Raw genomic sequence first — 134902 nt, forward strand, 5'->3', positions numbered from 1 at the left:
TTGTGGCAGCCTATCGTTTGCTGCCGCGTCAGTCACCGCGTCGCTTTCCATGATCTTAACATGGAATGCGTAACTCCGAATCAAGACAACAATTTCGTCTAATGGTTCTCAGTTCCTCAGTGTACGTGTAAAGTGTCGAGCAGAATTGTCAAATATGTTGCCAAAAATAGGAAGAAGAAAAAAGCAAAATTCCCGGACTGCATGTTGGATTCTCCATTTTGATTTTGACTTTGGTTTTACAATAATGATAATAATAATAACAACAACAATAATAAATAATGATAATAAAATCATCTTCTGATTTCTTCCAAGGTAGAACGATTTTGGAGATCCAGGAAAGACATGAAAATGCTGAGTTGCATATAATACAAATTAAATACAAATGCGAAGATCCTAATATATATATATAGTGAACTTCTTTTTCAATCTGTCGCATGTCATATCGTCAGATTAATAATGTAAATATTATATTAAGAAAAATATATTACATTTCTCATTAAACTTGATATTAATAAATTTTTATATTTGATATATTTTACTATTTTAAAAGCTTATATAAAACTATTATTTACGGTATATTTTTTAACTACCTAAATGTTAGTGAGAAATTCCTCTAACCTAATTAAGAGCTATCATCTCACCTATAAAAGGAAGAGAAAAAGAAATAAAAATTATTATAATATTTCCACCATACTTGTTTCATTTTACAATTTTGTTCATTGGTCCTTCGAATATATAGTGGATGGGAACGTTATCCAGCCCAAGGAAAACCGGTTAGCATATTAATTAGGCGTACCAAATGACATGTATCATTCATATAATAACTGACACAAAAATAAAGAGGAAATAGTAATAATAAAAGGGAGAATTTTGTGCTACGCGTGTAATTTAAGAGAATCAAGAATGTAAGAGAATCAAGAACAAAATAATTAATTGAGTTCAATAATTGCCCCGAGATTTTTTCATAATCAATGAAAACCCAATAAATTCTTGCCACCTAATTTACGCACCCGAAATTATTACCCTGATGTTGAGGTTTAATTTCCAAAATAATAATTGCCGTCGGCTTCAAGTGGGGACATCCATCTGATCTTATCTTCTTGATTTTTAATCACAGCATGTACACATATGCATGCATGTTAATAATATGACATAAACGTTTGAATTATACACATGCCTTCTCGATAGTTTTCCGTGCTGGCATGCGATGGGGTTCTATCGCGTAGGATCTTGTGATTATTTGGAATATGTATAGAGATGCGCATCGAACCGTTTTGCTTTGTTTGATTACTGAGAGGGCTAACTTACGTCGATATCGTTGGTGCCGACCTTAGCAAGTTGCATTATATTGTAATGTAACACGAGACCCGATGTGTTCCTTGTCATGACAAAACAAAGCGCATATAGCCAAGTAATTAAATTATATTCCTATGACTTGCCAATGGTACGAGACACCTAACCTTCGTTGTCTTATTTATTAACTTGAAGTGCAATACACACAGTGTCCCTCGTCTCATCACATCTGGTCCTAGCTACACTTCAAAGTGGGATCGAAACTGGAAGATAGTGACGACATCACGTTAACCATTGTTCCATATATATAGTCGAGTCACGATGCACAAGCAGGCAGTATCAATGAAAGCTCATGGCCGTAGATATTCTTAATTTGAGTCAATTTTGAGCAAAAATAATCTATAAAGAACCACTCATTCGGTCACTCGGTCATTCACAATGTTTATCCTTTAATTTTGGTTTCTATGATGTCCTCTTCATCTAGAGGAACGATCAAATACTAGTCCTCCTATATATTCTCTCATTTTTCTGGTATGCATTCCGATATTGAGAAATTCAATAAGTCGTCTCGACTAATGTAGTTCGAGTTAGATCACCTATTAAGGGGTTAAACTCTCTTAATCATAGATATTCTTCATTCATAAGACTTAAACTTGAGATCTTGTTTGTTTAAGAAAAACAAACGTCGACATGTTTGAACCGACCAACATTCAACATACATTCTCTCTGTTTCTTTTTTTTTTAGTGAATTGGAGACCGAAACCCAATTGCTACGTCCTCTCATTTATTTGTAATAATATGCACCGGTAAATTTCTTATTCAAGAAAGAATAGTGCATACCATCTAGAAAATAGCCCACCGCTCAATAATTAATTGTTATCCTTTACTTTTGTCCAATTGTAAAGTAGATTTATAATCTAATATAGTGAGGAAAAAATTACTACAAAATGAAACAACACGTGAGATTTTGGACAACCAAATCTCAATTTGGAATGAAGGCTGTCTTCATCCAATATGACCATCATGTGGGAATACTATAATAGAAACGCACGCCCCCGCCAACAAAGGATCTCCCGATTACTGCAATATGATATCGCAACATTATGCAAATTAGCCTCAAATACGATGTGGACATACCCGTGATACTTACATACTTGCTAGCTATCAGTATGTGCGTTCATGCATGGAGTGTATCAACATGAATCGACGATATTATTAGTTGCTTAAGATGAATGCACGAGCAGGCAGTATTGAAGAATTAGCTCATTGCACGTATTTATTCTTGATCTAGCCAAATTTTTTGGCAAAATTAATCGATCAAGAACCACTCATTCGACCACTCAAAACATTTATAATGTTCGTCCTTTAAATTTGTAAAATTTACACTATATGGTACACTTCTTTGTCTTTCTTCACGTGGTAGCATAGTTTGCTTTAATTTCACTGGATGATATAAAAATTTTGAATATTTACACCATATAACACAATGTCAACTTTCCATACAAAATACAACGGAAAGCTAATGTAGCACTATTTTTTTGACATTTTCACGTGTAAGGAAAAATTTGTGCTAGATTTGACTCAGAAAAGAAAGGTTGCAACCTCCTCCAGGTGGGGGGCAGGGATGGGTCTGCTGTGAAGGCCAACTCAGCTTTCAGTTCATGTTTTTCTTTTTTATTACAAAGTAGGTCATTGGCCTGTTACAATGAAATAAAAATATTAATTCTAATAGTTAATAAATGGGTATATAGTCTCACTATGAGAATCGAACATGCAAGCTCTTAATTGATGGGCAATGATGTACACCATTGCACTACATCATCTTTCTCATATTTCCGTTCATTTTTTTAGCATATGTTTAACGGCGTGCTAGATTTGTCAGAGAATTGATGATTTGTACTATGATATGCTAAAGGTTAAAATAGCAATAAAATTGTGTGATCTAGTGCTTTTTTTTTTAAAAAAAAAAAAATCATATTGGATAGTGTAACTTTCTTTCTAAATTTTTTGGTTATAAGGGAGGCTTATGGAATAATATAAGAATAGAAATAACAAAGCTAAATAAAAGAGTATAGAAATTCTACTGACGAAAATCGAGCCCTTGACCTCATAGTTTCAGACAGAGACTTATATCATTACACCAAATCTTCTTCCTCAACTTCCCTTTTAAATTTTAGTTTCTGCGATAATCTCTTGATCCAAAGGAATACTAGTCCTCCTATATATTCTCTCATTTTTTGCAATAATATGCACCAATAAATTTCTTATTCAAGAAAGAATAATACAATCTACAAATAGCCCACCACTTTTAATAATTAATTGTTATCCTTTTCTTTTTCCAATTGTACGGTGCTACAGAATCTAATAGTGGGTAAGAGATTAATATAAAATACAGGAACACCCAAAATTTTAGACAACCAAATCTCATTTGGAATAAAAGTTGTCCTTGTCCAATATGACCATCACGTACGTGTGAATACATTTATAGATGATACACGCAACTACCAGCAAAGGATCTCCCGATGACCGTGACATAGTATTACAACAGCATGCAGATTAGCATGAAACATGATCTAAACCTTTCGATGACAGAAGCATACGTGCTGTCGGTATGGATTCATGCATGGACCGTATCAACATGAATCGACGGTGTTATTAGTTTCTTTAAGATATAGATGATCGAACTGCACATATCAATAGGAGGGAATACGAATGTGATGGGCATTAAGAGGCATCGAGATTTGGAAATTCTCCGGAAAGGAAAAAAGAGCACTCAATCTGATTCGAGCATCGGAATTAGGCAACTGTGAGGGCAAGAGAAGACTGGGGAAAGGGAGTAAAGCTTAGAATAAAGCTTAGCATAATAATTATTCACCAAAACTCTATTGGCCCCACAAGGTTGGGTTGGTGAGATAAGGCCCATTAGTTCTTGTAATTAACTAAATATGGAATTATTCCTCCTCGATAATATTCTTCTGTAAAAAATTGGCAAGCACATGCACACCTGGTTGCTCCTGTGTTAATTAGCATCAAACCAGATTATAAATAGATCTCATCCACTTGGCAAAAAATAAAAAAGGCAAATAAATCAATTGTCCACGCGTCAGAAGCCCAAGATAGACGTCCTTGACGGGGGGCCCAACCTGCCGAAGCGGACAAAAATTCTAGTTATTTGCACGCCAATAGAGGGACATCTGGCACGTGTCGAAGAGTTTGTGGCTGGATACGTGGGCGATGACTCGGCATTTACGCGGATCAACGGGTGTTCTCTGTATTGTAATCACCCTGATAATGACGATTTGGATTTGAGTTAATTTAATAAAGATAATCAACGATTCTAAGCAATTCCCTCTTGACCTTGCCGAGCCGTCGAGATTATAATCAAAATGAGGGGGGAAAAATAGTAGTATGAGACACAAGATAGATGTGCTTAGACAAAGCTAATCACGACCGAATATCATTTTTTTTCCATGAAACTTTTTTAATGTGTTTTTACTGTAATGTAAGTAAAGTTCGCTTATAACGCAATTTACCAAATTGTATCTCATTCCGTGGTTGTCTATCTTTTTATTTTTTTGGCTGAACTATTTATGTTATATTTTAGTAGACAAATTGTCACTACAGAAAAATTAGTTTTTGCTAACTTTTTTGTCCCAATGACATCACAAATATCGGGAAAAACTAGTCGAAATTGTTCTATCTTGACGATTTTCAAAACGTCGGGATTGACCACCGTTAACCCGATATTTTGGAAAACGTCGGCTTTTGTTAACCATATGCTGAAATTTTAAAGTTTAATAGAAGCAAAAAAAAAAAAAGAAAAGAGAAAAGAAACGTTGCCTTTTGCTTAGCCTATTTCAACACTTGTAGAACTTTTCCCAACGTTTCAAACGTTGGCCTTTGTTATGGATGTTGTTAAACGTCAACAAATTGTCATTTTGCCACTTGATATTGTCAAAAGTGTTGTCAAAGTGCAATAGTGTAAGAAGAAACACGTTGTCACCTTATTGTATAATATGTTGTCGCTGGTATTTGTGGTCAGTAATTGAAAGAGTAACGTGTTATTTCCTTATGAAAACACTAAGTTGTTGAAACCGCGCGTTGCACTAATTTTGTTCAAAAAATTTCATAAATTAGAGAATTTCAATATGATAAATTTTATATTGCAATGATAAATATTACAATGAAAACTTAGTACATGTCTTTTCTAATCGAGATGATTCAAGACATAACTCAACACCTTGATGCTCTTTCATGTTTAATTGCATGAGAAAGATAATTAATTCACATGAATTTGAAAAGTATGAAGTTAATTGAAACTCAATTGTGAATAATGAAATTGAGTTGTAAGAGACTTGTTTTTTCCAAACTTGACTAGATCATACTCAAAGTTAAAACACACTAAGGTGATTGGTTGCATTCCGATCATACAACACTTTTGAATTTCTCATGGCATAAATTTCCAAAAAATCGAAATGAAAAACATCTCCGAGAAGCCTGATCACACATTACAGAGCTCAGATAGTTTTCATTGTAGTCTCCATAGCCTTCGATGAGGGCTAGTTAAAATTTGGATTGAGAGCAATGCTTGGTTGTTTGTTGAAGTAATCTCAAACCCCCAAAATTAAAGTCTCTTGGGGAAGTTAGATATCTTGTTTTGGATATTTCTCATTTTCTTTCTCACTTTTCGAATTGGAATTGTTTTCGGATTTCAAGAAAGATAATCTTCATGCCCACGACTCTTGTTTCTTTAGTTTCATGTCAAATTTTGATGCCCTCTGCATGTATCGAAGTTATCCTTATACTTCGAACTCTTAGTTGCTTATTAATGCATGAACTTTTGTTTACTTATAAAAAAATTAGAAGCACATAACTATAGGTTTATAAAACCGACTGAAACCTATCGAACTCATTACTTCTAAGTAGCACAAATCCAAACAAATATTAGTTAATGTTAAGTTAATAAACTTAAACTTCAACGAGAACCTCAAGAAAAATAAGTTGATGTTAAATTTAGGGGTATTTACCTAAAATGACCCATGGTTTGCCCGTTTTGTCAAATCTATCATATATTTTTTTTGTCAAATCTATCCCATGGTTTACTTTTTGCATCAAATCTATCCCAGCGTTATCTTTTCCGTCGACATCTAACGACCGTGCTGACGTAGCGCCTACGTGGCAAGTGTGGCCCACATTTCTCCACGTGCTACGTCAGCACGGACGTTAGATGTCAACGGAAAAGATAACGCCGTGATAGATTTGATGCAAAAAGTAAACCATGGAATAGATTTGACCAAAAAAAACATAGGATATATTTGATAAAATGGACAAACCATGGGCCATTTTAAGTGAAAACCCCTTAAATTTATGAGGTGTAGTATTGTGCTATAATAGTCTTGGGAAATACGTTGTCACCTTATGCAATCTGTTGCTATTGTTATTTGTGCATCACAGTAGTTGAGGCAACATGTTGTCTCCTCAGAAGACAACCCATTGTCACTTGAGATCGACAAGGGCCAGCGGTTAAAGCATCGACCTAAGGCTATTTGGGCCGACCTTTTTTGAAACATCGACTAAAACTGTTAAAGCCGACATTTTATAAACGTTAGCCATTGTATTTAAAAAAAAAATCAAAGCGGGAAAGTTCCCGTCCAACTCTTGAAATTTGATTACCTTATTCCCTCCCTTTCTCTCAATCCCTATGTAAAGCTTCTCTCCATCCCATCTCACCTCCTTCCCTTTCTCTCTATCCTTTTTTCAAAAGCTGCATCTTTTTATCCTTTTTTCTCATCCTCTTCTGCATGCCACCATCACCTCTAGGAAGATATAGACATCATCCTCGAGCCTGTGCCCCTTTCCATCAATCTTCTCCTCAACATTATAGCCCGACTAGACCTTTAGCTACCCAAACTCTAGAAGCTGTTGCTTGTGGTGGTGGCTCTTCCTCAACCTCCCGAAATTGCTGTTGCTGGTGGTGGTGCTTCTTCGACTTCTTTGACCTCCCGAAATTATTGTTGCTACTGGTGCCTCTCCTTTACCTCCTAGAGTTTTTACTGGTGGACGTCCCTCCTCGATCTCTTGAAGCTACTGTAGTCTTTCCTCCCTTCTCGAAGTTGGTGGTGGTGGCGGCGGCGGTAACTCTTCCTCAATCTCCCGAAGATGCTGTTGCTACTAGTGGCTCTTCCTCAACCTACCGAAGTTGTTGCTACTAGTGGACGCCCCTTCTCGATCTCCCAAATTAAGTTGTCTGCTACTTGCCATTCCTTGATCTCCCAAAATTAATTAGTTATTTCTTGCTTAAATTGTACCTCTATATACATGTTATATATGATCGAGAAATTGTTTTTAGAATAATCATGAATTTTCTTGTCTTGATGTTATATTATTGGAGTTTGATCGAGATTTCTAGTATTTGATAACAGATTGTCGATAAATTTACAATATGTTATCAATAGCTTCCCAGTAACAACGGGTTGTAAATTTGTAAATAATCTGTTGTCTATTTTTTAAATTAAATTGTCCTGAATCGACGCTTTAAGTGTCTTTTCAGGTTCTTTCTTTAAAAAAAAAAAGAAGCTTAGGCCGATGGTTTTGCTTTGGCCTAGGCATGTTTTGTGCCGACGTAACAAAGGTTGGCTTAGGCATAACTTTAGTCAGCGCAAAAAACGTTGGCATAGGCATGGATTGGGCCGATGGGGTAAATGTCGACCTAGGCTTGGTTTTTGCCAACGTTTGAAACATCGACCTAAACTTGGGTTTTAGCGGACGTTTCAGAAAAGTTAGCCCAGGGCGGTGTTTTCCTGACATTTTTTGAAAAATGTCAGGAAGCCTATACCAATTATTTCAATCCTGACGTTTTTGGAAACGTCGGAAGGGTTTAGGCAGACATTTTTTGCGTCGGCAAAAGTCAAAGAAAACGTCGGCCTAGTCCCCATTTTCTATAGTGCGTGCAAGATTCCAATAATAATAAAATTATAAATTACAAAGACGAATATGATACCTTATATATTATCGAACAAAAGCTGACCTATGTTCAGAACCGTGCACGCACTTCTTCTTCAATTTCTTCCTCAGGTTGATGCAGAATCGTGCATGCATCATGTATGATGATATATATATTTCTTAATGCAAAAGTCTATGGTAGTAATTCAAACATATCACATTAAAGTCTATTGTTTTCGAGCTTTCCATTCCTTTTGTTTTTACTCGAACACGATCTTATGCCAACTCAGCAGTTCTTGTCAAAATTTATCACTACTTCTATCTTGAAGCGACGGACACTAACTACTAACTACGATCGAGTGTATATTTTGGGTCACAAAAATCCAGATTTATATCTCTTGGCCAGATAATTAATTTGAAAACATGCCTATATATGTAGAAGAGTCAACAGCTAATAAACCTAACCATTCGATCTATGTGGAACGGGTACGGCGTTCCAACATATGCAAAGCCAATAGTCGCAGCCAAGCCACACGGAACCAAACCGCCCCAGGGACATGTCCTTTTCCCTTCATCAATAGTTATCGAAAAGGACAAGCACATACAATAATTAGTCATTTCAGTCATTGTGGATCTCAATTAATTGGAATACACATCAATGAGGATATATTATGGCGTTTTATTATTAGTTATTTGAATCATAAGGGTCGTCGCACTATTTTAATCTTATTCGACCTTACGGCAGATACACCGGCTCCGCACTCATTTCATTTAAAGTTCGAATGATTTTTCTCATGTCATTATCATCGCACATAAATAAATACTTTAGTATATGACTTTAACCATGTGAGCGTGGCCGAAGAACTAATAACTAGTTAACAAGAGCACTAGCGCTAAAATCTCTTATGATGTTCTCCTGAAAACTCTTCTGACCAAAACTCGGCATTAGTCCGGCCCTTGCATTGCCGGATCTGGGTACACGGCTCGGTTGATCATACACCTAGTTTTGTGGCTAAAATTGTGGCCATCTTACATCTTATGGCCATACGGCAAGGAATTCAATCTAATCCTCACTTTTAGTAAAAGACAGTTTTTCAATCGTTTGATTTGATAGAGACGACCCAAAAAGCTAGCCCGATCGACCGTGATGTGCTTGGGAATTGCCACCCCATGTTATCTTTCCTCTACTATGGTTAAAGTCTATATACGTCCAATCCCAGAAATGTCCTTGGCTAATAGTTTATGTTCTTATATGGAAAGAGTGGCTATTCGCTTGTAATTTAGATGTTGCCAAGAGTTGCTTTAGGTATTGGGCTGGGACCAAAAGGAAGGGTCCACATAATATAATGTATGCGTTGAAAATTGCAAAAAGAAGAAATCAATTTCAGCCAAAATATTTAATTTGGTTTTAAATTTTAAGTATGTTATAAAAACAAATAGCAAATAATCTAACTTACCCTTTAAAAAAGCAAATAATCTATCTATCTATTATATATATATATATTAATCCGGCCTATAGAATTTTTCCATCCGTACAATGAGAGCCTCTTCCACAAAAAGGATGCAAAGAAACCATGGAGCAAAGAATTTGTTTCAACATTTTCCATGATTGAATAAATTATCCATGCATTACTATTGTTTTCTGATGGCAGGAAGTGTAGAGTGATTGAAGAATTTGTGTTTAGTGATGGCAAATAATTTAAAGAGAATATTTATAACTATACGTCAACTAAGCACAAATAATACAGACCCCCTCGACGAGCGAGTTAAGATGCTAGTTACCAAATAAAATAGCTTCTAGTTAGAAAACATTTTTCATTTTTCATTTTTGATTATAAGGGATGCATGAGTTTAGTATAAAAATATAGAAAATTAAATAAAGGGCATGGAATAATTTTACAGTGAGAATAGAAATTGAACTCTTTCCATTACCACTTAAAATGTAGAATTTTCTAATAGTAAATATGTCCGTATATATTATATATTTCACCGTATGTAAAATATATATACTGGTTGTAAACAAAAATATCTGCATAGTTCTTCAGTTCTAATTTAACATTGCCCCAGAAATCAAAGACCATGTGTGAAGAAGATAACGAGGCTAAAGACGGGAGAAGAGACGAGGTAATTCATTTTTATCCATTTACAAAACACGACGTCAATATTCTCTATTTTTCAGGTCGAGACAGAAAAACAGTCGAGCTTCGTTTTAATAATATCGGGCCCCGAACAAGCTAAGTATTTCATATTGTATCAGACTCAGCCGCCTGATATAATTATATAGAAAGTTTTTAATTACCGACTTCTATTTTTGAATGATTCCTTTGGATATAATTATATATCCGTAATTATACTGTTGATGTTACATTGCTGCACGCACAGTGCAGCTTTGTGTATTGTCTTGGAACGTGAGACGAAGATGACGAGAATTAGGTCTCACGGGGCGAGACTATCACGTGGCAAGTGGGTAGACCAGACCCGTTTCTTGTCAGATCTGACGTTTCCGTGGCCCCACATGTTCTGATCTAACTTTTTTTTTTGGATAAGTAAGATTAATTATATTACTAACAAAATAACGAGATTAGAATAGCCTTTAACTACACAAAAAAGAGAAAATTAGACTTATTGCTGTATTTACTTATGTCATGTTCTGATTATCAATTATCAGAACATTAGGCTATTACTGGAAAATAAAAATAATAAAAAAGAGTTTTGTATGCTCTTAATAAAGAAAACTTGTTTGTGATTAAAAAAAGGAATTGCCAATCCTAATTAAAAGAGGGTGTAATACAGTACTCAGACATTCACCCGATAACTATGAAATTTTAGATTTCGCGCGTCGACGCCCTAATTCATAAAAAAAAGAGATTTTATATTCAATATTTATTATTAAGATTTTTAATTTATTATTCTGAATGCATGAGTCTCATAAAGTTGAAAAAGAAATTCGATAGATATTCTGGTATTCAGAGTCCAATTCAACTAATTCATTTCGAATTGTATTGATCCATTAAAAAATAAAACTTTTATAATTAAAGAATTTTTTTGTTTAGAAGACACGAAACTAAAATTTTACTTAAAACAACCGTGGAGCCTCTTAAATTAATTCAAAAGAAAAAAAGAAAAGAAAAACCCTAGGAATTGTGGGAAAACCAAGGAACGTTCCGCCGGAGTCGAGTCCCTGTCTAGATACTCTTTCCCACGTGCCGGGGCGGCCATAGGGTAGCTGGGCCTACCTGACGTGGATCTGCTACAAGTCTGTGCTTTGACGGTCCCACTGGGTCCCGCCACCGTCCCAAGCTGACAAAGCGCTTATGTTAATTTTCATCGAATTAGTCGACTCATAATTGATCACGATTCAGATAAAAGATCACATATGACAAGCAATACTCAATGGATATAGACGACGTTTTTCTGGTATATATATCATAGACGATGATGGTATGCTCCTCCCTTTGTGAAAAAGAGAGAATTAAGAGGCCATATATGAGCTTCGTGGGTGATGGTTAAAGTGCCAAGCGCTGAACATTTTTTCGGTTCGACTTTCTTCATCATAGTGTTCTGATCCTTCATTGAACTAATTATGTACAGGTTTGGAATATTATTTTGATAATATATTTGACTGCCAGCGTCAATTTATCCTTAACGAGGAGGGTATGTATAATATATGTGCCGCTATTGAGATCATTTTCAACCATATATACATATACATATACATACACACACACATATATATATATAAAAGAGCTAGATGGTTATTTTATTGAAAAATTAAGTATTAATAACGAATGGTTGGCTTTGATTAATGACGATGCCTATATCGAGAAAGATCTAGACCGATAAATCCCGAAGAAAGATATGCAGAGAAATATCAATATCAAACATATTATTGCACATTATTGGCCATGAAATAACATCAAACATATTATTGCACATTATTTTCGCATGTAGTCGACGTATTTGCCAGAACCTCATAGGCTAGCAAACACCAAGTCATCGGGGAGTACAATGAGCTGTCATGTCGAAGAACAGTCTTCTGCCGATGAGCTACTTAATTAGAAAGGAAATAATGCCCATCTGCGTAACACTTGGATGAGTCTGGCAACACTTCAAATTCAATTGGCATTTGCTTCCATAATTGGTTGCATTCGTAATCAATGAAAAAAATATCTTGAGACTGTGTCTTCACACCCATTATAGCTAATTGATTCTGCCTTTTCTAATTGGACCGACAGAACTCTGTTTTATATACTTGCATGAACTGAATCCTCTAATTTCATATATATAGTACTGTAACAGCACGTGCAAGTATTACTTATTGCACGCTAATGAAAAGTATTAAATAAGTTATCACAATTTTACGACGTGATTTAAAAATATTCAATGTGAACCAGTTCATGGTTAAGTAATGATGATCGTGATAGATTATATTCAAATCATATTCTTCAACGTAATTCAATGGTTGACTCACTTTATTGTTACGTACATTTCAATCCAAATTAAACAAATAGAATCTTATCGACATTATTCTTTTCAATTATAGTATTTAATAACACCTTGAGCATCTTCGACTATCATGCACTACAATCCATTTCGACGTTCAGTGGCAATTGACATCTATAAACCAATAAATTATGGTTTGAAAAACATGAATTCTTTTGCTCATTCTTTTTCATTTGGTTCCTTTTTTTTTTTATATTATAAGTCTTGGTATTCTATTCATTGAATCAATTTGACACAGTATACCACTCATTCATGCCCGTGATTAAGAAAACAACTACAAAAACTGCTAGGTAAAGTTGCCCTTACCCCCAAAAAGGCCAATTACAAATCTCCCAAACCCGATCTACCTGCAAAAACCTAAATTAGCACGCTTAAATTGGAATATAAATTTTAATAATTACTAAAATAGTACAATTAGTCCTGCAAAAAATATCGTATCTGAAATATTTTCGTTATTAGATAAATGTGTACGTTACTATGCCCCATCCTTTTTTTATCAGAATTATCGATCCCTTTTTTTCAGTGGAAGGGATTACCTACTTTTAGATGTATATTGCATCTACAATATTCACAAGAAATTGCCATGTATGTTACCCTTTGGTGTGTGTCAACATCTTCCGAGTTTGCTCGATCGATGACTTCTAGCATGTGTGATGTTTTGTAAGCCGTTTTTGATACAAACATATATGAAAATGGAAAGGAAAAAAAGTTTGTACAACAACGACTCTCTCGTCCAGAACAAGTGCCGAAAGATTTACCCGTTTGTTTGATTTTCTCTGTAGAATCCACCAGCCAATTTCTAATGAACGAAGTGGACATGAATATGCGCATCATATGGTATCGTAATCGTGCAACCTTCACACATCTACTGAAGGACAACTCAAGCCAATAAGAAACTGATGACATGATATATGTTTAGTAAGCATTTGATATATCGAACTCACGCATGCCGCCATTTTACCGTGAAAGAGAGACAGAGACGTGCACTATAGGAACATAGTCTTACTGTAGTGGATTCCATAAACGAAACAACGACACACATCCGATGTACGTGCATGTAATAATCGGCATCTATTCTTATTAATCCCTAAGTCACCGTCAAATGTAGTATTTAATATGCTTCCCCGATAAATTCATCTAGTCAGCACCAACGATGATTATGATAAAGTATGGATCTTGCTTGCCGTTATGCCTTTATGTTTATGTCCTGATGCACAAAATATAATAATAAACTTTGTTAAATTTGCAGCAGCTGGTAATAGTGGTTTGTGGTTTCGGTTTGGGATGGTTTTTGACTAAAACCATAACCTAACCATAAATACGGTTTTGTAAAAATTACAAACCATATTTTTAAAAATAAAATCATACCATAAAATTCGGTTTTTTCGATTTGGTTAACTGCTTAACCACATCTTCTACATATATTTGGATATTATGATATTTGGATTGGATACGGTGTGATTTTCTGGTTTTTCGGATGTTTTTTAGTATCCCTAGCTGGTAACGGGACAAATATCTATTTTCGGGAAATCTGTCGCATAGTTATTGACACACCCCCCAGCAACAAAACCCACCCAAGATCAACAAATTAATAAACAAGAACCTTTCCCTTTTTTCTTTTTTTTTTAGGTAAGGAATGAACACGAACCTTAAAAGCGAAGATTTGCTTGTGACGGGTACATTGCGTCTGTTAATATGAGCCACACTTTATTTAGAGTTAATTGGCAATTTAGTCCATCGAATTGTGTGTTACATTAATTGAGTCCCTCACTTTTGTTACATTAATTTAGTCCCTTAAATTTAAAATTTACATTAGTTGGATACTTGATACATCAATTAGGTCATTCAGTTTGCATAGACATATCAATTTAGTGCTTGAGTTTATAAATTTGTATCAATTTGATCCTCTGTAACATTAGATAGATTTTTTTTTTACTGAAAATACATAAAGAGATTCTTTTTGATATATCAATTAGGTTATTCCTTTATGATGGTGTTTAGTAAGGACCATGTTACATCATATAGGTCCTTCATTTTCATTTTCCTATTTTCTTTTTTAATAGAAATTTTAGAAAAAGTAGGGGAGCTCCGATCTAGGGCTCTCCCGTCAAGCTCCCCTTAACGAGGACGCTGGAGAAAAGAGAGGGAGATAGAGAGGGGTGAGCTATGATTGGGGGCTCCCCTAGAGACCTCCGCCCTAAGCAAGGTCGACAGGTGGATCCAAGGCCCTCCGAGTACCTTCTAATATTATCAAAAAGTTGAAATTCGCCTGCTCTTTTTATCTTTTACCACGAGATTTGACTTTAACGACGCACCGGTTGCTAGAACAGCAGTGTCCCTCTAACCAAAATTGTTATCGGTCGGGCGGACAAATCAAACCGCCTTGTCTTAAGATTCTAAAAGTTATCTAAAAAAAAGAAATTTAAATTTGATTTTGTTTATATGAATAAGCTTGTGGTAATAATAATAATTGAGAAGACAATGAACAGCGCCGCTGGATCTGTTCCATTCAGCGACCGGGGGGGCGGCGCCGCCCAGTTGGAAAGAAAGTCGGCTGCCCTCCACCACCGTTAAGTGAGCTGACGGCATTGGTTGGTCTCTACGTGGAGGAAGAAAAACTGGAGGCAACTCGTATTTACCAGGGGGAAGACCACCGTGCGTCCTCGTCACCCGACCGTTTACTAATTATGTTTACTATATTTTATTAGACACCTCGGAAATATCCTAATCTGTGGATAATACACATGCATATCCATTTTAATCGTTTAGGTACTCCCGATCACCATATCCTATGTGTACATACACAAGGACTGACACGATATCATGTCGATGTAAGGGTCCCATTAATCCCGACCAATTGGCAAGTAGTGCATCGATGAGATCAAGGCAATTTAGTGAATCGAAATGCTTCTATATAGAGTTCTTCTTTGAGTTCCAAGACAGTCGTTCATGTAATGCAAGTGTTTTAAGTTCCGATCTAATCCAAATGAATTAATTCATAGATACGTAACGGCTTTTATGTGATCTCACGCACCGAACATATATAATGTCGAAACTCATACCCTCTGCCACAACAGAAATTAAAGAAGAGGTCGTACAATTTTAACTAATGAATTGTAATAATAATGGTACAAAAGCGAGGCATGATGGACCCCGATAACATCCCAAGTTGGAGTAGAATAAAACAGTACGTACTGCAATGATTTCAGCGGGGAAGGAGGAGGAATGGTAATGGGAAATCTGGACCGAACATGCCACGTGTCAAGATCTGGGGCCGTCTTCCTTCGCCTAACTTGCTCGACGTTTAACGGCTGATGGAGTATAAAAGGCCAGTTGGCCCTGCACTTACTCTGCAGAGTTGCGTGAGCAAAAGAGATAACTGCCTATCACTGAGCGTTGCTACGTCCCTCTCCCTCCCCTCTCGAGAAGGAGCATTCCTCCCTGGAATGCGCTTCTGCTGAGTCGGTTCTCTCTCTGTCTAGCGTTCTCCTCACAGCCATTCTCATCGGAGCTTGAAGTCGCCGGCTGACTATCGTCTGGTGAGTTCCAGTGGAGACTCTGTGGTGAAAATTTTAGGTAGCTATTGTTTGTGTCGATCTTTCGTCGCGTCGCGTCGGTCGCTCGAAACCGAATCCATACTATGCTGCCGGTGATCTATCTGAAGATGCCTGTGTTTGAGGTGTTTGCTTGATTTTGTGATGCGCGCTTTTACGCATCCGGAGAAATCACGAGGTCGGTCCGGTTGTGTTGATTGCCTGACTGTATTGAGGTGTCTGATCTGAGTCTCTGTCACGCTCCGGAAGCTTAATCAGTTGCTCATGGAGTTGGTTGGTTGGTTGGTTGGTTGGTTGGTTGGTTGAGTCAGCCACCTTGCATGCTTAATGGTGAAGGTCGATCGATTCGATTCCGTTGTTCCGATGAAGTCCTGCACATTCTGGTAGCTTAATTGAACTGTTCACGTGGTTCTACGGGACGAATATTCACTCGAATCAGCTCGAAAATCGGCTTGAATTCTCGGTTCATATCAGAAATGAGACGAATTCACCTGATCATGGATTCGAGATCGAGATCTCACCTTTCTCGTGAACCTTTTTTTTTCCATGGAAGTTCCTTTCTCGTGCACTCTTGACCTTTTCACTGCAATAATTTAAGGACAAAAATCAATTTTACTGATCAGTGGATTGCCTTATATTCTCTCTATCATATGCCTAAATTATTAGGGGGGGGGGGGGGGGGGGGGGGAGGGAAAGAAATTGAACAAAAATAAAAAAGGGAAAAGCATATATGCCTCAAATTCTAAAGTGCAAAGCAAAAATCAACGAAGTATGAACCTTCGGATAGATAAAAAATTCATTAAAAAAAGAAGCTTTTTTTAATGATATATATATATATATATATATATATATCAAGATCAAGAAAGAGTAATTTCTCGAACCCAGAAAAGCGCGTGGAGACTGGGTTCTTACTGGTTCAGGCAAAACCTTCTGTTCAGGCGAAGCTCTTCTGTCCGTCAAACTGTCCCATCTACCGGATTACGATAGTTTGGTCCGTCATGGAGCTTAGCCAAACCGGACAAATCTTCGTAGCTTTCACAAGTTTTTCCGTGCTTCAATTTAATTTTCCTCTTCTCGTCCCGTGTTTCAGTGAGATTGGGGACAGACAGCCGAGTTGACCACAGCGACAAAATGGTTGTACTATTGGATATAAGGAAAATGTCCGATCTTGCTTCTTCGTTTCCCTCTTTATGGGTTCCTGGTCCTAACAGACACTCTCGTGTCACGTATGGAGAGATTAGAAGAGTAGGAGGAGTTATTTCTGTCCCCTACTTCGGGTAGGTGAAGATGCTAAGGATTGCATCGGTGCATCAACCGAGATGGCTGGCTCGTTCACTATTGTCTGGAGGCATTCGCACTCGTACAAGATTAAGTTTCCCCAGAATTCACGAACCCCTAGGTCCTTTTTAAGATTCTTTGCTATTGCTTGATGTCATGTGTTTGGCGTCCATATCTCTGCAATGTTGATTTTAGTTGCTTAGATGTTTCATAGGTGTGATTGAATTCAGCGGACTTCCCTTGCAGGAAGCCTCGACGTGCTTACTCGTTTTCTGAGCCTGACATTTATTTATGTGCGGTGCTTTCTGATACAGTAATCAGGTGGTCAACAATGACGGTCACTCCTAAGATCTCCATCAATGATGGCAACCTGGTGGTCCATGGGAAGACCATCCTGACCGGTGTGCCGGACAACATTGTGTTGACCCCTGGATCGGGAGTTGGGCTTGTTACTGGTGCATTCATCGGTGCTACGGCTTCGCACAGCAAAAGCCTCCATGTCTTCCCTGTTGGAATATTAGAGTATGCATTTCGCCTTTTCAATTTGTTGGTTGGAGGTTATGCCTTTGCTCTATATGATTACATGATGCCCTTGCAGATGATAGTTCCAGCAAATTTGTGTGGTGTTCATATTTGTTAATGAATCGTTTCACGATGGCTGAAACTTGAAAGTAATAGTCAAGTGCATGAGTATGTGTGAATCTATGACAGAATGATGTAAAACAATCTGGAATTGTAGTTGCGTGTAGATTTTTGGTGGGGACTTGTTACTTTGACAAAGCTTGTGATCTGAATTAGCATTTAGAAACAATAAAGACTTCTCAAAAGATGGAAGCGTTGAATGTTTCCTTCCGTATATCATCATGAAGCTTATTTCTCTTGTTCGTGTATTTGGAGCATGTAACTGTTTATATTAGAAAAGATGTATTATCTATTCACGTGCTAAACAGAGGCATCTGATTTATTGACTTTAAATGGGATGTATCTTGAGATGCTAAAGCCTCAATTTTACCGTGTGTAGGGATCTCCAGTTCATGTGCTGCTTCAGGTTCAAACTCTGGTGGATGACCCAAAGGATGGGGACATGTGGGAAAGACATTCCCCTTGAAACACAATTCATGCTTGTAGAGAGCAAGAATGGCGATGAAGGTGGAGAGGTAGATGATTCTCCAACCATCTACACTGTCTTCCTTCCTCTTCTTGAGGGCCCATTCCGTGCTGTTCTGCAAGGCAATGAGAAGAACGAGCTCGAGATTTGTCTTGAGAGTGGTGAGTTGATCACGGCCATCAAAATGCAGTATGGTATTACATTACATGCATGCCCGAATCCGGTTTTCTGAGAAGTCGAATCAACACATTTTTTTTTCTGCTGTGATTTGGTTTTGCAGGAGATACTGCAGTTGAAACCAACCAAGGTCTTCACCTTGTTTATATGCATGCTGGGACCAATCCATTTGAAGTCATCAACCAGGCTGTGAAGTAAGTCTTTCATTGATAGTTTTAGCTCTTACATGCAATCCGTAAGTCTTAAAAGGAGCATAATTCGTGGATGAAATCATCTGCTTATCTTCCTCTTCTTCCTCTTAATCAGGGCTGTGGAAAAGCACATGCAAACTTTTACTCATCGCGAGAAGAAAAAGGTATTATATTCTAAGAAATTATGGCCTACAGCATTTACAAATTGTGAGGCAATTGAATCTCATTTTAATCTCCCATTTCTCATGTGTCCAGTTGCCTTCTTTCCTCGATTGGTTTGGTTGGTGCACTTGGGATGCATTTTACACTGATGTCACTGCTGAGGGTGTTGATGAAGGACTTAATAGGTAGGCAAGAGAAATCAGATTAAGCTCTGGCTTCATGATTTGCAATTGGTTTAGATAGGAGAAAAGATCATGCAGAGTTCTATGGATACTAAATACAAACTTCAAATTTGCAGCCTATCTGAGGGTGGCACCCCTCCTAAATTCTTAATTATTGATGATGGCTGGCAACAAATTGAGAACAAAGCGAAGGAAGAGGCCAACTGCGTTGTGCAAGAAGGAGCTCAGTAAGTGCCTTTCTTGACGTGTAAATTGCCACAAGTGCAGTCAGAAATACAATTATCAAGAGATGTTTATCTTTCAACTCGATTTAGGGTGACAGTCTTTTACTTTTTAAATCACCAAGAAAATGATTGCTTCTCTGTTTTTTTATGGGTAAAAGAAGAAATTTACCATGTTAACTGACTAAATTGTATCAGAGAGTGTCCTATGCTATGTTTTGTCGGAATATGTTTATGTTATCTGTTTCTGACCATGACTTTATCTTCTGATTGCCGTGACACAAGTGCCAAGCTGTTTAAGATCCAACTAAAAATTGTTTTCTTTATCGTGGTGTCAATTCGTGATCTAATTCTGAATCTGCTTCTTCAGGTTCGCAAGTAGACTTACCGGAATTAAAGAAAACTCAAAGTTCCAGAAAAAAGCCCAGGATAATGAACAGGTTCCTGGATTGAAGCTTGTTGTAGATGAAGCCAAGCAACGACACGATGTGAAGTAAGTTCATAGAATCACACTTCCCCTTTCTTGTGCATTTCATTCATGCATCTCTTACTGCCACTCCAAAGTGTCAAAGCTAATATCCTCCTTGAAGAACAGTTCAAGGAACTGCTGATGATCTGACAGCATTTATTCAGGAAACATCACTAGTTTATGTTGGTGTTATTATTGCCCAGTTTACTGCCTTTCCTTGGTTCACTGCATACTCCAAGAACAAAAGTTGATGATACATGAAAAGTGTCAAGTATGTTTTGTCACTACAGTCCGGTAATGTCCCATGACAATATCTGAAAAGTAAAAGGTGGAAGTGTTCTATTGCATTAATCTGGATGTTCTCATTGATCTTGCTATGACAAGGACTGCAAATAATTAGATAAAAATTTTCAAATGCCATATTGAATTGGAAGAGAAATTTCCTCATGCCGAATTTCTTACTGATGAGATCTGATACTTTTCGGATAGGTTTGTTTATGTGTGGCATGCCCTCGCTGGTTACTGGGGTGGTGTGAAGCCAGCTGCTGATGGAATGGAACACTACGACACGGCTCTGGCTTATCCGGTTCAGTCGCCAGGTGTTCTTGGAAACCAACCCGATATAGTGATGGACAGTTTGGCCGTTCACGGCCTTGGGCTGGTCCATCCAAAGAAAGTTTTCAACTTCTACAATGAGCTTCACGCCTACCTGGCTTCCTGCGGTGTTGATGGAGTGAAAGTTGATGTTCAGAACATTATTGAGACTCTGGGTGCTGGTCATGGTGGAAGAGTCTCTCTCACTCGCAGCTATCACCAGGCCCTTGAGGCTTCCATTGCCCGGAACTTCACTGACAATGGGTGCATTGCTTGCATGTGCCACAACACTGATGGGATTTATAGTGCTAAGCAGACTGCTGTTGTGAGAGCCTCGGACGACTATTACCCGAGAGACCCTGCTTCCCACACCATTCACATCTCTTCTGTGGCCTACAACACACTTTTCCTCGGGGAATTCATGCAGCCAGACTGGGATATGTTCCATGTGAGTGAGATAGGCTTTTGAAGCCATGAGATGCTTTTTACTTTGTTGTTAATGTTAATGAGTTGTGCTTTTGTGGTTGGCAATAAATACTGACCGGGTGAAAAAATCTTTCCTTCTCAGAGTCTTCATCCAACAGCAGAGTATCATGGTGCTGCTCGTGCCGTCGGGGGTTGTGCAATCTATGTCAGGTACTGGTCGAGATCCTCATCATGCGCTGTAGTGCTTACTCATGGATAGTCATATGAGTTTCTAATACGCGATCTTTCATTTTCACCAGTGATAAGCCTGGGAACCACAACTTTGATCTATTGAAGAAGCTTGTCCTGCCTGATGGATCTGTCCTCCGGGCCCAGCTGCCGGGCAGGCCTACACGGGATTGCCTCTTTGTGGATCCAGCTCGAGATGGAACCAACTTGCTCAAGATATGGAACTTGAACAAGTGCAGTGGTGTGGTCGGTGTGTTCAACTGCCAAGGGGCAGGCTGGTGCAGGATTGCAAAGAAGACTCGCATCCATGATGCTGCACCCGGTACTCTGACTGGTTCGATCCGTGCTTCTGATGTTGACCTCATCTCTCAGGTCGTGGGCCCAGATTGGAAGGGGGAGACTATAGTCTATGCATACCGATCAGGTATATATTGTCGAACACCGCGAATTTGTTTCTAATATAAACATGGTGCATCAGAAATATCAGGAACTAAATTTCTATTTTATCATCAACAGGGGAGATTGTCCGGCTACCTCAAGGTGCGTCCATCCCAGTCACTCTCAAGGTTCTGGAGTATGAGCTCTTCCATATCTGCCCAGTGAAGGTAATATCTATATCCTATATATTTCAAAATCAAGGCTACTGATTGTTCTCTTTTGATATTTCCAGAATGCACTAAAAATTGCTCGTTATCGTGTTAATTTGCAGGAGATCACCTCCAACATCTCCTTCGCCCCGATTGGCCTCTTGAACATGTTCAACAGTGGCGGGGCTGTCGAGCAGTGCGACATTCGCAAGGACAACAAAGCAGAGTCCTTCGATGGTGAAGTTGCCTCGGAGTTGACCACTGCCCTCAGTGAGAACCGCTCCCCGACAGCGACCGTCTCCCTCAAAGTGCGAGGGTGCGGGCGTTTCGGGGCTTACTGCTCTCAGCGCCCGCTGAAGTGCACTGTGGGGAGCGTGGACCATGCATTCGAGTACGACTCGGCCACGGGGCTGGTGACCGTGGAAATCCCGGTCCCACAGGAGGAGATGTACAGATGGCCGATTGAGATCCAAGTCTGAAGTACATTAATCTATACTTAAGCTTTTGCAAATTTACTGTACCATTAGCAGTAATAACGGTACGGTGATAATATTGGGTGGTGACTTAGGAGATGTCACTGATCGGGGGGGCGGATTAGGGGAAGTGGCCGCGAGGCTGTTGATGGTAATTGGTCGGTATTTGGCGTGGTAGTTTTTAACTTCGGTGTAATGGGGAAATCAAAATGGTGTTTTTATCTATGTTTTGCAAAGAGAGGGAGCCTAAAGACTTCTTGGAAGATGTCCTCGATATGATGCTTGTCAGTAATAATAAAAGGGCTCTTTTATCCTCTAGTTTCGTCGAACTTCTCTTTTTTTTTTTCTTTTTCTTTTTTTATGTGTATCCTATTATTAAGCTCAATGGGATCTGAATAATTCAATCCGATTGAATATTGATATTATTCTTTATAATATCGAAACATCAATCATTATTAGTTTGTAACTCCAAAATAAATATTTCTTCTAATAATTCCAAAAGACAAATCATAACTGAGCGACGATTGCTAAACAATCTGAAAGATTAATATAACTGAGCTGCGATTGCTTAGCATTGCTGTGAATCGGGATTGCGGTGCGCGTACCATCGGGTATTTGTACAAAGCATGAAGGTGTTTTTCTTCTTTTCCACGTTCAGTGTGTAATAGAGCCTCGAAATGGGCCTCCGACGGCGACAACATACATGGAACTAGACAGAGGAAAAGCCGAAGGAAATAGACCAAGTTTGGGCCCTCGCAAGATCCTTAAATGAACTTCCAAGGAAGCTGGTTTATGGATGATGGTATCACGCTGCCTTCCATCGATTCCGTTATCTTTATTGTTGAATCGCGATCGACTTTTATAAGTGCAATTATTCGGTGAAATGAAGTGGAAGGAAAGATATTTATTTCTTATCATTTTATTTCATTCCGTCCTATCAAACATGACAGTATGGACCTATTGACATGAAAACGTAATTGATATATAGAATCAAGTAATATTTGACCAACCTCGTGAGCTTGTGCAGATAGTCATACAAAAGAAATCCGGACTGGAGTCGAACATGAGAGACGTCGTTATTTCAGCAAGAGGATTAAGTACATTTTCTTCTAGACGTATGTCACTCGACATATATTTATGTAAAGAAATATACGAGATGGATCCAGCCAGATAACCCCAAAAAGTTCCGTTTCTGAACAGAATTTTCTCATTTTTAAAAATTTTAAATTATCAATAAAATCTTCCAAAAAAAATATTTCGAATTAAAAAAAACTGAAATTAAACAAAATCTTTTTTTTATTTTGAAATTATATAAATAGATATATAGATAGCGATAGAGAATATATGTGTGTATACCGATATTGCTGCGGGCATAGATCATTGTTGCGGTATATATCCACACACACACACACACATATATATACACACTACCCTTAGATAGATCAAAACCCTGAAAAATTTTGGAAATTAGAATCCTACAAAATTTTTAGAAAATGAAATTACATCTTTTTCGAATCCTTTCTTGTACATGGTACAAATCGTTTTCAAAATCGCTAGATTGTCTTGAGCCACTACCTACAAATCTATAAGAAAATCACAGATACGTCTCTTATGCACGAGGATCATGGTTCAAATTTGATGGAATTCTTTTGAAATTATTTTCATTCCATGTCTCCTTTTCGTCAGAGTACATGGCATTGTTCAGGTTGGTGCGCACTCGTCGTGCTTTAGATATCTCATTATAAAATCCAATTTCTTGATTTTTTTTAAATTTTTATAATTATATATATAACATAACGTATTTGAAATAATGAGAAGATTTTATTATTCGTATAGATATTATTTGATAATTTTGAATTTTTAAAATAAGAATTAATATTTCATCACATCAATACTAACATTAAAATAAGTATATATTAGCATATATTTTATGAAAGGAGTTTTCTAAGTTTTTACTCATTTATTTTTATTTTCAGAATTATTTAAAAAATATATTTTTTAAAGATATCTCATCATAAATTTCTTGATTTGTTTAATTTTTATAATTTATATAACATATTGTATTTGAAATAATGAGAAGATTTTATTATATGTATAGATATTATTTAATAATATTGAATTTTTTAAGATAAAAATTAGTATTTCATCACATCAATATTAACATGAAAATAAGTATATATTATTATATATAGTTATACATAATATTAATAAATTAATATATGGTAACGTGGACAACCTTTAGTATATATAGAGAGAAAAAGTATATATAAATTATGTGTTTTTTTATATATCAATTTTTTCAAAAATAGATTAGATAATATTTTATAAATATAGATAGATATATATATGAATTATATTTTCTTTTGAAAAAATGAATCACATTTGTTCACCAAAAACGAAAAACAAATCTGATTAATTTTATGTAGATTCCGTATGATAGTTATAAGCATGAATTACCATACACATATACATAGGTCTATTCAGCTCTCAAATCATACAATTACAACTAAAAGTGAGCTCTTAAAATGTTTGCAAGTAAGTTGATTAAATTTATGCTTTGATCATTCTCTCATTTGTATCGTAATTTTTCAATTTTTTATTTACTCTCTAATTTTTTTCCCATATTATTTCTCAAGATGGGTGATGTGAGTTTCATCTCTCGCAATACTACCCCTATACGTAAGCTCTTAGAAAGTAAGTTTGTCTACCACTAAATACGATGGTTGTTTGTTTATTTTATTATTTTTGTTTTACTTTTGATTTTTGAAAGAATTTTTCTTTTTAATTTTTAGTTATAATTTCTTTCTGATTGATGTATTATCCCATGCAATGTACGGATTTCATGACTACTTTAGTATATATATAGTCGCCGCCCACTCGCAGGGCGTGCTTGTAAGTTAAGAGGATAAGAAGTGTGTAAAACTCAAATTACCTTAACTTAGTCGAACTTCCAATTAGCAAAGAAGTTCTTCGCGGTTAGATTAATAATTATGACCGAACCTACTTTGCTGCTGCCCCATACCTTACCCTTCCTGGCAAAATGATGCTCAGACCAAAAGATGAGGATCGATCTCTATGGATTTATATCACTTGAATTCCCAAATCAATAAATATATATACTACATCCAATTTGATTAATTCAACTTGAGTGCCTGCATCAATAACTTGGCCTTCTCAGACGATATATTCATGTTTCTAATTATCCAATTCCACAATTAATTTAGCCATACTCCGACAAACTCAAAATTTCTCCAGATGAAGCCATATCATGCCTTTGAAAAGAACCGAGATACAAGCTAATTAATCGCACGCCACATTCTGTCATGACCCTACTCGAAATCAATTGTGTAAAAAGCTGCATCTTTAAGAAGTACTACTCGAGGGTAACGATTAATTGACCGAGTTAATTATCTTACAATCATTCATAATACCACGTACAACTTCTGCTACTGTTCCTTCCAAGTATATACTATGAAAAAATACATACATATTTTATATTGAGGAATAGATGATTGACCCGGAGTCTACTTATCGACTTGTTTAGTGTCTCGAACATCTTCTGCGATCCCCTAATACATGCTGTGGACGCGGGACGTGCTAATTTCTCCTAAGCAAGTAATTGAAAAAAGTAAATGTCAGCAATCGAGAGAAAGTGTGTGAACTGTAAAGGAGTATTTAATGGTTAATCAATGGTATATTGAGATAGAGAAGAAGTGTTTGTGTTTGCATTTGTATTTTCATATCGTATGGGCAATGGCATAGGTGACGAGAGCTTTTGAATTTTGGACAATATGTACATCAAAAGGCATTGATTCATCTTATCCTATAAGTTAAATCCCCAAGGAACCGAATTATTAACTAACTAAAATACGTAAAGTTTACATCAAGCTTCATAAAAATATATAATAACAGAAAACGAGTTTCTCATGTACTTTAAACTGTATCTTATGAAACGTGTCGATCATACCCTATCCCGTGCCGTGCCTTTTATCATCAATAATGCTTTGATCAATCAAATATAATTGATTCCTATATGGTGTTGCCATACGCGAGCTAGGCATGAAGATACATATGTACACATTATATATGATGCATGCATCCCGTGTGTCCACGCCCTCCGCATATATTCATAGACATGCATAAAGCATGCAATGCATCCATGCTATCCATGTTATTTGCTCCGATTCTTTACATGGATCAAAAAGATCTCGAGGAAGAAGACTACATCCAAGCCACAGCCTTCCACCATCTCCGTTTATCCATGATTTCTTCTCCGCGTTATATACTCTCGTCATTGTTCGATACACCTTGAGGCCCATTGCCGATATTATCATGTTTGGGTGAAATATAAAGAGCTGAATACATCTCCAAGATGATGCGATGCATTCCGGAGTTGCAAGGTTGACTGTACGAGGTAGAATTAATCCGAGATTTAACGCTTTTCCACAATGAAGATCTTCGGTATAGGAGAGGAGTCCTGATGGAAAGAAGATTGGCACAGAAAGTTACTCGATGTGTTTACACAGATATGTGTTGGTACATGTACACTACCATATTTCTATACATATACGGGTAGATATATATGCATCTAAGCATCAAATTACATGTACACTACCATATTTCTATACATATACGGGTAGATATATATGCATCTAAGCATCAAATTACACTTCATGCATGGGAGATGCGTGTATGAATCAAAAATCGAGGGGACAAATTAACTGAGGGAGGTCATTAATTTCTTTCTCAAAATTTGTTCATCCTAAATGTTCCAACAGCCCATACCAATAAAGGATCATCAACAAGACAACCTCCTCTTGTGTCCCAAGTCCCCAACTTCTATAAATATGCGCCTAGTCCCATTATTACATTTCCTAAGTTTCTCATATGCGTTGATCACTACTATCATCATCCTCTAATTGAATTTATCAGTTATTCTTTAAACGTTTAGCTTAAATTTCCTCTCCCCCGCTCCAAAACAAAGAGAGCAACACGTACATATACAGTACAATACAAATGGCTCCTAAGAGACAAGTAGTTCTCACGATGATGCTATTGCATTGTCTATCCCATGTTTTGTCATGTTCCAATTGTTTCCAACCAGATCACGAGGGCCCCACACCTCAACATAACTACCTCGATGTTGATCATCATCATCATCTAGCATACCCCTCATCCAAGTCCATAAACGACCAATATAGAGATGGTCTTTATGATCCTGCAAGTTCGAGTTCTAGTCCGACAAGAACGCTTCGAGGGAGCTCTCCGTCTTCACCCAAGGCTGAGAGAACGGTCAGTGTCGATGACTTTGGAGCCAAAGGCGATGGAAGAACAGATGACACTCAGGTATATCATGCAATTTATGACACTCCACAAGCTATTGGTCGGATATAAATATTTCAGAGTTCACAATACATAACTTTGAGAGTTCGTTACCCCTTCCAATGTACCGACAAATGGGCGCGTCTAATTGATTAGCTTTGTTCATTTTGTTGTTTATTTTTGTTGGGTATCCCTTCCCAACAATTTCTCACTTGTAGGCATTTAAGAAGGCTTGGAAAAAAGTTTGTTCTTCCAAAGGAGCGGTCCTCGTAGTGCCCCAGAAGCACTATCTTCTCAGGCCCATCTGGTTCTCTGGTCCTTGTAAAGATGACCTCAGAGTCGAGGTACGTAATTCGACTTTAAGCAATTAACACAGCTCCTTTGGCATTGATCTACGTCACGATGTTTTGTGATACATTAGTCTCCCTGGATCATGTACTTAATTATTAGTGCTCACTGATGGGATTTATTCTGTCAAATCATCAGATTCACGGGACGGTAGAGGCATCAGACGATCGATTGGACTACAGTAAGGATAACAGGCACTGGCTCATATTCGATAGCATTCGGAATTTGGTGGTGGAAGGAGGTGGTACCATTGATGGCAATGGGAAGATATGGTGGCAGAACTCGTGCAAAATCAACAAAACTCTTGTAAAGCCTCACGAACAATTGCTTTTTTCTTTAAGGAAAAAAAATTGTTTTACATTTAATTATATGTTTTTGTTCATAGATACTACTTTCAAGTCAATCAAATATATATTAGAGGCTGATGATTCTGTATTCTCTGTTTGTCCCATTTCATTTGCAGCCATGCAAGAAAGCTCCAACAGTAAGTGTTTCTTTTTTTAAAAAAGGAAAAATAATATTGCAAATTTTTTGCAATATGATTTATTATATTATATACTGACACACACACACACATATATAAATTTTTTTTTTCTGGCATAGGCTGTCACCTTCTATAAGTGCAGGAACCTAGTAATGAGGAACTTGAAGGTCCAGAATGCCCAGCAAATGCACATCAGTTTCGACGGGTGCTACAATGTCAAAGCTTCCAATCTCGCCGTGACAGCTCCCGGAAACAGTCCTAACACAGACGGGATTCACGTCACCAGCACCCAGAATATAAAAATCTCTCACTCCACCATAGGGACAGGTACTTTCTCAATCGTACATTCGAACAAAAAAATCTCTTTCATCTTATTTCCGGGACGAAGTGTTGAAGTATTGGTGTGCATTACAGGGGATGATTGCATCTCGATCGTGAGTGGATCGCGGAGGGTGCAGGCCACAGACATAACTTGCGGACCTGGGCATGGAATCAGGTGCATATATAAAGATCCACAAGATTATACGAAGCAAACATACTACAACCTCCGTTTTCTGGTCGTCGAAGTTAATATGATCCGTTAATATAACTTCCTATATGCGGTGATTAATACAGCATTGGAAGCTTAGGAAAAGGAAATTCAGAAGATTATGTCTCAGGAGTGACAGTGAACAGGGCCAAGCTCTCTGGCACCACTAATGGCGTTAGAATAAAGACTTGGCAGGTAAGAAATGACCGATCTAAATACTCAGATTATCACATAGATTCAATCAATCGAAATGCAAAAGTCGCAGTAAAGTTATATTTTCATAGTGCTCAAACTCGACAAGCTCTGGCTTTTTTGATCGAGCCGGTAAACTGTACAGAGTCTGAGCAGTAATCTTTAACGTATTTTTAGCATCCGTGATCTATCTATCTATCTTTATATTAACGATTCGAGTTTTGATAAAATTAATTGATTGTGTCAAAATCTTTCTAGGGAGGGTCAGGAAAGGCAAGAAACATAAGGTTTCAGAACATTGTGATGCAGAATGTGACCAACCCCATCATAATAGACCAGAACTACTGTGACCAGGATAAGCCCTGCAAACAACAGGTATAACAAAGGGGACAACCTTAACCGATTTCACATGTAAATCCCCGACTCTTTATCTGCCAATACAATCTAAAGGGTGTGGTTCATGAAAAATCGATCAATGCAGCGCTCAGCTGTTCAAGTGAAGAACGTGGTGTACCGGAACATCAAGGGCACGAGCACGTCCGACGTGGCTGTTAAGTTCGACTGCTCCAAGACCGTTCCTTGTCGGGGAATACTACTGCAAAATATTGGTCTCGACCAAGTCAGTGGTGAGGCTGCAAAAGCATCGTGTAGCAATGTGAAGTCCGCCAACATAGGAGTCGTATCACCACGCTGCAACTGATGTGACCAAGATGTCTGTTTCGATGGTCATTTACATATTCTAGGATATGGATACTGTGATCATACTTGGTAAGGCCAGTAGTTTTAGTTTTAGGTCAATCTTCACATGGACGACTAGGATTACTCAGATAATCGGCTCCACCATGTACATACGAATAATGTGTTGTCACGACCAAAAGATTGGATTGTAATATCGACTCATTTGTAACATTTGTTCTCAAAATAAAGAACATTAATCATGTTTCAGTTATTTATACCGAAAATTCAATTCATCGGTTGATATTTAGCAGTCATCTTTAAAGAGAATAGGAGTGCTTTTAGATTGAGAGTTGAATTGAGTTGAGTTTTGGTTTTAATTGGTTTGTAATGATTGTATTGTTGAATTATAAAAAAAAGTGTAAAAAAGTAATAAATAATTGAGAGAAAATAATGATTAAGTAATGATTATGTTGTTGAATTGTGAAAAAGTAATGAATAGTTGAGAGAATTTAATATTAAAAATTGAATTGAATGGTTAAAAATATTTAAAAAATAAAAAAAGTAATGATTGTGATGTTGAATTGAAAATAAGTGGAGTTGAGTTGAACATTATTCCCAAAACAAACACACCCTAGAAATGTATGAACTCCATGTTCAAATGGAGACCACAGCATGAGATCGGCCCAAATGGCTGAAGGAGGCCCATTGGGCCCGTTAAAGCCCAAACTATCTCTCAAGTTTTTTCTATCTATTTTTTTTTCTTTTTTAAATAAGGGAGGCTATGGCTTAATAAATAGATAGAGGAAATAAAATAGAATGACACGTTAGGATCATTAATGAGAATTTGATCTAAAACTTCTTTGTTTCATGTAAGAGCGTTTAGATGAGAACTGGACCAAAACTTCCCCGTTCCATGCAAGAGGGTCTACCGCTGCACTCCGACTACCCATTTCTCTGAATTTATGGAATCTTGAGTACATTATGTGTGAAATTGCCGCATGAAATCATGTGAAATGTGACAAAAGTTTGGATTAAGGAAAGTATTTTTTGCTGTTTTATTTTATCATTATGTCTTTCCATCTCTCTCTCGTGTTTTTAGATCCCTTCAGGAGAAAGGAAGAAAGCCCTATTCCCTATAAATTTCAACTCTCATCTTCATTATAGGGAAAATCTTGATGGTGGGTTCAGCAAAGTTAAACCCCCATAACATTGCAAATGAAGCAAAATTATTATGACTTTCTTAAGAGACCCAAAGCCTTGGTTTATAAGCAAAATGGGGTTGAGGACTGCTCAATTGTCATTGGTCAATGGAAAAAGCCCAATAATTGGATTTAGAGGGCACTTGGCTCCCTCTATTTTCACCCCTCTGGTTTTCTTTTATTTTCCTCATAATAATAAACATTTTAATTTTCCCACTTTGGGCTAATCTTCTTAGTGATGCTAATGAATCATAATCAATTCTTTGAATCATCACACCCACCACATCAACTCCCAATTCCCACGAGCACAAACTTGTTGCTAAAGTTCAATATATCGACCTCTAGGATCAATAAATAAAACGGGTATTTCTCGAAACCAATGTCCTGACATAAAATATGGTACACGTTTTCGTACATACGAACGACCACGACGGAGATGTGGGACTCGAGCCAAGTGTAAAGGAGCACACAGTTCTTTATGAGTGGAGGCTGATTCTAAATATGATCTGGGAGAAAATGACACATTTCTGAAGCACAGGATTCTTCCTTTAGGCTGCAGAAAAGCATAAATATACTTGTCAAGTAACGTATGCAGAATTTCGACACTTATCCCAAGCACAATCCTTGGACGTCAACACTAGCCTTATCATAAATAATGGTTTCTTCGTGTACTAATCTTGTTTGTACCTCTAGAAAGTGATCTCTTTTGCTGAGATCACAAGTGGAAGATTCTGACTGGTGAGACGAGACCCTTATGCCGAAATAATGATGTGAAGATGGATTCTAGTTCAAGAAACCAACAAGAACCCGGAGGTGACATATATATATTTATACGCGACTTTCTTGAAGGCACTGCACCTCAATCCTATGCCAAGGTTGTCTGTTTTCGGTTAACAGGCGTTAACATGTCATGTGAGTAGCACTTCTCGGCTCGCACGTTGGAATATTGGATTGTCTTCTCCTTTAGCATTAGTGCAGGAAAAGGAGTTGATGTTGCTTCTGTTTTGCAGTTAAGCACAGGATGGTTGATCCGTTACCGGGCTCTGGCGACTTTGGACGGAGAGAGGAGGTCTATAACCGGAGAGTGACGTGGGCAGAGAGCACAGCCGGTACAAGCGTTACTCACGAGCCCTCTGGAGTGAGGGAATGTAGCGATGAATCTGATGATGGAATAGAGGTGGAAACGGATGATTCTCTGCTGTAAGTGCCCTTTGGAGTTTGGAAGAACTATGACTATCCATCACTTATATTCCCGGGCTTTTAATTCAGGATTGAATGATCGACTCATGGTCTAAATTATTTATTCCGGAAATGCAGAAATGACGAGACACGACAGCCACTCTCAAGGAAGGTTTCAATCCCATCTTCGAAGATCAATCCCTACCGGCTGGTCATCTCTCTTCGGCTTGTAGTTCTTGGATTTTTCTTCCATTACCGCATTAAGAATCCGGTCCGAGATGCATATTCTCTGTGGCTAGTGGCCGTAACATGTGAGATTTGGTTTGCTATGTCGTGGATTTTGGATCAGTTCCCAAAATGGAAGCCCGTCAATCGCAAGACATATTGCGACCGACTCACTCTGAGGTAAAATATCTTTATGAATCTGTTATTTGGATTTTTCAGGTTCATGTTGAAAAAACATGGCATCATGATTGCACCGGTGTCTTGCAGATATAACAGGAAAGATGAGCCATCTGAGTTAGCTGCTGTGGATATCGTTGTAACGACAGTTGATCCTATGAAAGAACCTCCACTTGTTACAGCGAACACGATACTATCTATTCTTGCAGTTGATTACCCCGTTGAGAAAATCTCTTGCTATCTTTCTGACGATGGAGCCTCAATGCTCACATTCGAATCACTTCGTGAAACATCGGAATTTGCAAGGAATTGGGTCCCATTCTGCAAGAAGTACGATATCGAACCTAGAGCACCCGAGTGGTACTTTTCGCAAAAAATCGACTACTTACAGAATAAGACTCACACGTCTTTCGTCAAAGACCGCAGAGCAATGAAAGTAGGCGAATCCTCATCCTTCCTTTCATAATTTTCTTTCTGAATTGTGTTTTCAGTAATAACTTAACATTGTTACTTTAGCTGAAGTTCTATGTTTCTGGTGGGTCTGATTTTCGAATTTTGCAGAGAGAGTATGAGGAGTTCAAGGTCCGTATAAACGCCCTCGTGGCTAAAGCAAGAAAGGTCCCTGATGACGGATGGTTCATGCAAGACGGAACCCCTTGGCCTGGAAATAACACGTATGATCACCCGGGAATGATTCAGGTTGGTTCAAGTTTTAGGCTTCATTTCCTGTGTGCTTGTGCTAGGAGTATTTCTTTCTCTTGAAGTTGCAAAGATGGAAATTCATAATGTTCTGCATCTTATACTATGAGTACCTCGAAAGGTTTTCTTAGGTCAAACTGGAGGTCTCGACAACGAGGGCAACGAGCTCCCCCGACTAGTCTACGTGTCCAGGGAGAAACGCCCAGGTTTCCCACACCACAACAAGGCCGGGGCTATGAATGCAGTTGTAAGCTTCAATTCCTCGAGTGCCAAAACTGAACCTTATAATTAGGAATGAACATGCTCTATTCTCCTGCTTATGGGTTCGTTACAGGTCCGTGTATCGGGAATTCTCACAAATGGACCGTTCTTGTTGAATCTGAACTGCAACCATTACATAAACAACAGCAAGGCGTTGCAGGAGGCAATGTGCTTCCTCATGGATCAAAATTATGCAGAATCAGCGTGTTTCGTTCAGTTTCCCCTGAGTTTTAATGGAATCGATGAGGATGACCAATATGCTAATCGAAATACCATTTTCTTTGATGTAAGTAACACTTTTTTCAATCTATGCCTCAATTCATTGGCTCATTGATTATTGATCTCTTCATTTTTCCTTTTTCTCTTTTGCCGACGCATTTTTCGGGTTCTCAGATAAACTTGAGAGGTTTGGATGGTGTCCAAGGCCCAATATACATTGGTACTGGGTGTATTTTCGACAGAAGGGCTATATATGGATACGATGCCCCGCTCAAGCCTAAGCATAAAAAACCGGGAATTTTCTCGATGTGCTTTGGAAGCTCACGGAAAGAAAAGTATCGGTCGAATAATCAGTCCAAGACAAAAAATCCCGACATAGATATGGAACAACCCAATGCAGAAGATATTCAACAAGGCAGCAAATGTAAGCCCCTATTTGGTTTCTCCTACATTTAATCAAGAGAAGCGCGAATTCTTTGAACTGGTCGTATTTACCCTTGATTTGAATAGCCTTGCAATCAGGGGATGGTTATGTCAACGGGAAGTTAGAGCTGGTGTCACAAATGAGGCTAGAGGAGTGGTTCGGACAATCGTATGTTTTCATCGACTCAACCTTCCCACAGGAAGAGGGTATCTCGCCATTAATCAGCACCGAATCTCTCCTCAAAGAGGCTATTCAAGTTATCAGCTGTGGATACGAAGACAACACGAGATGGGGACATGAAGTACGTCGCACTTTTTAGTTCTAGTAGTAAGTCAGTCAGGCTGCATATACAATTTGGTCATGTCTGGAGTGTCTTATGCAGATTGGGTGGATTTATGGTTCGGGTTCAGAGAATTTTCTGACCGGACTAAAGATGCATTCGCGAGGATGGAGATCGATCTACTGCATGCCCAAGCGTGCAGCATTTAAAGGGTCCGCTCCGACGAACCTCTCAGACCGTCTCAATCAAGTGCTCCATTGGGCACAAGGTTCCATCCAAATTCTCCTCAGCCAGCACTGCCCCATATGGTACGGTCTCGGCGGGCGGCTTAAATGGCTTCAGAGGCTTGCGTATATCAACTCTACAGTTTACCCATTGACCGCGATTCCACTCACAACGTACTGTGCACTCCCAGCAGTCTGTCTGTTCACCGGAAAATTCATTTTCCCATCGGTACGACGGATAAATGAACTTTATAACACTTTCAATGTCACTTGACGATGGTGTGATGATTGTTTGTCGTTCCGTGAAATGCAGATAAGCCTTGTAGCGAGCATCACATTCGTTGGCCTTTGCCTTTCCATCCTCGCAACGAACATACTCGAAATGAGGTGGAGCAGGGTCGGCATTGACGAGTGGTGGAGGAACGAGCAGTTCTGGGTGATCGGTGGTGTCTCTGCCCACCTCTTTGCCATCTTCCAGGGCCTGATCAAGGCCCTCACAAACATCGACCCGAGCTTCCACTCCACTTCCTCCAAAGACCGGGGAGGATTTTCCGAACTCTATATGTTCAGATGGACGAGTCTCCTCATACCCCCCACGACTCTCCTCATGATAAACCTGATAGGCCTAATTGCCGGGATTTCCTCTTTCATGGAAAGCGGCCATCACGCCTGGAGCATCCTGTTCTGCAAGCTCTTCTTCGCTTCCTGGGTGATTATCCATCTCTATCCCTTCCTGAGAGGTCTAATGAGCCACCAGAACCGAATGCCAACCATCGTTGTCATCTGGTCGATTCTTCTCGCCTTGATCTTCTCCTTACTTTGGGTTAACATCAATCCTTTCACAATTAGGGTGACCGGCCCGACCGTCGAACAGTGCGGAATCAACTGCTAATATCAGTCACTCGCATAGGATAGATTTCTCTAAGCTTTTCTATTGATTGGCGTACAGTTTTGTGATTCGTTAAATTATCAAGCCGACACGATTCTTCGGCAGATCTCTGTTACCCGGAAAGTAGTAAATTTATATACACAACCTTTTTCTTTATACGCTTTCGGTCACAAATTATTACTAGGGAATGATTTGCTTGGACCCTTTAATACTGTAGACTTTCTGCATTGTCTGGAAAAAGAATAAGCAACGGTCACAAAAACTTTCCATTACATTAGCTGTTGGAAAGGGAAGAAGGCAAGATTTTGGAACCGTTCATATCCGTAAAGGTGCTTCGGGCGATGAAGTAGTTACCGGTAAACCGTCAATGTCGGAAATAAGCGGTTAATGAGAACTTCTCACCCGATGGAAGCATAAGCAATCATCACCGCCTCAGATCCGTAAGCGAAGAAAATAGTCGCCTTGTACTTTTGAAAAGAATGATCGAGCAACACCGATGGTTAAAAGAGAGGTTCAAGTCAACAAACATTCATTCATAAATTGCTGCTACATGCTCAGGAAAATTAAGAACTAACTGCTCATCTCTGTCTACATTTATACATGCTGTTGCTGGTAACTGTAACTCTTAACAAATAATAAGGTTACCTTTCCTTTCACTTCTTCTCCGGTTCCGCAGCTGGCTTGGGCGGTTCCTGCAGTGGCGGTTGAGGTGGAGGCGGAAGCCCGCCTTCAATGCAGTTCCGGCACTTGCTCTCCACCCAGCCTTCGATGTCATGGTCACCGCTGCCACCGAAATGTCTCCCACCGCACAGCCGAGCGACGATCCCCGCAATAACTCCCACTATCGTTATAACCGCCAGGACCACCACAAGGGTTTCGATGGAATGGTGAGTGTACTTGCTGGGGTCCACCTCGGTGGGCGGCAGCGGCGGTGGCGGCGCCTCGAATACCGGGGGACGGCTGACTGTTGCCGTTCATCCGAAAGCAGCTGCTGAGAGGGCCAAGCACAAGAGTGGTGGATGAGCTAAAGAAATGAGTGCAGAGTTAGGAACTGGGCAGTCTCAAATCGGAAAAAGTGAGCAGAGAGAGAGAGAGAGAGAGAGAGAGAGAGAGAGAAGCTCTGCCCTGAAAATGTATTTAAGCTAAAGATTTCAGACTGCAAAAGAAGAACGGTAACACTAGGTTTCATCTGCTTGTCCAGGAGAGAGGAGGAGGGACCGCCAGCACGGTGGTCTAGTGACTCCACTTGAACATCACGAATTCGAATCTCATTGATGACGTAGAGCTCGCAATTATGTGGGTATATTATGAGATGGCGGTGACCGATCCATAATATTTGATCCAGTGGGGCTTGGACTTAATTTACTAGCGTGTTGGTGGGGTTGCGGTGATCAAGTTAGGCTAAAGTCTCAGCGAGCTATGGCTAAAGGAACATTCTGTGGCGGTTAAGTTTCCTTAGTTGGGGCAGCCGGGCTAATAACTCGATCTAGCCTTTTATTCATCCAAAAAGGAGAGAGAAGGAAGGGCATTACTGAAAAGTTGGAGAAAGAATTGGGACTTGGTTCAACATTTTATAAAAGTTCACAATCACCAAAACTGCAACTGTTTTTTAGTAAATTACATTAGTGGTCTAAAAAGTTTTATAAATATTTCAATATGGTATAAAAATTTTTTTTTGCTACTTGATGATACAAAATATTTCAAAGTTATTTCAGTAAAGTACAAACCGTCATCTCGATGTTGTCAAGCCGACGCTAATGGTACAAAATCGATTTTTGTGATACGTTATATGATGGTGTAAAATATTTTGAAATTGTAACTTAATAGTATAAAATGTTTTGAAGTAAGTTACATGATAATATAAAATTTATAGATCTTGTAAAGGATAGCTTGACGGCGTCAATGGCGAGATGACGGTTTATACTATACTGAAACAATTTTGAAATATTTTGTACAATCAAGTAGCAAAATTTTTTTTATACCATATTGAAACATTTGTAAAACTTTTTAGACCACCGGTGTAATTTATCTTTTTTTTTTAACAAATGAGGTTCGTGAACCTATATAGAAAAAAACGCGTGTCATTATATTACATCCCTTTCTCAATCGCCATTGTTCTTTAACGAACTAGACATTGTACTGGCACATTTCATATTATGCTCCTCCTTCCAGTATTGAAATGTGAATGTATACTTATCTTTCTAATGAAAAAAAAAGAAGAAAAGAAAATAACCTATACGACCATTGGTTATCCTAAGCTCCATGCCTGTCATGACCAAACTTATATGAAGACTCGAATTGAAAATCTTTTTACCAATGCCACCATTTTGTTTGGTATAATATTTGATGTAACGTCTTTTTTTTTCTTTTTTTTCCAACTAGATAGAACGCGATCACTCGACAATAAACACTAACAGAAAGCAATCCAAGAATCAATACTTATCCACCATAATCTTGAAATGACGATGTCCTGACCACGTGACTCAAAACTCCCAAACACTCATTTTTATTTTTGATCAAATTTGTTTTGAGACAGGAGATAAATTTCCATAAGGAGATTCCTTAAATGGAGCAAATTACAAAAGCCAAACGGAGAGAGTCACGTCACTATATGTCATATATTTGTTGGTAACTTTTCTTGTTAAAGAATAAGAAAATTTATTGTTTAATAAGAAATTTATTTTTTTGAATACTTATTAAATCTTAAAAATTTATTTTTTTGATACGGTGAATAACAAGTTTTTTTTTTAATGAAATAGTAAGAATATTGCTATTTTCTGAAATTTTTCTAAAAGTGATTTTTTAAAAAGCCTCCTTACAATAAACACACGTTCTCGAGACAGTCTTAGTTTTGTCCCTTGCAACCTGCCCTTCATTGTACTCTCTGGAGGATATTATCAATTCACTTGGGAGTTCGTGCGTTGTTTGGCTCGTGATTTTTTTTGGTCTCTATTAATGTATTTAAAATAAATTAAAAAAAAGCGCAGTAAAAGAGTTGGTGAAATGTTGAAAAACGCCCAAGGAAGCCTTGGAAATGCTAAATAAACAAATGTAACCGCTTTGGACAAAGGAGAATTCTACGGTACTTGAACATTATAATATGAAGCCAGAGTGAATAATTACCTGACACAGGATTCGGCTTCTCTATGGTTGAATTTTAACACAGTCGGTGCAGTTACGAGTACGTTGTGAGCAATAATCATGTATTGTTAACAATATATTCATAACTGGTCGAACTAATTTTAAGGGATTCGACCTAATGATTAATGTACACTCAAATTTACATCGAGATCCGGGTTCGAATCCCTTAGGACCATCGAAGCGCTTTTGGCGTAATTACCCGTTCCGTGCATCATCGGGGATTCATGAAGTCCCGGAGATTAGTCGGACGAAGTCCGAACTCTCCCGATTAGGAAAAAAAAAACACTGTACGCACCATTAAAAAATTGAGCAATTACTTTTGAATGGAAGTATTGAACCCGCCTTTCGATGTGCTGTGCTCTGACTGAGCAGTCAACGAAGGACTGGGTCAGGTGACTGAACTGTGAAGGGCTTTTCTCCTAAAGTGGACTCATTGCATTACATTACATTTTTTCTGTGGAGAGTCGAATCCTACACGGAAAAAGTCACAACTTTATATGATATTAGAGTCGCTTATACTTTAGCGCGTGCATATGAGCTCATGTCACGTCAATTCTAAATGTCTCTTTGTCGAGAGCAGCCAAAGTGCATCCGAATCGACCCGATTTTGAAACTCATAGTCTCTTTAAATCCGTGTGCGGAAAAAAAAACCCGCCTTATAGTCTCTTAATTGTCCCCCCATCACTCGAGCACGGAAGTTTAATTTCAGCTCGTAGTCAGTTCTTAAGAGCAAATGTTCAAGTTCACGTGCATGTGTAGGTGAAGCGTCAAAATCACATGTTATCACGTGATGACGAGTGTTGAGAGTTGGATCTTACACGAAAAAATGAAATAGAAAGCCACAAGTTCATAAGAGATTGGGTATTGTAACTCATCAACTCATTTGGGAAAAACTTCACAGCATCGACACCAAGAACACCCAATTTGTCGATGAGGAATCCGAATTCTTCCAGAGAAATTCATATGTCACGTAAGACATTGGCAGGCTCATCTCTGAAATTGACAATGGTCGTCACTCATCAAACTTTGTTCAATATTGTTCGTCTGAAATCTTGGACCCCGATACTCAATATCATACAAACCTATTGTGCCACAAGCGTTAGTGCACTAAAGTCGACGGGTGTTTCGCTACGAATTCCTTGGACTATAACCTGTCACGTCTGACAATTCATCTCACACACATCTGTCACGTGGAGGCCGAAGAGAGAATCAACATTAAGATCGCAAAATATGGATGGAAACTCGACAAAATGCGAATGTGGCCGTTTTGTATGATAAATTTCCATTCCCCGTGAATAGATGTCATCCCACCTCATGGGCTAAGCCCAGATTTAATTCTACCAGACCATGGGCCGAGAGCCTTTATTGGGCCGAATAGTCGGTGGGTTGATCCATCTATTAATTTGAAGCCCATGGGTCCAAACACCCCTTCACCGGTCCAAGCTTATCTCCATAACCACACACCCCCAGCAATCCCGCCACCGCTGAGCAAGCAAACCCTAGCTGCCGTCTGTCCACATATAAACCCTACCAATCCTCATTTTTCTCTCTCTACACTCTCTGGCGCCTCCATTATCGCTGTTCGAGTCGGTTCAGTAGGGTTTCAATCAGTTCCAAGCTCAACAACCATGGCGGACAGAGCAGGAGGGGACCGCGGAGGCTTTGGCCGTGGATTCGGCGGGCGTGGCAGGGGCGACCGCGGCGGCAGGGGTGGACGCCGACGCGCCCAGCGCCAAGAGGAGGAGAAATGGGTCCCAGTCACCAAGCTCGGCCGCCTCGTGAGGGAAGGCAAGATCCGGTCCGTCGAGGAGATCTACCTCCACTCCCTCCCCATCAAGGAGTACCAGATCGTGGACACCCTCGTGGGGCCCTCCCTTAAGGACGAGGTGATGAAGATCATGCCCGTGCAGAAGCAGACCCGGGCCGGGCAGAGGACCCGGTTCAAGGCCTTTGTCGTCGTCGGAGACGGGAACGGTCACGTCGGGCTCGGTGTCAAGTGCAGCAAGGAAGTTGCAACTGCCATTCGTGGCTCCATCATACTGGCCAAGCTCTCGGTCATCCCGGTCAGGAGAGGGTACTGGGGTAACAAGATCGGGAAGCCCCACACTGTTCCGTGCAAGGTCACCGGCAAGTGTGGGTCCGTCACCGTCAGAATGGTGCCGGCTCCCCGGGGCGCTGGGATAGTGGCAGCTCGGGTGCCCAAGAAGGTGCTGCAGTTCGCAGGTATTGAGGATGTGTTCACTTCCTCTAGGGGGTCCACGAAGACTCTCGGCAACTTCGTCAAGGTTTGATCTTTTCGCCTGAATTTTGGTCATGTGTTAGCTTCCGTCTCTTAATTTGCATCGAGATGGAGTTTCTTCTGCAACTGAAGAGGTTATTATAGAGAAAATGTCGTCACCGAAGAGGGCATTTCTGATACAGCTGTTTGGTTTCTTAGTGTTCAAGCTTTAAAATCACACTGAATAAGCTAATCGATGTGCCGCTTATGTTGTATATATGGGCTCTGGCTCATCAATCTAGTACGTGCATTGAGCTCTCTTTTTGTTGAATGCATTTAGCTCGTCCATGATCCACTTTTTTTTTTGTGGTTATTAGTGTTTTAGAATTTTCCATTAATATGTTCGACGATTCCTTGACCATGTAAGTTGGATAGATCATTCTGGAGAGGTCCATCAGGAGATGTGTTGGTATGATTGACAAGATTAGGAATTTTCAATTTTTTTAGCTTTCTTATAGCTTCACATGATTTGCCAGAGTAGTTGATTATGTATTAGTGCGATATTACATATCTTGACGTAACTTTGCCATTATATGGGATGCCCAAGACACGATGTTTTGGTTACTTGCAGATCAGATGAAGCACAGGCATGATGAAGTTTCCTATTGAGTGTTGATGCTGAAGCTCTGGGAGCTATTTAAGCTTTGCCCTACCAGCTTAAGCATTTTGTAGAATTGTGCTGTTGTTACAATTACGATGAGCAATTTCTGCTGAAAGGCTTGGAAATGAAAATGTGAGAGCTGCTATGTTACTTTTTCTGCAGAACCTAATCGAATTTCATTTCACTTTCTCAGGCTACGTTCGACTGCTTGCTGAAGACATACGGCTTCCTCACTCCCGACTTCTGGAGGGAAACCCGTTTCTCAAAATCTCCATACCAGGAATACACCGATATATTGGCAAAGCCCACTGGGAAGCCCCTCATCTTGGAAGATGCTGAGAGGATCGATGCCTGAGCTCTGCTTCGAGTTGCCAAGAGGATCTAGTATTTTGTTAGGCTCTCAATAGTATAACTTGTTAAGATTATGACGGGCCTTTTCTTTTGATGATCATGTGCTGCTACTTTTTCGATAAAATCTGTTTTGTCATCTAAATTCAATGGCTTTGTGGTTGGGATTAATGTTTTCAGTCGTGTGTTAGGCCCTTGTTCAACATTGTTTGAGACAAACCATTTGGCAGTGCAGACTTTTGGGCAGGGCTCCGGCTCTGATAAACCATCAAATGGCCCGACTAATATCATTTGAAGCCTTGCAATTGTATGTTTGCACTACCCAATTGATGTCACCGTACAGTTTCCATCTGGTCTGAAAATTTAATGGGGCTTCATTGCTCTGATTCGGAAATCATGTATGAATAAATTATCTGCATATGCCCCAAGTCCGCGATGGACTTTGGTATGTTTTCCACCTCTCATTTTGCATTACTGAAGTTATGATCATGGCATTGAATCTGTGAAAGATTCGAGCGGTGTTTCCATCGTGAGCTCTCGAAACTGGCACAGTACCATCAGCCTTAGTCAAGTTAGGTGGGTCCGAATGTCTCGTTATACCGAGTCGTTAACAAAAACAGGGTCCTAATTGCAAAGTGGGACGAGATCTAAACTTGGAGAGGACAATTGACGACAAGAAGTAAACTTTAAGGGGGATAATAGAACAAAGGTGAAACGTTTGGGTCGCAAAATCAATTTTCTGAAAAGGAAAAAACCATAGCGGTATGTACGAGGAGTGCTTGTGACGACATGATTTTTCGGTCGGGACTTAATCCCAGACGACTTCCTCCGCCTCCGGCCGACACCGCGGGTTTTCTTCCCGCTTTCACGCGGCAAAATGGGAATCCGAATCTAATCTAATTTAATCCCTACAAATTCTTTACGACAGATCGATCCCCAAATTCCCGCAACAAGACCTGCGATCCGGAGACGGGAAGTCAACCCCCACCTTCGATCTACGACTGACCCTTCAACCATTTCAGCTCGGATCCCTTCCAGCATTCCAGTTTTATCCCTGTTTCTGTCGATTTTCTCTGCCGGTAAGCTGAGCATTCATGGGGACGCCGGAGTTTCCCGATCTGGGGAAGCACTGCATGGTGGAAGATTGCCAGCAGATCGACTTTCTTCCCTTCACTTGTGACCGCTGCAATCGGGTAAAAATTCCCCACCTTTATCTTCTCGATTCAATGCCTGATGAGCTTCTCTGGGGATGAGAATCAATGGAATTTGTCTTAGGATGGTAGCTATTGGGGAATCGATGGGACTTGTGTGAACTTGCGAAAAGAAGAAACTTTGGCTCTGATTTTCGTATAACATTTGGCGTTGGACATCGACAAACCAATTGCCGCATCGAAATCGATGAATGAAATCTTTAAGAATTAGGTTCCGATGTGCACCTTCGAAGAACTCGGATACTTGCGGCGATATCCAATGGGGCCAGTGGTGGGGAAAAGAAAAAACTCATTGGAGTTCTGGTTTTGGTAAAGACTGCCTCTATGACAAGGGGTTCTTGATGATGTTGTCTGTTAACTAAGAATTTTCACAGGTGTGCCCGCCGCTTGAATGAGATCTGAGTCTAGAGTTTGAGATGATTGGCAATTCAAATGGTGGATATTGTTTTTATCAGGGAGAGATAGTGAACTGTTTTGTATGAAAATTTGGAAACTCGCATATTATAGCGATACAAGAAATTCGATGTCGGACTGATGGTTATAATGAAAAGAGGGCTGCTTCTTGATTTTTTTTCTTCTCGTTGTAAAACCATATAATTTTATACATAGTTACGTGGAAGATTGCCGTTGACAGTTTTATCAGAATTGAAATCCTAGAATTTTACATGTATAGGGGTGAGAAATATGGAGGTTTGGTCCCTCTAGTTGCTGACCTTTGTTGCTTTTCACTGGATCGATCGACTGATGCTGATGTTCTCGATTCGCTTTTTAGGTGTTCTGTCTGGAGCATCGGAGCTTCATCAAACATCAATGCCCAAAGGCTGATAAGAAAGATGTGACGGTCGTAATCTGCCCGCTATGTGCTAAAGGAGTCCGTCTCATTCCCGATGAAGACCCAAATATCACCTGGGAATCTCATGTTAACACCGAGTGCGATCCCTCAAACTATGAGAAAGTTACGAAGAAGAGAAAATGCCCCGTCCCTGGTTGTAGGGAGGTCCTCACATTCTCGAACATAATCAAGTGTAAGGACTGCACTTTAGATCATTGCTTGAAGCACCGGTTCGGTCCAGACCACAAATGTCCTGGACCTAAGAAACCTGAAACTGCTTTCTCCTTCATAAGTGCTCTAAGTAGGAGCAGGAAAGATACACCATCAAAAAAACCTACTCAAGTTTCAGCAGGATCGTCGAAGTGGTCAGCTAGCCTTCTCAGTGCAGCTTCAAGCTTCCGTGCCTCAACTGAAGCAGGAGTGGCGAGACTAGGCAATGAGTTTAACCGAGCTTTACAGATAGCAAAAGAAGGGATGGGCCCGAGCAGTAGTGATGGAAATGGGGCAGGAGAAGCAGAGGTGTGCCCTCAGTGTGGTGCAAAGTTTGCTGCAGTTACAGCTTTGATAGAGCACGTCCAAAAAGTTCACGAGAACGGTGGCAATCGTAGAGGTGTTCGGAAGGTAACAATTGATGTATGCCCCAAGTGCAGTAGAGGTTTCCGTGATCCTGTGTCCCTCGTGGAGCATGTTGAGAGGGACCATGGCGGCACTTCCAGAGCTTAGTAAGTCTACAAAGGCCTGTCATTTGGCTGCGTAATTCTCCTGTTGATTGTGGTGATCGAATTGTTGATATTTGTTCAATTATGGGTGGAAAGAGTTGTATATGCTTCTATCATGACTTATATAAATGCCGGGAATTGGAATGGTTGGGAAGTGCTGGCTTTTGAACATCTATGCTGATACTATGGGCAAGCAAGCAAAACATATCAGTTCTCTTCTTGTTTACAGCCTATGGGATTTGATTATGCCTATCTTCTTGATAGTCATACTCATCCTCCCAAGACCGTGGAATTCCCGCTTGTCTCTTGTTACTTCTCTGGCTTTACTGGATATGGATACTCAGTGGCTATGTCCGACTCTGCCGACATACAAAATAAGCCTATCCTCCGTTATACAAAACAAACCTACGGCATATCGAATTGGACTCTTTCCACCTGGACCGTGTTGGTACCAACATTATTGCCTCATTCAAAAAGGAAACAACTCCTGGAGACACTCGATTGCTTTGAGTAGTGAAGGTGGCTTTTAATAGCTGGATGGCTTTTATTCTGTCTCATGTTTGAAAATTAATGTGATTTTTTATATGTAATCAATGTGTTTCTTTTAATTAACGTGATTTTTGCATGACCAGTTTGATAACTGTAATTTTTGCCGTTAAAAGGAAAGGTTATTCGCGTGTTATGCTTACGTTGTCAAGAGAAAGGGATTTTAGTATAGTGCATAATGTGCTGATTCAGAATTAAGAGATCTTGATTGAATCTTTATCGGCTACCGGTATGAGTTAAGTGTTCATTTATTTCATTTTTATTTCTTATTTTTGTACTAGATTATGTGCCTCTTTTATGGCCTAAAAAAATTTACGTCGTCAAGCAATAAATCGAAAATGTCTCGCATCTTAAAAGCACATTTATTTTTTAATATACTTATATGGTTGGAAATATCTTTTCGGTGCGAAAAAGGGTTGGCTCACTAAGGCTAAAACTCCATTTTTTTTTTGTCTTGGCTGGAAATATTTTTAGGGAGAAAAACAAATAAATGCCATTAAAACATGGAAACAGGACAACATAATTCCTTTGCCCAAAACTGTCGGGACAGCATGTTATTGAGCGAAACCAACGTTAAATCCGAATGTGCCAAATAAAAAGTTTTTTTTGTTTTGGTTTTCTTCCTCTCTTGACAATTGACATCTGTCATTTTCTTGGACATAATCCAATCCCACAAATCAAATCGCCCAAATTGGGAAACAAATCGAAAGCACATTCAAAGATATCATCAGATCAAATGTTGATGTAGTACACCGAAAAAAAAAAATCAAATCAAATGTTGATGTGGACCCGTACTAGCACGTTCGATGGGCCCACATGGGCTAACCGTTGAATTCGGTAGAAAAGTTCAATTATTTCCTTTTGGCTAGCGCCGGACGGATAGATGTTTTCTTGGGAGAGGAAGCGGAAAGGGGGAAGAAAGGAGAGAGGAAGGAGAGGGAAGAGAGAGAGAGAGAGAGAGAGAGAGAGAGAGAGAGGAGAGTTTTGCGGTAGAAATTTATGGGAATTAAGTGCATTTCCTTGCATGGCCAAGGGAGGTTTCCAGCCTCTTGGGGCGGCTCCTTCAGGCATTGATTCTTGCTTTTAAGGTAAAAACATCCTCTTTCGTGATAGGTTCGTTCTTCTGCATTCTCCAGTTTTGGTGGCAGCAGCTGGATCAAGATAGCATTTGTCACGACCCCTTTGTGTAGTTCTTGATGCGGATGATCACAAAATCTGTTCTCGATCACCTTATCTGGATACCCAGCTGAGCTTAGATAGCAATAGATGATCATTTTAATCGATTTAGGATTCCGGCAATGATTGGTCGTTGATTTTGATTTGATTCGGGCAGCTGCAATGTTTCGGTTTCTGTTCCGATTTGATTAGGAGGCGAATGACGCCGAGATTGTTTATTACAGGCTGGTCTCTGTTGAAATTAAGGGCTATCCCCTCGTGTTTGAGGCTTTGCTTTCCCTTCTTTGTGCCCAGAAGGCGAGCCCTCCATCGGCTTTAGAAGGGAAAGAAAGCTTATTCAGGGGGAAGCCTGAATCTCGCGGCTATCAGGCAGACCAGACTTCTGCAAAATGAGTGTTATATCAGGTGTAATCTCGAGGCAAGTCTTGCCTGCATGCGGCAGCCTCTGCTTCTTCTGCCCGGCAATGAGGGCAAGGTCAAGGCAGCCTGTCAAGAGATACAAGAAGCTGATTTCCGATATATTTCCTCGATCCCCGGTTAGCGACTTCAGACTTTTTATTGATTTGCTTATAGGGAGCTGTAGTAGTCAATAGCATCTGCTGCCAGGTCTCATCCTATATTGCCACAAAGAGTACATGCATTAATTCTGGGGGGGAGAGAAGGAACTGAGTAGAGTTTGTCAATTATGAGTTGTTGTTTAGTACTGTTGCATTCAGCCTTATGATATTTTTTGTCACTTTAACAGCAGTACTATATTTGTTTGGGCATATGTAACTTATTTCAGCTTCATTCTTTGTTCTATTTGCTTACTTTTCATGTCAAAGAGTACGTGTAAGATAGTGCAAGGAAGTTATCTTGGCATGGGTTTTCTCCTTCTAATGTTGGTGATCATGTCGAATTCTGTCTGTTCTTGACTGTCTTATCCTCTGACAGACGGATAGTTGCTATGTGATAGTCAAACTTTACCACATCCTCAAACTGGAAGGAATTCCATCATGATTTTTGTATGATAAGTATAATTTCACGATTGTGTTTCCTCATGTTTTGATAGGATGAAGAGCCAAATGACCGGAAGATAGGAAAGCTGTGCGAATATGCTGCTAAGAATCCTCTGCGCATTCCAAAGGTAATTTATAATTATCCCAAACGTTGTGTATTTTGCCTTTATTCTGTTTTTTTATTAATGCTTTACTGGGATGTTAAAAGGCACTGCTTTAGTGCTATTTCTTATTTCACACTTATTGACTTGCTGAAAATTTCGTCAGATCACCAACACACTGGAGCAGAGATGTTACAAGGAATTGAGGATTGAAAATTTCAGATTCGCCAAAATCGTCATGCTCATCTACCGGAAATTGCTGATTACTTGTAAAGATCAAATGTAAATTTACTTTTTCCACAAGCATTGTGTTAGATAACTTAAAAAAATACCTTCTGTTGAACTTTTGATATGAGCATTCTGGCCATTCCAAGTTCTAGCCATAGCTTGCTTTAATTAAAACTCGAAGGTAATCCTACTTCTGATATTCAATACAATGTTACAGGCCTCTGTTTGCAAGTAGCTTGTTGACCATCATTCTCACTCTGATGGATCAAACCAGGCAAGATGAAATGCGGATCATAGGATGTGAGACTCTCTTCGACTTTGTCAATAATCTGGTGGGCACCTGTGCTGGTTACTCATACAATTTCAAAATTTCAACATTTCAGCTTTATATGTTCTTACTTGTCTAGATTGGATCTGCAGAGGGATGGCACTTATATGTTCAATTTAGAAAGCTTTATTCCGAAACTTTGTCAATTTGCTCAAGAAGTAGGGGAAGATGAAAGGGCACAGCAAATACGCTCATCAGGGCTACAAGCCCTTTCAGCGATGGTATCTTTTAAACCTTCACATAAACAAGAAACTTGGCCTTTACATATTTGTTAAGATATTCATGAAGAGATTTGTCATTGAGAAGTTGTCCTGTCACTATGCAGATTTGGTTCATGGGCGAGTACTCACATGTTTCGGCTGAGTTTGACAACGTACGTATACTAACTGGCATTACTTTTGGCTTAAAAGACAAAAGAAGATCTAACAGGCAGATTTGATTGAGTTAGCCACTATCTACATTCACACAACCTCATCATGTTTATCTTGTTCAACTCTGCAGGTTGTTCAAGTGGTCCTGGAAAATTATGCAAGTGGAAAGAAAAGTGCTGAAAATGACAAGCAAGGCCCCCAGAGTCGATGGGTGCAAGAAGTTCTAAAGAACGAGGGTCACGTCCCTCCCTCAATAGAATATGCCGTGAATGTCCCTTCATGGGACAAAATCGTAAATGAAAAAGGAGAAATGATTTTGACAGGGTAATTCTTGGTGGAACTTACAGTGCAGGATTCTGTAATCCCTATATATTTATTGAATTTAAGCTTTTACTTTTTACATTTTCGTCAGGGAAGATGCAAAGAAACCTTGCCTCTGGTCCCGAGTTTGTGTGCACAACATGGCCAAGCTAGCCAAGGAGGCTACAACTACTCGCCGTGTCTTAGAGTCCTTGTTTAGATATTTTGACAATGGAAATCTATGGTCTGCAGAGCACGGCCTCGCTTTCCCAGTTCTAAAGGATATTCAAGTCTTAATGGAGAGTTCTGGCAATGAGGGTACCTATTGTTCCTCCCTTGCTACTATCAAGTCAAACTTGTTATAGAAGGAATGAAAAGAGAATAAGTTAATAAAATTAATCATTTTTTATATCAATCCTGCAGATTGAACCTTTCTTTGTTGGGGGGTTTTGCAGGGCAAAACACGCACTTTTTGCTGTCTATACTAATCAAGCATCTTGACCATCGTAACGTCCTGAAACAGCCCAGCATGCAGCTCGACATAGTAGAACTCACCACCTTCCTCGCTCAGCAGGCGAAGGTTGAGGCTTCTGTGCCCATTATCGGTGCAGTAAGCGACATCATGAGGCATCTGCGGAAGAGCATACACTGCTCTCTTGATGATGCTAACCTCGGAGATGATGTGATTAAGTGGAACAGAAGATTCGGGGAGATGGTGGACGAGTGCCTTGTAGAGCTTTCCCTTAAGGTGCTTACTCACTTGTTTCCTAATTATACCCTCATTACAGCTTAAAAGATGCAGTAGAAAGGATCTGACATTTTTGGAGCAGGTTGGAGATGCAGGTCCCATCCTAGATATCATGGCTGCGATGTTGGAGAATATCTCGACCATTACTGTTATTTCTAGAACAACCATATCCACTGTTTATCGTACAGCTCAGATTGTGGCCTCTCTCCCGAATTTGACGTATCAAAACAAGGCAACAACCTCAGCTCTTCATGTGTCTCATTACTATGTGCACCTGCTATTTCAACTCGAGCTTATCTTCTTTTCTTTTTTCCTTGGTCCGCTTTAGGCGTTTCCTGAGGCTCTGTTTCATCAGTTACTCCCAGCTATGGTCCATCCCGATCACGAGACACGGATCGCTGCTCACCGAATCTTCTCAGTTGTTCTTGTACCGTCTTCAATTTGTCCCCAACTGTCCTCCTCATCTGCTCATCCCCATGAGACAACAAAGAAGGGGCCGGACCTTCCGAGAACACTTTCAAGAACCGTCTCCGTATTCTCTTCCTCAGCTGCCCTATTTGAGAAGCTGAGAAACGAGAAGAATTTCTTGAGAAATAGCAATGCCTCCCAAGATGACAAAGATAAAAGTGCGGGTGATGCGAACAATATGGGAATGTTGAGCAGACTGAAGTCATCTTACAGCCGAGCGTACAGTATGCGAAATCCCGCTGTACCACCAGTAATTGCTGCAACTCCTGTCGCCAAGTTAAATAAGGAACTCGTGAGTTGCGATCGAACACTGTCTATATTGTCTTATGGTATTTGACATAGCAGTAGTTCATTTCATAAAAACATTGCAATTTTTTGGCAATGCAGGAGGCTTCTTCCCTCAGATTGAGTAGCCGTCAGATCACCCTCTTGCTCTCATCCATTTGGGCGCAGTCAATCTCCCCAGAAAACATGCCCGAGAATTACGAAGCTATCGCCCATACGTACAGCCTCGTATTGCTCTTCTCCAGAGCCAAGGTACACTTGTACCTCTTATCCTACTTCTCTCATTCATTCCACATGATCATCTATATTAGGGCAAAAACTTCTCTGAATTGATTGACTTTTGCAGAATTCCAGCAATGAGGTTCTGGTACGGAGTTTTCAGCTTGCATTTTCTCTGCGACATATTTCCCTCAACGAAGGAGGTGACCTATTGCTATTCTCACCTCTACCTATGGAACTTATAGCTTGAATTCTTTGCACCGCCTGATAAAAATTATGTTCCAATTTTGAAAGGACCACTGCCACCTTCTCGTCGAAGATCGCTTTTTACTTTGTCGACTTCGATGATCGTCTTTTCATCGATAGCCTACAGTGTTCTCCCCCTTATTTACTGTGCCAAGGCAGCACTTTCAGACAAGACGGTAAACATCCTATTAAGAGCCAAATATTACCTTTTAAGAATTTCATTTTGCTAGGTCTTAGTTTTCTTATCGAGATATATGCAAACTTTTTCGTGCTGGAATCAGGTTGATCCCTTCCTGGAGTTGGTCGAAGACCGGAAGCTACAGGCGGTAAACAACGAGTCCAAACACCATATGGATGCTTACGGATCTAAGGAGGATGATGCTTCTGCCTTGAAATCTCTCGCGCAAATTCAGCTTTCTGAGGATCAGACAAGAGAATCCTTTGCCTCTGAAATTGTCAAGACCTTAGGAACCTTGCCTGAGGTAAATCTTCTCATGCTAATTTTCTGCTCATCCAAAAACAAAAACAAAAAAATAAAATAATAATAAGACGTCGTTTGATTTCACCTGTAACCGTGTAATATTGATGATTGGCCTTAATTGTGTAGTCAAACTTGTCCACCATCCACGAGCAGTTGGTCAGCGAATTTCTACCCGATGAAGTCTGCCCTCTGGGAGCCCAGTCGATCATGGGTTCTCCAGGCAAACTATATCCTGACGAAATGAAAGACAGTGAACCTCGCGGGCAGGTAATATTTGGCTAAGGCTTTTTACATTCCAACATTAACCTTGCATGTAACCTAACAACCTATTTCTTTGTTCTTTGTTTTTAATTTTTTTTTTACAGCCTCCTTCCATATTATCGGCAGAAGAGGAGGCTTTCACGGATTCATTTGAGAGTCAAACCAAACAGAACTTCGATGCAAATATGGGTGGTTCTAATCTCTTGAGTGTAGATCAGCTACTAGAATCTGTACGTGAACCTTCTGTGTCTAACTCAAGACAGATTACAAGGTTTAGAAGTTGTGTGGATAAGCTTTTCTTTTAATTTTCCATAGGTTCTGGAGACGGCACATCAAGTTGGGAGACTGTCTGTCTCAACAGCACCGGATGTGCCATACAAGGATATGGCCCGGCATTGTGAGGCCCTTCTGATAGGGAAGCAACAGAAGATGTCAACCTTGGTCAGCGTCCCGCAGAGACAGGAAAGTATTATGAATGTTCCTGCACAGAACATCAGCGATGCATCCCATTTTACTGCTGAAAACGGCTTTCACCGGGTAACTTTCCTCATATTTTACGAATTCATATCAACTCAGAAGTACGACATTGCTTATATCCACACAGTCCAGTTAGGATTTCCTGTCAGTTTGCAGCATATAATGATGACTTTAAACAGATCAGATTCCATTGGTCTTGCACTAGAGAAAACCTAGTACATGTATGCATTCATCTAATCTATGTGAAAAATAGAACTTATTGATGCGTTGGTTGAAGGAACCTGCTGATTACAGTTGTTTCGTGTAAAAAATTTATGCAGGTTGGGAATCCGTTTGTTGATTATAATGTGAATTCGCAGAAATCACCAGCCAGTGTGGTCCCGCTGCTGTGTGCGAGTGAATTCCAGCATAATCCGGACATGTTCAGGCTGCCTGCGTCCAGCCCATATGATAACTTCCTGAAAGCTGCTGGTTGCTGATCCTTCTGAGGCTCGGGGATGGACGCGATTCAGTGATAAGTATAAATGAAGAACATACCAACTACAGAACCATTGACCTCCAGATCAAATGCAGCTGAGTGATCTCTGACAGCGAGCATTTGCCGTGGCTGCTCCTCGGTAGATGGATTGATGAAGACACAGCGAAATCTCGTCGAGATCACTACTTCGCTGCTCGTAAATTCTTTCATTCTTTTACATATATTATTTCATTCGTACAGTGGTTCTGGGTTGTGGAATGACTCTCGTAGAAGAGGTTGTGCTGAAGAGTCACACTTCTCTCACAATGTCTGAGACCGCTCCATCATCAGAGTTCCCATCTGCTTCTGTAACCCATTTCAATGTATAAAATATAGTAGGAATTCTTCATTTTCTCAGCATTTTGATTAAGGCGTCTGTAATTTCTCGAACCTGAACGTAAACGCATATATATAATACAATACTTAGTTACTGAGAAGAAGACATGTCTTCTCAGAGTTTGATTCTCTTCTTCATTACGTATCCGTTATTCCGAGCTTCTAGCTTTTCCATTTCTTTCTTCTCGAACCTTTTTACTGATAGTGTGTTCGAGACACAGAAACCTTCGAGAAATTACGCTAGTTATCCGCAAAACATTGAGAAATCATATTTCCTATGTGATCATGTTGTGTCAATAGGATTGCATTGGTAATGTATCAGACATTGTAACACTCATATGCATGCCATCCATATAAGAATGGGGAGAATATTTTGATGAATTGGTTGAAGGAACCTGCAAAAAAATAAGAAAATAAAATAAAAAGAAAATTAATTTAAAAAATAATAAAATTTAAAAGAAAAAGGAAATGCCATGAACAGCTGTCCCTTTAGGTGTCTTCATGAAGACACCAAGGCTTCACTAAATATAAAACCAGACAAAACCCAAAAAGCTTCTCATAGCTGCCCCCTGAGGACTCTGCAAATCTTCATATTTTGTTAGGTCTGTTCCATCTCTGTTCTACCAGCCGGCAAGGCTAAGATCAGGTGAGTGGCTATGTCTGTAAGAAACTTCATAGGAGCTGATGTCAGCAGTCAGCAGATTACTGTTTGTGATATTCAATCGTGGTGGGGTTTTTGCTTCCGCTTCTGCTTATTCACTTGTTGCATGCTTAGACTCGAGCTCCTGGTGATATCCGGCTATCGATCTGATAAGTTCGGGGTTGTTTGGAATTGTTTTTGAAAGCAATCATTTCCGGGTTTTTGCATCGTGCAGTTCGGTTGGAAGATGTCCACCAAGTACGTAGTAGCAGCGGTGCTGGGATCATTTGCAATTGCTTGGGTAAAAGATCACTACGTTGCCGATAGGAAGATTTTTGGAGGTTGTTTACATTTATTTTAGTTTGTTTCTAGATAATTTTTTTCTTTATATTTTATATATAAATAATGTCTAGATAGATATCCACACCACGAATTCCTATACCCCTTATTTTTCGGGAAGCATCAACTATAACCCCAAAAGAATTAGATTTCGTAAACAACATAGAGGAAGAATGAAAGGGCTTATTGGGGCAATCGTATTTCTTTCGGTCGCCTAGATTGCACGTTACACTCTCCAACTGGCGGTGTTGAGTTTGTCGGGCAGGCTAGGGCACTGTCCCAAGAGTGTGTAGAGGAAAACCACCAGCCGTCCTCTCCGTGTTAGAGCGTAGAGCGCTACGACCCATGAGGTCCGCAGGTCTAGTTAGCAGCTGAGTTTTCATAGTGATGGTGATGTCGATCTGAGTGTTAATGATGATGAGCTTCAGACGATGTTGCGACCATGAGGGTAAGGCCGATTTGATCCTCCCAAGCATGAGCGTGATTAAGTGGCCCGATACTTGTAGGAAGGCGGCTTGAAGGCCAGCCTTGAGGATAATGGTCACAGCCGGGGTTGGCCTGTGACAGATACTGGCCTCGACGTGAGTTGGCCTCTAAGAGATGCCGGCCTCAACATGGAAGCCAAAATACTGTATTTCAACTTGGAAGCTTTAACTCTGATGAAGACGCTGGAAGTGGGTCTTGGCTATTTGGCAAGCCGATATAAGTGAGCCTTAGGCCAGAACCCTCGACTCAATGGAATAGACGGCCTGAAAGCCGGTCCTAAGAGTAATGCAACCACGAATCCCTGAGATTCGTAGCATGTGGATCTCGGCCTCGCAAAACTGAGAGGAATTGCACCTAGGTCCGAAAACCTAAGTTCGGGTGGAAGCCCGTTCCTTGCTCAGAAGCTCGAAAATGGGTAGAAGGGATAGATGTCGAATGATCGGTGTTGGACGGGAATTAGAGGTGTATGGTAATGAAGTGCATGAAAGATGAGAATTAGAGGTGTATGGTAATGAAGTGCACGAAAGGTAGATATGTAAGGTGCGATGCATGAAACGTAAAGATACGAGAAAAGTAAAGGATAAATGAATGAAAAGATATATTAAAAATGCATATTGTGTAGTTTTGAAGGGGGTACAAATGAATACCAAACCGTAATTGGTAAACACCTAATAAGAAGAAACTAAATAAAGAATATCTAATAGAGCTCAAGATATAGGCTTGACCTAGGATAGAGCTCAAGATACCGTAATTGGTAAACATCTAATAAGAAGAAACTAAATAAAGACTATCCTAAAAATTACTTGCCTACTCTCCACTTATTCCCTAGATATCTAAGATTAATAAAATGGAGAACCAGTCTAGCAAATTTGGAGAATAAATCTCCATTATTCCTAACTTTAAAGATAAGACAAAGAAATGAAATTTATTATATCTATGCACGTCCAGAGCATTCATGCAATATTTCACTTTCCATTTGCATATTGTATATATCTTGTGCATGTGAGAACTTTCCTTTGCCTTAGGCCTTCCCGTAGTCAACCATATGATCCTCTCTTTCCAATTGAGCACATGAGACAAACCTCAAGGTAATAAACTTCATATTGCCATCATTGTAAAATTACCTCATGCATGGAAAGTCCCCGAAATCGGAAAGACCATTGATACACGTCCGTGGCCAATACATTCATAATCTTCTTTCACTTGGCAACTCTTTCCTAGAAGAAATAATATGAGATATTCCCCGAAATAGAAAATCCTAGCCAATCATAGAGCCATCCACGTTTATTCCCGCCCGTACTTGGAAGCTTCCCACAACTTCCATCCTTGAGCCGTTCAATCTCCACACAGCTGTCCAAAATCGGGTGATGCTGCGGGCTAGGATCGGGTCTCGTCTTGGGCTTCGGTCACTGGCCATTCTCCTTGCATGGGCCTTGCTCTTCCAAACCAATCAATAATGGGCTGCCTTGTGAGTTCAATTAAACCCATAAAATCTATCTTAGCCATCATGTGCCCCACGAGCTCCTCAAATATCGCTAAGTGCGAAAAATTGGTGTAAACAGTGGTATATTAATCGTGGCCTGATGTCCCACCATGAACCTCTGAGCTTACTGCCTAATACTTGATGTATCACGTCGGGCCTATAACAATTGTTCTTGGACTCAGGCACCACGCCGAGGACAGTGGCGAACAAAGAGTGGTGGGAGGAGACCGATCGGAAGTTCCAGGCATGGCCTCGGACAGCAGGTCCCCCTGTGATCATGAACCCATCAGTCGCCAGAATTTCATCGTCAAGCCGCCCTGCGATGTTTGAATAGTTCAATGCCTGCCAAATCATCTGGTTGGAAAATGGAGTTTACGGAGGTAGATTCAAACACGCTTGTAGTAGATGCCAGTGCTGGTAATAAATCATACCACCTTATGGAATAAATAAGGGTAAAAGCTGAGACTTGTCTTGAGAGTCGACGCACATTCGGTCGTACTCGTGGAAGTTTAAATATATAAACGAAGTCCAGCGCATTTTCTTTATTAATCGAAAATAAAGTACTTTCAGCTACATCGATAGATGTCGGATCTTAGACAGGAGTAGCCGCAGATCAATGTACATCTTGTAGATTATTGGATTCTTTCTCAGATTCTGTATGAAAGGGGAAGAGTTCAAAGAACGAGACGCGGGAAAAGAAGAATATGTGTCAAGCAAAGTAAGAATTTGCTCTTGTGCCTCCGGCATTAACTCCATCAAGCAGATTACGAGACGCGGACGACTCTAACATCGTCCAACACGGGCCCACACAAGTGTCCGTAGTCATGAAGCTTTGTATGGTAATATAAGCTGTAGAAGGTCAACCCTGTCTTTGTCGATGTCGCTTTGAACCTCATCCTCGCCATTCGGAACTCGCCCTTACCTGTGGAATTCAGCGGGACCTGGATCGACATTGCTCCTGCGTAAGCCTGCACCATCATCGATCCATGACAGCCGTTCTTAGCATCTCCGACAGTGAAGCTGAGATCATAGGTCTTGTTGGGGACTGTGCTGATGTGTTGGGCAATAGAGCTCTCGCGTCCGGCGACGAGCTCGATAGCAGCAAGGCCTGAGGGGACATGGAAGTGGCGGCTGTCGATGTACTTGACGGGCTTAAGGGACGCGATGATCCATCCTGGGAGCGGGGAGATCTTATCCTGTTGTCGTGGAGGGAGGAGGATGCCGGTGGAGAAGTTCTTGAACACGTGGGGCCCCACCTCGAAGCCTCCGTTCTTTACGAGATTGCCTGCAGGTAAGTTTTACGGATGGATTGATCAGAACAATCAGAACAAATGACTGAGCGTGATCACAACCAACACAGATAGTACAGTTACTCGCCTTTATCGTATTTCAGGGAAGGAATCTCCTTGATGGCAATAGCATCCAACAGGGGACCGCAGGCAGGGTCCTCCTGGATCCCGGGATTATGGAACGTGACCCGGACAATCTTGGAAGCTGCCTTGAAGGCCCAAGCATAAGTGTCCCCTCCATTGCTGCTGTACAGCGTCTGAATCCCGAGGTCTGCCGACTCCTGACCAGGCCGTACAGAGACCCTCAGCACCTCGTCCTGGGCGCAAGTCCTCGTGGCCCCGAACGTGAGTGAGTAAATCAAGCCCGGGTTCACTCTCACATACTGATAGATCGACGCCTCATTGCCCAGCCTCACTGCATGGGCCCCGCGGGGAATCGCTAGGTAGAACCCGCCTGGCTGTGGCCCGCCCGAGACGAACTCGACATGGCTGTTGATTACCCAGTTCGGGAGGGAGTACTTTCCAATAATGACGGTCTTGTTGAGGTTTGATGGTTTGGGTGCCAAGTGAAAGTCTCCGTTGCGGAGCAACCCTACAATGTAAACCATAACGAATCGATTAGCCAACCGTATAATCTGTCGAACTACGTTATTAATTATCCGTTATCAGCCCCTCCCACAGAGCAGCCGGACAAGTACGGAAAGGCTTACCGTCAAGCCGAGGAGCGGAGGCTGAAGAGGCAGAGGAGGCAGTGTAGAAGGAGAGGAAAGAGCAGAGGCATATCAGAGAGAGTTGCAAAAGAGACATTGCTTTTCGCATTGCGAAGACCAATAGTGAAGACGGCCTTACTATATAAAGATAAGGAGACACGGTAGACCTGAAATGAAAGTTATAAAAAAGACCCGGGAACTGCAGTACACCGTCTTTCTCGATCCGTTTTTATTTTATTGCTTGATGATGCATCAACCGGTAATCACGTCTAGATCGGTCATCATGTTCGAGGAAACAGAGCAAGAAAGAGAGGGAGTGAAGGCGGCACCACATTTGCCGTGAAACACGTCGGCTTGTCTTCCAGATGGGTGAGAGAGATTCAGACTCTTCTTTAGCTTTGGCCACGAACTTCTACGTGAGGGGCTTTAATGGAGGTGGTGGGGGAGCCCACATGAGCTTTTAATATGCTTCCGTGATTTGCTCTGTTTTTCATGTAATTCAACGCTTCAGAGCTTTGCTTATTAGTTTATTAATGGAGGAATTGGCGGGAAGATCTTGCAGGACGGAGGACCCATTGCCGAGAAATCTTCCATGGGGGGCTCACATGCCGTATACGTGAGTGCAATTATGTACAAGCTTGGTACGAATCGTTGACTTTAAATATGGGGACATGTGCAGCAACCAGATTATCGGATTAACAGAAAGTCAACTTCCACAAGAAGAATTTATGTTATTACATAGCAACTCTTTTGTTATCTTAGCTATTGATCCATCATCTTCGAAACAGTAGAGTTACGGAGGAATCATAAGTGATCGGTTTATTGGACAAGCTGCTTTTCCGAGAGCCGCCTGATTGTCTGCTGTGTTAACTGATTGGTGCCTCTGGAAAGGCGGACTCTCTCATCTTTCCCGATGAGTATTTCAATGTCAATAGATGGCCTAATGTATTGTCTTTGGTAATTATCGTGCTGAAAAGTCGGTCGAGACGAGTGTGCTTCTTGAGATTGAAATGTCGAAAACTAGGTTTTGCATTGGCATTGATTTCTGACTTTTATGGACTTTGAGGAAGGAGGTACAAAAGTTTGATAGTGATGTTCACACTGAAACATAAGGAGGACGGATATGGAATGGAACAGCTAACATTTCCAGTAAGCAGATGGATGCATTCCTCGGCGCGAATCCCTTTTGAATGGAAACCCCAGGAAGCTCTAAATGTGCCAAAACCAACTAAATACATTGAAATCCTGAAAATTGAAATGGAATAATCTTATTCTCAGTCGATCGAAGAGAAGGAAGTTTGGAAGACAAGGCAATGATATACCTGTTGGCATGTTCATTTGATCTTCTCATCGTCGATGAGGATCTCGGGAACGTGAGCGATCCGCCTCTCCTGCAAGCTTCACTAAGGCCTCCGCAGTCCTCGATCACCAGTAATCTCAAGGAAGTAAGCAAGGGCATTCCCGCTCGTAGGCGTAACACATGAGGGCAGCCTCGGATCTTCAATGTCTGCAGAGACGAACATCTCGCCAGCCACTCGGGCAAGTACGTGAGATGAGGACAGTCCGTGATGATTATCTTCCGCAGACTGGTTGCAGACCATTCAACCCATTCTGGCAGGCTTATTAGATCGGGCAATTGAAAGAGCACCAACGATCCGATGTTTTTAGTTCGGTCACTTTCTAGTTCGCCATCTCCCAAGGACAGCTTTATACATGGACAGTTGCCGATCCATAGGTCCTCCAATTTTGTTAAATGTCTGATTCCTCTGGGCAAGTACTTCAGCCTCGGGCAGCTTCCAATGAACAACTTCCTGAGGGATTTGAGGGACCCAATGTCTTCGCACAGGGCCTCAAGGTTATCGCAATCTCCAATGAACAGAGCTCGTAGAGAAGTCAAGCTTCCTATCTCGTCCTCGGGCAACACAATCTGTTTCGTGGTTATGTCCAATAACCGGAGATTGACAAGCTTTTTCATGTCTCTAGGCAATTCTTCAAGCCCCAAGCTCTGCAGGTTCCAGAGCTCACAGATTGAACTAGGAAGCCTCCTGATCTTCGAGTTATTACACAGGTGGAGAAACTTCAGATGTCTCAGCTTTCCAACTGAGCTTGGAAGTTCATCAGAGCTTGAATCATGGAGGTACAGAACCCTCAAGTGTTTGAACCTTGAGATGCACTCTTTGAGGAAGGTTTCCCCGGCGGGGCCCTCTTTTTGATAAGGGAACATGACCGTGTGTAACCCTTTCAGCTTGTGCAAGTTCTTGGGAAGCTCATCGGAGAGCAGATTGGGATCAGAAACCGAGAGGTGTCGAGTCCTCTCGTACACGTCTCTGGTGCCTACATTCACCACAGAGGATTCGTTCTGCGCCACCGAGAGGCAGAGTTGGTGTATCAAATCATGCATCCTGAAAGTCAGGACGAGATAACCTTCCACAACATCTTCGAAGAAAGATCTCGACCAAAGCTCTTCCCAGTATTGCTGCCCGATCTCTTCTAGCTCTTGATTGTTCCCGTTGGTTGGTTGAACAAGACCATTGGCAATCCACAGCTGGATCAGCTCCAGATTATTGAATTCATAGTTCTTTGGGAAGATCGAACAGTAAGCAAAGCATTGCTTCAGGTAGGAAGGCATGAGATCGTAGCTTATTCTCAGGGATGGCAAGATGTCGGTTTTCATCTTCCATATCTCGCTGTCCTTAACGCTAACCCAGTTCTGCTCATCCTTCTTGTACAACAAGGTTCCCAAGGTCTTAACAGCCAAAGGATTCCCACTGCACTTCTTCACAATCTCTCTCCCAATCTCGACTAAGACAGTATGGCTTTTCTCGTCTCCCTGCTCAAATGCACCTTCAGAAACAAAGACATTGAGTCCTCGTCCGAAAGCTGCTTCAGGTTGTGCTCAGGCACTGAACCCATGATGATGGAAACCGACCTATTCCTTGAAGTGACGATGATTTTACTTCCCTCGGAGACTCCTTCCAACAACTCCCTTAGCTCAATCCATTTCTTTCGATTCACATTCCAAACATCGTCGAAGACAAATAAACACCTTTTGTTCTCCAACATTTTCCGGAGGTGGACCTGCAACCTCTCCATCTTCCAATCAACATATTTGGTGTCGGGAGGACTCAGATGTTCGATGATGTCCCTGATGATCTTTTCTGGATGGAATTCTACGTCCATATGGGCCCACACCTTGAGCTCGAAATGCTGGTCTACCCTTTCATCCATGAATACCATTTTAGCGAGAGTTGTCTTCCCGATTCCTCCAATTCCCACTATTGGGATAACAGAGATTTTGGTATCGTCAGTCGTGCTCATCAAAAGATCTATGATCCTCTTCTTATCCTCTTTCCTCCCGAAGACACCAGAGACAGATACGAAGGAGTGGGTCTCCCTACGTTGAAATATGGGTCGGACCTCAGGTGTTTTCGTGAGAAAGAACAACTTCTTATCTTCCAAGAGATTATTTAATCTCTCTGTCAGGTCCTTCATTCTACGAGCCATCTTGAAACGGAACGTGATTCGGGTTATACACTTGGCATAGTAGCGTATCTGTTATAGATATTAATGTTTATTCTCAGTAAATATGTTCTAATTTCTGACAAATTACTATGTTATTTTTGCCAAAGTCCTTGATGCATCTTTTTCTTTTGTTTACGCAACTTCTTGCATGGAACAAAACCTGTGCTATGGGATTTATATGGCTGCTCATAAGCAAATCTGATTCTTTGTGGATTGCTTGGGCTAAATCTTATTTTGTGAAAGGTAGAAATTTCTGGATCATTTCTGCACCTTCCTATGCCTGGAGGAGATTGCTAAAGCTTAGGGACAGTACATATATCTCCTCATTCATCATAGAATTGGTGATAGCCAACTAACTTGGTTTTGGTATGACAATTGGTGCCCATTGAATCCTCTTAGGTGCTCAAAGCCAGAGGAGCCTCTGGAAACTGGTTTCGTAGCTCATGACTAAGTAGCTGAGATTATCCGAGGATGTGAATGGAGCTGGAAGCCTTAAAGAAGGGATGAAATGCATATTATCAAAGAAGCTGCTGTTGGTATTTTGTCCGATGAGAATAAAAAGGACAACATACCATGGGTTGCATCTGCAAAAGGAGAGTTCACTATTTCAAGTGCTTGGGAAGCTATTCGACCAAGAGGGCAGCAAGTTAGCTGGGCTAATCTGGTCCGGTTTCATCCAAGTTTATTGCATGCTTCGCTATTGGAAATAGGTTCTCCGCTCTTGACAGGGAAGTAAATTGGCAAACTGGGCTTGACCCTTATTGTGTACTGGGTGGGGGTGCAGAGGAGAGTTGTGATCATCTTTTCTTTGACTGCCCCTTCTCCAAGCAGGCTTGGGAGAAAGTTTTGCAGCTTCTTGATATGGCGGGAGAAGGAAGACACTTGCACTATGAGCTTGAATGGGCCATCAGAAGATTGAAAGGAAGATCTATCCAGGTGATACTTCGAAAATTACGTCGACATGGAATGCTGGAAATGATAGGGTCCATTCATCTACCAAGCCCTCCGCTGAAACAGTTATGGCCCGCACAGAGTCTGCTGTCAAAGGGAGAATTTTGGGGGACCAGAAACTTGAAGAAGAAGATGGCAAAGGTGGAGCATAGGCAGCTGATAGTGAACTGGGGTATACCTCATTAAGAGGTGTTTTTTTCACTTGTTAAATGAACATTCTTTTATTGCTTCAGCCCCTTGAGCTCGTTTTGCGAGCTTCAGGTTGCCTAATGTATTTGTACTGAGTTATTAATAAAATGAGGACCATGCATTGATTAAAAGAAAAAAAAAGTGTTGTTTTTACATCCATGGAGAGCACAGCTGGAAAGGAAATCATAGGTTAATGATTGGAGTTTCAGAAGCTTTAAGCTTTTATTTCACACTAACACACATGAAGTACAAAGAATACACACACTTGCATCAATCCTTTATTCTCAATCGCACAAACCATTCTTTTCGCAGCACACTTGCAATAGTTGGAATCAATTGGGACATTTATACAGTCAAATATGAACTGCCGCCCGAGGCCTCGAGCATAGGCAGAGATACGCATTGCTCTTCTTGAAGCTCTTCCAAGTGGAAACCCATGTTGAAAGCTGTAACATATCAGAACGAGGTCGAACCATAAGATGTAATTGCTGGAAGGCAAGGTTAAAGTTTGAATTATCGCTTAGGATTTGAAAATTAAGGAAGAGAGTACGAAAGATTATTACCCCGGTTAAGGAGTTCATTTAGTCCTTTCTCCATCAATGTGGATCTCGGGAACGTGTGTAATTCTCGGCCAATCCTCTCCACCTCTCCTGCATGCACTGCTTAGTTCGCCGGATTCCTCGATCGTCAGTAGTTTCAAGGAAGCGAGCAATGGGAACCCCTCTTGTGGACGAGATACTTGAGGGCAGCCTGCTATCTTCAACTTCTGCAATGATGAACATCTCTGCAGCCACTCGGGAAAGTACCTGAAGTTCGGGCAGTCTTCAATAACTAACCTCCGTAGTGTGGTTGCAGAACCTTCAAGCCATTTGGGCAAACTCACCAATTTGGGTAATCGAAAGAGTACTAATGACCGGAGCTTCAACCTGATGTTCGAAGTCTGGTTTCCTTCTTCGTCGGACAGCTTTAGATTCTCACAGTTGCCGATCCACAGGTTTTCCAACTTCTCTATATCTCTGATTCCCCTGGGTAAGTCCTTCAACCTCGGGCAGCTTCCAACAAAGAACTTCTTGAGGGATGTGAGGGAGCAAATGTCTTCGCATAGGGCCTCGAGGTTATCACAGTCTCCAATGAATAGAGCTCGGAGAGAAGTCAAGCTTCCTATCCCATTCTCAGGCAAGACAACCTGTTTTGTGGTTATGTCCAGGAACCGAAGATTGATCATTCTTTTCATATCCACAGGCAACTCTTCAAGCGCCTCGCACTTTGCAAGTCCTAAACTCTGCAGGTTCTGAAGCTCACATACCGAATTAGGAAGCCTCTTGATTTTCGGGTTTCCGCACAGGTGGAGAAACCTCAAATGCCTCAGCTTTCCAACTGAACTTGGGAGTCCTTCAAAGGTCGAATCATGTAGGTGGAGAACCCTTAAATGCTTGAACGTCGATATGCAATTACTGAGGAAGGTTTCACCTGTCGGGCCTTCCTTCTTGACTGGGAACATGACTGTGTGTAACCCTCTCAACTTGCTCAGGTTCTTGGGAAGCTCATCAGATAGCAGATTAGGATCGGCGAGTGAGAGGTGTCGAATCCTCTCATACACATCTCCGGTGCCTACATTGACCACGGAGGATTCGTTCTCTGCCACCGAGAGGCACAGCTGGTGTATCAAGTCATGCATCCTGAAAGTCAGGAAGAGATAATCTTCCACAACATCTTCGAAGAAAGATCTTGACCACAGCTCTTCCCAATATTGCTGCCCAATCTCTTCGAGTTCTTGATTGCTCCCACTGGATGGTTGAATAAGACCATTTGCAATCCATAGCTGAATCAGCTCCAGATTATTGAACTCATAGTTCTTTGGGAAGATCGAACAGTAGGCAAAGCATTGCTTCAGGTGGAGAGGCATGAGATCATAGCTTATCCTTAGAGATGGCAAGATGTCAGTTTCCATCTTCCATATCTCGCTGTCCCGAACATGAACCCAATTCCGCTCGTCATTCTTGGAGTATAGTAAGCTTCCCAAGGTTTTTACTGCCAAAGGATTGCCGGCACACTTCTTCACTATCTCTTTCCCGATCTCTACGAGGGCAGGATGGCTTTTCTCTTCTCCCTGCTCAAAAGCGCACTTCATGAACAAAGATATCGAATCCTCATCTGAGAGTGGCTTTAAGTCGTACTCAGGCACTGTCCTCATAACAGCGGCAACTGATTTATTGCGTGAAGTGACTATGATTTTACTTCCCTTGGAGACTCCTTCTAACAAGTCCCTTAGCTCGGTCCATTCCTGTCGGCTCACATTCCACACATCATCCAAGATGAATAGACACCTTTTGTTCTCCAACATGCCCCGGAGGTGGCTTTGCAGCTGCTCCATCTTCCAGTGGTCACATCTGGTATCAGGAGGGCTCAAAGATTGGACAATGTCCGTAAGGATTACCCGGAGATCAAACTCTACTTGCATTGAGACCCACACCTTGATCTCGAAGAGCTGGTCCACCCTTTCATCAATGAACACCATTTTAGCGAGAGTTGTCTTCCCGACACCTCCGATCCCTACTATTGGGACAACTGAGATTTTGGTGTTTTCACTTGGGCTCATCAAAAGCTCTATGATTCTCTTCTTATCATCCTTCCTCCCAAAGACGCCTGAGACCGATACAAAGGAATGGGTCTCCCTTCGGTTGACTATACTTCTGTCCTCAGGCGTGCTCGAGAGAGGGAACAGGTTCTTTTCCTCCAACAGATCATCGAGTGTCTTAGTGAGGTCTTTTATCTTATGCCCCATCTTGTAACGGAATTTCAATTTGGCGAGACATGATACGTAGTATCGTACCTATCATAAAATAACAGAACGATCCTATCAACTAAGTTGCTTTGATGTTCAGAAGCATGATTATGATCGTCTATCAGGTTTGTTATGTTACTTGTGTAATTCTATCTAAGCTCGCTCGTTTTATCTCATTTCTTGGCCCGTTAACAGCCGAGCCAGTTGGCAATTGAGCAGCCACACCACATACCAGATCAACTCCTGGATATGGATATCTCTCTCGGCCACTTGCCCTCTCGAGAGCTAGTGGCCATGGTGGTGTCACTGTCCGTTTAATCTGCAGTTAAGAGTAATGTTTAGTACCTTTATTCTGAAGCTTCTATGTTCCAGCGTGGCCTGCCTCTTAAGAGCTTCAGCTTCAAACTCATCCAGCACGTCCTCGGCGTCATGGCAGAACTGCCGGAGCTTCTTGAGCCAGGTACGAATCTCGAGTTCCTTTCTCTGCTTCTGCTCTGCATCCAAGATCTTTGCTCTATTGATCTCCAGCTTTTGCTTGAGCTTCTCGAGATCGTCCTTGACGTCCCAGGTCAGCATAATTTCCTCATATGCCGCAGATGCAAGCATCCCTAGGACGCCTTGGACTGCCCCTGTGACAAGCTCCCCCATGGCAGGATCGAGTTAGGAGATGTCTAGGCTGGTTTTTGGTGATGGCTAGCCATGGAAGTTTGAATAAGAGCTAACTTTCAATTTGGCGAAGATATAGCCAAACTGATCTACCTGAGAAGTAAGGAACTGCAGCATTATTATTCTTCATTGGCCTGTCTTTATTATATTCCTTTCTTGCTTCCATAATAGTCCCAGGAAGCGAGTAAAGTACGGAGGACATAATAAAATCTTTTGCGTAGGAATAACGTGTGCATAGCATGACTAAATTCTTCTATTGTTAAGAAAAATAAAAAGTTGTCTAAAGGGAAAAAGAAAAAGAAAATAATATTGATCAGGAGCTGCAGTTCGGCAGATATTCTTGAATTTTTTGGACAGATCGGTGTTTTTTCTTCGCATAACCTCATACATCAATCTGTTTGTTCAGGTAGGACGGCATGAGATCATAGCTTATTCTTAGAGATGGCCAAAAAGTCGGTCTCTCCATTTTCCATATATCCGCTGTCCCCAACAATAGCCCAATCCCGCTCATAATTCTTCGAGTACAATAAGGTTCGTAAGGTCTTAATTGCCGAAGGATTCTCACTGCACTTCTTCACAATTTCTTTCCCGATCTCAACAGGACAGGGTAGTGTTTCTCATCTTCTGGCTCGAACGCATACATTAGATACCAAGACATTGACTCCTCCTCCGGGAGCTGATCTAGGTTGTCCGCAGGCACGGAACCCCATGATGGAGGCGATCCATCTATACCTCGAAGTGACTATGATCTTTACTTCCCTCAGAGAGACCTTCCCAACAACTCCCTCAGCTCAATCCCATTTCTTTCTGCTCATGTCCCATGCATTGTCGAAGACGAATAAATAATAATTTCTCTAACGGTTCTTTCAGGATGTAAATCTATGCCCATTTTGATCCACACACTATGAATACCATTTTGCCGAGAATTATCTTCCCAATACCTCCAATTCCCAGTATCGGGATAACGGAGATTTTAGTATTTTTGGTGGAGCTCATCAAAAGAGCTACGATCTTCTTCTTGGCCTCTTCCCTCCGTTGGACTATAGGCCTGCTCCTGATTAGGTACATAATCTATATATAAGCAAGATACAATGTGGGTCCGGCCAGATGACCTCAAAATGCTCCGTTTTCTGAATAGAATTTTCTCGATTTTTTGAGTTTTTAAAATTTTAAATTATCTTTCATTGTGAAATTAGCAACAAAATCTTATTAAATCATTTTCGTTATAATATTCCATTTAAAAAAGACCGAAAATATTATAAAATCTTTTGGATACTATGGAGATCTCTAATTGAAGGCAATATGAATATACTAAATCGAATTTTCTAGGTTTTTATAATTTTATTTTCGGAACTAATTTTTGTAAAAAATATTTTTTAAATATATCTCATCATAAAATCCAATTTTTTAGAAAAGACCGAAAATATCATAAATCATTTTGGATACTACGGTGATGTCCAATTGAAGGCAATATGAATCTTCTAAATGGAATATTTAGGTATTTATATTTATATTTTTAAAATTATTTTTTATAAAAAATATTTTTTAAAGATATCTCATCATAAAATCTTATTTCTTGATTTGGTTAATTTTTATAATATATATAATAACATAATATGTTTGAAATAAATGATAGGATTTTATAATATTTTTATAGATATTATTTAATAATCTTAAACTTTAATATAAAATTAACATTTCATCACTTCAATATTAACATCAAAATAAGTTTATATTATCATATATTTTTTAAAATGAAATTTTCTAGATTTTTATTTATTTATTTGTATTTCCGAAATTATTTTTAATAAAAAATATTTTTTAAAGATATCTTATCATAAATTTTGATTTCTTGATTTATTCAATTTTTATCATTTATATAAAATAATGTATTTGAAATAAATGAGAAGATTTTATTATATGTATATATGTTATTTAATAATCTTGAATTTTTAAAATAAAAACTAATATTTCATCACATCAATATTAACACGAAAATAAGTATATATTAGTATATAGATGTATACATAATATAAATATATTACTATATGGTTATGTGGACAACCTTTAGTTTATACAAAAAAAGTATATATAAATTATATATTTTTCTAAATATCTATTTTTAAAAAATAGATTAGATAATATTTTATAGATATATGAGTTATATGTTCTTTTCAAATAACAAAACAAATTTGTTCATCAAAAAACGAAAACAAATCAAATTATATTTTATCTAGATTGTATATAATAATTATAAATAAAGAATTATCATACATACACGTATGTTCCTATTCAGCTGTCAAACAATACGTTTACAACTACACACAAACTCTCGAGACGTATGTCTATCCTATATACAAGTGAGTTAATTAAATTTATGTTCTTATCTTTTCTCTCATTTTCATCGTAATTTTTCATTTTTTTTATTTTTATCTAATTTTTTTCTTTTTTTCTCACATTATTTCTCAAGATTGGTGATGTGTTTCATTTTTGGAATGGATACCCCTATATGCAAGCTCTTAGAAAGTAAGTTCGTCTACCACTAAATGTGAATGTTACTTGTTTGTTTTATTATGTTTGTTTCACTTTTGATTCTAAAATGAATTTTTCTTTTTAATTTTTAATTATAACTTCTTTTCAGCTCGGTGTACTATCTTGTGAGACAAATGGGCTCCACGACTAGTAATTAATAATTATACAATTCATAATTATGTACCTAATTAGGACAATAGCCTCAAGTTTCCATTTGATCTTCTCAAGATTATTTCTTATGCACAAAGCTAGTACAATTTTAGCATAGGCTGTGAAGAGAAGCATCGCTAGAACACTTCGGATTGCTCTTGAGACGAATTCGGCCATGGCTATGGGGATTAGTGAGGAGCTAGCTTTCAGTGTGATGAAGATAAATCCAAACCAATTTACCTAAAAAGTAAGGAACCAAACTCCATTCCAAATATTAATGTATATATTTAAGTGAGATTATAATTATGGTTAGATAAAAGTATGCGTAAGAATTTATTATTAAATATAAGAAAAAGATAAAAAAAAGTAATGATTATGTTGTTGAATTGAGGAATGATGGAGTAGAGTGGGGAAATTTATTATTAAAAATTTGATTTTAATAATGATTAGAAAAATATATATGTGAAATTTTATCATTAAATATAAGAAAAAGACAAAATAGTAATAATTATATTGTTGAATTTGAAAAAAAAAATAGAGCAAAGTGGCGCGAAGTGAAATTTTAATGGAGTTAAACTCCATTACCAAACGAATATCTTAGTCTATGTTCATTACAATATTCTTTCCCTTTTTTGATGAATCTTTTTTTCCCCCCCTCTTGCGATAATACAATGTTCTTTACTTGCTTTCACAGTATTCTCTGGAAACGGGTAAAGTAGGGAGTTTGGCTAAGAGAACCTAAAATAATAATTTTTAAAATAAGTTGCAGCAATAGGTAGAAGAAAATAATATACTTCAGGAGCTGCAGTTTGTTAAGTTGTTGGGGAAAATGAATGATATGACGGTAAAACATGAGAACCTTTCTGCCAGTTCCGTGCATTTTCTTTGAATAAATGATTATTTAGATTTGCTCATTTCGTATTCCAGTCGGGTGTTTTTGGATTAACAAAAGATTACAATGACGTAAACTTTTTCATCAATGTTGTTGTTTTCCGATAGGTCACAGTTTGAACAACAGCAACATTGATCTGTCTTCGGTGCAGTGCTTACCCTTTTAACTGTATAGTAAGTCGATGGCTGACTGAATAGGAAAATAAATGGAGCAGGTTTCAAGAACTAAGACGGATCATTTTATGAAATGACAAAGAAATTTCAAGACGGATCATTTCCGAGGCCTCGAACACGGGAGAAGCAATGTCCAGGGGCAAAACCCCAAGCTCTGCAGGTTCTATAGAGCTCGCAGTCTGAACTAGGAAGCCTCCCGATAATCGATTGGAGTGACTGCACTGGTGAAGAAATTTCAGATGCCTCGGCTTCCAACTCGGCCTTTTGGCTTGTGCAAAACAGACTCTCTTTCCTTTTTTCCTCAACATGCTTCAAAGGTGGATCTGCAGTTCCACCATCTTCCGATGGTCACATTAGGTGTTTGGAGGGCATCAAAGATTCAACAACGTCCGTTAGGATGTTTTTGATTCTGGAAATCTACTTGCGTTTAAACTCACACCTGGAGCTCGAAGTACTGGTCCAAATTTTTCGTCGAGGAATACAACTGTAGTAAGAGTTGTCTTCGATGCCCCCGATCCTCACTACTGAGATAACTTCAGGGTCCGTGTTTTCACTTGGGCTCATCAAAATCTCTACCTCAATCAAATTACCGACATAAAAAATGATATATGAATTGAAAATGAACTGTAACCGAAAATGGACATTGATTTGTTTTTCATTTGGAACGGCATGCCGAATTTCCGTGGTTAGCCTCTATCTTCATTCATATGTCTAAGTACATTCCGAATAAACTTTAGGCAGTACCTTCAGTCTGAAACTTCCGTGGTCCCCCGCCTGCTTCCGGAGAGCTTCGACCTCAAACTCGTCCAGCACGCCCTAGGCATCGTGGCAGAGCTGCTGAAGCGTCACAACCTAGACCCGGATCCAATGAATCTTCACCCCACCTCTGCTCAGCGCGCAAGAGCTCCGTGTTCAATGCTATTTAGCCCGCGCCTGAGCTTCTCGCAAGCATCCCTAGGACTCCTTGGACAGCTGTAGAGTCAGAACTGGGCACGGGAGGGATTCCGGTACCGAATATTCGCGCGAGGTGATCATGGGCCCCGGAAGTTTGGCTGACGAGAATTATCCAATAATGATAAGAGAGGAAATAAGGCATGATTATTTTCTGGCAACAGTCATGCGCCATGCCCGACCCGACGAGCTATCCTTCTTACGTATATGCACAATCCGACAATTTTGGGCCCAAAACACACGGCTTTGATTGCAGCCCCTGACTCTGTGAGAGCAAGCAGAGGTCAGAGTCAACCCACAGATAGACGCCATTGCTGCTTCTGCAGTTTCTCAAAACTCTCCCCCTTCCGATTTTTGTATCAGACAATTCTTGAACCCGACACGACCCCACGCTTGCACACATCGAGAAAGGCGACGACTGAATTCGCCCGACCCACCAAAGATTCTTGTTCTCTCTGAATCTCGGTCTCACGATTCCTGCTGAATCGGAGGAGCAAATGGCGGTGGGCGAGGAAGAGGTGGAGATAGTGACGGCCCGCACGGACAAGAGGCAGTACCGGAGGGTCGTGCTCAAGAACTCCCTCGAGGTCCTCCTCATCAGCGATCCTGACACTGACAAGGTCCCCTCTTGATAGAATTGTTCCCATCAATCTGTTTCCCTTTTCAATTCCCACTTTTTCGATGTAACTCAGCTTTGTGATTCTTGATTTTCTGCTTCCACAGTGTGCTGCGTCAATGGCTGTTAGCGTCGGGTCCTTCTCGGACCCCGAGGGGCTCGAGGGCCTCGCCCATTTCCTCGGTAAGTAAATGTTGAGACCGGTGCTGAATTTGTGAAATTCAGGGCAATGGACAAAATACAAATTAGATATTGGATTCATGATTTCGCCGGGATACTGGCTTTATTGGGGTTGATGCTTTCATTATTGAACTGTAGAGAATGGGAGCCGATTGAGGTCAGATTATGGAATCAGTGGAAACGAAACTATGACAGGCTTTTATAGAGAGAGTTGGCTTTTTTTTGCATCCTTTGGCTTGATTTTTGTGATATCGTATAAAGTTATAGTATGGGGAAGTTTTTGAATTGCTTCTCATGAAATGGAAACTCTGTGTATCTCTGACGAGTAAGTTGTGGCTGTGGAAGTTCTGTTTCTAGTTGGAAAAATAGCTCAACAGCTGTAACATGTTTCCAAAGAGGCAGCCGTGTCCTCATCCCTTAAGAGTTGAATTTCTGTTTTTGTCCTTGCTTTGCAGAACTAAATCTGATATTTTGTATGTTGTTGTAGAGCACATGCTGTTCTATGCCAGTGAGAAATACCCTTTGGAGGATAGTTATTCAAAATTCATCACAGAGGTATTGTCCCAGTGTTTTCCGAAACTTTCATATTTCGCGACTTCCGATGACTTTCTCTGGATAAGTTCTTCAGTTTCTTGTACTGCCATATGGACACAATCCCTTATGTCCTCTCCCATACTTCATTCTATAGACATGAAGTTGCTTTGGTAGGAAATTTAGCCCAGATTTCCTTGTTTGAATATTCTTAACTGCATCCTCTCACCACACTACTTGTTTTACTTCCTTGCGTACTGCTGTTTGTATAATATCATGATGTTTCCTGCTGCAATTTCTTTTATTGTGATGTAGCATGGAGGCAGTACAAATGCTTTTACAGCATCTGAGCACACGAATTATTACTTTGATGTGAATGTTGATAGTTTTGAAGAAGCATTGGACCGGTTAGTTGGTTTAACTTTTGTCTTCTTTTTCTTCTTTTTCTTCTTTTCTTTATTTCACTAGTAGCTTTGCTGGACCTAAGCTGTATTCTTATTTCTGCCCCCTTGTGAATCAGATTTGCTCAGTTCTTCATCAAACCATTGATGTCTGCTGATGCCACAATGAGGGAGATTAAGGCCGTCGATTCTGGTCAGGATACTTGTAATTTGCAGCTCTTATCGTTGTACTTCCACTCTTTGGTTTTGTCTTTCTCCTATAGACAAAGTGAAATGGAGGCTCATCCTCGGATGTTCTTTCATGCAGAGAATCAGAAAAACTTATTATCTGATGCTTGGAGAATGAACCAGGTGAGACCAAAACACCGATCAGTGGATCTGTTGCATTGTCAAGTTTTAAATTTTTTACTTCGAATGTGACAATAACAAGAATTCCTTGTCATATTAATCATCCATTACTTTGAAATATGAGTAATCGTGAGAGAAGCTAATTTTGTTAATAACTAAAAATCGACAAAGTCTACAGTATGAAGTTTGAGGTTTCATAAACTAAGCCTTTTCAGCATTTTAAGTCATCCAACTAATATGAAGATTTAGCAATGCTTCTTCTCACGGTACTTTTCAAACTATGCAGCTGCAGAAGCATTTAAGTGAGAAAAGTCATCCCTATCATAAGTTCGGTACAGGTCAGTAATTATTTTTAAGTTGGGTTCCAAGTAGCACTGAAGTCAACTCTATCTTAAATAATTAGAGTTTACCCCATCAAGATTGTTCTTTAACACACCATATATGTGTCATGAGTATAGGAAACTGGGACACCCTGGGAGTTCGACCCGGAGCACGAGGTCTGGATACGAGAGATGAGCTCATTAAATTTTATAAAGAGCACTATTCGGCCAACCTCATGCATTTGGTTGTATATTCAAAAGGTTTGTTTATCGTGAATAGATATTTATTTCTAACAGAACTGCACATGATAGGCAGCATTGAGTTGTTTTGACTCCGATGTGGGTGAATGTATAAGATCTAAATTCTTTGATTTTCACAGAAAACCTTGATAAAATCGAATCTATGGTAGAGGAAAAATTCTGCGACATTCGAAACACAGACAAGGATTGCTTACATATTACTGGGCAGCCTTGCACATCAGAGCATCTACAGGTTTGCTTGTCCTTATGTTTTTTTCTTTTCCCCATTTTTTTGTCAAGTGCAACATTCATCTGTTTCAGGTCCTAATTTAATAATAAAAGTTCAGACATTCATTTTCACCCTTGTATGATTTCCACCTGTTTAGATTCTCGTAAAAACTGTCCCAATAAAACAAGGTCACAAGCTGCGTGTGACATGGCCTATAACTCCAGAAATCCGTCACTATAAGGAGGGGCCGAGCAGGTATCTTGGTCATCTTATTGGTCATGAAGGAGAAGGATCATTGTTCTACGTCTTGAAAACATTGGGTCGGTCATCCTAATCCTTGGCATGCTTTACAATCTTCCAATCCCTCTCCCCCCTCCAAAAATTATCCAGATTAGGAGGCTTTTAAATTATGTTCAGTATTTCATGATTCAACTGGTGATATTGTATTAGCCAAAATAAAAAAAAAATGGTGATATTGGAAAATAATGCAGGGTGGGCTACGAGTTTGTCTGCTGGTGAAGTTGACTGGAGTTTGGAGTTTGCTTTTTTTAAAGTGGTAATCGATCTTACTGATGCTGGTCATGGTTAGTTTCTGCATATTCTTCATTCTCTTCCCACCTCATTTATGTTACTTTTTTGTAGAATCTCTCTTTTTTTCCTTTTTTTTTTTGTGTGTGTGGGTGGGGGGTTGGGTTCCTGTTGTGGTTGGCCCTCTAATTATGTGTCCCATAATCTTGTGAAAAAATCTAAAAATTGATGCTTGATGAGATAACAATTTTCTTGTACCAATGCTTTACAGATTTCTTCTTATCACGGTGAATACAGCATGGCATATCAGGCGAATCTAGTCTTATGATGCCTATCAGATTAAATCTATTTTAGCATTCTCATTTCCCCTTGTGTGATGCCTTGTTTTGGCTCTTTTTGTCCTTTCCCTACAAAAAATTGGTTTTTATGAGTTAACCAGTTATTACTAAATTTAAATAGGCATATCGAATTGGAGATCTTATATCGCAAAAAAAAAAAATGTAGTGTCTCGTAGAAAGCTGCTGCTTAAAAGCTATGGCACCTGTTGTCTATAAAGATTAGGTACAGGATGATGCAATTCATTGTCTTGGGATTTATAGGTTGCAGGTTTTGTTATTCTCTCTTTATGTCCTCTTGTTTTTTCTTACTATCTTTCATTGTTTACAAATATCTTATCTGCAGAGCATATGAAAGATATCATTGGACTGCTATTCAAGTATATTTCCCTCTTGCAAGAGTCTGGTGTTTGCAAGTGGATATTTGATGAGGTATGCATATGTGGGGAAGACATTTACTCACATTCTATCTTCTCTGATGCAATTTTGAGGACATTTTTTTTTTGTGCTTAATCACGGTGATTTACATCATAGTCAAAATTAGAATAGCATGTTCCCTTAGCATATAGTTATTTGGTATCTAGGTTTTCACATGTTTAATGTCATAATCCTTCTTGCTTATGTTTTTGGTCTTGAAAGATTCTGAGTGTTTCTATGTTCATGAAGCTTTCAGCTGTCTGTGAGACAAAGTTTCATTATCAGGACAAAATTGCTCCATTCGACTTTGTGGTCAATATTTCTTCAAACATGCAGGTACCTTCAACATGCGATTAATCAACCTTGTAATAACAACCCAATCCTATTTGTAAATTACTCATTTTAACGGCAAGAAATTGGTCATATTAATTGACTTTCAGGTATACCCTCCCAAAGATTGGATAGTTGGATCATCCTTGCCTTGCAGGTTCAACTCCGACACTATCCAGATGGTACTTGATGCCCTTTCTCCTCAAAATGTCAGGTGAGTCCACTTACTTCCTGAAAGAGAAAAAATGGCATAGCAGTTTCTGGGCAATGAAGGTAGAAGTATTCTGACTGAGTGAATGAACAGAGTCAGCTGCTCTATTTTCTAATTTTGCCAATCTACTAAGCCCGTTTCGATAAAAAAAAAAAATTGTATTGAGCATGAGAGTTCCTGATGGTTGTTAAAGAATTTTCTCAGCCATCTTTTTTTGTTTGTTAATGATATGCCAGAGTATGCATCTGTAATATTTTTCTCCACCCTTTTTGAGTAGTTTCATTGTCCCTTGGAGCATGATTATGTTTCTGTCTCCTTTTTGATGTAAAACTCTTTTATCTGACAGGATCTTCTGCGAATCTAAGAATTTTGAAGGATCAACAGATATGGTCGAACCATGGTACGGAACCGCATATTCTGTCGAGAAAATCACCAAGTCAACAATTCAGGTACAGTTTTAAATCCCTATTCATGATTATAATGTGCATAAATATCAAAAGCTGATCTCATGTAATTAGGTAGTTTTCGCCCTTACTACTGATGAAGTGATCAAAATGGATAATGTATGGGCCTTTGTGGTTTCTTAATTGATTGCAGGAGTGGATGCAATCAACCTCAAATGAGAACTTGCATCTGCCTATACCTAATATATTTGTCCCTACTGATTTCTCGCTAAAAAATGCAGAAGAGAAGGCAAGTTGATTCCTTAATTTTCTATTTTAGTTCAATTAATCTTTTCATATGCAATACTAACATTTTCCTAAAGCAGGTCATATACCCAGTTCTGCTACGACAGTCAATCTACTCAAAGATATGGTTCAAACCTGATACAACATTCTCGACACCCAAGGCATATGTTAAAATAGATTTCAGTTGTCCCCTTACTAGCAGCTCCCCTGAGGCCGAAGTCTTGACTGATATATTCACGCGGCTGTTGATGGATTACTTGAATGAATATGGTAAGATTTTCAAACGAAGAGAAGAACAGCAGCATCCTAGCGAACAGAAAAGTTCTATTCTTGGAATTTGATTTTAGGTTTTTAAAAGGAAATCCTTTTTTGATACCTCCTGAAAATTCGCACTTCTCACCAATCGTCCCTTGGTTTGCGTAGAATTGGTTTGTCATTTTACTTCTATAATGGTATAGGACTGATTATATTATCTCAGCTTACTATGCGCAGGTTGCTGGCTTATATTACGGCGTGAACCATACTGACACTGGATTTCAGGTACTTGATTAAGAGGATTCTTTTAATATCATATTGAAAGGGTGCCTCAAACCTACTTGGGGCTTATACTTAGTGAAACAGTGCAGTCTTCGTTCATGAAACATGTTGTTATGGCCCTTGTGAGTAGAGGATGCTTCATGCTGTTCATAAATATACTCTGCAATGACATGTGATTCATATTTCCTCAGGTGACAGTGTTGGGTTATAATCACAAGTTGAGGATCTTACTGGAAACTGTGTTGGAAAAAATCGCAACATTTAAAGTGAGACTGGATCGATTTTCTGTAATCAAGGTAATTTTGTCTTCATAATTTCAGTTTTTCTTTTTACTTTCGTTTGCATCTCCTTATTTCTTTTTAGGTTGATGGAATGACATTTATTCATGTACTAGTAGAGTAGAGGATTGGTAGTTACAAAAAGTAGCAGAAGACTGTTAATTTATTTGTCTGAGAAATTATTCATATGATACCATTTCATTAAAATTATTTGTGTTATCAGGAAATGGTGACTAAGGAGTATCAGAATTTGAAGTTTCAACAGCCGTATCAGCAGGCCATGTACTATTGCTCGCTAATTCTTCAGGATGGCACTTGGCCGTGGTTGGAACAGCTCGAAGTTCTTCCTCAGGTTAAGGCCGAAGACCTTTCCAACTTCTTCCCCATCATGCTCTCGAGAGCCTTTCTGGAATGCTACATAGCAGGTCTTTTCTGTCTTTTTTTCCATATTGGCATCTTTTGAGTATTCATTTTGGAGGAGCTACCGGTTATGATGGACTTTACCACCTTTCTGGATTTAAACATATTTGATTGCCTTTTATACCCCATTATTTCAGGTAATATTGACCGTGTTGAAGCAGAATCGATGGTTCAGCATATGGAAAATGTATTCTTTCAGGGTGCAAACCCAATATCCCGGCCCATATTCCCCTCCCAGCACTTGACCAACAGGGTCGTTAAACTCGAGAAGGGTACATCTTATTTCTACCCAGCACAAGGCTTAAACCCGAGTGATGAGAATTCTGCACTGGTCCATTATATCCAGGTAATTTTATCTGCTAATCTTCAGAAAATTCTAGTTGGACAAAGAATTTTGCCACATCTGGAAATTAATGAGGAGCTGTTATAATTTCTCTTTTGTTAGATTCTGTAATTTCATTTCCTATTTTCCGCACAAGTTTCCTGATCTACGTCATGCATATGAGTGATATCTTTATACAGGTTTTAACTTGTTCTTTCAATGATCAGGTTCATCGAGACGATTTCTTGATGAATGTTAAGCTTCAGTTGTTTGCTCTTATTGCCAAGCAACCTGCCTTTCACCAGCTTAGATCTGTTGAGCAGCTCGGTTACATTACTATTCTTATGCAGAGGTATTAATTCCAACTGGAAGCCGCACTCCAATTGTATATCCAAATTTATTTCGTGAATTCCTTCTTAATTTATCTACACATTTTAGGAGCGATTCCGGTATTCGTGGACTGCAGTTCATCATTCAATCAACAGTCAAGGTGCATTGTCTATGCTTCCGTTTTGATTCTTTTCTCACTCTTAGTCACTCATTTCTTTATTGATTCGATCTGATCTTATCAGGGTCCTGGGCAAATTGATTTGAGAGCTGAAGCATTCCTGAAAATGTTCGAGACTAAACTTTCAGAGATGACAAGTGAAGATTTTAAGGTGGGTCCATGATTTTGTGCATAGAAATCCTCCCCATCATTGGCTAATGCTCGAGTGTTCCTTTTGCAGAGCAATGTCAATGCATTGATTGATATGAAACTTGAGAAACACAAGAATTTGAGGGAGGAGTCGCAATTTCACTGGAGAGAAATTTCCGATGGGACCCTGAAATTTGATCGGAGGGAATCTGAGGTATGGACCTCTTTCTATTTGGACAAAACCAGTAATCTTCACCTGGTTCTTGGTTATTAACTACTACCGTTGCCCAAATTCCATTTGACAGGTTGCAGCATTAAGGCAGTTAACGCAGAAAGAGTTGTTGGACTTCTTTAACGAATACGTGAGGGTCGGAGCACCGAGGAAGAAAACTCTATCTGTCCAAGTTTATGGGAGCTTGCACTCTTCCGAGCACGATCAAGATAAGAATCAACCTGTTCGGCCTTCGTCAGTTGAGATCGGTGATATATTCAGCTTCCGAAGATCTCGGCCTCTTTATGGATCATTCAAAGGAGGATATGGTCAGATGAAGTTGTAATTCTTGTAAAAGAAAGTATATGAGGTTCACGAAAGGGAACCATTGACGGTTCTTTCCAGTTCGGTCCTCTTTGACGTATGCGTCACACGAACCTCATGTCCTTTAATCATCTCAATGTATTGCGGACATTCACTTCCTTTGTACGAAATTCAGTTGGGGTTGTCATTAGTTGTTGTCAGGGTTCATCGTGGCCCGACAACAGAGCTTGTGTAGCTCTTTGGCTTTGTGCTGAATGCACAAGAAAAGAAAATTTGCGCCACCATCACTATGTGTCGAGCCTTGATCGCACAGTAAGAAATTGATTTAGGTTTACTGCGCCTGAAGGACCCAAAATAAACCCCCCTGGAAAAATAATTCTGCTAGAACAAGAACCACCGAAAAGTAGTACATTCAAGGAGGGAATCACCCGAATTTCGGAATGACATTCGTGGAGAGTCTGTGATGAGGTTGTACGATAAGCCGGAAATGAACCAGGTGGACCGATGAGCAGCTGAACATCAGAACTACCATTTGTAACCAATGTTATCTTAAGTTTCCCCTGGTATGAACACTACATCAAACCTTATATACTTCTCCAGATAAGCCAATGCCAATATGAACATCAGGCACGTACTTTTCATCAATCCAATTAAACAAGAGAGAGAGATAGAGACAGAGATTTATAATTCATTTAAGAAAACGATTTTTATAAAATAAAAACTGCCCCTTGTGTTTTTTATTTTCAAGAACATAAACCCTTTCTTTTTTTTCCTTTTTCCTTTTGGGTGAATGGGGGCCTGGGTGAGGGAGCGTTGACTGCTCAATCCGACATCATTTTTGGCCAGACTCAATTCAACTTATCATTTGATGAGCCTTTTCACCCAGACCAATAAAGTGTCTTTGGATACAGATTGTCTTTTCCCAGAATCTTCAGTGAATGTCGGAATTACTTTTCTTATCTTTATTATTTATTTATAGGAGAAACTACCAACCAGTTGACAGGCTGAGTCTTGGTCTTTGTTTTTTTTAATGGCTCCAAAAGGTTGTATTTTTCTTCCTGACTGTAGAGCCACTCCCTACTTGAGGAGGAGCTTCATGGAATTCATGGTTCGGAGCTTGTAGTGGCAGCAATGTCGGTGGCAGTGGCGGACGAGATCGTGAAGGCGAGAAATGACAAGAGAGAGTACCGGAGGATTGTCCTCAAGAACTCCCTTGAGGTTCTTCTCATTAGTGATCCCGATACAGATAAGGCGAGCCATCCGTGCTCCGATCCTGAGCTCTATCTTTGTTTGTTCAATTGATTCATCACTGTCCTTGTCTTCTCTATGTATGGATTAAACTGCTAACTTTGAACTTTTAAGGTTCTATTCTAACTATTCACCGGTTTACTGCTTACCATTTTGCTAGCTGTTTGATTTTTTTGGAGATAGTGTGGAAGACCAAGCAAATAGACAGAAGCCGAAAAGTAAAGAAGTGAAAATTTTCTTTTATCTGCTGTCAGTTTCTCATGCACTCTCTGTCTGTTTGTTGGTTCCAGTGTGCTGCTTCGATGAACGTCAGAGTTGGCTACTTCTCTGACCCTCCAGGCATCGAGGGCCTTGCTCATTTTCTCGGTATCAGATTCGTTTCAATAATTCAGCTTGCTTGTAATAATTTTACTCTGTTGAGCTTTCATTATTGAACTGTAGAGAATGGGAGCTGATTGAGGTCAGATTATGGAATCAGTGAAACGAAACTGTGATAGGCTTTTATAGAGAGAGTTGGCTTTTTTTGCATCCTTTGGCTTGATTTTTGTGATATCGTAAAAGGTTATAGTATGAGGAAGTTTTTGAATTGCTTCTCATGAAATGGAAACTCTCTGCATCTCTGACGAGTAAGTTGTGGCTGTGGAAATTCTGTTTCTAGTTGGAAAAATAGCTCAACAGCTGTAACATGTTTCCAGAGACGCAGCTATGTCCTCGTCCCTTGAAGAGTTGAATTTCCGTTTTTGCCTTCGCTCTGCAGAACTAAATCTGATATTTTGTATGTTGTTGTAGAGCACATGCTGTTCTATGCCAGTGAGAAATACCCGTTGGAGTATAGTTATTTAAAATTCATCACAGAGGTAACGTCCCAGTGTTTTCCGAGATTTTCATATTTCGCGACTTCCGATGACTTTCTCTGGATAGGTTCTTTAGTTTATTGTACTGCCATATGGATACGATCCCTTATGTCCTCTCCCATACTTCATTTTATAGGCATGAAGTTGCTTTGCTGGGAAATTTAGCCCAAATTTCCTTGTTTGAATTTTCTTAACTGCATCCTTTCACCGCACTGCTTGGTTTACTTCCTTGCATACTGCTGTTTGTATAATATCACGATGTTTCCTGCTGCAATTTCTTTTATTGTGATGTAGCATGGAGGCAGTGCGAATGCTTTTACAGCATCTGAGCACACGAATTATTACTTTGACGTGAATGTTGATAGTTTTGAAGAAGCATTGGACCGGTTAGTTGGTTTTACTTTTATCTTCTTTTTCTGCTTTTCTTTATTTCACTAGTAGCTTTGCTGGACCTAAGCTGTATTCTTAGTTCTGCCCCCTTGTGAGTCAGATTTGCTCAGTTCTTCATCAAACCATTGATGTCTGCTGATGCCACAATGAGGGAGATTAAGGCCGTCGATTCTGGTCAGGATATTTGTAATTTACAGCTCTTATCATTGTACTTCCACTCTTTGTTTTTGTCTTCCTCCTATACACAAAGTGAAATGGAGGCTCATCCTCGGATGTTCTTTCATGCAGAGAATCGGAAAAACTTATTATCTGATTTTTGGAGAATGAACCAGGTGAGACCAAGACACTGATCAGTGGATCTGGTGCATTGTCAAGTTTTTAATTTTTTACTTCGAATGTGACAATTACGAGAATTCCTTGTCATATTAATCATCGATTACTTTGAAATATGAGTAACTTATCGTGAGAGAAGCTAATTTTGTTAATAACTAAAAATCATCAAGGTCTGCAGTTACGAAGTTTGAGGTTTCGTAAACTAAGCCCTTTCAGCATTTTAAATCATCCAGCTAATATGAAGATTTAGCAATGCTTCTTCTCACGGTACTTCTCAATCTATGCAGCTGCAGAAGCATTTAAGTGAGAAAAGTCATCCCTATCATAAGTTCGGTACAGGTCAGTAATTATTTTTAAGTTGGGTTCCAAGTAGCGTTGAAGTCAACTCTATCATAAATAATTAGAGTTCACCCCCCCCCCCCCCCCCCCCCCCCCCCCCCCCCCCCCCCCCCCCCCATCAAGATTGTTCTCTAACACACTATATATGTGTCACGAGTACAGGAAACAGGGACACCCTGGGAGTTCGGCCCCAAGCGCGAGGTCTGGATACGAGAGATGAGCTCATTAAATTTTATGAAGAGCACTATTCAGCCAACCTCATGCATTTGGTTGTATATTCAAAAGGTTTGTTTATTGCGAATAGATATTTATTTCTAACCCAACTGCACATGATAGGCAGCATTGAGTTGTTTCGACTCAGATGTGGGTGAATGTATAAGATCTAAATTCTTTGATGTTCACAGAAAACCTTGATAAAATCGAATCTATGGTAGAGGAAATATTCTGTGACATTCGAAACACAGACAAGGATTGTTTACATATTACTGGGCAGCCTTGCACATCAGAGCATCTACAGGTTTGCTTGTCCTTATGTTTTTTTTATTTTCCCCATTTTTTTGTCGAGTGCAACATTCATCTGTTTCTGGTCCCAATTTAACAATAAAAGTTCAGACATTCATTTTCACCCTTGTATGATTTCCACCTGTTTAGATTCTAGTAAAAACTGTCCCAATAAAACAAGGTCACAAGTTGCGTGTGAGGTGGCCTATAACTCCAGAAATCCGTCACTATAAGGAGGGGCCGAGCAGGTATCTTGATCATCTTATTGGTCATGAAGGAGAAGGATCATTGTTCTACGTCCTGAAAACATTGGGTCTGTCATCCTAATCCTTGGCATGCTTTACAATCTTCCATTCTCTTTCTCCCCCCTCTCCCTCATATCCAGATTCGGAGGCTTTTAAATTATGTTGAGTATTTCATGATTCAACTGGTGATATTGGATTAGCCAAAAAAACTGGTGATATTGGAAAATAATGCAGGGTGGGCTATGAGTTTGTCTGCTGGTGAAGGGGACTGGAGTTTGGAGTTTGCTTTTTTTAAAGTGGTAATCGATCTTACTGATGCTGGTCATGGTTAGTTTCTGCATATTCTTCATTCTCTTCCCACCTCATTTATGTTACTTTTTTGTAGAATCTCTCCTTTTTTCCTTTTTTTCTTTTGTGTGGGTGGGGGGGTTGGGTTCCTGTTATGGTTGGCCCTCTAATTATGTGTCCCATAATCTTGTGAAAAAATCTAAAAATTGATGCTCGATGAGATAACAATTTTCTTGTACCAATGCTTATCAGATTTCTTCTTATCACGGTGAATACAGCATGGCATATCAGGCGAATCTAGTCTTATAATGCCTATCAGATGAAATCTATTTTAGCATTCTCATTTCTCCTTGTGTGATGCCTTGTCTTGGCTCTTTTGTCCTTTCCCGACCAAAAATTGGTTTTTATGAGTTAACCAGTTATTACTAAATCTAAATAGGATTCAAATCCTTAAATACCTTAAATAGTTTAAGTCTTATCCATTCATATAGGCATATCGAATTGGAGATCTTATATCACAAAAAAAAAAGAGAGAGAGAGAGAAAAAGCATGTAGTGTCTCGTAGAGAACTGCTGCTTAAAAGCTATGGCACCTGTTGTCTATAAAGATTAGGTGCAGAATGATGCAATTCATTTTCTTGGGATTTATAGGTTGCAGTTTTTGTTATTCTCTCTTTATGTCCCCTTGTTTTTTCTTACTATCTTTCATTGTTTACAAATATCTTATCTGCAGAGCATATGAAAGATATCATTGGACTGCTATTCAAGTATATTTCCCTCTTGCAAGAGTCTGGTGTTTGCAAGTGGATATTTGATGAGGTATGCATATGTGGGGAAGACATTTACTCACATTCTATCTTCTCTGATGCAATTTTGAGGACTCCCTTTTTCTTTTTCTTTTTTTTGCGCTTAATCACGGTGATTTGCCTCCTAGTCAAAATTATAATAGCATGTGCCCTTAGCATATAGTTATTCGGTATCTGGGTTTTCACTTGTTTAATGTCATAATCCTTTTTGCTTATGTCAAAATTAGAATAGCATGCGTTTCACTTTTTTTTTTGGTTTTGTAAGATTCTGAGTGTTTCTATGTTCATGAAGCATTCAGCTGTCTGTGAGACAAAGTTTCATTATCAGGACAAAATTGCTCCAATCAACTATGTGGTCAATATATCTTCAAACATGCAGGTACCTTCAACATGCGATTAATCTACCTTGTAATAACAACCCTATCCTATTTGTAAATTACTCATTTTAACAGCAAGAAATTGGTCATATTAATTGACTTTTAGGTATACCCTCCCGAAGATTGGATAGTTGGATCATCCTTGCCTTGCAGGTTCAACCCCAGCACTATCCAGATGGTACTTGATGCCCTTTCTCCTCAAAATGTCAGGTGAGTCCATTTACTTCTTGAAAGAGAAAAAATGGCACAGCAGTTTCTGGGCAATAAAGGTAGAACCGTAGAAGTATTCTGACTGAGCGAATGAACAGAGTCAGCTGCTCTATTTTCTATTTTTGCCAATCTACTAAGCTTGTATTGAGCATGAGATTACCTGATGGTTTGTTAAAGAATTTTCTGAGCCATCATTTCTTGTTTGTTAATGATATGCCAGAATATGCATCTCTAATATTATTGTCCAACCTTTTTGAGTAGTTTCATTGTCCCTTGGAGCATGATTATGTTTCTGTCTCCTTTTTGATGTAAAACTCTTTTATCTGATAGGATCTGTTGGGAATCTAAGAATTTTGAAGGATCAACAGATATGGTCGAACCATGGTACGGAACCGCATATTCTGTCGAGAAAATCACTGAGTCAACAATTCAGGTACAGTTTTAAATGCCTATTCCTGATTATGATGTGCATAAATATCAAAAGCTGATCTCATGTAATTAGGTAGTTTTCGCCCTTACTACTGATGAAGTGATCAAAATGGATAATATATGGGCCTTTGTGGTTTCTTGATTGATTGCAGGTGTGGATGCAATCAACCTCAAATGAGAACTTGCACCTGCCTATACCTAATATATTTGTCCCTACTGATTTCTCACTAAAAAATGCAGAAGAGAAGGCAAGTGGATTCCTTAATTTTCTATTTTAGTTCGATTAATCTTTTCATTTGCAATACTAACATTTTCCTGAAGCAGGTCATATACCCAGTTCTGCTACGACAGTCATCCTACTCAAAGTTATGGTTCAAACCTGATACAACATTCTCGACACCCAAGGCATATGTTAAAATAGATTTCAGTTGTCCCCTTACTAGCAGCTCCCCTGAGGCCGAAGTCTTGACTGATATATTCACACGGCTGTTGATGGATTACTTGAATGAATATGGTAAGATTTTCAAACGAAGAGAACAGCAGCATCCTAGCGAACAGAAAAGTTCTATTCTTGGAATTTGTTTTTAGGTTTTTAAAAGTTAATCAGTCTAGGAAATCCATTTTTGATACCTCCTGAAAATTCACACTTCTCACCAATCATCCCTTGGTTTGCGTAGAATTGGTTTGTCATGTTACTTCTATAATGGTATAGGACTAATTTTATTATCTCAGCTTACTATGCGCAGGTTGCTGGCTTATATTACAGGGTGAACCATACTGACACTGGATTTCAGGTACTTGATTTAAAGGATTCTTTTAAACATGTTGTTATGGCCCTTGTGAGTAGAGGATGCTTCATGCTGTTCTTATATATACTCTATAATGACATGTGATTCATATTTCCTCAGGTGACAGTGTTGGGTTATAATCACAAGTTGAGGATCTTACTGGAAACTGTGTTGGAAAAAATCGCAACATTTAAAGTGAGACTGGATCGATTTTCTGTAATCAAGGTATCTTTGTCATCATAATTTCAGTTTTTCTTTTTTACTTTCGTTTGCATCTCCTTATTTCTTGTCAGGTTGATGAAATGAGATTTATTCATGTGCTAATAGTGCAGACGATTGGTAGTTACAAAAAGTAGCGGAAGACTGTTCATTTATTTGTCTGAGAAATTATTCATATGATACCATTTCATTAAAATTATTTGTGTTATCAGGAAATGGTGACTAAGCAGCATCAGAATTTGAAGTTTCAACAGCCGTATCAGCAGGCCATGTACTATTGCTCGCTAATTCTTCAGGATGGCACTTGGCCGTGGATGGAACAGCTCGAAGTTCTTCCTCAGGTTAAGGCCGAAGACCTTTCCAACTTCTTCCCCATCATGCTCTCGAGAGCCTTTCTGGAATGCTACATAGCAGGTCTTTTCTGTCTTTTTTTCATATTGGCATCTTTTGAGTATTCATTTTGGAGGAGCTACCGGTTATGATGGACTTTACCACCTTTCTGGATTTAAACATATTTGATTGCCTTTTATACCCCATTATTTCAGGTAATATTGACCGTGTTGAAGCAGAATCAATGGTTCAGCATATGGAAAATGTATTCTTTCAGGGTGCAAACCCAATATGCCGACCCATATTCCCCTCCCAGCACTTGACCAACAGGGTCGTTAAACTCGAGAAGGGTACATCTTATTTCTACCCAGCACAAGGCTTAAACCCGAGTGATGAGAATTCTGCTCTGCTCCATTATATCCAGGTAATTTTATCTTCTAATCTTCAGAAAATTCAAGTTGGACAAAGAATTTTGCCACATCTGGAAATTAATGAGGAGATGTTATAACTTCTCTTTTGTAGATTCTGTAATTTCATTTCCTATTTTCCGCATGAGTTTCCTGATCTACGTCATGCATATGAGTGATATCTTTATACAGGCTTTAACTTGTTCTTTCAATGATCAGGTTCATCGAGACGATTTCTTGATGAATGTTAAGCTTCAGTTGTTTGCTCTTATTGCCAAGCAACCTGCCTTTCACCAGCTTAGATCTGTTGAGCAGCTCGGTTACATTACTGTTCTTATGCAGAGGTATTAATTCCAACTGGAAGCCGCACTCCATTTGTATAGCCAAATTTATTGCGTGAATTCCTTCTTAATTTATCTACACATTTTAGGAGCGATTCCGGTATTCGTGGACTGCAGTTCATCATTCAATCAACAGTCAAGGTGCATTGTCTATGCTTCCGTTTTGATTCTTTTCTCACTCTTAGTCTCTCATTTCTTTATTGATTCGATCTGATCTTATCAGGGTCCTGGACAAATTGATTTGAGAGCTGAAGCATTCCTGAAAATGTTCGAGACTAAACTTTCAGAGATGACGAGTGAAGATTTTAAGGTGGGTTCATGATTTTGTGCATAGAAATCCTCCCCATCATTGGCTAATGCTCGAGTGTTCCTTTTGCAGAGCAATGTCAATGCATTGATTGATATGAAACTTGAGAAACATAAGAATTTGAGGGAGGCGTCGCAATTTTACTGGAGAGAAATTTCCGATGGGACCCTGAAATTTGATCGGAGGGAATCTGAGGTATGGACCTCTTTCTATTTGGACAAAACCAGTAATCTTCACCTGGTTCTTGGTTATTAACTACTACTGCCCAAATTCCATTTGACAGGTTGCAGCATTAAGGCAGTTAACGCAGAAAGAGTTGTTGGACTTCTTTAACGAGTACGTGAGGGTCGGAGCACCAAGGAAGAAAACTCTCTCTGTCCTAGTTTATGGGAGCTTGCACTCTTCTGAGCACGATCAAGATAAGAATCAACCTGTTCGGCCTTCGTCAGTTCAGATCGGTGATATATTCCGCTTCCGAAGATCTCGGCCTCTTTATGGATCATTCAAAGGAGGATATGGTCAGATGAAGTTATAATTGTTGTAAAAGAAAGAATATGAGGTTCACGAAAGGGAACCATTGACGGCTCTTTCCAGTTCGGTCCTATTTGACATATGCGTCACACGAACTTCATGTCCTTTAATCATCTCAAGGTCTTGCGAACATTCACTTCCTTTGTACGAAATTCAGTTGGGGTTGTCATTAGTTGTTGTCAGGGTTCATCGTGGCTCGACAACAGAGTTTGTGTAGCTCTTTGTTTTGTGCTGAATGCACAAGAAAAGAAAATTTGCGCCACCATTACTACGTGTCGAGCCTCGATCGAACAGTAAGAAATCGATTTAGGTTTACTACGCCTGAAGGACCCATATAAACCCCCTGGAAAAATCATTTCCGCTAGAACATGAACCACAGAATAGTACATTCTAGGAGGGAATCCCCAGAATTTCAGAATGACATTCGTGGAGAGTCTGTGATGAGGTTGTATGATAAGCCGGAAATGAACATCAGAAATATCATTTGTAACCATTGTTATCTTAAGTTGCCCCTGGTATGAACACAAACATCAAACGTTATATACTTCTCCAGATAAGCCAATGCCGATATGAACATCAGGCACTTCTTTTTGATCAATCCAATTAAACGAGAGAGAGAGAGAGAGAGAGAGAGGGAGGGAGAGGGAGGGACAGAGATTTATAATTCATTTAAAAAAACGATTTTTATAAAAATAAAAAACTGCCCCTTGTGTTTCTTATTCTCAATCCGACATCATTTTTGGGCAGACTCAATTCAACATATCATTTGATGAGCCTTTTCACCCAGACCCATCAAGTGTCTTTGGATACAGACTGTCTTTTCGCAGAATCTTCAGTGAATGTCGGAATTACAAACAAATCAAGTTCCAAGTTTGGAGCTTTCTTGCATACAGAGCTTGCTTTTAATACTTTTCTTATCCTTATTATTTATTTATTTATAGGAGAAACTACCAACCAGTTGACAGGCTGAGTCTTGGTCTTTGTCTTTTTCATGGCTCCAAAAGATTGAATTTTTCTTCCTGACTGTAGAGCCACTCCCTGCTTGAGGGGGAGCTTCTTGGAATTCATGGTTCGGAGCTTGTAGCTGCAGCAATGTCGGTGGCAGTGGCGGACGAGATCGTGAAGGCGAGAAATGACGAGAGGGAGTACCGGAGGATTGTCCTCAAGAACTCCCTCGAGGTTCTTCTCATTAGTGATCCTGATACAGATAAGGCGAGCCGTTCGCGCTCTGATCCTGAGCTCTATCTTCGTTTGCTTAATTGATTCATCACTGTCCTTGTCTCCTCTATGTATGGATTAAAGCTGCTAACTTTGAACTTTTAAGGTTCTATTCTAAATATTCACCAGTTTACTGCTTACCATTTTGCTAGCTGTTTGATTTTTTTGGACATAGTGTGGAAGACCAATCAAATAGACAGAAGCCGAAAAGTAAAGAAGTGAAAATTTTCTTTTATCTGCTGTCAGTTTCTTATGCACTCTCTGTCTGTTTGCTGGTTCCAGTGTGCTGCTTCGATGAACGTCAGAGTTGGCTACTTCTCTGACCCTCCAGGCATCGAGGGCCTCGCTCATTTTCTCGGTATCAGATTAGTTTCAATAATTCAGCATGCTTGTAATAATTTTACTATGTTGATTCATGCGTTGTCCTTCGTACAGCGGTCAAACTTACTTCTGAATCTACTGTCCTTACCGCACTTCTTTTCCAAACTTATACTTTCTGAAGTTTGATTATTGTTGTTCTTTTTTTTTTTTGATTTATTAAATACAGAGCATATGCTGTTCTTTGCAAGTGAAAAGTATCCCTTAGAGGATAGTTTTCAAAAGTACATTACCGAGGTATGCGCAGTAACTGAAGTGACGAACCCGCTTTTTCTTTCCACCTTTTTTTTTTGTAAGAAAACAATTAAAACGCAAGCACAGACAAATCGATATCATAAATAAATGACAACCCCGTGGCCATACATTCAGGAGTTCCCTTTGGCCTTGACCATTTAGTCATCCCTCTGATGGGCATTTTCTCTTTTTGATGGGTATGAAACTCGTTAACGATGCTACAAGGGGGATCAAGTTCCTACGGAGTTCTACTCAATTCATTCTTGTCTATTTCAATCTCTGATCCTGAATCAACTCATGCTGATAAATTGCTTTGTTTGTATTTGGATTACTACTTGCTCGAACAGCATGGCGGAGAAACAAATGCTTTTACATCTACAGAAGACACAAACTATCATTTTGATGTCAACGCCGATTCTTTTGAGGAAGCACTGGATAGGTAGATAAATTTCAACTTTTTATAAATTGGTTGTTATCTGTTTTGATTTCTTGTATTGATATGATCTCCCTCTTTCAGATTTGCGCAGTTTTTTATCCATCCATTGCTCTCTGAAAATGCGGTTGAGAGGGAAATAAAAGCAGTTGATTCTGGTATCCATTTGATTTGTACAAGAGATTCTGATACATCCGTGTTGATGTCATTATAATTATGGATTGTCCTGATTGCCTTTTCTTTTCTTTATTTTTTTCCTTATTTTTGGCGGTCCCTTGTAGAGAATCAAAAGAACTTGCTTTCTGATGCTCGGAGATTGAACCAGGTATTGATTACCGAACTTACATTATTCACATTATAAAAACTGCAAGAGTATAAGCAAGTGCCTTTAACTCTTATTTATATACATGTCATGTCCCTCCATGTAACAACTTGTCCACGTAAAGAATATGCAAACTTCGGCTCTAAAGCATTTTTATTTTTTCGCTCTCTGGGAATAAGTTGGTAATTTGATTTCTTATCCTCTCAGATTTCTGACTTCCTGAAAAATGCGACTTGTCTCATTTTAACTGCATATTTGTTTCCACCACATGTAGCTTCGTAAGCATCTGAGCAAGGACTGTCATCCATTCCATAAATTTGGTACAGGTAATGCAGTTATATTCGACATGACTACTCCAGCATTATCTTAGGCAGATGTCCGTACAAGAGGATCGACCCCCCCCCCCCCCCCCCCCCCCCCCCCCCCCCCCCACAAAACACACATGCGCACGCACACAACCTAACTTGAACCAATTACTTGTATCTTAAACATTTGAGATGTTTTGGACGACTCAGGAAACAGAGACTCGTTAGACGTTAGGCCAAAAGCAAATGGGATTAACATAAGGGACAAACTCATCAAGTTCTATGAAGAAAATTATTCTGCCAACCTCATGAATCTGGTAGTATATGGAAAAGGTATCACAAACTCTTTCGCATTTTTATTGCGTTGGATAAATTTCAGTTTTCATACTGGGTCCCTTGTTCTTCTTCCAGAACCTCTAGATAAGCTGCAAACCTTAGTGGAAAAAAAGTTCCAGGACATTCGAGATACAGCACGGAGCTGTTTCAATATCTCGGATCAACCTCTCACTCTAGAACATTTGCAGGTTTGTGACCACCCCTTTATCTTCAAGCTTATTAAGGTCTTACATCTTGTGAAGTAGAAATAATGTTTCGAATTCACAAGGTTAGCTTCTTCTCAAGGCAGGTGCTCATAAGAGCTGTACCGATATGTGATGATCACATGTTGAAAATCGAGTGGCCAATAACTCCAGGCATTCGCCATTATAAAGAAATCCCGAGTCTATATCTCGGTCATCTTATCGGCCATGAAGGAGAGGGGTCTTTGTTTCATATTTTGAAAAAATTGGGTGAGTTCCTTGAAACCTCCGCATTATTCTGACTATGAGTTATCGAACAAAGACATTTTTATCTGAGTAGGCTGGTATTCTCTGACAAAGTGGAGCGAAAAATATGTAACAGGATGGGCTATGAGTTTGTGGGCTGATGAAAAAGGTTCAAACACGGACTTTTCTTTCTTTGAGGTTTCAGTTGATCTTACTGATGCAGGACAAGGTAAGTTACAGTGTTTTCTTCGAAAGGAAATAAGTCAAGTCTGTTATATCTTTTTCTGCACTAAGTATTGCTTGTGTGGCCTCTTTTTCTAATCCATGGATGGCGACAAAAACAGAACACATGGAAGATATTGTGGGGTTGCTGTTTAAATACATTCACCTCATAGAGCACTCTGGCATTTGCAAATGGATACTCGATGAGGTAAAAAAGAATTACCGGAGAGGTTATATATTTTACGATCAGGTTTTCTGAGGAAGAATTTTGTACGTGAACATTGGGTCCCTTTCTTTATCTCATATGTGTTGATTTATTCACTTCCGAAGATGGCTGCTATTTCCGAGATGGCATTTCATTATCAGGACAAGACTCCCCCTCTTGGTTACTCTGTAGGCATTGCGTCAAATATGAAGGTAAGTCACTCCCTTGTGTTGTGTATCATAATGTGGGCACATCATGCCAACCAATACGGTATAATGATAATTTTTGGTGTGAAACAACAGGAAAAAAAAAAAGAAGAAGCAAAAGTTAGATCATGTTCACTAAAACAGGAATAAAGAAATATATAATTTATGCAGATATTTCCCCCTAGAGACTGGCTCGTGAAGTCCTCCTTGTCCTCGAACTTTAATCCAGTCCTCATCAGAAAAGTACTTGGCGAGCTTTCCCCAACTAATTGCCGGTAAGTTCATGAACATTTCAACAGAGAAGCGAAAAGAAGATGAAGGTTCTTGACCATGCTTATGGGAAGTTAGATGAAGAATATTTTCCTTTCTCTGACATGTTTAATACAGAATCTTTTGGGCTTCAAAAAGGTTTGATGGGCAGACTGACCTGGCCGAGCCTTGGTATGGGACGGCATATTCCATCGAAAGACTTATGGAGTCATCCATTAAGGTTGTACGTACGAAAATTGGCTTGTGTACTTCAACTGTCATCCACCACATTGCCTCTGTACTGTCAGTCTTATGACTGAAGCTTTATTCTTGATTAATGTTTTTTGTGTACAGAAATGGATTGAATGCGCCCCTGATGAAAATGTTCACTTGCCAGTGCCAAACCAATTCATAGCTTCTGATATGTCCCTGAAAAACGTGCCAGAGAAGGTACGAGGAATATGGTCATCCACCATCTTGCATGTCACTCGTTTTGTTGGTGAAAATTCATTTATGTGTATAATTTGAACAGGTGAAGCTCCCAGTATTGTTAAGAAAATCACCATTTTCAGTGCTCTGGTACAAGCCCGATACGTTGTTCTCAGTTCCAAAGGCTTCTGTGAAAATCAGATTTAGGTGCCCTAGTGCTTGCTATTCCCCTGAAGCCGAACTTCTCACCGATATCTTCACGTGGCTGCTGAGTGATTACTTGAATGAATATGGTAATATATCCTGCAGTGTTATCTCTTCATTCAGAGGAAATTTTCTTTTCATTCCGTCCTTTTAGAAGGATGAGGACGAGGACATTTTACGAATCTCATACCTGTACCTTCCACGATAACATTTTAAAAGGTATACTTTTCTTAACGGTAGTTCCTGGTGGTTTCTTCTTGTTTTTCAGCATACTATGCTGAAGTTGCTAATCTCGGTTATGGCATATGCAGCACATCCAGTGGATTTCAGGTCATTTTTGTTTGGTTGTTATTTTTTACTATTCGGTTTCTTCTTTCGGGTAAATTCATTTTTTTCAGCGAACAAAGCTTTGTCAACTTCCTGCTGTCTGTTTAGGATGTCGCATTTTGTTATTTAGCGGTTTTCTTTGTATAGGTTTCAGTGAGCGGCTATAATCACAAGCTGAGGATCTTGCTAGAAACTGTTCTGAAGCACATCGCAAATTTTGAAGTGAAGCCCGACAGATTCTCCGTAATCAAGGTACTAACATAGGTTTACTAATTTCAACAGAAAGATAGGTAAGAGACAGCTTAGAAGTTAAAATTATGTTTTCTCATCTTGGTCAGGAAAGGTTACTAAAGAACTACCAAAACTTCAAGTTCAAGGAACCATGGAGGCACGCTCTATACTATTGCTCATCAATATTGTACGAACATTCGTGGCCAATGACCGAGGAGCTAGAAATTCTTATGCAGCTTGAACCCAAAGACGTTTCGAACTTTATTCCTACAATGCTTTCAAGGGCCTTCTTAGAGTGTTTTGTAGCAGGTTCTTTTGCTGCTCCACCACAAACCAGTACCTTTTGTTTTCTCTTTTCTCCAAAAACCACCCTTACTTCTCGAAGTTATGTGTTTTTGCAGGGAACATGGATAGCCACGAAGCAGAATTGATAATTAAGCATGTTGAAGATACTTTCTTTGTGGGTCCAAACCCAATATGCAAGACTTTGTTTCCATCACAGTATTCAACCGGCAGAGTCGTCAAGCTGGATGAAGGCATGAGTTGCTTTTACTCTACAAAAGGCCTTAATCCTGACAATAAGAGCTCCGCCCTAGTTCATTATATTCAGGTGAAGTCCAAGTTTCAATTTTGAGGGAACAAGAAATACACACAACACGCAGACACACACACATATACATATATGGCGGGAAACTGATGGTCCAATTGAAATGTGTAGACTCATCAAGATGATTCCTCATCGAATGTGAAACTTCAGCTTCTTCATCTAATAGCGGAACAGGAAGCCTTCCACCAGCTCAGATCGGTTGAGCAGCTTGGATATATTACCACACTCGCACGTAGGTAATATGCTTGAATACTGAGACTTAGGATTTTCCGACTTATCACATACTATATTGATCTTAAGAAATTCCAAACTTCCTCTTAATGTAGGAATGACTGTGGCGTCCGTGGGCTGCAGTTCATAATTCAGTCCACTTCTAAGGTGAATGGAAATGATAATTGTGCATTCGCATTTGTTTTGCTCCGTTGCCTTTGTCTCACCTCTTGTATATGTACCTTTGTCTGTCTTATTAGGACCCCAAGGAAGTCGATTCAAGAGTTGAGCATTTCCTCAGGCTGTTCGAGAGCAAACTGTACGAGATGACGAATGATGAGTTCAAGGTGAGAAATTTGGTAAACAAGAGGATGGCCTTTCGTGGTGATGCTCAATAAGCACTCTGTTTTTCATTGGATGCCTGGCGATCAACTTATATGCAGAGTAAGGTGAATGAGTTGATTGCGGATAAGCTCGAGAAGTTCAAGAACTTGTGGGAGGAATGCAGTTTTTATTGGGCAGAGATTTATGCTGGCACTTTCAAGTTCGACCGAGTCGAAGCTGAGGTTTGAAAACACTCCCTCCTTTTCTGCACAATGAAAGGATTGCAAATTCCTTTTTTTCTCCATTCGACCGAACATTTCAACCTACAGCTGAGAGGTTATCCATACAGGTATCCGCACTGAGGCAACTCACCCACCAAGAACTGATAGATTTCTTCAACGAGCACATAAAAGTCGGTGCAGCGAAGAAAAAGACGCTTAGTCTACGAGTCTATGGGAGCTTGCATACTTCGGAGTTCACGGTAGAAAGGAGCGAAACAGTTGGACCCCATTCGATGCTGATTGATGACATACTCCGGTTCAAGAGATCTCAACCTCTTTATGGGTCTTTCACAAGAGGTTTCAGTTATATGCAGTCGTGCAGAACCGGAACCGTCACTACCGCAGAAGATAGTCGTGAGTAGAAATGGCAGCCCGAGATTTCTTTGACGTGGTTGCCCTTCCATACATTAGGAGCAACTCCAAGAAAAAATGTACTGTTAAGTGTCATGTATCAAACAAACTCGTGGTGCCAAATGCACGAGGAGCGTTATAACACTGATTGCATAGAACCACGCAACAATAAGTTCCTTCACATTTTGAGTATTAATAAAGGTACATTGGGTTTCCCAATCCACTTCGCAGTGAGTCACTTCGAATCAACTGTTATCCCAACTAGATGCTACGGCCTTTTCAATCCAGTTGCGGGTTCTTTACCGATCTGTCGCCGAGTGCAGTGGATATAACAGAAGAAAGTAGTAGAACCGGGAGTATACGTTCCTTCATCCTGATTGAATCTAGGAACCTTACGACAATGCAGTTGATCAGAATGTAGTGGATACATAAAGGTCTAGTCACTTTGCTGCTTTCCACGTTCTTGGACCAGTCAACGGCTGAAGCTCAGACAAGCCAATGTCAACATGAGGCAAAAGACATAAACTTCCGTCCATTTACGACAGACCCAACAAGAATCTCCATGGATCCAGATGTTCGGTCTTTCGAAGAATTCTCTGCAGATGTTGGAAGCAAATTCTTTAGTCAAAGTTTGGAGCTTTCTTGCATAGAGCTCGCTTGTCGTACTTTTCTTATTTAATAATTTATGAAAAGGAAACGAGAGTGGCATTGACGCGTCAGCAGAGCTGAGGGTCAGACCGTGTCTGCGGAAACTTCTGACCAACACCGACTCGATGACTTTTGGTCTTTGTCTTGGCTCCAAGAGTTGGTTTCTTTATATTTATCCCAGAGCAGCTCCTCACTTAAGAAGGAGCTTCCCCGCATTCATTGGTCGGAGCTTTCTTCAACATGACAGGAGCAGCAGCAGTGGTTGGAGTGGCGGACGAGATCGTGAAGGCAAGAAATGACGACAGAGAGTATCGGAGGATTGTCCTCGAGAAGAACTCACTTGAGGTTCTTCTCATCAGTGATCCTGATACAGATAAGGCGAGCCATTCCTCAAATGCCCAATATTCTATTCGATTCTCTGATCCCAAGCTTTACCTGTTTGATGAATTGATTGATAGAATCAGTACCCTTTTCTTCTCTCCGTTTGCTTTTCAGAGTTTGCCCTTTTTCAGCTGAAAGTTGCCAATGTTGACCTTGTCCAGCTCTATTGTTGCTGCATTATCAGTCTTAAATGCTTAACATCTTGCTCTGTCTGGTAGTGGGATTACCTGGCATATCTTTAACATATGAGGAGGGAGAATGGAAGTTTGATGACAGAAATCGGAAAATAAAAGAAGTGAAAGTTTTTACTTGCTCAGCTTCTCATGAACTCTGTGTTTGTTTGCCAGTGTGCTGCTTCAATGAACGTTGGGGTTGGCTACTTCTGTGACCCTCCCGGCCTCGAGGGTCTTGCTCATTTCCTTGGTATTCCTTTCGTAACCTGAAATAGGATCAAATTATTTTCAGTACTTATGGACTGCACATTCTTGTAATAAAATTTCAGATCTTTGCCTGAGAACCTTTTTTTCCCCCCTCTGTATATAATTTAGCCTGCCTTTGTTGTGACAATAATGTTTATGCAACTGATCTGTTCGTCATACCACATGCAATGCTCAAAGTTACTTCTGAAGCTACTGTTTTCTCACCAATTTTCTTTTCCAAACTCTTCTTTCATGGAGCTCGGTGTGTTGTTTCTAATTGTGATGTATTACATGCAGAGCATATGCTGTTCTTTGCGAGTGAAAAGTATCCCTTGGAGGATAGTTTTCTAAAATACATTACCGAGGTATGCTCAGCAATCATGAAGCTAACTTCTCTTTTTACTGTTAAAGGTCAAACCCCGACAAATGGAAATATCATGAAGAGATCCTGTGACCGTCATTTTTTTTATTTCCCTTTGACATGTGACAATTTAATAATCCCTCTTACAAACAGTTTCTCTTTTCGATGAGTATGAAACTCATCAACAAGGAGGAGCAAATTCCTTTAAGTTTTCCTTAAGCAACATCGCGCATATATTCCCTATTTCAAACTTCGATCCTTAATCTACTCATGCTCATAATTTGCACTGTTCGTGTTTGGATTACTCAACAGCATGGCGGAGGAACAAATGCTTTTACATCTTCAAGAGACACAAACTATCATTTTGATGTTAATGCCGATTCTTTTGAGGAGGCACTGGATAGGTCGATAAAGTTCAACTTTTTTAGTTGACTCTTATTCGTATTGCTCCTCTTTTTTTATTTATTTAATTGATAGTCTACCATTTCCTCCTTCAGATTTGCGCAGTTTTTTATCAAACCACTACTCTCAGAGGATGCTGTTGAGAGGGAAATAAAAGCAGTCGATTCTGGTAGCTCTTTGATCTGTACCAGAAATAATATTCTAAAACGCTGTATTGATGGATTTATGGATTATTACTGATTGCTTCCTCTTTTTTTTTTGCTTATTTTTTTGGTCGTCTCTGCTAGAGAATCAGAAGAACTTGCTTTCTGATACATGGAGATTGAACCAGGTATTGATTACGAAACGTGCATTATTTGCAGTATAACAACTGCAAGCTATGCCCAAATGCCTTTTAATGTTCGTTATATGTATGTGCATCGTGTCCATCCACGTAATGATTTATGCACTTAGATAATCTGTAATATTTCCCTCTGAAGCATTTATGAGATGCTTTTTTCCTTCGCTCTATTATAAAAAGCTGAATAACTAAGTTCCATGTCAGTGTACTACTTCTTTCACGTATACTCTGTCTCCTGGAATAAGTTGACCGCTACATTTCTTTTTTTCTGTCAAATGTTTGACTTCCCGATATATGTGATTCATCTTATTTTAATCATATATATTGTTTTCACTCCTTGTAGCTTTGTAAGCATCTGAGCAAGGACAGTCATCCATTCCATAAATTCGGTACAGGTATGCAGTTTATTTGACACGCTCACTCCAGCAATATCTGAATAAGTTAGGTGCCTATTCAAGATGATCTAGTATGTTTTATGTTATTCTTACTAAACTAATTTTTAGTTTAGTAAAACCTAAGTTTCTTTCTTCTGGATTAACTTACTGGAGCAGATGTTACCTTATATGTAGCTTAAGCCATTTAACTGTATCTCATCTATTCCTGGCAAAAGAAGGGGAAAAAAAAGTATCTAAACATTTTCAAATGTTTCGTACGAGGTCAGGAAACAGAGACTCATTAGAAGTTCGGCCAAAGTCAAATGGAGTTAACGTAAGAGACGAACTCATCAAGTTCTACAAAGAACATTATTCTGCCAACCTCATGAATCTGGTCGTATATGGAAAAAGTAAGTCATATTTTTGGCCTTTTTATTGTGATAGATTTCAGTTTCATACTCACACTGTCTTCTTCCAGAACCTCTAGATAAATTGCAAGCCTTAGTGGAGGACAAGTTCCAGGACATTCGAAATATAGAGCAGAGCTGTTTCATTTTCTCGGATCAGCCTCTTTCGCTTGAACATTTACAGGTATCTGACTGCCTCATATATCTTCAAGCTTATTAAAGGACTTATCTTGTGACAAGAAGTTACAGTTTTGACTTAATGGTGATATCTTCTTGTTGAGGCAGATGCTTATAAGAGTTGTACCGATATGTGACGATCACGCCATAAAAGTCGAGTGGCCAATAACTCCTGGCATACGCCATTACAAAGAAATCCCAACCGAATATCTTGGTCATCTTATTGGCCATGAAGGAGAGGGGTCTTTGTTTTATATCTTAAAGAAATTGGGTAGATTTCTCGAGACCTTCTCATTATTCTGATTATCAGTTATCGAGCGAAGAAATCTTATCTGAGTAGGCTTGTATTTTCTAAGTGGAGTAAAAATTATAAAACAGGATGGGCTACAAGTTTGTGGACTGATGAATATAGTTCGAACATGGATTTTGCGTTCTTCCAGGTCTTCATTGATCTTACTGATGCAGGACAGGGTAAGTTACAGTCTTTTCTTCACAAAAAAAAGTTAAATTTGTTATATCTATATCTACTGATGGCATTACTTTTGTGGGCTTTCATTAATACATGGATGGTGACATAAACAGAACACATGGAAGACATTGTCAGGCTGCTATTTAAATACATTGACCTGATAAGGCACTCTGGAATTTGCAAATGGATATTCGATGAGGTAAAAAAGATTACAGGAAGTTGTAGATGTTACGATCATATATGTTTGTCTCAGTTTTCTGAGGAAGTACTTTGTGTATGAATGTTGGTTCCCTTTGCTTGTCTCATATATTTTCACTTTATTCACTTCCAAAGATGGCAGCTATTTCCAAGATGGCATTCCACTATCAGGACAAGACTCCCCCTCTTGGTTATTCTGTAGGTATTGCATCAAATATGACGGTAAGTCATTTCCTCGAGCAATTACGATGCGTGGACACGGACATCATGCTAACCAATATATTCTCTGTGTTTTATGTCATTGGATAAAAGACTATTCGATTGTAATTTATACATTATAGGTATAATTTTCTCACAAAATGCCGCAAAAGATAGATTTTTTTTGGAACATATGTTCATTGAAATAGAATTTACGAACTATATTTCCAGATATTTCCCACAAGAGACTGGCTCGTGACGTCCTCCTTACCCTCAGAATTTAATCCAAGCCTCATTAGAACCATGCTTGAGGAGCTCTCCCCAACTAATTGCCGGTAACTTCATTGACAGTTCTAGAAGTGAAGCAATCAGAATATGGAGGTTTTCGAGTCATTCTTTTGTGCAGATAGATGAAAATACTTTCCTCTTCTGGACATTTTTAATGCAGAATCTTTTGGGCTTCAAAAAATTTTGATGGGCAGACGGACCTGGTTGAACCTTGGTACGGGACCGCGTATTCCATTGAAAGACTTACAGAGTCCTCCATCAAGGTTGTGCTTATGAATCTGACATATGTAAAAGTTAATGTTATCTACTGTAAACTGTCATCCTCCGGGAAACTCTTGGTGCAATCAATAAAATTAGTTTCACCATACTATCAAGTAAATTATTAAACACATGAATAAAAATTAAGTATTTTACTAAAAAACTAAGTAAACTTTCTCGAATCCGTGTAGCTTATTTCAAAATTTGTATAGTTTATCTCGAAGTATGTGTAATTTACCTCGGGATCTGCATGATTAACTTCTTTTGTTAGTAGTTTACTTCCTTTGTTAGTAATTTACTAGAAATTTAAGTAACTTACTACAAATTGGAGTAATTTACTTTGATTGCATGGTGCAACTGATTGCACCCTAGACCGTCCCGGTCTACATTGCCTCTATCCTACCGTCTCTATCGTATGACTGAAGCTTTATCTGTATTTACATATTTGTCTACAGAAATGGATGGAAGGTGTTCCTGATGAAAATCTTCACTTGCCTGTGCCAAATCGATTCATAGCTTCCGACGTGTCCCTGAAAAAGGTGCAAGAGAAGGTACAGGGAATCTAGATATGTGGTTTCATGTTGCCATCTTGCATATTATTCGTTTTGGTGAAAAATTTTATATGGATATATGCGTTGAACAGGTGAAGTTCCCAGTGTTGTTGAGAAAATCACCTTACTCATTACTCTGGTACAAGCCCGATACGATGTTCTCAGTTCCAAAGGCATCTGTAACAATAAGATTCAGGTGCCCTAACGCATGCTATTCCCTTGAAGCTGGAGTTCTCACTGATATATTTACGTGGTTGCTAAGCGATTATTTGAACGAATGTGGTAATATCTCGCACTACACTATTTTTTCATTCAGAAGAATTTTTCTCTCCGTTCCTTTTTGTTGGTAACGGGGGGTGTCTGGGCTTTGCCCAACTAGTACTCGAGCCCACTTGAACACCCGCAAGTCCACGAGACAGATTAGTTCGGCCACACAAGCCGTGCAGGTGGTTTAATAGGGAGTATTCTCCTGCATGATTTCAGGGTGACTAGAACTTGGCTTCTGCCCAAGAACGTTGCACCCTTAGATCACTAAACATTTTTATTTCTGATGAAATGATTTCAGGGATATCTTTTTTACTAGTACTTCCTGTTGCTTTCTTCTTGTTTTTCAGCATACTATGCTGACCTTGCTGATCTCGGATATAATATTAGCAGCACGTCTAGTGGATTCCAGGTATTTACTTTTGATTATTGCAAATAGTACTCAAGTTTTATTTTCTACTTTCAAGTAGATTCATTTATCAGAAGCTAATAGAGCTTCCTCAACTAGCTTCTGTTTGTTTAGAATGTCGTGCTTAGTTGGTCTGTCTCTTCACACAGATCTCAGTAGGTGGCTATAATCATAAACTGAGAATCTTGCTAGAAACTGTTCTGGAGCACATTGCCAAGTTTGAAGTGAAGCCCGACAGGTTCTCTGTAATCAAGGTAATATAGTTTTACTAAATTGCCAGAGAAACATAGCTGAAGGACTTGTTAGAATTTGGAATGATGTTTTCTTATTCTCCTCTATCAGGAAAGGATGATAAAGAACTACCAAAACTTCAAGTTCGAGGAACCGTGTTCGCAGGCCCTACACTATTGTTCATCCATATTGACAGAACGTTCATGGCCATTGACCGAGGAGCTAGAAATTCTTATGCAGCTTGAGCCCAAAGAGGTTTCGAACTTTACTCCGACAATGCTCTCAAGGGCCTTCTTGGAGTGTTTAGTTGCAGGTTGTTCTGCTGTTCCGCCTCAAACCTCTACTTTTATTTTCTCTTTTTCTCGGAAAACCACCCTTAGTTTTTAAGTTTGATGTGTTTCGCAGGGAACATAGAAAGCCAGGAAGCAGAATCCATAATTCAGAATGTTGAAGATATTTTCTTTACTGGTCCAAACCCAATATGCAAGCCCTTGTTTCCATCCCAGTACCCAACTAACAGAGTCATCAAGCTTGATGAGGGCATGAGTTACTTCCACTCCACAGAAGGCCTTAATCCCGACAATAAGAGCTCTGCCCTAGTTCACTATATTCAGGTGAAGCTCAAGTTTTGACTTCAAAAGGCACAAGATATACATGCGTGCTCGCGCACACGTGTTTGTCAACTGGAATTGTGACAGAAACTGATGATCCTGTTTACTTGTGTAGATTCATCAAGATGATTATACATCAAATGTGAAACTTCAGCTTCTTTCCCTAATAGCAAAACAGGAGGCCTTCCACCAGCTCAGATCGGTGGAGCAGCTCGGGTATATTACCACACTTGAACAGAGGTAAAATGTTTGTAAGTTACTCTTCTTCGACTACGATCACATGTTATAATGATATTGAGAAATTCATAACTTTCTCAATGCAGGAATGATCAAGGTATTCGTGGGCTGCAGTTCACTATTCAGTCTACTTTGAAGGTGCACAGAAATGATGATTAATTCCTCATATTCATTTTGCTTACCTTGTTGCCTTGTCTCACCTCGTGTATGCACCCTTGGTCTTATCAGGACCCCAAGCAAGTCGATTCAAGAGTTGAGGAGTTCCTCAGGCTGTTCGAGAGCAAACTTTATGAGATGAAGAATGATGAGTTTGAGGTGAGGCTTTTGGGACAGGAAAGGATGAGAGTTCACAGAATGTTGTATGAGTACTCTGAGTCTCTATCATATGTATTGAGTGTCCAGTGATCAATTTAATATGCAGAGCAAGGTGAATGAGTTGATTGCGGTGAAGCTCGAGAAGTTCAAGAATTTGTGGGAGGAATGCGATTTTTATTGGGCAGAGATTTCTGGTGGCACTTTCAAGTTTGATCGAATCAAATATGAGGTTCAAAATACATGCCCAATCGTGAATTCCTCTTTTTCTATTCCCAGATAAAACCAAACAGTTTAATCTGCAGCTTAATGGTTAACAAAACAGGTTTCGGCACTGAGGCAGCTCACCCAGCCAGAACTCATAAAATTCTTCGACGAGCACATAAAAGTCGGTTCACCAAAGAAGAAGACGCTTAGTGTACGAGTCTATGGAAGCTCACACACTTCGGAGTTCACTGCAGAAAGGACTGAAACAGTTGGACCTGGTTCAATCCGAATTGATGACATACTCAGCTTCAAAAGATCTCGACCTCTTTACGGGTGTTTCACAGGAGGTTTCAATTACATGCAGTCTTGCCGAATCAGAACCTCCACTACGGCCGCGGAAAGTGATGAGTAGATACGCAGCCTCAAGATTTCTCTGACAGGGTACCCTTCTATACAGGAAGAGCAACTCTAAGAAAAATTGTTCTTGGACAGCGTTTCGTGTAGATTTAGGTGTCAATCGCACTCACGGCACCAAATCCGTGAAGCACTGTCCTAACATCGATTAGGTTATGTGGAATTCCATTGTTTTTCTCTTGATGCTACAATAAAATCCACATTCGTTTTGAGTAGTTTTCAAGGAAGCTCAGTATTTTCAGAGCCGCTCTGTACTGTGTTGGTTTGAGTCAAAGTTGTTCTATGTTACAGCCATTTATCATCACGGTCGTGTTTTGGAAGCCGGTATCGTGGTTTCGACCATTATTCTATGTTACAGCCATTTACCATACATGAGAGATTTCAGTATTTCACTACTTTGGCAACACTGTGAACAGGTGTTATGTTCTTTCCTCCACTGAAAACTATGTTCTTCTGGGCTGCTCCCTGTAAAAGGAATCTGGCCATCTGCATCGGCGAGCGGCTGAAGAATGTCTATGGACTGGTCAGCTGCTAAAGCTAAAGCTTCGAGAGCCCGATAAGGTGAAGATTGACCAAATCCTTCAGTCGCCTTTTGACGCAGCATTTGATCTGGCAATCTATTGTTAAGATAGCTACACTAGGAACACAAGATACCGTTAGTTGGCACCGATGATAGCTAGAATGGCGTTTGCCATGGGCAACTGGAGGCGCTACGGATGTTGGCACTGCATGCACCTGTACTTCCATCCTCTGCAATATGATCAAATTGTACGATTAGCGTCAGAATTTTTTTGTTACGAGGTATGAAAGTTACAGAAGTAAGAATATGCGGACTTTAGCTTCTTTGTAAAGAATGTGTAGTAATTCTGTCACAATTTACATCAAGAATTCCCCGTACACTAAAGAATGAAGAATCACGCTTTGGTCCATTCCCTATATTTCCTTCTCTCTCTCTCTTTCTTTTCATTTCCTGCTGTTTCACATGTGGGAGGAGGAGAAGATCTTGGAAGTGTCGATTCTTATCGAGGCCGGCCTGGAGCTGCAAGAACCAGATGTCGTGGGTCCGACGCTGCTATGCTGGAAGTCACGGTGGTGGTTGTCGAGGGATCGTTGCATTTTGGAGGGACGGTGGTAATAGAGGTGGGCGGGGTGAGGGCAGTGGGAGTGGAACCTGGTGGCTATTATCACCCCGATGTCCAACTGCGCCACGTACTTTCCCATCTGATTGATTCTCGGTCTCTCTTTCAAACTCGCAGCGTCAAATCCTCGAAGAGCTGTTGTAAAACTGATAGCGTGGAATCATTCAAAAAATAAGTTCCTTCTCAGTATTAAGTTGATATTTTCCGATCCACTTTGCACGTCATTTTGAATCAACCGTGATCTCATTCCAGTCGATGCTATGCCGTTGTCCTTTCCAGTATCGTAGGTTCTTTATCGATCTGTCGCCGAATGCTGTATATATAACAGAAGAAACGGGATATACATACCTTTCGTCCTGATCGAATCTTGGAAATTATTCGACAATGCAGTTGATCGGAACGTATTGGGTACATATAAAATATAATAAGCTCAAATGTTTCTCGTTAATTTGCATGTCACTGTGCTGCTTTCAACGTTCTTGGACCGGTCGGCAGCTGAAGCTCCGACAAGCCAATGTCAACCCGAGGCAAAAGACATAAACGTCCACCCCTAACGACGGGACATCAAGTGTTTCCATCGACCCAAATGCTCTTCAGCAGCAGCAGAAGAAGCTTATCTGAAGAAGAAGAAGCAGCAGCAATGTCAGATGAGATCGTGAAGGCAAGAAATGACGAGAGAGAGCACCGGAGGATCATTCTCTAGAACTCGCTCAAGGTTCTTCTCATCAGAGATCCTGATACAGTTAAGGTGAGACATTCCTCGAATGCCCATCATTCTATTCAGTTCTCTGATCCCAAGCTTTACCTGTTTCATGAATTGATAATTGATTGAAGCAGTGCCTTCTTCTTCTCTCTGTTTGGTTTCGAAAAGTTGCTAATGCTGGCCTTGTCCAACTCTATGATCGCTGCATTCATCGGTATTGCATGCTGCATCTTGCTTCATTTCAGTAGTGGTATTAATGAGACGTGGAAGTTTGATCGACTGACAGAGTGGAACTGAAAACAAGTGAAAGTTTCGTTTACCTGCAGTCAGCTTCTTATGAACTTTGTTTTGCTGATGGTTCCAGTGTGCTGCTTCAATGAACGTCAAGGTTGGCTACTTCTATGACCCTCGGGCTCATTCCCTCGGAATTCCTTTCTTAACTTGAAATGGGATCATATTATTTTCAGTACCAGTGTGCATGCTTGCAGTAACACTTAAGACGCTGCATGAGAAGAACTGTCGCTCTCACGAAATTTTCCACTGTATTTACAAAGTTTGTCCGTTTATCGTATTAATTGCAACGTCCGAACTTCTTCTGAAACTACTATCCTCGTACTGACCTTCTTCTCTGACCTTTTCTTCCATGGAATTCGGTGAACGTTGTTTCTAATACTTGATGGATCACATGCAGAGCATATGCTGTTCTTCGCGAGTGAAAAGTATCCTTGGGAGGGTAGTTTTATGGGGTACATTACTGACGTATGCTCAGTAATCGTTGCTGGACATTGTTTCTTTTCTATGATTACGGAATTTATTAACTGGCAGAAAGTGGGAGCAAGTTCCTCTTAAGTTCTACTTGAACAACATATTCCTTCTCGTCTATATCGACCTTCAATCCTTAATCTATTCATGCTCATAATTTGCACTGTCCATGTTCCGGTTACTTTGCTTGAATAGCATGGCGGTAGATGAAATGCCGTTACATATTCAGAAGACACAAACTATCATTCCGATGTTAATGCTGATTCTTTCAATGAGGCACTAATAAATAGATAAATTTTGACCTTGTAATAAGTCGACTCTTATTTATATTGATTATTTTCTATTGACTCTCTACTCGTCATTTCCTCTTTCAGATTTGCACAGTTTTTTCTCCTTTTCATTGCTCTTGCTTCCCCTCCTGCATTTTTTCTGTGAGTCTTATTTTCAGGACAATTTGCGGGCTCTTTTTTAATAGAATCATTGTTGCTTTCATGGCTTTTCAGCATATGATGCTGATCTTGCTGGTCTCAGCTATGATATTAGCAGTGCATCGAATGGTTTTCAGGTATCTTTGCTCAAAGATCTTTCTTAGCATTTACTAATACCAAGTAGATTGATTCTCATAACTTAATAGAGCTTCATCAACTTGATGCTGTCCGCCGTCTTTTATTCAGTGGTCTCTTTGCACAGGTTTCAGTCGGCAGCTAAAATCACAAACTGAGAATCTTGCTAGAAGCTGTTTTGGAGCACATTGTGAAGTTCGAAGTGAAACCTGACAGGTTCTCTGTAATCAAGGTACTAATATATGTTTACTAAATTACCGAAGAAATATAGCTGAAGGACTCGTTAGACCTCAAAATGATGAGTTCTAGTTTTCTCTCTCAGGAAAGCTTAATAAAAAAAACTACCAAAACTTCAAATTTGAGGAACCAGGCGAGCAGGCCCTGTACTATTGTTCATCTATGTTGACTGAACATTCGTGGCCATTGACAGAGGAGCTAGAAATTCTTATGCAGCTTGAGCCTGAAGATGTTTCGAACTTCACGCCTACCATGATCTCAAGGGCATTCTTGGAGTGTTTCATTGGGTTCTTCTGCTGGCCACCACAATCTGTTCTTTTCCTCTTCAGAAATTTATCCTTGGTTTTTGATTTTGGTGTATTCTGCAGGGAAAATAGAAAGCTGTGAAGCAGAATCGATAATTCAGCATGTTGAAGATATGTTCTTTGCTTGTCGGAGGTTCTTTTCCGTCCCAGTATCCGACTAACAGAGTTGTCACGCTTGATGAGGGAATGAGTTACTTTTACTCTGCAGAAGGCCTTAATCCCGATAATGAGAGCTCTGCCTTAGTTCACTATATTCAGATCAAGACCAAGTCATGAATTTGAACAAAGAAAAGGTCAGTATATATTTTCAACTAGAGTTGTAATGGAAACTGATGATGCCGTTGAAATGCGTAGATTCATCAAGAATCACACATCGAATGTCAAACTCCAGCTTCTTTGTCTAATAGCAAAACAGGTAGCCTTCCACCACCTCAGATCAGTCGAGCAGCTTGGGTATATTAACACGTTTAAGCCGACATAAAATGCTTAAATTTTGCAAGTTACAATTTCTCGGCTAAACTCACGTTTATGATGATATTGAGAAATTCAAAATTTCCTCTTAATGCAGGAATGATTGTGGTATCCATGGGCTGCAGTTCACTATTCAGTCCACCCTGAAGGTGCACGGAAATGATGACTAATTAGTCAGGTTCGTTTTGCTTACCCCTTGCCTTGTCTCGCCTCGTCTATGTACCCCTGTCAGTCTTATCAGGACCCCAAGCAAGTCGATGCAAGAGCTGAGGAATTCCTCAGGCTGTTCGAGCGCAAACTTTTACGAGATGAAGAATGATGAGTTTGAGGTGAGGTTTTTGGGACAGGAGAGGATGAGGGTTCATAGTAATGCCGTATAAGTACTCCAAGTCTGTTTCATACATGGATTGAGTGCCAGTGATCAATTTATATGCAGGGCAAGGTGAATGACTTGATCATGGCTAAGCTCGAGAAGTTCCAGAATTTGCGGGAGGAATGCCATTTTTATTGGGCAGAGATCTTTCAAGTTTTATCGAGTCAAGTCTGAGGTTCGAAATACATGCCTGATCATGACTTCCTCTTTTTCTGCTGTTGGATAAAACCCGAACAGTTTAACCTGCAGCTTAGTGGTTATCAAAACAGGTTTCGGCACTGAGGCAGCTCACCCGGTAAGAACTCATAGATTTCTTTGACAAGCACATAAAATTCGGGTCACCAAAGAAGAAGATGCTTAGCACACGAGTCTATGGGAGCTCATACACTTCGGAATTTGCAGTAGAAAGGAGCGAAATAGTTGGACCCAATTTGAGGAGAATTGATGACACACTCAGCTTCAAAAGATCTTGACCTCTCTACGGGTGTTTCACGCCGAATACAAACCTCCAAGACCGCAGCATATAGTGGATGAGTAGAAATCGCAGCCCCGAGATTTCTATGTGACCCTCTTCTTTACAGGAGGAGCAACTCCGCCAAAAGGTTCCTGTATAGTGTCTTTTGTATAGTAGTTTGCTCCAAGCAAACTCGTGGCGCCAAATCCACGAAGCACGGTTCTAACACCGATGATAACTCTGGCATCACTTTTGAGTCGAGAAGATCTTGCTTATATTGACAGCTATGTTCTTTCCCCTGTAAAAGCAGTCCTGTCTTCTGTTTTGGCGACTAGCCGAAGTATGTTTATATGGACGGCTCGGCAGCTAGGCTTTAACAAGACATTGGTTCCTCCTGCCTAAGAGCTTCGAGATCGCGATAATGAGGTGAAGACTGTCGAGATAGCTTCGACATAATAAACACCAGATAGCAGCAACCAGCGCTGGACACCGATGGTCGATAGATGGTTGTTTGCCACATTCAGCCGGAGCTCACGCATTGCGATCAAATAGTATATTCAGCATTGGAATTTTTCGAGATACTCGAACTCGAAGGCTTCGGGAATAAGAATGTGCGAACTTTAGCTTCTCTGCAAAGAACGTGTAATCATTTTTTCGTCTCAACTTACATCAAGAATCATCCGTACATTAAAGAATCACGCTTTGGTCCATTCTCTCTCTCTCTCTCTATTTCTTATCGGTTTTTTTTCCATTGCCTGCCGTTTCAAACGACGGAGCAGAAGATGATCTCGGAAACGTCGATTCTCATCGAGGCCGGGCTGGGGCTGCAAGAACCGGACATCGCTGTTTTGCTGCCGCCGCTGCTATGCTGGAAGTCACTGTGTTGGGACAGGGAGTCGTCGGAGTTGGAGGGAGGGTGGTAGTAGAGGCGGGCGGTCTGCGGGCAGTGGGAGTGAAACCGGGCGGCTAGCCTCACCCCGACGTCCAACAGCTCCACGTACTTCCCCATTCGCTTCTTGTTCAGTTGATGCTCTGTCTCTCGCCGGAGATGTCTGCCGTCTCTTGGATTTTCAGACACGGTCAATGGAAGAGAGAGAGAAGAGAGAACTAATTGCGATGGGAGAGGAGAGAGGAGGGCGTTGGCATTATATAGGCCTCTGCGGAATATTGACTTTCCTCTGCCCCTTCCTTCCTTCCCCAGTGAGGAAGTTTCCTGGTAACTCCGACCTTATTGCACTTTAATCCCTCTATGTTTGTTTCCAATTAATTGAGTGCTCAAATGCTGGGGATGTTTTCATTTTCACCCCAATCCTCTAGAAAGTCCCCCAATAATATTATGGTATGGTAAGTTCTGTGTTTTCACAATTGGAAACTGAGGATCGACAATCACTACCTCATTATATTAAAAAAATATTTTTTTTAAAAAAAATTATTGTCCTAACAAGAATCAAAAGTATTGAAAAGAATCGAGAATCATTATTTTATTTCTGTCATGATTTTTTTATAAGAAAATATCGATTATATTCAGGGACTAATTCTGATCCATTAATGACTAAGTAAGAAAGTCATGACTCGTAGGCCTACTTTAAGTTTGCGTTTGGTTTTTGAGTTGGATAAATTATCCAATTCAACTTGATTTTGTGCAATAATTACAAGTGTTGACATATATATTGATATGAAAAAAAAAAATATATATATATATATATATGTATGTATATGTAGATGAGAAATTTAGGGGCTAATTCTGATCCATTAATGACTAAGTAAGAAAGTCATGACTTGTAGGCCTACTTTAAGCTTGCGTTTGGTTTTTGAGTTGGATAAATTATCCAATTCAACTTGATTTTGTGCAATAATTACAAGTGTTGACATATATATTGATATATGATATATATATATATATATATGTATGTTTATGTAGATGAAAAATTTATTATTAAAAAATTAATTTTAAAAGTAGTTAGGAAAAAGTATGAGTGAGAAAATATTATTAAATGAAAATTTTAAAATGCTTAGGAAAAATACGAGTGAGAATGTATTATTAAATGAAAAAAAAAATAATTATGATTAAATTATTGAATTTTGGGAATAATAGAGTTGAATTGAGTAGAGTTTGATTATTATCCAAAAACTAAACAAAACATAATCTTTTACGGATTGAAAGTAGTTTTGTCATGTGTTATTACTTGTGGATAAATTGAGAGAAAACTGGGGCAACTATGGAAATATAAGGAAGCGGGGGTGTGTGACAGCCAAGGGCCAAATGGCAGCGGCTTTCGGTGAGGAGGTTAGGGTTTAACATGGTGGGGTCAGACTTTCCTTCTATAAGGTTGGCTTTCACGCTCTCTTTCCTTTCCCTTCCCCAGAGGTCCAAATAAGGAGTCAAACTCGCGCTCCTTACCATTACGCGGCCGTTGAAAGCCGCGTGACTCCAAAGACGCAGTCCATATTTTTCTACTTTTCCTTCTTCTTTTTTCCATATAAGACGCATTCTCTTCTAGGGTTTACTTGCACGAGCTTGGAAGTTTTAAATTAAGTGGTCACAGGTCAAGGCTTCTGGATGCTACTGACTGAGTTATGAAGATATGGTAAGGAGTCCCTCAAACTTTGTTCTTTTAACCTCGTCCGGATGTACCGATAAATCGTGACCATAACTCGATATTAGCCCTCTTTAAGTGTTCGGTGGAAGCTCCGGTACTTCTCAATAGCCGGTTGGTATCAGTTGAACATAGATCCCTCGAGTCTATCAGAAAACTTTAATCCACATCTTGGCATCCCGACAGTCTGAAACAATGTGAAAGAGTCAGAGAGAGGTTGTCATGTCCGGACGAGAAAAGCATACAATTCTTAATCTATATATATACACTCACACTATTATAAAGCCAGAATGGTTGTTGTCTGACGTTCACTTTCCCAAAAGCTCCTTACAAATATATATATCTCTAATTAATAAAAGTCACATGATCAAGAGTATAATAGTAATTTTATCTGAATAACTACCACATTTCCTATATTCTCTCTCTTTCCCCCACATCTCCTCCTCATATTTTCTCTTCAACCGTCCTAATTAATTGTTTTTTGCACTTCTTTTTTAATTTTTATATATAATATATTTTCAACTCAAATTTGCTAAGCCGATACTTGAACATTTTTCAAGAGTAATTTTGTTATTTTTCATTATCTATTTTTGTTATTTTTCATTATCTATTTTATGTTTCCGTGCGTAGCACGAGTCATCTCTAGTCTATATATATATATATAACAAAATCCTGAGTTGAATTTTCATGCTGCCACATCATTAAAAATGTAAAACAGAGCTCTCTCACATTGTCACATCATCACTTATGGATTTAAGAAATTTTTTATATTCTTTTATCATTAATTATGCAGTATAATATATAGATTATACGCAATATAATGCATATAGTCCAACATAATGTATACAAGAGAACAAAATATGCAATGGACTACTATCATCGATATATATATGTGCGCCATATATATTGTATAGTGGAACTTAGACTATTATTTTCTGAAATAAAATTTTCATTTTATTGCAATTTTTATATTCATTACGAAATTTCCTTATTAATTTGTATAACTTTGGCATTATAGATACTGTACAGATTTATTCGATATACTAACACTAACATCCTCCATCAATTTTGTCAACTAGCAAGATTTCACTAGTATTCACTGGGCTTTGTCAAGTTTTCTCAATATCCAATTTCGTCAAATTCATGTATCGTTTTAGAAAAGTAATTTATTTAGGATGTTATCTTTTTAATTGGATGTTACCTTGATAGATTTTGAAGTGGTACAATGGTTTATCTTATATTAAAAGAATTGAAACAGAAAGAAGTAACCAAATTATAAATTTTGATATGATTTTCTTTAATAAAAAGGTTTATTTTGCGTGGTTGACTAAATATATTATTTTATTAATCGAAATTAAATTATTAATAATTTATTATTTCTAATGAAGTTAGGATTCATTGATGCATATAAGCATAAGAATATCTCAAATTGTTCGATTTCGAGCCTTACTTTGAGAAGAGGCTTTTACACAATTAATTAATATTTTCAAAATAATTACACTACAATCAAAGTATCGTCCAATTAACAACTATCGCTTTTGCTTAGTCTATATAAATATTTTTTTGTAACTTATTAATATCCATAACATATTCATTCAATTTTAAGTAAATTTTGTTTATGCATAATGCGTAAAATTATTTAGATTAGTTGCAACAAAAAATTATTCATTTGCATCCGCGCATTACGTGGATCATCAACTAGTTTCAACAAAAGAATATATTAGCATGACTACGCAATTCTGATATTTGGGCCTATTAGCTCTCCACGAGGTGGGCTCTAGTTCTATAGTTCTGTTGCTGTTCTTGGGACGGCAGAATTAACAACCAAAGATCTGTCCTTTCACATCAGTACAAAGCTACCGAGTTTACCATGAGCCATCCTATTTAGCCTCTTAACATGATGCGTTCATAGTTCGGTCAAAACAGCGTAAGGAAAGAGATAAACATAACCAAGCAATTAATTCAATTTCAAACACCCAATTTATATCAGCAACACCCGGAAATTCTTTCATCTATGGTAGAAACCTTGCAATCACAAAGAGATACTACTAATGTTGCATGTCTTTTGAACTGTACAAGTAATATATTTGCTCGTCATAGATGCAGTCCTAATATCCCTCGAGAACATACATCTTGGCAGAAAGTATGACATCATATATCGGAGATGGTAATACTTTATCACCGGATATCACAAAATTCAATTTTAGTAAAGAAAGTGCAGTGGAGCTGGGACCATATACTTGAACCACTGCAAGATTATACCTATGCTTCATGGACTTTGAAACCCGTGAACAACTAGATTAAGACAGTTGATCAAATTTGGCCAAAATGAGAGATATATGGCTTATGAACTTCTTAGCTTCTATCGATCCCTAGGACCAACACTTTGCTGGCATTCTGATATTTAGTTTCTCATCCAGTCTAGCTAGCCAGAAGAGGATCATTACTCCTTTTTGCTATCTACAGAAACAAAATCAGCGATAAGATCTATGCAACCGCAAGTGTTATTGACCGATAATTGGAGTCGGATACTGAAACTATGCGATGTGAATGGACTAAAGATATTAAATGGGCAAATTAGCAAGATCACCGTGTAAATATAGGGGTGGTGACGCCCTCCTCTCCCAGATCTCGTGACTTCCTCCCGCTTCAACAAGCTGTCGATCATGTAACCATAAGATTCATCATCTGAGCAATCAAATCAAATGAAGTACAGACGCAGTTAATTCGTAAGGTAACTCATCTTAACATCAGCTTGATTGGTCGCTCCCCTGCATCGATAAATCTCGAAGAATTGCTACTTTTGTGTTCCAATTACCTTTTCAATGCCCCGTTGGCAACAATTATAGCAGGAAGAGTTGAAAATCTTCTATTGTCTTTATGATGTCCAGAAAAGGTTTCTTCCAGGATAATATCAGTTTTAATTCTGACCTAATAAAGGGTTGCAATATCGGCTTGTCTAAAAAGCTATTCTTTATGCTGAATTTGCGGATGTTACGGGAATGAAATGGATCAGATAGGATGAATGCCGATTCTTTTAAAACCCAAGGTAGGATAAGCATCTGCTCATTGCAGTGTAATTAAGCATTTGCTTCTATCTATATAGATTAAACTATCTGCATGTAATAATTCCATAGGGACAGGTAAGGATCTCACATTCTGAGAGCTTTGCTGGTATCGGGGCTGTCACCTAGCACTTGGCGAATCTTCACTTCAGAGGCAGAACCATCGGCAAGGAACCTCAAAATGGCTTCAGCTCGGAGACGAATGTGAGCAGAGCCAACAGGCTTCTCAACTGTCTCCTCGCCGCGAGCCACGGCCTGCTTAGCCTTGCCTTTACGTACTTTCTGCGATGTCGCACTTGAACGCCCGCTGGAGCCACTTGATAAGCAGGAGATGGTCTTTGGTTTAAACTCAACCGACTTTGTGATTGCCTCATTGAATTTGGACTTCTGGTGATTGTAGCTCCAAGTCTTATTCAACCGGAGTCTCCTGCCCACCTGCAACAGGCTTTCAGAACATTACATTGATGTCACCCGATAATTTATTCCAACAATCAAAGGTGTGATAATACTTCATCTCAGATTCAACATTGGATGCATAGATTGATCTTATCTCGAATGGTCACCTCTGGATGTGCTCGTTCATTTATTTAACTGAGACTGAACAAGATCGAACTACACTTCTGCTTGGTGATAATGCTACAGCTACTGAGTGAGAGAATGGCTAAGCAAAGAGAGGCAAGAGCATATAGGAACTCCATTTGGAGAGATACTCACACAGATTTTATTAAATTTCAACAGATCAATGCATGTCATAACATGTAGCCGAAATACAACTAACAATCTGAAGATAATCGAGTACGATCTTGAAAGCTCAACCCGAAGGTTTCACTGATCTAAACTCGGAGCAGCTGGATAGAAAACCCGAGCAGCATCAGTGGATTACGGATTCACTGAAATGAGTACCTAGGGACACTTAATACAGATGCAGCCGTCAAAACAGAGAAGAGATCTACAACTCACTCTTACTTCCACGACGAAGCGGATGAGCAAGTTGAAACTGAATTATCGATGAAGAAGTTCGAATCATCTCATAGCGGTCAGAAAAACAGAGTCATGTAAGCAAGCTCGAAGTAGATGGATAAACGTGATCCAGAACAGCAAAGGGCGCACATATTCTACGAGGCGCGGAAACAATGAGAGTAAGAGATGTCAACCCGCACCTGGAGCTTAAATTCATGGCGATGAGATGCAACAGCAACGATCCTCAGCTTGGGCGCGCGAATTTCGTCGGAGGAGAGCTTGCTGGTCAAGGAAGAGGAGCAGGACTTGGAATCGGCCGACTCTAAGTTCGAACTCGAGCTTGAGCTCGGATTTCCTCGTGCGGCCGAAGCGGCACCGGCACCTGCAGGGAGCCTGCAGAACAGAGTGCGAGTAGATTTTGCTTCAACGGACGGGAGCTAAAAACACAGTAGGGAGCCGGAGAGCATGATCGGGAGTTACTCTGAATGGGAGAGGGAGGCGGAGGTGGAGGAGGAGGAGGAGGAGGAGGTGGAGAGGAGGAGGAGAGCGGAAGCGGCGGTGCGTTCGCGTGGGCAGGGGAATGGCGTCAGCGTCATGCTCTTTAAGCCTTCCTTCCGAGCTTTTGGATATGGCGGGTATACCAAAATTCAAACTGAAAATCTCTCTCTCTCTCTCTCTCTCTCTCTCTCTGCGTGACTGACTGGGCGTTTAGTTTGGAGCCCAGCCCGGGGCTTATTTTCGGTCTATCAACAAACGGGTTTTGGATTTAAATATGGGTTTGATCCTCAGGTCGGTTTTGGACTTCCTGATTTCGGGTTCGGTTCCAAAACCTCGTAACTCTGATCTGAATCTAATCGAATGCACATTGTAAATTAATATATGATAATAAAGTAGATCCATAATGCAAGTTGGAACTATACGTTCAAAGGTACGTAAACTTACACGATAATTCTTATTATACTTTCTGTTATAGTTGATGTCTAGACTTTTTACACGTAATTAACACAAGATGCTAGTTGTGATTTGTAGTTGAGAAGCCGGAAAAAGAGTGCTTATTTTTTTCCTTTTAACGTGCGTCCGTCAATACCCTTATGGACCTTGTCATGACATTATTATAACTAATTATAGTCACTTATAGCCCGTTTGATTTCACAATCTAATTTTAAGATTTTAACTTTAACTTTAACTATACTCCCTATACAACAAAAGTCAATAGCACAATTATTATTTTTTTATTTTTCTTCAATTTTTTTAACCATTCAATTCAATTTTTAATAATAAATTCTCTCAACTATTCATTAATTTTTCCACAATTCAACAATACAATCATTACTTTTTTAAACTATTCATTATTTTTTTCACATTTTTTCTCATAATTTAACATCACAATCATTACAAATTAATTAAAATCAAAATTCAACTCAACTCAAAAACCAAATGAATAGGTACTTCTGCTGATGACAATTGATGCTCTACTGCTCATTTTTTATTCCAGTTGTCTCATAAAATTAATCCTTCAAACCTGACCATTAACTCCACGAAATTGGAATGAACTAGGTAAGTAGATCTTGCTTATCATTGTTGGTGGTTATTTATCTCTTTAAAGACTTTACGATAACGCCACTAATGGATAGATCCGGGCCTCTACTCCATTCGATCATAAACATTTCAGTCGCACATCGTACATATAGCCTGAGTTTTACCTCAATGATCTATAATACTTATACTAGAGAAGACCTCAATGGGGTAACCTTCATTTATCAGAATTGCCCTTGACAAAATAAGAGCCACTAGACGGAATGATCAATTAGTCAATCTATCCATACATATATAAAAGCTTGAGCGAAGCATCATGTGATGCCATGTAGGACGAGCTTAGGATCTAATTGAATGACTCTTCGAGTCTCAATCTATGCAATTTCAAAAAATAGCATAGCATTATGGCGTCACATTATTGACGAAATTTCAAAAGTCTCTTAACTTACAAAAGTCAGAAGGTTACTAATTGACGGAATTTTAAAAGGTCATAACTTATATAGAAGTTCAAAAGTTTATAACCCTTGAAAGTCCAAAAGTTTCTTACTCAAGACATCTGAAAATCCTATATATAGTTGACGCATGTCTCTCTCATTGCTGATGTAGAAATATTTTCTCTTTGAATTTTGATAATTGAGAATCCATTGCTGTTAGATTACTTCAATTTTTCTGCCTAAGACAAAGGATATGGTAGCAGTAAGATTCTACATATATTTTAAAATGATGAGGTCGAGATTTATTATCATGATTTTGTTAGTTGAAGGTAATGTACTTTTAATTTTCTGTTGATAATTTTTTTATTTTTTAAGTTCGTTACGGTTTGATGAATGTAAAGTGATTATTGGTGTTCTTATTGATTCCAAGTAATTTTCTAATGTGCATTTAGAGTAGTTATATGATCGAGAAAACATTGTAGAATACATATAAGTGTGTTGACGATATTGGTTTACTATTGTATTATTAGTTACAAGTGATGCCATTATTTAAAATTTATATATAATGGTTAATTAGTTACTAAATAAACATATATTTTTTTATATTAGACTACAAAATAGACAGAATTCTCCTATCAATTATTCTAATTATATTATATTATAATATATCTCATGTTTCTAATAGGATAATCGATTTGGTTATTTCAATACCTCTGGCCTCTAATTCGCACATATGCGCCAACCTTTCATCTTCTTTACTTCTTTATGTAAACGTCAATCCCATTTTTCCTACTTTTTTTCCGTCCTTTCCCATCTTTTCTCTCTCTTCTGTCCCCTATGTCTCCTCTTTCCATTCATTTTTTGCTGGCCAAGACTCTCTTTCACTGCCTTTCCTCTTTAATATCAAGTAATTTTCTTTCTTCATAACATTTTAGTGAATATCTTTTTAAAACATTATTATAAAAAATCTACACATATTACAAAATTATGAAAAATGATTACACGTTTTAGAGATTTTAAATAGACAAAAAAAGAGAGGTAGTATTACCAGTTACAATTTCCTATCAAAAGAAAAATTATTACCAAATGTAATTACTTTTTTTCCGTATATGAAAACAAGTGAAATCTTTAATAGTTTCCGAATCGACTTTCACTTCATCCTCGCCAGCTCCATGGAGACTTTAACAAGTAACATCCACGGCACTTTCACGAATCCGCCTAGACGAGAAGATCGTCAAAACCGGATCCGGTGAACATTGCAAGGCAAGCAAACTGTCCGAAGCCGACGTATCAACTGTAATTAATTTATGTCTAGACTTTTTACACGTAGTTAACGCAAGATGGTCGTTTTGAATTATAATTGAGGTGCCAGAGAAAGAGTGCTTATTTTTTCCTTTTTATGTGCTTCCATTATTGCCCTTATGGACCTTGTCGTGACATTATTATAACTAGTCATAGCCACTTACAGTCTTACATCCCGAATGAAGAATAGATACTTCTGCCGATGACAATTGATGTTGTACTGCTCATTTTTTCTTCCAGTTGTCTCGTAAGATTAATCCTTCAAACATGACCGTTAATTCCACGAAATTGGAATGAACTAGGTACGTAGATCTTGCTTATCATCGTCAATGGTTATTTCTCTCTTTAAAGACTTTACAGTAACGCCACTGATAGATAGATCCGAGGCCTCTACTCCAGTCGATCATAAACATTTCGGTCGCACATCGTACATATAGCCTAAGTTTTGCCTCAATGATCTATAATACTTATACTAGAGAAGACCTCAATGGTGTAATGTTCACTTATCAAAATTGCCCTTGACAAGATAAAACAGCAAAATAAGACCCACTAGATGGAATGATCAATTAGTCAATCCATCGATACATATATAAAAGCTTAAGCGAAGCATCATGTGATGCCATGTAGGACGAGCTTAGGATCTAATTGAATGACTCTTCGAGTCTCAATCTATGACATTTCAAAAAATAGCATAGCACTATGGCATCACATTATTAACGAAATTTTAAAAGTCTCTTAACTTACAAAAGTTGGAAGGTTACTAATTGACAGAATTTTAAAAGGTCATAACTTATGTAGAAATTCAAAAGTTTATAACTCTCGAAAGTCCAAAAGTCTCTTACTGAGGACATTTGAAAATCCTATATATAGTGGACGTATATCTCTCTCATTGCCGATGAAGAAATACTTTCTCCTTGAATTTTGATAATTGAGAATCTATTACTGTTAGATTACTTCAATTTTTCTACCCAAGACAAAAGAGGACATGGTAGTAATAAGATTTTACTGCTGCGTTTGGTTTGTAAGTAACATTTTAAAATCAGATTTTGATTTTGAAAAAGAATGATATAAATGGTTATGTATGGGGCCCACTATTTGACTTTGTACGAGTTATGTGATTTTGAAAAGGAGTGGTATAAATGAGGCATATCCTTTGACCTTATATGAGTTATTTTGTTTTGTCGTGGGTAGAATTAAGTTAAAGTCAGATTTTAAAATCTCACTTTGAATCCAAACGGAGTGTACATATTTTTAAGATGATGAGGTCGAGATTTATTATCATGATTTTATTAGTTGAAGGTAATGTACTTTTAATTTTCTGTTGATTTTTTTTTATTTTTTGAGTTCGTTACAGTTTGACGAACATAAAGTGATTATTGATGTTCTTATTGATTCCAAGTAATTTTCTAATGTGCATTTAGAGTAGTTATATGATCAAGGAAACATCGTGGAATACATATAAGTTTGTTGACGTTATTGGTTTACTATTGTATTATTAGTTACAAGTGATGCCATAATTTAAAATTTATACATAATGGTTAATTAGTTACTAAATAAACATATATTTTTATATATTAGACTATAAATTAGACGGAATTATCCTATCAATTATTCTAATTATATTATATCATAATACATCTCATGTTTCTAATAGTGATAATCGATTTGGTTATTTCAATACCTCTTCCCTCTAATTCGCGCATATACGCGAACCTTTCATCTATTTTACTTCTTTATGTAAACGTCAATCCCATTTTTCCTACCCTTTTTCCGTCTTTTCCCATCTTTTCTATCTCTCCCGTCCCCCGTGTCTCCTCTGTCCTTTCATTTTTTGCTGGCCATGACTCTCTTTCACTGCCTTTCCTCTTTAATATCAAGTAATTTTCTCTCTTAATAATATTTTAGTGAATATCTTTTTAAAAATCATTATAAAAAATCTACACATATTGCAAAATTATGAAAAATGATTACACTTTTTAGAGATTTTAAATAGGAAAAAAAAGTTACGGTAAACTGTGCACAGCATGAATAATGTCTAGTATTACCAGTTACAATTTCCTACCAAAAAAAAATTATTACCAAATGTAATTACTTTTTTTTTTTTTCGTATATGAAAATGAGTGAAATCTACAATAGTTTCCGGATCGACTTTCACTTCATCCTCGCCAGCTCCATGGAGAATTTAACAAGTAACATCCACTGCGCTTTCACGAATCTGCCTAGACAAGAAGATCGTCAAAACCGGATCCAGCGAACATCGCAAGGCAAGCGAACTGTCCGAAGCCGACATATCAACTGTAATTAAATTAAAATGGCAAAATCCAAATCCAACTGAACGGAGAAGGTTGAAGCCTCGCTATCAAGCTAATAATAAAGCCCAAGGAAGCCCAACAACCTGCCCATCTTCCATATCACTGCCCCACAGAGCAGAACGAATGAATGAACGACTGACCCCTCAATTAATTAATCTAAAAAATCCCCATGGATCCGACCAACTTGCATGAACAATCATAAACTATAATACTGTCTTTGCTTTGGAAATACGAAAATTCAAAAACAAAAAATGATTAATTGCTTCATTATCGACAGAAGATGCAGATCGAAACAGGGACCCCCCCGGCGTCCCCACCAACAGAGAGAGTAGCAGTAAGTAGTTAGCGTTTCATTTGGATTCAAGCTTACGACACCACCTCCCCCCCACCCAACGTCTGTCGGCACAGCTGCCCAAGAAGTAGAAGTAGGAGGAGGAGGAGAAGAAGGAGAAGGTGAAGAAGAATCGCGAGCTGAGCTCAAAGCTCCGATTTTTGAGTAACTTGGCAATGCGTTAATGGTGGATCGTCGCAGTGGACTTGGGAGTCAAAGCCCCCGGATTGACCGGCCTTTGAGCTGAGAGGAGCCGACCTTTTCCGCTGATGCTCGTCCAAGACCGTACTGCGGCGGCGAGGCCGCCGAAATCCCCGAAAACCCACCTCAGGAACCTCCCCACCCTGCACCCTGGCCGCTTCTCCGAGCCCAAGAGCCTTGATTTCTCCACCTGGGTCTCCGAGAATCTCTACAAGATCCTCACCATCGGCCTCCTCATCGCCACCGTCGCAGTCCTCTTCTTCCTCTACAACTCCGGCGACGCCGCCACCCTCCTCCGCTTCGAGAAGACCCAGTCCGAGAACCTCCACTCCGTCCATTTCCCCCAGATCAACTGGAATTCTATCGACCGGATCGCCGACAAGACCTCCCCTTACGCCAATTTCCGGTCTGAGAGGTGGATCGTTGTCTCGGTCTCGGGCCCGCCGTCGGATTCGCTCCGGAGCCTCGTCAGGATCAAGGGCTGGCAGGTCCTCGCCATAGGTAACTCAAAAACCCCCTCCGATTGGAGCCTCAAAGGCGCGATTTTTCTGTCGTTAGAGCAGCAGGCGAGTTTAGGGTTCCGGGTCATAGATTACTTGCCATACGACTCGTTTGTTAGGAAGAGCGTCGGGTATTTGTTCGCGATCCAGCATGGTGCGAAGAAGATCTTTGATGCAGACGATCGCGGGGAGGTGATTGATGGGGATCTCGGGAAGCACTTTGATGTTGAGCTGACTGGGGAGGGTGCTAGGCAAGATATCGTATTGCAGTACAGTCATGAGAACCCTAATCGGACTGTTGTGAACCCATATATTCATTTTGGGCAGCGGTCGGTTTGGCCTCGGGGATTGCCATTGGAAAATGTGGGTGAGATTGGGCATGAGGAGTACTACACCGAGGTCTTCGGTGGCAAGCAGTTCATTCAGCAGGGCATTTCCAATGGCTTGCCTGATGTGGATTCCGTGTTCTACTTCACACGAAAGTCAACTTTGGAAGCATTTGATATTAGCTTTGATGATCAGGCCCCGAAAGTTGCCTTACCTCAAGGCACAATGGTGCCGCTTAATTCTTTCAATACGATGTTCCATTCATCGGCCTTCTGGGGTCTGATGCTTCCTGTATCTGTCAGTTCAATGGCTTCTGATGTGCTGAGGGGTTATTGGGCACAGAGGCTTCTGTGGGAAATTGGTGGTTATGTCGTAGTATATCCACCCACAGTCCACCGGTACGATAGAATTGAGGCATATCCTTTCTCTGAAGAAAAGGATCTCCATGTTAATGTCGGCCGACTGATCAAGTTCTTGGTCTCATGGAGATCGAGCAAGCACAGGTTGTTTGAGAAGATACTTGAGCTGAGCTACCAAATGGCTGAGGAGGGGTTTTGGACAGATAAGGACGTGAAGTTCACTGCTGCTTGGCTCCAGGACTTGCTTGCTGTCGGATATCAACAACCGAGGCTGATGTCTCTAGAACTCGATCGGCCTCGGGCAAGCATTGGTCACGGGGATCGAAAGGAGTTCATTCCTGGAAAGTTGCCTTCAGTTCATCTTGGGGTCGAGGAGGCAGGGACTGTTAATTATGAGATTGGGAATTTGATTCGCTGGAGGAAGTACTTTGGGAACGTGGTGCTTATCATGTTCTGCAGTGGACCCGTGGAGCGTACAGCTCTTGAATGGAGATTGCTTTATGGGCGGATCTTTAAAACTGTGATAATCTTGTCGGAGCAGAAAAATGAAGACCTTGCTGTTGAGGAAGGCCACTTAGATCAAGTATACAAGTAAGTTTTTCTCGCATAGCCTGCCAGCTTTTACCGCCAATTTAGCTGCTTGTGATTTTCTCACATTGTTGTGGTCATCATGTTCTTACACCATTATTTTCATTCAGCAAATATATGTTGCATCTTATGGTGATTTGCTGCAGAAGCTTTGTCCCGATTCTAAGCAAAGAGACTCTAGGTTGTCGGTGTCTTAGTGAGCCAAATATGCATAATTCGACTGCTTTCGGGTTTTCTGGGCGTCTTGATCCTCAGATTGATTCAATTGTTTAGGCATTTGACAAGTATAACTTGAGACTCTGAAATGTACGAAAATTGTGGAAGCTGCCTCTCTTGATGGCCGCACTTAGTGCTCTCATGGACATCAAACTTCATTTTAATGATCCTCTCACAGTTCTTGCGGTGTTCAGTACATATAATACTAGTTTCATTTCACAATCTTATTGCCTCATGTTTTTACTTACAGAAGGTAATACTATTCATCTTTCTTTGCTGCTCATACTGTCTAATTCCATTTGCAGATACCTGCCCACGATATTCAATAGATATACCAGTGCAGAAGGGTTTCTTTTCCTTCAAGATGATACGATTCTCAATTACTGGAACCTGCTGCTGGCAGACAAGACTAAACTGTGGATCACCGACAAGGTAACGTGCTTTTACATGCAGAAGTTGTTTTCTTTGTGAAGTGTTTATTCTCTCATCCTTCTAATTACTAGCTAATTTGGAATTCAGGTTTCCAAGTCTTGGACGACTGTTTCAACCAAAGGAAACACGGAGTGGTTCATCAAACAGGCGGAGCTTGTAAAGAAGGTTGTCAGCATGATGCCCGTTCACTTCCAGGTGAGCTTCAAAGAGGCCCTGAAGAGCGAAGACAGCCTCACAATATGCAATTCCGAGGTCTTCTACGTCCCAAGGCGCTTCATTGCGGACTTCGCTGATCTCGTGAGCTTAGTTGGTGACCTAGATATCCATCACAAGGTCGCGGTCCCGATGTTCTTCATGTCGATGGACTCGACGCAGTATTTTGATTCGGTATTCAGCAAAATGGTTTACAAGAGAAAACCGCCTCCTAGTATGAACTCGACATTCTATTCCGTTCAAGCACCAGCAGTTCACCCATGGAGCGTTTCAAGTGAACAAGATTTCATTAAGCTTATACGAATAATGGCGGAAGGAGATCCTCTTTTGATGGAGTTAGCCTGAAGGTTATAAGAGTTACCTGCAAGGACACGCCGAGAACAGATATATAGCAATAGCTGTTCAGAGAAGAGGAAAGAACACCGCTTCAATTAACCGTTATAATGACTGTGTTTTGCCGGTTCCGATTCTTACCTCGAGGGCAATATTTTTTTTTATGTTGCTTCCTCTTTTTGTAGATTCGCATTGTACCATTCATTTACAGACTGGAAATTCCCTCAAGAGGTCATAGTTGTCTTCATTTCTCAATTTTCTCAGTAAATGTATGATAAGAAAGTTTCTCTGATTTATACTACGTTGATTCACTGTTACTCTGTCCTACGTCGAACATTTAATTCCGTAACTTCCACTAATCTTATTTCTTGAGTTTTCGATAATGATAGAACATATCTAAGTTTGGAAGGAAGAGCAACCTCTGAGATGAATAAGATTACACGGGGAAAGTTGTTCGAAAGCTTCGTGTTCGTGTTACAAGTTCTCCCCCGAAAATTTACATCCATCAATCATCCTGACAGGGGGGGGGGCTCAATAAAATCAGCAAAAGTTCGATATCTCTGCTAAAAACTGCACATTAACAGCTTCAATCTCTGTTCTGGATACTATTTACCGATCGATCCCTTCGATCTTGTCTTCCACTTCGGAGTAAAGCTGCCTCAACTTCTCAATGTTCTGCTCTGAAGTCTCCCAGTACCCGCGGCCGTTTGCTTCCAAGAAAGTCTGCACTAGTTTCCGGAAGGAGTTCGGATTTTTGTTCATGAGCCTGTTGAGCATTTCCTCATCCTGAATGAAAGTCGAGTTTGCCTCCTCGTACACCCAGTTGTCCACCTGTCCAGATGTGGCACTCCACCCAACTGTGTTTGTAAGCCTCTTCTCGATCTCACGAACTCCTTCATACCCGCTCGACATCATTCCCTCGTACCACTTCGGGTTCAGCAACTTGGTGCGGGCATCAAGCCTCACAGTCTCAGAAAGAGTTCTCACCTGCAATTTTTCAATTTACATGAATCTTAGTTTAGGGAAGTCAATAGGGAAACATTGAATTTAGACTCAATTTGAAGAGCTCTCTTTTAGCATCTTTACCTGAGCATTCGCCGTCGTGGTATCAGCAATGTAAGCGCTCGGTTTCTTCCCGTCCTTCCTCAAGTTCTGAACCAGATTTGTTGGGTCAGAATCGAAGTAATGGCTCACATCAGTGAGAGAGATCTCGGAAGAGTCAAGGTTCTGGAAAGTGGCATCAGCAGAGCTCAGGGCCATCTCGAAGACCTTCCTCTTCTCAGTCATTCCTGCTCCAGGAGCATCCGAGTCAAATGCGAATGACTTCCTGCTCAGGTACATGTCCTGGAGCTGCTTCTCATCATTCCATGATGAGTTCTCGACTGCGAGGTTTATGTTCGAGGAGTAGGAGCCCGACGCATTCGAGAAGACCCGAGTGGCAGCCTCCCTGACCTCGATTCCAAGTGCTTTCGCCTGCTCGAGTGCATGCTTCCTCACATAGTTCTGATCTTCGGGCTCGTCGAGTTCCGCCACCATCTTCACTGCCCGGTCGAGCAAGTTCATCTGCAAAATGGAGTTACATATTAAACATCTACTCTTGCCTTAATCAAACAGGCCTACTCTTCTATAACAATCTCAGATACTTTGACAGATCCAGAGCAATACCTGATTGATGAAGAGGTCTCTGAAGACCCCAGAGCAGTTAACCACGACATCGATCCTGGGCCTCCCAAGCTCTTCAAGGCTGACTGGTTCGACCCGGTTGACTCGGCCAAAGGTATCTGCAACCGGCCTAACACCGATCATCCACAACACCTGGGCCAAAGACTCACCGTAGGTTTTGATGTTGTCGGTTCCCCACAGCACGAGTGCTACAGTCTCGGGATATTTTCCTCCATTGTCAGCCTTCTGCCGCTCAATCAGCCGATCCACCACGATCTTCGCACTCTGCATTGCTGCTGTGGTCGGAATGGCCTGTGGGTCCAGCGCATGGATGTTCTTTCCAGTCGGCAACACCTTCGGGTTCCTAATTGGGTCCCCACCAGGCCCTGGTTCTACATATTTACCCGCAAGGGCTTGCTTTAAGCTGCCAAGCTCGTTATCGGCTACTACAAGCTTCAGGCACTCCCCAAGAAACTCGAACAACACCCTCAGTTTCTCCCTGTCAGCTCTGTAAAACTTGGTGTCGGACATGTACTGGATCCATGGCTCATTTATCCCGAATCCAAGGATCGAGGTCAGCTTATCAGCCACGTCCACAACCTGGCCCTTCTTGTTGATAGTCCGCTCCACAAAGGCTGAGATGGCACCACGGGATGCTTCAGTGATCTGACGAAGCAACTCCACATCTTTTAAAATACCCTTGTCACTCCCTCTATAGACATCCTCAATTTTTCTTCCGACAGTCTCAGCTAAAATGGATGGAAGTGAAGATATCCCATCCTCAGGACGATCGAGGGCCGCAATGTTGACAAGTGTGGCAACTGCCTCCATTGCTGACGGGGGCTCACCGATCACATGGAGCCCGCAAGGCAGGAGCCTCGACTCAATTTCCATGATCTTGGAGTAAACCTTCCCGACGACAAGATCCCGTTCCTTTGCTGAGATCTCCTCCCCTTCCTCAGGAAGTTCCACATCCTTATCGAGATTGCATTGCCTTGCAGTACTGATGATTGAGCTCACAATTTGCGGGCCACGTCCAGTGTCCTTGAGCGACTGGTAAGATGAGATTAGCTCACTCAGCTGCTTCAGCCCCTTGTAAAGCCCCGCATTCTCTGCTGGTGGGGTCAAGTAGCTGATTGTGTTAGCATAGCTCCGGCGCTTAGCAATGGTGGCCTCGGAGGGGTTGTTAGCAGCATAATAGTAAACATTCGGGATGTTCCCAATGAGACTATCTGGATAGCAGACATCACTCATTCCCACTTGCTTCCCAGGCATAAACTCGAGAGAACCATGGGTCCCAAAGTGGAGGACTGCATCGGCCTTGAAGATCTTCTCCACAAAGGAGTAGTAAGCGGCAAAACCATGATGTGGGCTCGCCGACTTTGAGAAAAGCAGCCTCATGGGATCTCCCTCATACCCAAACGTAGGTTGAACCCCGATGAAGATGTTCCCGTACTGTTTCCCATAAACCAACAGGTTCTCCCCATCAGAGTTCAAATTGCCAGGAGGTTTGCCCCAGTTCTCTTCCAGTGCCATGGCATATGGAGTGAGCTTTTGGTACTCCCGAATCCCCATCTTGTAGACAACGTTCAGGTTTGGACTGCTAAACTGGGCCTCCTTGTCATGGAGAACGTCCTCAATAAGGTCTTCGGCTTTCTCTGGGAGGCCCTCTACATGGTACCCGTCCCTCTGGAGGTCTTTCAGGACAGAGAAGATAGAGGCAAACACGTTCAAGTAGGCAGCAGTCCCTACATTCCCCTTGTCTGGGGGGAAGCTGAAGACAGTGATAGCAAGCCTCTTCTCCACCTGCGTGGAGGAAGAAAATGTATATAAGAGCTCGGAACATAGGTAATTTCATTTGATGCCTACGACTGAAATAAATTGTCCAAGGTAGCAAGACAGTTCGATAGAGTGGGATTTATGAACTATGTCTACACAGACCAGCAGCACAAAAGAGAAGGATATGAAAAGAATTTGTATAAATGACAGTCCGTGATCATTCTGAGATACCACACAAAGTATGTTCACAAAGATTAAAATGCGGTAAAGCGGAAGGAAAGGGGATAAAAGTACCTTGGACTTCCTCTTCAGCTCCGCCCATCTGATTGCGCGGGTGCAGAGCTGCTCGACCCTCTTGTGAAGAGCATGCGATTTTCCTGCAGCAAAAGCAACGCACGTCAAGCTATTCTTTCCAAAATCATCGCGACCCTAACTTGGAAAACTGAAAAGAACCGAAACTTAAAAAGACGCCAAAAGTTAAAACAGCGGAGAAGTCGGTATAGTTGCCGGTTCCTCTTGATGTCTAGAACTGTATTCAGGCAAAATCTCCGAGAATCTATTTATACTGAATGAAATTAAGGAATTTCAACAATATGAGACCATAAAAACTAATGCAAATTGAACTTCAGCATAAAGAATTTCACGTACCAGTTCGAGGATCCCGACCTGCAAACACAATAGGCTCCATGCCGCCATCGAGTTCAGGGAGGGCAACCTGAAGAGCCACCTGAATTGGGTGGAGCCCCAAGGTACTGTTGAGCCACTCCTCGGTGGTTTGGAACACCAAAGGCAGAGCCACCAGATAAGGTACATCGAGCTTCATCAGTGCCTCCACTGCCCTCGGGTGGTCCTGCCTTGCCGGTCCTCCGACGAGGGCGAATCCAGTTAAGGAAATCACCGAGTTGATCATTGGCTTCTTAGTCACAGGGTCAATCAGGAACTTCTCCACTGGCCCGGAAAAGTCGAGCCCACCCGCAAAGATTGGTATCACCTTAGCCCCTCTTGCCTCCAGCTCCATGATCACGGCCACATAGTGGCTATCATCTCCTGTAACAATGTGGCTCCTCTGCAGGACCAGCCCGATGATAGGAGCATCAGGCCCCTTGAGCTTCTCATTTGCGTCCTTGCGAGCCCCGTACCAATTCAAGTATTCCTTAACGTCATCGTACATACAGGGGGCCAGAGGGTGCCAAATCCCGCTGTCCAGGAACAGGACCGGGTCAGAGTACTCAACCTTTGTCCCCTTGAGGACCGGAACATAAGACCCCGAGATCATCTTCAGAAAGTTCTGCAAGTTATCAGGGGATCCACCGAGCCAAAACTGGAGACTCAATATATAAAGCCGGGCGTCCTGGGCCTTGTCGCTGGGGAGGTACTTGAGGACCTTTGGCAGCGTCCTCACGAGCTTCAGCATGCTGTCGGCGAACCCGGCGGACGATTTCTTCTTCTTGAAGAGCTGGAAGAAGGGGCTCTTCGACTGCCCGAGCTGGGACATGCTGAATGATCCCAGCTTGTTCAGCCTCATCACCTCAGGCATTGAAGGGAATACAAGGACCGCGTCGAGCCTGTCCCTCTCCTTCTCCACCGCGGCCTTCACCTTCAGCGCGAGCTCCTCCACGAAGATGAGCGACCCGATGAAGATGTTCGCATCCTCGAGGTCCTTGCAGAACGTCTTGTACGTGTTCTCATCCCGAAGCTCCTCGACCAAGTACCCCACAACCTCGAACGAGGCGTACCTCCGGTTCTTGTTGAGGGCAAGGACGGCCTCGGAGAGGGATGACTGGTACTGGGCCTCGAGGACCACGTACACGATCTTCACGGTCGGGAGGTTCCGGTCGCCGTCGGGCACGATCCTCCGGACCTCGGGGGTGGTTTGGGTGAAGAGGCCATTGCCCACGACGGCGCACCTCACACTTACAGGGGACTTAGCGGGGCTCTGGACGCGGGCCCGCCTGGGGAGGAACGAGTGGAGGAAGTAATGCTTCTGGGAGATTGAGGAGAGCTGATCGGCCTTGGAGGCCGGCAATGTGAAGGGAGAAGACAGCAGGGACGCCATTAAAATCCCCTGCTGCTGCCGCTACTTCAACTGGGAAAAAAACAACTGCACAATCGACACAACCGGTAACAATGCACAAAAGGGTACCAAGGAGAAATGATCTGCTGCCTCCTCTTCGAGTAAAGCTTCCACCTTTCCCTTCACTACGCCTCCTCCTCCTCCTCCTCTCCTCCTTCTTCCCCTTCTTTCTTGCTCTTGTTCTGCTTCCGAGGTTATATGTTCGTGGGGGAGACAGAAGAGCAGAGGAAGCGGGAATTGAGGCAGTTGGGCGTGTCTGTTCACTGTTCAGTTCAGTGTTAGTGGAGGGAGGGAGGGACACGTGGAGGGATGCTGAGTCAGGCACGCAGTAATGATTTGGAGTGAAAATTCCTGGGGTTGAGCTTTGCCCTGACAATGGGGTCGACCGTCGAAGGGAGAGTAAGACAGAGAGAGTATCAAAAGACCGGAGACCCTCACTCACTCCCTATCTATCCACTTGGGTATTATGATGGAGTTCTCTGGATTCTGATTGGCCGAAGGGGATTTCTCCATATTAGGGGAGTGAGTGTGCATGATGATGAGAGAGAGAGAGAAAGAAAAGGGTTGAGATTTTTGTTTTGTTTGGGGAGCTTTGGAAAAGATTCTTGTGATTGAGCTTGCGGTCTCTCGTGGAAAAGGGCACTGATATTTTCCCCTGTGGCACCTAACGGGACCAGGCCCCCGCCCCACTTGTACACCGAGTAGTAAATGTGCCTGCCGCACGCCTGTTCTTCTTACCAGTTTCGTTGTCATCGAACATCGACCGTAACAGTAAACTAAGCAGACCGAAGATCCTCAGATCACATGGCGATGGTATGAGGCTAGAACTGGTGAAAGCAGTCAATTTGATGGTAGAACATTCTGAAAAATATTCACATATGTGTTAGTTTTTAATGAGTGAAAATGAATGTAATTGTATGAAGACATTCAAACCGCCGAATGGACATGAATCAGTAGGATCTTAGCTGCTCATCAGTGAGTTACAGAGAGTTATGATACTCGAACGATTGCAAATCATGAAACACGGTTTACTGATTGATGATAAAAAATATAACATTTTACCTGGGCAATCATAGTTTTTGGTTCCCTTGCCTCATGGTTTCTCGTGGAAAAGGGCACTGATATTTTCCCTGTGGCACCTAACGGGACCAGGCCCCCGCCCCACTTGTACACCGAGTAGTAAATGTGCCTGCCGCACGCCTGTTCTTCTTTACCAGTTTCGTTGTCATCGAACATCGACCGTAACAGTAAACTAAGCAGACCGAAGATCCTCAGATCACATGGCGATGGTATGAGGCTAGAACTGGTGAAAGAAAGCAGTCAATTTGATGGTAGAACATTCTGAAAAATATTCACATATGTGTTAGTTTTTAATGAGTGAAAATGAATGTAATTGTATGAAGACATTCAAACCGCCGAATGGACATGAATCAGTAGGATCTTAGCTGCTCATCAGTGAGTTACAGAGAGTTATGATACTCGAACGATTGCAAATCATGAAACACGGTTTACTGATTGATGATAAAAAATATAACATTTTACCTGGGCAATCATAGTTTTTGGTTCCCTTGCCTCATGGTTGTGCTGCCGGAGGAGGCCGGACCCGGAAGAGAAGGAGCTCACTCAACTCCCTTGGGCCTTGACAGGCCCATCCAGCAGATCCCTTCATTGGGCCTCAATCGGCCCATTATCTCTTATTATGGGCCACGAGCGGGCCAGTAGACCTGCACTTCGCCTTCCGCGGAAGAAACATTCCCCTCTGGCGGCAAACGCAAAAACCCCTGTAGCCTGAGGCTGATCGGACCTCCGGCTGAGCTCAACCATGGCCTGCAATGGCTCCGCCTGCCAGTCCGGCTGCTACAAAAACGGAGATGAGCTCGCAGCTCCGGAAGAAGGCGGAGCTGCAGCCGCTAGCAACAGTAATAGCAACAGCAGCAGCAACGGCAGTGGGAACAATCTCTGCGTGAAGTGCAAGGTGAAGGAACCGTTCACTGTCGCCGGTGGAGGCGGCGGGGAGGATGGCCGGTTCTGCGCCGAATGCTTCCGGAGCAACCTCTTCGGGAAGTTCAGGCACGCCGTCACGTCCAACGCCATGATCGGCCCCACAGACAACGTTCTCGTCGCTTTCTCCGGCGGCCCTGCCTCCAGGTCTCTCTCTCGCCCTCCCTCCCTCCAATCATATAACCCAAAGGTTTTGTTCTTTTTATAGTATGAACTTAAGGCTTTGTCCTTTTCATGTATATACGTTATGTAGGGTGGCTCTTCAGTTTGTTCATGAGCTGCAATACAAAGCACAGAAGAATTTCGATGCAAGTAGGGATAGATCCTTGCCGGTGTTCGGTGTTGGAGTTGCTTTCGTTGATGAGAGCGCAGCTCACTTGCCATCTTCTGACAAAGCAATGGACCAGGCAATCGAGGATGTTAAGTCTCTTGTGTTGGAACTGTCACCTCCAGCGAAAGAGTTGCATCATTTCCCGATCGAGAGCATCTGTTCTGGGGATTCAAGTGATCAGAGGGAAAAGTTGAAGGAGGTTCTAAATGCGGTCACTGATGCCACTGGGAAGGAAGATTTTCTCGTGCATCTTAGAATGTTGGCTTTGCAGAAGGTTTTGTCGGTTCTTGAATCATGTAAATGCTATAGAAATGATCAACTCCGGAGTATCATTCGTGTACTGTTGTTTTGCAGATTGCCTCTGAAAATGGATACACGAGAGTGGTACTAGGATCGTGCACATCAAGGATTGCATGTCATGTCATCTCAGCAACTGTGAAGGTCGTGACTTACCTCCAAATTGATTTGTCGTTTGGGTAAATTGATATCTGTTTGTTGCAATACTATGTTCTGCTATTTTTTTAGTTCGTCCAATATTTAAAATGACCTCATGGAATGCGCTACACATTGGGTGCTCAGTGATAAAGCATGTTGTTGAAAATTCGAACACCACACCAGATGTAATGGTGCCCTATCTCCAGTTGAGCGAGGCCGTAGTAGATGTCTCTTGCATATCTTGCTTGCTGTATGATCTTTTCCCAACGTTTGGTGGAAAGCTGCACTGCAACTTTCATTTCATGCATGGGAGTCTATCACGATTCCTTTGCTAAGGTGGTAGCAAGAAGTAGCTGAGGTCTTAGTAACCATCATTTAAGGTTGAAGGGTGAAATATTTTGACATGTCCTTTTGGCTTATCTGACAGGGCCGAGGTTACTCCTTACCTGCAGATATACAGTACGTTGATGCAAGGTGGGAGGCACCAGTAGTTCTCCCACTTCATGATTGTCTTGCTCAGGAGCTGAATATGCTTTGCCATCTTGACGGGTTTGTAATTCAGCTGATGCAGTTGTCTTCTATGTCAGTTTCTTTGTTTTCTGTCGAATAAAATTTTGCGGAAGCTGGTGATAGCTAAGGGTGTGTTTGTTTTCGGAATAATATTCAACTCAACTCAACTCAACTCCACTTATCTTCAATTCAACATCACAATCATTATTTTTTTATTTTTTAAATAGGGGGAACCAGGCAAGCAAGGGGGAGAGGAAAAGGCTTTCAACTATTCATTACTTTTTCACAATTCAACAACACAATCATTACTTAATCATTATTTTCTCTCAATTCAATCTAAATAAAACCAAAATCCATCTCCTCACAATCATGATGTTTTAATGAAACTCAATCGAACCACCTGATTGTATTGGATGATGAGTTTTGGGTAATCTTGGCAGGGCAGTCTCAAGACTATAGAGTTGCCTTATGAGCCTCAATCCACCATTAATAGCTTGATCTCATCATTTGTAGCTCTGCTGCAGGTACCCTTTTTTTTCTCTTGCCACTTCATGATTTCAAGTATGGAATTAGTCCGTCTGCTTAAGCATTAGGCAGAGCCAGGAGCAGTACTGATATTGAACAGAGAAGCTTATATACTACTATGCGTATGTCAGGAAGAAAATCCTTCTCGAGAGTCCACGATTGTCAGAACTGCTGGAAAGCTGACACCATTTGCTTTCAATCGGATTCCAGAAATCAATGACACCAATGTTCCTCTAGCAACCCGAAGGCGGCAAAAGAGATCCAGTCTCAAGCTAAATGGATCCATCTCCTCAGAATCCTTCTGTCCAATGTGCTATAGCCCTCTTATACAGTCCAAAGTGCAAGCTTTAGACACTCCTGAGGCTAGCAAAACAAATTCCTATATTTTTGGTAGTTCGTGCTGTTCAAGTTGCCGTTTTCAGATACTTCCTCAGGATCCTTTATGCATGGAGCACTTCTATTCTCATCTGCCACCGCCACTTGTTGCACGGGCCTCATCTGGAAATGCTCATGACATTAGATCTCTAAGGTAAGAATATTGTCAGTATGTTTATGGGTTCCTGTGATCTTGTTGGTTGGAGATATTTTACATTTCCAACTCGTAAGCATAGGGAGCATGATGCAGTTATTTTGTGACTAATGATCATACAACTCTTGGGACTGTTCAAAAACAAAATTTGTCCCCAGTTTTCATGCATAATTACTATTAAACGGCAGATTTCAGTCAATGCTGCTAAAAGATACTGGTCACCCAAATGGCGAATCAACCTAAACAAGATTAAACGACAGATTTTCTTGCTTGACAACCTAAATGTTTTTTCACTTGTTTTCTTTTTCAGGGAGCACATTCAGGACTACTTGCTTTTGGACAGCGATAATGAACAGTGAAACACGAATTTCCTTTACACCACAGGCCAATTGAGGGTCCCTCTTATTCTCGAATGTCCATAGCCGAATGCTGCATGCAAGTTGCCAATCAAGGCAGTTCTGGAAGGATGTCCCGAGCAACAGCTGATCATCACCGAGTAGTTCTTGTATAAGTTGAGGCTACCTAAAATTGGGTCATTTATGGGCACAAGTATCAACGTATACCTTTATTTCGGTCGGGTAAATGTGTCTCATTTGTTTTCTCGAGATTTTATGTCACCGAATCTGGTTTTACTATGGTTCATAAAGAACATATATTGCTTCAGAAGTTGCTGTTTTTTATTTGGTGCATAATGTTGAGGCTTGAGAATTTTTTTCCTCGTAGATATATCTCTCCCTCTCACAAATTACAAAGAACTGAAGCTATAGAGTATAGAATCGTCGCAAAACAGTGCAAACCTCTATGTAAAACCAGGAGAAAAACAGCGCCATTCAATCTGCGCAACTTTCTCGCCATAACTATCAATTCGACAAAGCCAAGTTCCCCATTGTATGTTTTGGTAAGAACTTGAGGCACTTGCTGAATGTTTCTCTGCCACCAAAAATCCAAAC

General features: G+C 40.3%; 18 protein-coding genes and 3 long non-coding RNA genes across 33 annotated transcripts in view; 13 read left to right on the forward strand and 8 right to left on the reverse strand.

Moving 5' to 3' along the window:
* The first annotated feature begins 16082 nt into the window (after positions 1 to 16082).
* LOC116209442 (probable galactinol--sucrose galactosyltransferase 2) lies at positions 16083 to 22706 on the forward strand. Its single transcript, XM_031543082.1, has 13 exons — positions 16083 to 16277; positions 17885 to 18092; positions 18592 to 18839; positions 18959 to 19049; positions 19162 to 19210; positions 19302 to 19393; positions 19507 to 19617; positions 19982 to 20104; positions 20570 to 21122; positions 21243 to 21310; positions 21400 to 21752; positions 21845 to 21933; positions 22038 to 22706. Exons 2-13 carry the CDS (start codon positions 17902 to 17904, stop codon positions 22392 to 22394), a joined length of 2325 nt encoding a protein of 774 aa, XP_031398942.1. The 5' UTR covers positions 16083 to 16277; positions 17885 to 17901; the 3' UTR covers positions 22395 to 22706.
* A 3844-nt stretch (positions 22707 to 26550) lies between these two features.
* On the forward strand, positions 26551 to 30212 carry LOC116207339 (polygalacturonase-like). 2 transcript variants are annotated; one of them, XM_031540249.1, is made up of 10 exons: positions 26551 to 26802; positions 27493 to 27734; positions 27929 to 28054; positions 28197 to 28364; positions 28522 to 28542; positions 28662 to 28869; positions 28957 to 29038; positions 29158 to 29266; positions 29522 to 29638; positions 29745 to 30212. In XM_031540249.1, the coding sequence occupies exons 1-10, from the start codon at positions 26769 to 26771 to the stop codon at positions 29961 to 29963; spliced, it is 1326 nt and encodes a 441-aa protein (XP_031396109.1). In that variant the 5' UTR covers positions 26551 to 26768; the 3' UTR covers positions 29964 to 30212. The 2 variants fall into 2 exon arrangements, with proteins under 2 accessions (XP_031396109.1, XP_031396108.1); XM_031540248.1 differs by having other exon boundaries at positions 26790 to 27734.
* A 1679-nt stretch (positions 30213 to 31891) lies between these two features.
* LOC116209366 (cellulose synthase A catalytic subunit 3 [UDP-forming]-like) lies at positions 31892 to 35873 on the forward strand. 2 transcript variants are annotated; one of them, XM_031542983.1, is made up of 11 exons: positions 31892 to 32052; positions 32151 to 32340; positions 32458 to 32724; positions 32812 to 33157; positions 33283 to 33420; positions 33542 to 33667; positions 33755 to 33967; positions 34075 to 34324; positions 34411 to 34625; positions 34707 to 35057; positions 35142 to 35873. In XM_031542983.1, exons 1-11 carry the CDS (start codon positions 31917 to 31919, stop codon positions 35718 to 35720), a joined length of 2811 nt encoding a protein of 936 aa, XP_031398843.1. In that variant the 5' UTR covers positions 31892 to 31916; the 3' UTR covers positions 35721 to 35873. The 2 variants fall into 2 exon arrangements, with proteins under 2 accessions (XP_031398843.1, XP_031398844.1); XM_031542984.1 differs by having other exon boundaries at positions 34423 to 34625.
* Positions 35874 to 40350: 4477 nt separating this feature from the next.
* Positions 40351 to 42378, forward strand: LOC116207577 (40S ribosomal protein S2-4). The gene is made up of 2 exons (XM_031540584.1): positions 40351 to 41143; positions 41931 to 42378. The coding sequence occupies exons 1-2, from the start codon at positions 40487 to 40489 to the stop codon at positions 42090 to 42092; spliced, it is 819 nt and encodes a 272-aa protein (XP_031396444.1). The 5' UTR covers positions 40351 to 40486; the 3' UTR covers positions 42093 to 42378.
* A 477-nt stretch (positions 42379 to 42855) lies between these two features.
* LOC116207578 (zinc finger AN1 and C2H2 domain-containing stress-associated protein 16-like) lies at positions 42856 to 45455 on the forward strand. The gene is made up of 2 exons (XM_031540586.1): positions 42856 to 43278; positions 44069 to 45455. The coding sequence occupies exons 1-2, from the start codon at positions 43180 to 43182 to the stop codon at positions 44849 to 44851; spliced, it is 882 nt and encodes a 293-aa protein (XP_031396446.1). The 5' UTR covers positions 42856 to 43179; the 3' UTR covers positions 44852 to 45455.
* Positions 45456 to 46280: 825 nt separating this feature from the next.
* Positions 46281 to 53062, forward strand: LOC116209693 (protein SEMI-ROLLED LEAF 2). Of its 3 annotated transcripts, none has more exons than XM_031543430.1 (20): positions 46281 to 46481; positions 46794 to 47105; positions 47621 to 47695; positions 47835 to 47950; positions 48114 to 48228; positions 48317 to 48445; positions 48550 to 48597; positions 48726 to 48919; positions 49008 to 49213; positions 49351 to 49643; positions 49726 to 49875; positions 49972 to 50403; positions 50499 to 50648; positions 50743 to 50818; positions 50910 to 51037; positions 51143 to 51343; positions 51469 to 51609; positions 51708 to 51833; positions 51919 to 52140; positions 52440 to 53062. In XM_031543430.1, exons 2-20 carry the CDS (start codon positions 46959 to 46961, stop codon positions 52557 to 52559), a joined length of 3069 nt encoding a protein of 1022 aa, XP_031399290.1. In that variant the 5' UTR covers positions 46281 to 46481; positions 46794 to 46958; the 3' UTR covers positions 52560 to 53062. The 3 variants fall into 3 exon arrangements, with proteins under 3 accessions (XP_031399290.1, XP_031399288.1, XP_031399289.1); XM_031543428.1 differs by having other exon boundaries at positions 46283 to 46481; positions 52401 to 53059; XM_031543429.1 differs by having other exon boundaries at positions 46283 to 46481; positions 46864 to 47105; positions 52401 to 53059.
* Positions 53063 to 53430: 368 nt separating this feature from the next.
* Positions 53431 to 56449, forward strand: LOC116208313. The gene is made up of 3 exons (XR_004157034.1): positions 53431 to 53579; positions 53809 to 53914; positions 56064 to 56449. It is a non-coding gene; the product is annotated as an uncharacterized LOC116208313 (long non-coding RNA).
* On the reverse strand, positions 56398 to 58230 carry LOC116208312. The gene is made up of 3 exons (XM_031541688.1): positions 57881 to 58230; positions 57259 to 57762; positions 56398 to 57166 (listed from the first exon to the last, which is right to left on the reverse strand). Exons 1-3 carry the CDS (start codon positions 57987 to 57989, stop codon positions 56646 to 56648), a joined length of 1134 nt encoding a protein of 377 aa, XP_031397548.1. The 5' UTR covers positions 57990 to 58230; the 3' UTR covers positions 56398 to 56645.
* Positions 58231 to 58932: 702 nt separating this feature from the next.
* LOC116208937 (disease resistance protein RGA2-like) lies at positions 58933 to 61384 on the reverse strand. The gene is made up of 3 exons (XM_031542513.1): positions 60838 to 61384; positions 59203 to 60724; positions 58933 to 58981 (listed from the first exon to the last, which is right to left on the reverse strand). The coding sequence occupies exons 1-3, from the start codon at positions 61382 to 61384 to the stop codon at positions 58933 to 58935; spliced, it is 2118 nt and encodes a 705-aa protein (XP_031398373.1).
* A 1361-nt stretch (positions 61385 to 62745) lies between these two features.
* Positions 62746 to 66159, reverse strand: LOC116208311 (disease resistance protein RGA2-like). The gene is made up of 3 exons (XM_031541687.1): positions 65673 to 66159; positions 63106 to 65375; positions 62746 to 62988 (listed from the first exon to the last, which is right to left on the reverse strand). Exons 1-2 carry the CDS (start codon positions 65973 to 65975, stop codon positions 63120 to 63122), a joined length of 2559 nt encoding a protein of 852 aa, XP_031397547.1. The 5' UTR covers positions 65976 to 66159; the 3' UTR covers positions 62746 to 62988; positions 63106 to 63119.
* A 3522-nt stretch (positions 66160 to 69681) lies between these two features.
* LOC116206731 lies at positions 69682 to 70619 on the reverse strand. The gene is made up of 2 exons (XR_004156781.1): positions 70485 to 70619; positions 69682 to 70312 (listed from the first exon to the last, which is right to left on the reverse strand). It is a non-coding gene; the product is annotated as an uncharacterized LOC116206731 (long non-coding RNA).
* A 239-nt stretch (positions 70620 to 70858) lies between these two features.
* LOC116206730 (insulin-degrading enzyme-like 1, peroxisomal) lies at positions 70859 to 79079 on the forward strand. The gene is made up of 26 exons (XM_031539523.1): positions 70859 to 71311; positions 71415 to 71490; positions 71975 to 72042; positions 72334 to 72425; positions 72539 to 72612; positions 72727 to 72770; positions 73054 to 73105; positions 73226 to 73348; positions 73468 to 73580; positions 73714 to 73876; positions 74048 to 74140; positions 74766 to 74851; positions 75086 to 75172; positions 75277 to 75380; positions 75724 to 75826; positions 75975 to 76070; positions 76147 to 76336; positions 76545 to 76606; positions 76795 to 76899; positions 77105 to 77306; positions 77439 to 77647; positions 77851 to 77975; positions 78062 to 78113; positions 78196 to 78282; positions 78352 to 78474; positions 78566 to 79079. The coding sequence occupies exons 1-26, from the start codon at positions 71189 to 71191 to the stop codon at positions 78815 to 78817; spliced, it is 2904 nt and encodes a 967-aa protein (XP_031395383.1). The 5' UTR covers positions 70859 to 71188; the 3' UTR covers positions 78818 to 79079.
* A 505-nt stretch (positions 79080 to 79584) lies between these two features.
* On the forward strand, positions 79585 to 88002 carry LOC116206729 (insulin-degrading enzyme-like 1, peroxisomal). The gene is made up of 27 exons (XM_031539522.1): positions 79585 to 79735; positions 79864 to 80046; positions 80334 to 80409; positions 80833 to 80900; positions 81192 to 81283; positions 81388 to 81461; positions 81576 to 81619; positions 81908 to 81959; positions 82122 to 82244; positions 82364 to 82476; positions 82611 to 82773; positions 82940 to 83032; positions 83726 to 83811; positions 84091 to 84177; positions 84282 to 84385; positions 84716 to 84818; positions 84967 to 85062; positions 85139 to 85328; positions 85547 to 85608; positions 85723 to 85827; positions 86034 to 86235; positions 86367 to 86575; positions 86778 to 86902; positions 86989 to 87040; positions 87123 to 87209; positions 87279 to 87401; positions 87490 to 88002. The coding sequence occupies exons 1-27, from the start codon at positions 79664 to 79666 to the stop codon at positions 87739 to 87741; spliced, it is 3036 nt and encodes a 1011-aa protein (XP_031395382.1). The 5' UTR covers positions 79585 to 79663; the 3' UTR covers positions 87742 to 88002.
* Positions 88003 to 88433: 431 nt separating this feature from the next.
* LOC116208472 (insulin-degrading enzyme-like 1, peroxisomal) lies at positions 88434 to 95460 on the forward strand. Of its 5 annotated transcripts, none has more exons than XM_031541943.1 (27): positions 88434 to 88578; positions 88767 to 88949; positions 89238 to 89313; positions 89503 to 89570; positions 89915 to 90006; positions 90085 to 90158; positions 90282 to 90325; positions 90597 to 90648; positions 90838 to 90960; positions 91039 to 91151; positions 91253 to 91415; positions 91528 to 91620; positions 91736 to 91821; positions 91944 to 92030; positions 92196 to 92299; positions 92412 to 92517; positions 92628 to 92723; positions 92806 to 92995; positions 93175 to 93236; positions 93381 to 93485; positions 93572 to 93773; positions 93866 to 94074; positions 94183 to 94307; positions 94398 to 94449; positions 94542 to 94628; positions 94725 to 94847; positions 94955 to 95460. In XM_031541943.1, exons 1-27 carry the CDS (start codon positions 88507 to 88509, stop codon positions 95246 to 95248), a joined length of 3081 nt encoding a protein of 1026 aa, XP_031397803.1. In that variant the 5' UTR covers positions 88434 to 88506; the 3' UTR covers positions 95249 to 95460. The 5 variants fall into 5 exon arrangements, with proteins under 5 accessions (XP_031397803.1, XP_031397805.1, XP_031397804.1 ...); XM_031541945.1 differs by having other exon boundaries at positions 92433 to 92517; XM_031541944.1 differs by having other exon boundaries at positions 88435 to 88578; positions 92412 to 92514.
* Positions 95461 to 95946: 486 nt separating this feature from the next.
* On the forward strand, positions 95947 to 104322 carry LOC116208473 (insulin-degrading enzyme-like 1, peroxisomal). 3 transcript variants are annotated; one of them, XM_031541950.1, is made up of 27 exons: positions 95947 to 96263; positions 96614 to 96689; positions 96983 to 97050; positions 97359 to 97450; positions 97544 to 97617; positions 97736 to 97779; positions 98132 to 98183; positions 98450 to 98572; positions 98641 to 98753; positions 98855 to 99017; positions 99125 to 99217; positions 99329 to 99414; positions 99549 to 99635; positions 99843 to 99946; positions 100060 to 100162; positions 100613 to 100708; positions 100801 to 100990; positions 101323 to 101384; positions 101531 to 101635; positions 101724 to 101925; positions 102018 to 102226; positions 102339 to 102463; positions 102547 to 102598; positions 102689 to 102775; positions 102882 to 103004; positions 103098 to 103420; positions 103810 to 104322. In XM_031541950.1, the coding sequence occupies exons 1-26, from the start codon at positions 96126 to 96128 to the stop codon at positions 103389 to 103391; spliced, it is 2961 nt and encodes a 986-aa protein (XP_031397810.1). In that variant the 5' UTR covers positions 95947 to 96125; the 3' UTR covers positions 103392 to 103420; positions 103810 to 104322. The 3 variants fall into 3 exon arrangements, with proteins under 3 accessions (XP_031397810.1, XP_031397809.1, XP_031397811.1); XM_031541949.1 differs by lacking the exon at positions 103810 to 104322 and having other exon boundaries at positions 103098 to 103763; XM_031541951.1 differs by lacking the exons at positions 96614 to 96689; positions 103810 to 104322 and having other exon boundaries at positions 96132 to 96263; positions 103098 to 103763.
* A 2302-nt stretch (positions 104323 to 106624) lies between these two features.
* LOC116208474 lies at positions 106625 to 109536 on the reverse strand. Its single transcript, XR_004157074.1, has 2 exons — positions 107767 to 109536; positions 106625 to 107159 (listed from the first exon to the last, which is right to left on the reverse strand). It is a non-coding gene; the product is annotated as an uncharacterized LOC116208474 (long non-coding RNA).
* Positions 109537 to 112958: 3422 nt separating this feature from the next.
* Positions 112959 to 115755, reverse strand: LOC116207248 (uncharacterized serine-rich protein C215.13). Of its 2 annotated transcripts, none has more exons than XM_031540148.1 (5): positions 115503 to 115755; positions 115223 to 115415; positions 114154 to 114497; positions 113588 to 113654; positions 112959 to 113457 (listed from the first exon to the last, which is right to left on the reverse strand). In XM_031540148.1, exons 1-5 carry the CDS (start codon positions 115616 to 115618, stop codon positions 113419 to 113421), a joined length of 759 nt encoding a protein of 252 aa, XP_031396008.1. In that variant the 5' UTR covers positions 115619 to 115755; the 3' UTR covers positions 112959 to 113418. The 2 variants fall into 2 exon arrangements, with proteins under 2 accessions (XP_031396008.1, XP_031396009.1); XM_031540149.1 differs by adding an exon at positions 115023 to 115059 and having other exon boundaries at positions 115223 to 115754.
* Positions 115756 to 120855: 5100 nt separating this feature from the next.
* Positions 120856 to 124407, forward strand: LOC116209268 (probable glycosyltransferase STELLO2). The gene is made up of 3 exons (XM_031542863.1): positions 120856 to 122915; positions 123434 to 123560; positions 123648 to 124407. Exons 1-3 carry the CDS (start codon positions 121207 to 121209, stop codon positions 124116 to 124118), a joined length of 2307 nt encoding a protein of 768 aa, XP_031398723.1. The 5' UTR covers positions 120856 to 121206; the 3' UTR covers positions 124119 to 124407.
* Positions 124408 to 124516: 109 nt separating this feature from the next.
* LOC116209265 (magnesium-chelatase subunit ChlH, chloroplastic) lies at positions 124517 to 130041 on the reverse strand. Its single transcript, XM_031542860.1, has 5 exons — positions 128196 to 130041; positions 127842 to 127924; positions 125772 to 127574; positions 125193 to 125669; positions 124517 to 125093 (listed from the first exon to the last, which is right to left on the reverse strand). The coding sequence occupies exons 1-5, from the start codon at positions 129601 to 129603 to the stop codon at positions 124716 to 124718; spliced, it is 4149 nt and encodes a 1382-aa protein (XP_031398720.1). The 5' UTR covers positions 129604 to 130041; the 3' UTR covers positions 124517 to 124715.
* Positions 130042 to 131345: 1304 nt separating this feature from the next.
* LOC116209269 (cytoplasmic tRNA 2-thiolation protein 2) lies at positions 131346 to 134615 on the forward strand. Its single transcript, XM_031542864.1, has 7 exons — positions 131346 to 131769; positions 131876 to 132227; positions 132308 to 132394; positions 132816 to 132937; positions 133344 to 133422; positions 133555 to 133952; positions 134263 to 134615. The coding sequence occupies exons 1-7, from the start codon at positions 131444 to 131446 to the stop codon at positions 134309 to 134311; spliced, it is 1413 nt and encodes a 470-aa protein (XP_031398724.1). The 5' UTR covers positions 131346 to 131443; the 3' UTR covers positions 134312 to 134615.
* A 108-nt stretch (positions 134616 to 134723) lies between these two features.
* Positions 134724 to 134902, reverse strand: part of LOC116209271 (protein N-terminal glutamine amidohydrolase) — a 2311-nt gene continuing 2132 nt past the window's right edge. Inside the window, exon 7 of one of the 2 annotated variants that reach the window (XM_031542867.1) lies at positions 134724 to 134902. This exon is cut by the window's right edge and continues 317 nt beyond it. The gene's annotated coding sequence lies outside the window, so the exon portion shown is untranslated. The other variant, XM_031542868.1, reaches the window with a different exon arrangement.

Source organism: Punica granatum, chromosome 5, assembly GCF_007655135.1.
Source record: "Punica granatum isolate Tunisia-2019 chromosome 5, ASM765513v2, whole genome shotgun sequence".
NCBI classification, from domain to species: domain Eukaryota; kingdom Viridiplantae; phylum Streptophyta; class Magnoliopsida; order Myrtales; family Lythraceae; genus Punica; species Punica granatum.

Excerpts from the sequence above, each read along its gene's own strand:
- LOC116209442 (XM_031543082.1), top strand. The coding sequence starts at position 17,902 with ATGACGGTCACTCCTAAGATCTCCATCAATGATGGCAACCTGGTGGTC. Across the intron at positions 19,618-19,981 it reads GTTGTGCAAGAAGGAGCTCA|GTTCGCAAGTAGACTTACCG; the intron begins GTAAGTGCCTTT and ends CTGCTTCTTCAG. Across the intron at positions 21,934-22,037 it reads TCCATATCTGCCCAGTGAAG|GAGATCACCTCCAACATCTC; the intron begins GTAATATCTATA and ends GTTAATTTGCAG.
- LOC116207339 (XM_031540248.1), top strand. The coding sequence starts at position 27,405 with ATGGCTCCTAAGAGACAAGTAGTTCTCACGATGATGCTATTGCATTGT. Across the intron at positions 27,735-27,928 it reads GAAGAACAGATGACACTCAG|GCATTTAAGAAGGCTTGGAA; the intron begins GTATATCATGCA and ends TCTCACTTGTAG. Across the intron at positions 28,543-28,661 it reads CATGCAAGAAAGCTCCAACA|GCTGTCACCTTCTATAAGTG; the intron begins GTAAGTGTTTCT and ends TTTCTGGCATAG.
- LOC116209366 (XM_031542983.1), top strand. The coding sequence starts at position 31,917 with ATGGATTCTAGTTCAAGAAACCAACAAGAACCCGGAGGTGACATATAT. Across the intron at positions 32,053-32,150 it reads AACAGGCGTTAACATGTCAT|TTAAGCACAGGATGGTTGAT; the intron begins GTGAGTAGCACT and ends TCTGTTTTGCAG. Across the intron at positions 33,158-33,282 it reads AAGACCGCAGAGCAATGAAA|AGAGAGTATGAGGAGTTCAA; the intron begins GTAGGCGAATCC and ends CGAATTTTGCAG.
- LOC116207577 (XM_031540584.1), top strand. The coding sequence starts at position 40,487 with ATGGCGGACAGAGCAGGAGGGGACCGCGGAGGCTTTGGCCGTGGATTC. Across the intron at positions 41,144-41,930 it reads CTCTCGGCAACTTCGTCAAG|GCTACGTTCGACTGCTTGCT; the intron begins GTTTGATCTTTT and ends TCACTTTCTCAG.
- LOC116207578 (XM_031540586.1), top strand. The coding sequence starts at position 43,180 with ATGGGGACGCCGGAGTTTCCCGATCTGGGGAAGCACTGCATGGTGGAA. Across the intron at positions 43,279-44,068 it reads CTTGTGACCGCTGCAATCGG|GTGTTCTGTCTGGAGCATCG; the intron begins GTAAAAATTCCC and ends TTCGCTTTTTAG.
- LOC116209693 (XM_031543428.1), top strand. The coding sequence starts at position 46,959 with ATGAGTGTTATATCAGGTGTAATCTCGAGGCAAGTCTTGCCTGCATGC. Across the intron at positions 47,951-48,113 it reads ATTACTTGTAAAGATCAAAT|GCCTCTGTTTGCAAGTAGCT; the intron begins GTAAATTTACTT and ends ACAATGTTACAG. Across the intron at positions 49,214-49,350 it reads GGAGAGTTCTGGCAATGAGG|GGCAAAACACGCACTTTTTG; the intron begins GTACCTATTGTT and ends GGGGTTTTGCAG.
- LOC116208312 (XM_031541688.1), bottom strand. The coding sequence starts at position 57,989 with ATGCGAAAAGCAATGTCTCTTTTGCAACTCTCTCTGATATGCCTCTGC. Across the intron at positions 57,763-57,880 it reads CTCCGCTCCTCGGCTTGACG|GGTTGCTCCGCAACGGAGAC; the intron begins GTAAGCCTTTCC and ends TTTACATTGTAG. Across the intron at positions 57,167-57,258 it reads TTCCCTGAAATACGATAAAG|GCAATCTCGTAAAGAACGGA; the intron begins GCGAGTAACTGT and ends ACTTACCTGCAG.
- LOC116208937 (XM_031542513.1), bottom strand. The coding sequence starts at position 61,384 with ATGGCTCGTAGAATGAAGGACCTGACAGAGAGATTAAATAATCTCTTG. Across the intron at positions 60,725-60,837 it reads GGAAGGAGTCTCCGAGGGAA|GTGCATTTGAGCAGGGAGAC; the intron begins GTAAAATCATCG and ends TTGTTTCTGAAG. Across the intron at positions 58,982-59,202 it reads TCAAATGAACATGCCAACAG|TGTGAACATCACTATCAAAC; the intron begins GTATATCATTGC and ends CTTATGTTTCAG.
- LOC116208311 (XM_031541687.1), bottom strand. The coding sequence starts at position 65,975 with ATGGGGGAGCTTGTCACAGGGGCAGTCCAAGGCGTCCTAGGGATGCTT. Across the intron at positions 65,376-65,672 it reads ATAGAAGCTTCAGAATAAAG|GTACGATACTACGTATCATG; the intron begins GTACTAAACATT and ends ATTTTATGATAG.
- LOC116206730 (XM_031539523.1), top strand. The coding sequence starts at position 71,189 with ATGGCGGTGGGCGAGGAAGAGGTGGAGATAGTGACGGCCCGCACGGAC. Across the intron at positions 72,613-72,726 it reads GATTAAGGCCGTCGATTCTG|AGAATCAGAAAAACTTATTA; the intron begins GTCAGGATACTT and ends TCTTTCATGCAG. Across the intron at positions 75,827-75,974 it reads TCACCAAGTCAACAATTCAG|GAGTGGATGCAATCAACCTC; the intron begins GTACAGTTTTAA and ends AATTGATTGCAG.
- LOC116206729 (XM_031539522.1), top strand. The coding sequence starts at position 79,664 with ATGAGCCTTTTCACCCAGACCAATAAAGTGTCTTTGGATACAGATTGT. Across the intron at positions 85,063-85,138 it reads TAAAAAATGCAGAAGAGAAG|GTCATATACCCAGTTCTGCT; the intron begins GCAAGTGGATTC and ends TTCCTGAAGCAG. Across the intron at positions 87,041-87,122 it reads TCATTCAATCAACAGTCAAG|GGTCCTGGACAAATTGATTT; the intron begins GTGCATTGTCTA and ends TGATCTTATCAG.
- LOC116208472 (XM_031541943.1), top strand. The coding sequence starts at position 88,507 with ATGAGCCTTTTCACCCAGACCCATCAAGTGTCTTTGGATACAGACTGT. Across the intron at positions 90,649-90,837 it reads ATTCCATAAATTTGGTACAG|GAAACAGAGACTCGTTAGAC; the intron begins GTAATGCAGTTA and ends TGGACGACTCAG. Across the intron at positions 91,416-91,527 it reads TCATATTTTGAAAAAATTGG|GATGGGCTATGAGTTTGTGG; the intron begins GTGAGTTCCTTG and ends AATATGTAACAG.
- LOC116208473 (XM_031541950.1), top strand. The coding sequence starts at position 96,126 with ATGACAGGAGCAGCAGCAGTGGTTGGAGTGGCGGACGAGATCGTGAAG. Across the intron at positions 99,636-99,842 it reads GTATTGCATCAAATATGACG|ATATTTCCCACAAGAGACTG; the intron begins GTAAGTCATTTC and ends CTATATTTCCAG. Across the intron at positions 102,599-102,688 it reads CTATTCAGTCTACTTTGAAG|GACCCCAAGCAAGTCGATTC; the intron begins GTGCACAGAAAT and ends TGGTCTTATCAG.
- LOC116207248 (XM_031540148.1), bottom strand. The coding sequence starts at position 115,618 with ATGACGCTGACGCCATTCCCCTGCCCACGCGAACGCACCGCCGCTTCC. Across the intron at positions 114,498-115,222 it reads GCCATGAATTTAAGCTCCAG|GTGGGCAGGAGACTCCGGTT; the intron begins GTGCGGGTTGAC and ends AGCCTGTTGCAG. Across the intron at positions 113,655-114,153 it reads ACCAGCAAAGCTCTCAGAAT|CTTGTTGAAGCGGGAGGAAG; the intron begins GTGAGATCCTTA and ends CATGATCGACAG.
- LOC116209268 (XM_031542863.1), top strand. The coding sequence starts at position 121,207 with ATGCTCGTCCAAGACCGTACTGCGGCGGCGAGGCCGCCGAAATCCCCG. Across the intron at positions 122,916-123,433 it reads CACTTAGATCAAGTATACAA|ATACCTGCCCACGATATTCA; the intron begins GTAAGTTTTTCT and ends TTCCATTTGCAG. Across the intron at positions 123,561-123,647 it reads AACTGTGGATCACCGACAAG|GTTTCCAAGTCTTGGACGAC; the intron begins GTAACGTGCTTT and ends TTTGGAATTCAG.
- LOC116209265 (XM_031542860.1), bottom strand. The coding sequence starts at position 129,603 with ATGGCGTCCCTGCTGTCTTCTCCCTTCACATTGCCGGCCTCCAAGGCC. Across the intron at positions 125,670-125,771 it reads GAGACCTCTTCATCAATCAG|ATGAACTTGCTCGACCGGGC; the intron begins GTATTGCTCTGG and ends TCCATTTTGCAG. Across the intron at positions 125,094-125,192 it reads CCACGACGGCGAATGCTCAG|GTGAGAACTCTTTCTGAGAC; the intron begins GTAAAGATGCTA and ends GAAAAATTGCAG.
- LOC116209269 (XM_031542864.1), top strand. The coding sequence starts at position 131,444 with ATGGCCTGCAATGGCTCCGCCTGCCAGTCCGGCTGCTACAAAAACGGA. Across the intron at positions 132,395-132,815 it reads TCATCTCAGCAACTGTGAAG|GGCCGAGGTTACTCCTTACC; the intron begins GTCGTGACTTAC and ends CTTATCTGACAG. Across the intron at positions 133,953-134,262 it reads CATGACATTAGATCTCTAAG|GGAGCACATTCAGGACTACT; the intron begins GTAAGAATATTG and ends TTTCTTTTTCAG.